This window comes from Heterodontus francisci, chromosome 27 (assembly GCF_036365525.1).
Source record: "Heterodontus francisci isolate sHetFra1 chromosome 27, sHetFra1.hap1, whole genome shotgun sequence".
NCBI lineage: Eukaryota > Metazoa > Chordata > Chondrichthyes > Heterodontiformes > Heterodontidae > Heterodontus > Heterodontus francisci.
In genome coordinates this window covers 21,852,803-21,996,981 of record NC_090397.1, presented here as the reverse complement: position 1 = coordinate 21,996,981, position 144,179 = coordinate 21,852,803, and the positions used below count along the sequence as shown (strand labels likewise).

The following is a 144,179-nucleotide window of genomic DNA, read 5'->3' as shown; positions in this document are numbered from 1 at the left end:
AGGTATTGCCCACAAAAAGCAGGACAAATCTAATCCATCCAATTACAGCCCCATCAATCTAATCTCGATCATCAGCAAAGTGATGAAAGGTATCACTGACAGTGCTATCAAATGGCACTTACTAATAACCTGTTCACTGATGCTCAGTTTGAGTTCTGCCAGGACCACTCAGCTCCAGACCTCATTGCAGCCTTGGTCCAAACATGAACAAAAGAGCTGAATTCTAGAGGTGAGGAAAGAGTTACTGCCTTTGATATCAAGGCAGCATTTAACCGAGTGTGGCATCAAGGAGCCCAAGTAAAATTGAAGTCAATGGGAATCAGGGGGAAAACTCTCCAATGGCTGGAGTCACATGCGGCATAAAGGAAGATGATTGCAGATCTCAGCCCCAGGACATCATTGCAGGAGCTCAAGAAGGCAGCTCATTACCACCTTCTGAAAAGCAATAAGAGATAGGCAAAATGTGGACCTTGCCAGTGACGCCCACATCCCATGAATGAATAAAAGAAAAACACACCTCCCTTGGTGGTTGCTGCTTGGGTCACAGAAGAATCCCTGCTCTTGCCCCGCCCTTTGCAGTCCGATTTCAGCAAGAGGGCCTAAAACAGGATTTAGGCCCTTTATCTATATATGTGAGAGACCTAATAACTGTTTTAGATGCCTGCCAGGATGCTTGAAAAATAGCCAGACTAAATTTTGACCCAAACTTTTTCCTATCTTGGGATAGAGGAATTTGGTCCCTGAAATCAGGCACAAAACAGACACAACAAGGTTCAGTGTTTACCAGATTTACTTGTACTCTCATTCTAGGTTTTATTTTAATAAATCTTTGATGTACCCTTACCAATGGTCTAATATCCTTCCTATTTTTCCTGGAGTACAGTTATAGGTAGTGTTCCACTCAGCGGTCCATTTGCTTGCATTGCTCAGTGATCGTTTCCCCTGATTTAGACTTGAGGGGGGCGATCTTCTTGATGGTTGGCCCAAAAGCTCTCTTAATGCCATCATCCAATCCTCTGATGTTTCCGGTGTCAGACGCCAGCTGAATACGACTGCTTAGGTGTTGCCAGTAGTCATTTGCACAGTGCCTGGCTGTTCTTTGTGCAGCGCTTCTGGCTACTTTCAGTGCTACGGATGTTAACTCGCTGGGGGCTTTCTTGTAGTTCAACAGTGCAGTGCGCTTAGCGGCTATGACAGGTTCCAGCTCTTCAGAGTGAGATTGAAACCATTCTGCATTCTGCTTCTCGCTGTTTGCCAAAGGTGGTCATTGCTGAGTCATAGATGGCGTCTCCGATGTGGGCCCACTTCATCTCTGCATCCCCTGTGGGAGTGTTTTGAAGGGATTTTTCAAGTGAATATAGAAACTCCTGTAACAGCTGTGGATAAGAAATTCTGTTAGTGTTGATGCGCAGGCGGCCCTTCTGCTTGGCGTGATGTAGCTTCTTTGGTTTGAGTCTAACTTTGCTGCACACCAGGGAGTGGTCAGTGTTGCAGTCTGCACTGTGGAAGCTGCGTGTGATTTGAACGCTGTTTATAGAGGCTCGCCTTGTGACGATGAGGTCCAGCTGGTGCCAACGACGTGACCTTGGGTGTCTTCATGAAACCTGGTGACAGGGTTTAGTATGAAAGAATGAGTTGATGATGCAGAGGTTGTGATAGGTACACAACTCAAGCAGTCTCTGTCCATTCTCATTCATCCTTCCAATACTATAGCACCCAAAGCAAGAGGGCCATGAGTCATGGTCGGCCCCAACCCTGACGTTAAATTCCCCCAGCAGGAACAAATGTTCGGTATTAGGAATGCTACTAATGATCTTATGGAGTTCCTCGTCGAACTGGTCTTTAACTTCAGGTGGGGAGCAGAGTGTTGGAGCATAGATGCTGAGTAGGTGTATGTGTTCTGAGCCATTTGAAGCGGGCTCTATCATGCTGAGCAAAGAGTTTCTGATGGCAAAGTCCACTCCATGCTATCTTGGTTCTTCAGGATCCCTACCCTGCCAGTAGAAGGTGTAGTCTTGCTCTCTTAGAGATCTGCTTGCAGAGGTGTCTCCTGAAGTGCTGCAATGTCCACATTGTGTCTACTGAGCTCATTGTTAATTATGGCGGTCTTCCGAGAGTCATTGATTTGTAAGGTCTTCTGACAGGCAAGGATACATGTTGTCACTGTTGTTAGGGAAAATGTTGTGACTGATACCGCCCTCAATGCGGCCCAAACTCTGCCAGTCATGGATGAGCTGGACGAACAGCCAACAAAATCGGAACACAGTGATGCCATTGATTCTCTAGCCTGTGGAAAAGCCGCTGGAAAGGACGGCATTACCCCTGAAATAATCAAGAGTGCCAAGCCTGCTATACTCTCAGCACTCCATGAATTGCTTTGCCTGTGCTAGGATGAGGGAGCAGTACCACAGGACATGCACGATGCCAATATCATCACCCTCTATAAGGACAGGGGTAACCCGGTAACTGCAACAACTACCGTGGAATCTCTTTGCTAAGCATAGTGGGGACAGTCTTCGCTAGAGTCATTATGAACAGACTCCAGAAGCTGGCTGAGCGTGTCTACCCTGAGGCACAGTGCGGCTTTCGAGCAGAGAGATCCACCATTGACATGCTGTTCTCCCTTCGCCAGCTACAGGAGAAATGCTGCGAACAACAGATGCCCCTCTACGTTGCTTTCATTGATCTCACCAAAGCCTTTGACCCCGTCAGCAGACGTGGTCTCTTCAGACTACTAGAAAAGATCGGATGTCCACCAAAGCTACTAAGTATCATCACCTCATTCCATAACAATATGAAAGGCACAATTCAGCATAACGGTGCCTCATCAGACCCCTTTCCTATCCTGAGTGGCGTGAAACAGGGCTGTGTTTTCGGCGCCTACATTGTTTGTGATCTTCTTCTTACTGCTGCTGTCACGTGCATTCAAGTTTTCAGAAGAAGGAATTTTCCTCCACACAAGATCAGATGGCAGATTGTTCAACCTTGCCCATCTTAGAGTGAAGACCAAAGTACGGAAAGTGCTCATCAGGGAACTCCTCTTTGCTGATGATGCTGCATTAACATCCCACACAGAAGAGTGTCTGCAGAGACTCATTGACAGGATTGCGGCTGCCTGCAACGAATTTGGCCTAACCATCAGCCTCAAGAAAACGAACATCATGGGACAGGATGTCAGAAATGCTCCATCCATCAATATTGGCGACCACGCTCTGGAAGTGGTTCAAGAGTTCACCCACCTAGGCTCAACTATCACTAGTAACCTGTCTCTCGATGCAGAAATCAACAGGCGCATGGGAAAGGCATCCAATGCTATGTCCAGACTGGCCAAGAGGGTGTGGGAAAATGGCGCACTGGCACGGAACACAAAGGTCCGAGTGTTTCAAGCCTGTGTCCTCAGTACCTTGCTCTAAGTCAGCGAGCCCTGGACAACGTATGTCAGCCAAGAGCGACGTCTCAACTCATTTCATCTTCGCTGCCTCTGGAGAATCCTTGGCATCAGGTGGCAGGACTGTATCTCCAACACACAAGTCCTCGAGGCGGCCAACATCCCCAGCATATACACCCTACTGAGCCAGCGGCACTTGAGATGGCTTGGCCATATGAGCCGCTTGGAAGGCGGCAGGATCCCCACGACGCATTGTACGGCGTGCTCGTCACTGGTATCAGACCCACCGGCTGTCCATGTCTCCGCTTTAAAGATGTCTGCAAACACGACATGAAGTCCTGTGACAGGTTAAAGGGTCGGCACAACATCGTGGGCTGAAGGGCCTGTACTGTGCTGGACTGTTCTATGTTCTATGTTCTATTGACCACAAGTCGTGGGAGTCAGTTGGCAGTGATCGCCAGAGCTGGTGGACAGCCATCAAGGTGGGGCTAAAGAGTGGCGAGTTGAAGAGACTTAGCAGTTGGCAGGGAAAAAGACAGAAGTGCAAGGGGAGAGCCAACTGTGTAACAGCCCCGACAACCAACTTTATCTGCAGCACCTGTGGAAGAGTCTGTCCCTCGAGAATTGGCCTTTCTAGCCACTCCAGGCGCTGCTCCACAAACCACTGACCATTTCTAGGTGCTTACCCATTGTCTCTCGAGACAAGGAGGCCAAAGAAAGAAAGAAAGAATATCCTTCCTATTATGGGGTGCCTAGAGTTACATGTAATACTCTTAACTATGCTCGGTACCCTACTTTATCTGTATGACTGATGGGCATGGGATTGAATTATATCCAAGCTTTGTCTGTGTGTTTTGAGCCTCATGGGTCACACATAAAAGTTTAATCCATGCCTCCATTTATTTGCATATATCTCAAGTTGCTGACACTAATGGATCTTGGTGTTGCAACTTGCAATTTATCCACTAATGAGGCAATAGCCATTTCCAAACTAACACAAAAAATTCCAACAAGACAAGGCTACAAATAGAAAATACAGGTATTAACAGGTCCGAGGTGCCTTGGCTTTGATGACTAATTTCCAGCACTTGGGTACTGCACATGACCATAGAAAATCAACTATAATTTAAAAACCTTTCAACCACGCCCCATTAGCATTGTATTCCAGTGGTAGCAATTGAGGTGGGAGAAAGAAAGAAAAAAGAACGTCTTGGATCTATTGCAACGGAGTCCTCGTTTGCAGGTTGCATTCAATGCAGCTGATCTGTTGGGTTCTATGACTTCAGATTCAAAGCATGTTTTTTTTTGAGACAGATGTGGACAGCCAAACCCAGATTTGAAAATGCAACTAAAATTCTCAATGTTCTGGGAGGTCAGAACCAGGTTAATCAAAGATTTGTTTTACCAGGGACATGCGAATGGAGCTTAGGTTTCAGTTTGACAAGAAGAGCCTGGAGGGTAGAAGCCAGCTGCAAAACTGATGATGGTTTTTAAAAAGTTTCCAAGAACTTTGGAAGTAAAACAAACTGGGAGCTGTTGGTTTTAAAAAAAGACTTTGAATTGGAACCTGTTTTCTGGGAGCTGACGTTTGGAAAATACAAGTTGCTACCATTGTTTTTTGTGCCTTAAAGATTTACACAAGGTGAGAATGGTGAAGCTACACCACCAGGACTGTTGTGAGCAAAATCACAGAAGTTCCAGAATGGTGTGTTGTTTTGGTGGAGACAGTATCAGTGGGGTTCGGATTGCAGAGAAACTGTCATTGAGTGGAAATCAGTGTTTGTATCTTTGGAGACAGGATCTGGAGATCTACTTGAAAAGTTCAAAGACCTGAAAGACTTTGTGACAGTTTGGCATCATCCTGCTGATAGAACTGCCAGAGAATTTGTGAGATATATTCTTGTTGCATCTGATTAGTAACATGTATCCTTTAAGATACATAATATATATAAAAATCATGTTGGTTTTGGTTTGAGTGTTAAAGTGAATTTATAAAAGTGAAATCTTGTCTGTTTGGTTTTTGTTTTCTAAATTGGGATCAGTCATTGGATTTGATTCTTGGTTGTTGCCTTGCCTTGTTGGAATTTTTTGTGTTAGTTTGGAAATGGCTATTGCCTCATTAGTGGATAAATCACAGGTTGCAACACCAAGATTTGTGAGTGTTGGCAACTTGAGATATATGCAAATGAATGGAGGCATGGATTAAACTTGTATGTGTAACCCAAGAGGCTCAAAACACACAGACAAAAGCTTGGAAATAATTCAATCCCATGGCCATCAGTCATACAGATAAAGTAGGGCATAGGGCACAGTTAAGAGTATCCACGGGGATCATGACATTATGTAGTGCCTTATATGACCACAGGACACCCCAAAATGCTTTACAGTCAATTAAATACTTTTTGAAGTAACATAGGAAACATGGCAGTCAAATTGCACACAGTGAGATCCTACAAACAGCAATGAGATAATGACCAGATAGTTTTAAAAAAATGTGATGTTAGTTGGGGGGTACAAGTCAGCCCGGATGTCAAAATAATGGCACGAGAGGAGCAGTTGGGGCCTTGGTTGAGTATTTCATCTTAGAAACAGCTCCTCTGATATTACAGCATCCCCTTAGTATTGTACTGGAGTGTCAGACTAGATTATGTGCTCAAATCTTTGGAGTAAGAGTTGAATCCATAACGTTCTGACTCAGAGGCCAGAGTGCTACCCACTGAGCCACAGCGGACACTGAAGAGTGTCAAATCTTCGGATTTCTTTTTGCCTCACACACCATGGGCTGAATTTTACTAGCCCCTTGACGCTGCGGGTTGCGGCGCGGGGGGCAATAAAATTCTGCAGGGAGAGGCCTACCTAGACCTGCGACGTCAAGAAGGGCCCGCCTCAAATTACCGGCGGTGGGGGACCTCGGTGCAGCCCCCCGGCTGCATGGCGGCGGCACCCTAATTAGAATATGTAAAACGGTACTTACCTCTGCAGATTATGTAGCCTGCCACCTCTCCTGCACACTTCCTGATTTTTACTTTGAACGGGCGGCTGTCACGTGCCATCCCGTTCACGATTAGAAAAGCCGGCGGGTCATCAGAGGCAGAAGGTTTCACGACGGAAGGTAAGTTTCGTTTTCAGGGGTCCCACTCTGCATACTGGAAGGGAGGGGGATACTCAGGGGTCTCACTCTGCATACTGGAATGGAGGTACTGTGTATCCTCCCTCCGTAAACGATGTACCCTCTGCATTTGTTTATGTGTGTGAAGGAGCAATGACACTCCAGTCACCCAAGGTTTGGGGTGGGTGCCAGAAAGGGTAGAAGCATTAAGGTTATAAGGATTATGGGGGAAATTGATGCAGCTGGTAGGATCTTGATGTGGTCATGCTGTGCCTGTCTCAGTGTTGGCCAAGATGGGCAATGCCATGCCACACCACATAGTTGATCCATGTTAGCATCTGATGTACCTGTCAACACCAATCCCTGCCCTCTTCTGAGACTTTGAATTAATGAAGGATACAACTTAATTTATCACATGGAAATGGGTATGGCTCATCCTACAGCACACTTCTCCTGAGGATCCGTATGCACTGGAGGCAAGATCAACAGGCAGGTGTGGTCCATGCAGAGGCCCCCAGTCATGAGCTGCAGCCCCCAAGGGGAGCTCGCCATTACGATCACTGTACATCTACAGGCCCCACATTACATGCCATTGGATGTCAGAGCATCAGTTTTGGAGGCGTTTGTGCATGTGGAGAGGGTAGTGACACGTCTCACTGCTCTGCTCAATGATGACCTGCAGCCCATGGGCTTCGGTGGACATCCTGTGTCTGCAGTCCTCATAGTGGCAGTGGCTCTTAAGCTTGACACCTATGCAGCATTTCAGGGGCCCACCAGAGACCTTTGTGGGGTCACACAGCCAGCATGAGGCACCATTGCCAGAGAACGATGGTCCTCAGGGTCCATAGACTGCACCCATGTGGCCATCAGGCCTCCTGCCAGGCTACCACTTGCAGATGTTGCAATTACAGGAATCCTCTCAATCTAGGTGCAGCTGGTATTTCATCATCGGAGATGCTTCATGCAAATCTGTGACTGCTTCTCAGGCAGCTGCCACGACACCTGGGTCCTGCGACAGTCTGAGCTGCCACTGCTGTTCACTGAACTGGCTCAGATGGAGGGATGGCTTCTTGGAGTCAAGGGCTATCCCTTGCAAACATGGCTCCCGACACCAGTGACAGACCCCAACACTGCTGCAAAGGAGAGAAAAAATGCCATCCATTGAGCTGAAAGCTCTACCATTAAGCAGGCGATTAAATGCACTCCCGATGCCTGGATCGATAGGGTGGTGTCCTGTATAATGGGCCAAAAAGGGCATGACCTTTCTTTCCTGTTCTCGGAGGTCTGCACAAATACACACCCAATAGGAGGCACGCCTGGAATTATGAGGAGAGACGTCAACTGCATTCATCCTCAGTCTATGAGGACAATACGGACCAATAACAGGAAGGCACATGGGTGGGCAGCTGTCACCCAGGCTCTGCATGCAGGGCTAACAGGGATCTAGGGATGAACGGCAGTGCCTGAGAAGACAAAGGCTCTCTGCTGCATATGAGCAGACATGAGCTCTGGAAGCCACACATTGGCCTCGCTCACCTGCTGTGCACCAGTCCACATCTGCAGCATGTCGGTGTAAACCATTAGAGCCAGCAGCTGACTGAGCCAATTTCCATGTCACTGCATCCGTTGAGAGGCTCATGAGTTATGGTGGCATGACAAGGAGTCAATTGCATACATTAGCGTTCCTGGAGGGCCAACAGACCAAGGGATGCGACATTGGCGCTACATGCTGGCACACATCATGCACACAGGAAAACAGACACACATGTTAATGAACAAGATAACAAGATTTAGTGCAATGATTATTTACATTGCTGTGACACCCGTGCATTCCCATTTGTGTCAGTGTGTTCTCTGTAAACGCTTGTGAGTGCCCCTTCTTGGTGCAACATTTGCGCTGGCAGCCTGACTGAAGAAAGCTGCTGATCTGATTGCCCTTTGACTGTAGATGACTTTGGTGCTTGTACCCTGTCTGCACGAGGTCTAAAATGCCTTGGCTGGCTGGGGGAGTGCTCATTCATCCCCTTCCGGCATTGGAGCATTTGACACTTGATGGCCCCACGGCTACTCACCTTCTCTGCCATCTCCAGCCAGACTTCCTTGGTCAGATGGGAGGGTCTCTTCTTACCAGCGCTGGTGAAAAGGACCTCCTGCCTTGCCCACACAGTTGCACTGTGGGGCCACCCTAGAGCACCCCTCTGCCATCCTCGGTTTTTGATGTGGTCCTTTAAATGCAAAGGTGACTCCACAGTATAACTGCTCTAACTTCTAGCTGCAAGATTTGCCTTGCACATGTTTGAAAAATGCTGGATCAATGAGGAAATCTGTGCTGCTTGCATGGTTTTTCAATTATTACACATCGACGCATGTACACGAACACTTTGCTTCTGCAGTAGCTGATCATATTTATTAGTGTAATATTTCTAGTTGTCAATGCAGCTAGAATATGAACATATTTTCCTGTTTTTTTAACGAAGATCATCTAATTGCAATTACATTTATTTTCATATAACAGTTGGCAGAGAAATGAATACAGATTCCAAATGCATATTAGTCTGCGGCTTTTCACAGTCAGACGATTAGAAGCTCATAGCATGTACATATTCTTCAATTATGGTTTTAACTCTGTGGTGTATTTGCTTTTTATGGTACATTTAAGTCTCACGTCTTGGAATGTGCAAAATTAAGATTATTCACCCAGGTGTGGCACACTTACAAGAAGCAATGTAACACTTGAGTGGAAGAAGAGGATCGCAACTTCACAGGACACTGGGACACAGCAGGGTAAGTATGTGACAGCAAAGCAGAAAGTGCTGGGGTAACTTAGCAGGTCAGGCAGCATCTGTGGAGAGAGAAGCAGAGTTAACTTTCAGGTCTGTGTAATTGGTGAAGTTAACTCTGCTCCTCTCTCTCCACATTTGCTGTCTGACTTGCTGAGTTTCTCCAGCACGTTCTGCTTTGCTGCCAAATTGACAGCAGCCCCACTCTTCAGTGACGGAAGTATTTCTTTGGCAGTTTAAAATAGGGCCCCAACAGCTGCCACACAGCTGTCAAAAGGTTCCTCACTGCGCCAGATGTCCCGCCTCTCCCCACGTAATATGGCGGGGGGGTGGTGGGGGGTGGTGGTGGGCGGTGGCTCGGCGCAGTAATGCTAATAAGCCCCGGTGCGAAATATCGCGGGGGCTCTGCAGCGGCCGCTGAATGCGGGCACCCCGCCGAGTTGTAAAGGTGCCGCCACAGAGCGCGGCACCCGAAAAAATGCAGTCCTTTATTTGTAACAAAATTGTAACAAATGGGAAATTTTTGTCAAGCGCCAAAGGAAACACCACACAATCTCGTCCCACTGAAAACAAGTCTCTTCATCATTGGAAATTAGTTGTGATGAAAAATCATGAAAGCAAATTTCTGGTCCTAATAACTCCATTGGGCTGAAGCCAATGCTGTAATAGTATTTCATAAATAAAACACACATTGTAGCAATTGACACATCATAAACCACCCCTTGTAAATGTCCTCATCTCTTTCCTCAAATTGTTGGCAAACATTGGTGCAGTTGCTAAGAACAAAAACATAGATTAAGCCTTCTTTCATCCGATTGTGTTATTTTCATGCAGAAGAGAGTCATGGTCAACATGTTTACTTCAAATTCACCTTTAAATTACAGCAAAATATTCAAAGAAAAATCCTTCTTCAGATCCACAATGGAAAACATTTTTACAGAGCAGTCTAATTAAGTTGCTGAATGTTGGCAGAGCTTACATGTCCCTTATCAAATCAAAGCACCAATGAGGTCATCAAACCCACCATCGCTGGCAGGAACCACCAGCTTCTCCAAGTTCTGACAGACTTCACTATTCATCTTTTCAAGTTCAGAAGTTACCAGGCTTTGGCAAAGACTTGCTACAGGTGGCTGCAGTTTGTGGCATCTCTCTGAGAACTGCTTTGATAATCGATGTTTCATCAACTCAGAGCTTCAGACCAATCTGTTAGCTGAGAAAGTCCATTATAAATGAGGCTCTTCTGGCAAGTAGCTCAACAGAAAAGTATCATAGGCACAAGTCTTAGTAACATAGATACACTGACCAAACATTAATTTATATTATGAGGGTTATTTTTTGTCTTCATGCTTCAAGCGAAGAGTTTTGTCCACCAAGAATTGGAAATTCTAGTACATGCCACACATGAATTTCCAATATACACTCCCAGCAGATGAGGTTCCACACTGGAAGCCAGTAGTTGGAAATTATCCCTTGAAAATCTATCTAGAAATTACATCTGCAGATATTAGCAAATAAATGTTTAATGTGTTCAAGAGTCATTGCCCATTTCTCAATTTTAATATGGTGCTAAATTGTTAACTAGGTTACCAATGATGTTAAAATAGTCAACAGAGGAATGTTTGATGAAGATTTTGGAGTAAAGATTCCTGTTTAGCCCCTGGGAATACCTCCTCTTCCCAACATGGTCAGCAGAGATGGAGAGACCACGGAAGGGTTCCACACCTGATTTTCCTCCCCAGTCTAGCTCAGGTTATGGAAGGTTATCAGTGTAACCTGTTACGACCAGGTGAGAAAGGGATCTAGGGGTTCCTCTCAGCCTTTTCCTGGTTTGGCCGTAACAGGGTTTAATTTTTTAAAACATCGTGTTTTTAGCTTCCCCTCAGTGGATCCTTGTTCACTGCTCTCTAATTGTAATGGCAAAGAAATCAACCAGACAGGTTTTCTTAGATTTAAACAAGGAAGGTGTAAGTTTATTAACCTTAAAGCTCTAATTCAGTTAAAACTAACTAAAAATATGTGTCACGACCACGCTAGCATGCATAAGCAATAAACACACATGCAAATAGAGACAGAGGAGGAGAAATAATTAAAGAGGAGAGGTTTGAAGTAATATGGAGTTCAGTTACTCATTTTGGGATTCGATGTAAAGCCTTTGATTGCAATTAAGTCTTGCAGTTCTCGTTGGGGCCCAGTGCACACTTTTACTTATTTAGCTGGTACCAGAAGGCTGCAGGAGTCTTCTCTCTTGAGGCTGGAGTTACTTCCGTGAGTCCCTGAAACTTTGCATGAGAGAGAGAGAGAGAGAGAGAGATAGGTGCTCCCTTCTTCAAGTTCAGTTGCAGTCTGTTCTCTTTCTGTGTGGCACAATTCAAAAAACTCCAAGATGGCCAGCAGATTAGTCATGTGACTAGCTCCTTATTTGGAACAACCTGTCCAGTGAGGTTTGTGGATTTCCCCCCAAACACTCTCAGTGGGGTGGGATGGGGGGCGGAGGGCGGTGTGGAATGCTGGCCTTTACACAATCAATGTCTCTTGATCAAAATCCATCTGGTTCATTGAATCAGGGAGTAGTTCCATTGTCTCTCTTATTCAACTGTCTTTTAGAATGCAAATGTGCAGCCATGTTTCCAGCCACTGCTGTTGTCTCTTTAAACAAGTTATTTCAAATCCAGTAACAGTTCAAAATGTTCCATATGACGAAAGTAATATACCCGATTTTTGGAAGGTGTGGTTTTCATCACAAACTCAATGCAGCACATAAAAGTAAATCAGCCAGAAAAGATTGTACACATCTATAAGCCTGACTTTCTATTCATCAATTAGAAGGTGTGCCCTGCTGTCCTATCCACATGCACATGAAGATAGCAAAGAAGGAACTTCAATTTATAGAGTACTTTTTATGACCTTAATATGTCCCAATGAAGTGCTTTTGAAGTGTACTCACTGCTGTAAAGTAGGAAATGTAGCAGCCAAATTGCGCACAGAAAACTCCCACAAACAATAATCAGATAATGACTAAATAATCTGTTTTGATGATACCAGTTGAGGAACAAATATTGGCCAGAACACCGATAGAACTCTCCTGCTGTTCTGTGAAATAGTGCCATTGGATCCACCCAAGACGACAGGACCTCAGTTTAATGCTTCTTCTAAGAGTACACCTTTATCATGACTTCAACAAATGTGTCCTCGTTTATATTGGCTTCACCTCCAACTGAACTGCTAACGATCCCAATTCTATGAGCTGCTGATACAATATCCAACACCATAACAAGAACATTCTCTGGACACAGGACAATTTCGTGCATATTTTGTGTCACTAAATATGATTTGGATGTTTGATTATTGATTTGCAGCTCAGTGAATCCACTCTCTACCTGTGGGCAGGATTTTGTGCCCCTCCCGATGGCGGGTTTCATGGCAGGGGTGGGTGGGAGTGGCCTGAGAATCGGGGCAGAATCGCCCTCCATGGGACCCAATGCCGGAAGTCCCGGTTCCGATTCTCCTGGGGGAGGGATAGGCCGACAATGGTCTTCCTGCCCAGAGGCAGCTGGAATCTTACCAGTGGAAGTAGGGGGTGAGGAGGGGTGTTATCTTCCGCGCAGGGCCTGGGGGTGGATCCCTCCTTTGTGGGAAATTTGTAGCCCACAGAGGAACCCACCAGGAACAAATGTACCCCCCCTCCCCCAGATCAAAAGCCCACCCCCTCACCGGGGCCTTCTGGACTGGCCTCGGCGACCCCACCTCCCCTACCTCTTGTCTGGGATCCAAGGACTCTGCAGTAACGTGGCCACTGCTCCCGGTGGTGCTGCTGGCCCTCTGATTGGCAGGCAGCTCTTTAAAAGGTTGGAGATCCCGCCTCCTTAAACTTCGACCTCACAAGACTGGAGGATCACTCTAGGGGTCAAAAAAAATGTAGAGGCTGGGTTCCCCCTGAATTTTCAGCCCAGCACCGGGAGCCCCGCCTCCTGTACAAAATCTAGCCCCATGTGTGACTAAAAGAGCTACAATCTGCCTTTTTTTAGATGTTCCCCAGTGGCATGCAACTGTGTGGCCATGAGAGGTTCTTGAGATCAAAGTAGGCGCCTCGTATCTCCCAGCAACAAGTTACGCTATTGTTTCAGCTGCGATGGTGGTCTAGCCTGCCTAATTTCTAGGCCAAGTGCAATCACTGGAAGAGAATGGCTGGAGTGTTTGAATGTATTGCCATTTTGAGCTATAACACCATCATCTGTGCACATGCCATGCAACCCTTGCTGTTGGGCACTGTCTTACCATGCCTATTGATCAATATGACAGAAAAACTGAGGGCAACAATTGTTGAACTTCCTATCAAGAGATCTCTCCATGCCGCAAGCAAACCTGGCCAAGATGAGGAGAAAGCCTCTTGCACTTTGTAGCCCAAAGACTTTATGGCAGAAGTATGAACATTTATGAGATACAATGACTTGTCTTAGGACCACTACCTCAGAGTGCTGTATCTATTCTTAGGGCTACTATATACTCTCTGGTGAACAACAATGGTTTTGATTCCATGCACCAACACAGCACACGTTAGATGCTGGTAGTATACTCCTTTGCACTAGTTGTCATCTGTTTAAAAGTAGCTTGGCACAGCCTACAATAATTGTAATAAACGTTGATGCTCCCAAATCATCCTTTTACAAGCAGGTCCCGGAGGTTCAGCTGATCTATCTGTCCGGGCAGTAGTTTCCTGTACCTCCACCAGCATCATCACTTGCTCCTGCCTACCTGTGCTCTGTGTGTCACCCACTGCATCTTCCTTGATCTCATTCTTAAAGTCCCTCTTGATGGGTGACCCTGAACTGTTGCTTTGGGAAGTTAGATTTGTATGCTGCGATATGCTGCCCTACTCAGTATCACTAGGTCTTTCCTGTTCTTCCTCTGGCCATCCAAGAGACAGAAAAAGAGCATATGTTGCAATGGTGTCCTTATGCAAACCTTTCAGGTATAGCTTTCAGTTGAATGAGTGGCATAGTGCTGGGCTTCAGTGTATGTTTTGGTCCATTAAGTGAGTGAATAGATTAATAAAGAATGAGCAAAGGCTAGTACTAACAATGAGCTCAAGCTAAGCCTTCTACATCTCCATCTTTTCCTTCCTCCAAGTGTATCTCTTCCTAATATTTACAATGCTGTCTCCTCAAATTGAGCTGGGAAGCCCTCCTCCCACTTTCCCATCATTATGTGCTGTCTTCTCTTGCAACTTGTCAGTAGGACACACAACACCATTATGCAGCACATAACTGGATGTGATAACATTTACCTGCACAAGACAAGAAGGATTTAAAGGTTCCAAGGGCAGGAGACTGGAAGGTTGCTGCTACAAAGCAAACCTCACAACATTATGAGTATTCATGGCAAGCTTTCAAAGTACTCTAAGGCAGTGCAAGAGAGAAGTAATTCTGGATGTCATGCATGTTCAATACATACATTAGTATAAAGTTACAGTGGGATCACCTACCTTGCTTGACCTGATGAGGTCATTAAATTTCTTCTGGCATTGCAGCAGATATGATGAATTGTGTGCTCGGCAGTCAGATTTGTTGTCACCTTGTCTTGGGGTCCACCATCCATCACACTGAAAAAACAGCTGCTTTTGCTGTGCACTTGCTCTAACCAGATGATTTCTACAGGTACATCAGAAAATTGTTTCAATCATTCTAACACCAGATGTCACAGACATTCTTACACTTTAGGATAGCTTAATGATAACTCTATGCTACTGAAAAGGAGCAACAGCCCTTTAAACTATTTAAGGCCTTTAAGGGAAATAGTGTTGAGGTCAGCATACTATATGCTGAGTGTATGCACTAAGCACGTATTGCCCAAACAAAGGCCCCAACTGAAAATCAGGCCTAGAAGTGTATCATTGTAAAGACAAAGTATGATGGCAGCATTTGACTTTATTCTAACGCAAAGCGTAATGTAAATGAATTTGAATAGTTAAATCAAAACTAGCTGTTTTGAAAAAAATAACTTAACAAAGACTGTTGCCTCAGCATATTACCAGTAATTACCTAAAATGTCCAGTTTTACTGCTAAATACTGGAAGGTTGCTGCTACAAAGCAAACCTCACAACATTATGAGTATTCATGGCAAGCTTTCAAAGTACTCTAAGGCAGTGCAAGAGAGAAGTAATTCTGGATGTCATGCATGTTCAATACATACATTAGTATAAAGGAAATTATAATTATAATATAGATCTGCTCTAAGTTATGTATTGAAAATTCCACTCTCTAAAACAGGAAGAAATTTATACAGAGCGTCAAGCTTTTCAGGCCAGTAATTGTATGCCGGACCTCCAAGATTAAGCCTTCTGAGATGAGACGGCTTTGACTGCTTGCAAAATCTAGGGGATCCGAAAAAGAAGCATAAAGATTTGCTTTGCTCATGTCAACCTCCCCTCTTGACTCCATAATAATCCACTAGCACTATGGTGGCCAGTGAGCAATGCAGTAGGAAAATAAGGCAGAAAGCTGGAAATGCTGAATCTCACCTCATTTATATCTCAATGATACATACGAATATATGAATTTAGGAGCAGAAGTAGGCTATTCGGCCCCTCTAGCCTGCTCTGCCATTCAATAAGATCATGGCTGATCTGTTTGTGTCTGGAATTCTACATTCCCATCTACCCCTGATAGCGTTTGATTCCCTTGCCTAACAAGCATCTATCTACCTCCACCTTAAAATTATTCAATGACCCCGCCTCCACCAGCTTCTGTGGCAGAGAGTTCCAAAGTTGCACAACCCTCTGAGAGAAAAACATTCTCCTCATCTCTGTCCTAAAAGGGCGACCCCTAATTTTAAAACTGTGCCCCTAGTTCTGGACTCACCCACAAGAGGAAACATCCTTTCCACATCCACCTTGACAAGACCATTCAGATCTTATATACTTCAATCAAGTCTCCCCTCACTCTTCTAAATTCCAATGAAAACAATCCCAGTCTGTCCAACCTTTCCTCATAAGACAACCTGCTCATTCCAAGTATCAATCTAGTAAACCTCCTCTGAACCGCCTCCAATGCATTCACATCCTTCCTTAAATAAGGAGATAAAAACTGCACACAGTATTCGAGATGTGGTCTCACCAATGCCCTGTATAACAGAAGCATAACATCCTTACTTTTATTTTCAATTCCTCTCATAATAATGGATAGCATTCCATTGGCCTTCTTCATTACTTGCTGTAACTGCATAGTAACTTTTGGTGACTCATGCACTAGAACGCCAGGATTCCTATGCACCTCAGAGTTCTGCAGTCGTTCTCTGTTTAAGTAACACTCTCCTTTTTTATTCTTCCTGCCAAAGTTAACAACTTCACATTTTTCCACATAATACTCCATCTGCCAGATTTTTGCCCACTCAACCTATCTATATCAGTCTGCAAGCTCCTTATGTCCACTTCACAACATACTTTCCTACCTATCTTTGTGCCATCTGAAAATTTAGCTACTATGCCATTGCTCCCCTCATCTAAGTCATTGATATAGATTGTAAAAAGTTGAGGCCCCAGCACAAACCCCTGTGGGACTCCACTCGTCACATCCTGCCAATCAGAAAAGGACCCATTTATGCATACTCTCTGTTTTCTGCCAGTCAGCCAATCTTCTATCCATGCTAATATGATACCCCCTACACCATGAGCTCCTACTTAGCACAATAACCTTTTATGTGGCACCTTGTCAAATGCCTTCTGGAAATCCAAGTACAGTACAACAACAGGCTCCCCTTTATCCACAGTGCATGTTTATCCTTCGAAGAACTCCAGTAAATTGGTTAAACATGTTTTCCCTTACACAAAACCATGCTGACTATTCCTGATTAGCTTGTGTTTTTCTAAGTGTCCAGCTATCGCCTCCTTAATGATCGATTCTAACCCCTTCCCCATGACAGACGTCAAGCTAACTATAGAATTACCTGTTTTCTGCCTCCCCACCTTCTTGAATAGAGGGGTTACATTTGTTATTTTCCAGTCTGATGGAGCCTTTCCAGAACCTAGCAAATTTTGAAAAATTAACACCAATGTACCTACTACCTCATTAGCCACCTCTTTTAAGACCCTACGCTGAAGCCCATCAGGACCCGGGGACTTCTCACCTCACAGCACCATCAGTTTGCTCAGTACCACTTCCCTGGTGATAGTAATTTCACCAAGACCCTCTCTTCCTTCCACCTCATGATTTACAGCTATTGGAATGTTTTTTGTATCCTCTATAGTGAAAACAGAAGCAAAATATTTGTTCATTCAGCTGCCATTTCCTTATTATCTGCTATTAACTCCCCATTCTCACTCTCCAGAGGACCAACACTAATTTTACTTACTCTTTTCCTTTTTAAATACCTGTAGAAACTCCTGCTATCCTTAGGTCAGAGCTGGTGTTGCCTCCCTGGGGAACCCCAGGATATCACAGAGCAACATAAAAGCAGGTGAAATCATGGTCAAGTAAGATTCCATTCCTTTTTCATGTCCTTTGTGCTGGGGAAATGGCTTTGCTAAGGATGGCAAGTGTCTAGAAATTGGCTCCCAGATCTTTTTTGTGGCAACATAAAGACTTATAATATTCTTTGAAATGAGTGTGCTCTCTCCAACACTTCCTTTCATGCCCAGTCTTCCCTTTCCTTCATTGTTCAGTGCTGTATTTTAAAATTTTAAAACAGCTCAGTGTAAACATGGCAGTGTAGCCTGAAGCATACCTTTCAACATTACTGGTCACATGGTGACCCTGTTTACTTTGGGTCTTGCCCAATGTAGCTAAAAGTTTGGATGGTATCATTTCACAAATATTAGTCATATCCATAAATTTCCACATGTGCATTTTTCAAAGATGATCATTCATAGTGATGAAGTGATATAATTGCATTGACAGGATTTATGTTATTAAATGCTAGCATGCAACAATGTACAAACAATAGATGGGTTTAACATTCTAAAGATTCTGTAGAGTATATGATGTTATAAGTCTAACCTTGAACTTCAAAAAACATTTTCATTGTGTCTTGCAGACTGTGCAGTTTCTAAGCCTTGTCCGATCAACACGGTGTGGGTTTCCGCTGGGTGGTCCGGTTTTCTCCCACAGCCAAAGACTTGCAGGTTGATAGGTAAATTGGCCATTGTAAATTCCCCCTAGTGTAGGTAAGTGGTAGGAGAATTCAGGGAAGGTGGGGGTGTGGTAGGGAATATGGGATTAATGTAGGATTAGTATAAATGGGTGGTTGATGGTCGGCACAGACTTGGTGGGCCGAAGGGCCTGTTTCAGTGCTGTATGTCTCTGTAACTCTATGACTCTATCTCCATCCCAAAATGGATTCCAAAACTGAGAGCAATCACATCTTAAAGAACAAAAAAAATCCAAACTATTTTGTGAAAAAAAATCACACCCACTCCTTCCACCAACAAAGTAAAATGTGCCCAATCCTGCTACCCATTACTGGGTCATTCTGCAATCCAGCACTCCCAGTGGTGAGTAGCACAGGCAGAGAGGGAACCTTGGGAAATAAATGTGTACTCGGTTTAGGAATGTCCTTCTATTAATTTTAATGGATGGAAAGACTTCATCTTGCAGATCCTACACAGTAATTCTCAGCAAAACTTGGATTTAAGGCACTATGCAGGTCATTTTCCAATTCTCGGCTGCCACCGGTCCACTCGTCCACTGCCAGCACAAGCTGGAAATTTAACCTTGATTAAGGGTCAAACTATCATGGGCAGCAAACACCAGAATTTTCTCTCTGCAATGATCATAGGTGGGACTCCTGCCAGTAACACAAAATCATAACAGGATCCCTTAGGCACAGCTGAGGTAGAATTCAATCTTAAGTTCATATCATGCTTCTAGACAATCGTCCAATAATTGCGCTTTTTTAAATGTACATTGTTTTTGACTGCACTTTTCCTCAGAAGCTGCATTATTGCCACAATGGCAGTGATAAATGTGGTGTCAGTGTCACTACTCTGTCCTTGAGAAAAGGCTCAGTTGGTGAGATAGATGGAACAGTTTTCTCCTTTGAAACTGGAAATATTCCAAGAAAATCTAGAATCGCAAATTATGATACGAACCCTTGCTCTTAACAGGGAACCAGATGCATAGGAGAATCCATGTTGGCAACCCCATCTCTGAACTGTGCTCCCTTCAAGTGCGGTTTTCTGCTGCGAGTGCAGGCACTTACCCTTGTGATTCAACCATTACAAGCAACATGAATAAACACTGAACATTTGCAAGCAATTTGCGAAGTTTCAGTAAAGTCAGGAATCATTAGACGAATTAAGAAGTTACGAATCCCACATTCCTGAAAAGTAGAGTTCAGAAATCCCATTTAGAGAGGTAGAACAGCAGTATGGGCTGTATTTTCCTCCCATTGTTAATTTTAGTGACAAAGTAGATGCAAGTACAAAGCAGGGACCATTACATATACTCATTCATTAGCATCAGCAAACACAGGAAAAGACATGTTGGTTGTGTTGCTGTGACACTTGAGTGACATAATGATGCATTTTCAGGTTACCTCCCCCTGTTTACATTAAGTAAACAAATGATGAAAAGAAAAGATTTGTTAAAATGTATTTCTATGAAGATGATGCCTCTTTAAGAACCCTGATGTAATTACAATAAAACAATCCAAGCTTATCACATTGAAACAGATGCCAGATCCACAGCAGGTAAAGAGCTTGTCACGGTGTGGTAATAAAAAGGTGTTGTAAACTGTACAATGTATAATTGTATAATAATATAAAAGACAAATGACTTTCTTGAAGGATGACTGTTCACTGTTATAAGACTAATAATTCTGCGGGAAAAAAAGATGAATCACTATTGTGAGGACACCTGAGCATAACTGTCAGCCTGTCGGACACAGACAGTAATTCGATATGGGGCCAAGACTGAGAGACTCTGCTGGCAACACAGAACCATCTTAGGAATGATCACAGATCACAGATACAGGCTTGTAACGTTGCAGCCTTGGCCCTGAAATGTCTTACATAAACCAGCTTGAGAAAGCAGGAGAAAGACTAGGGTGGAATTCAGTTAGACCATAATCCACTCTTTTTTCCACTCATCAAAATATCCCTCAGATTTGGGAGCAGCTGCATGATTCACCCATATACCATACAATTAATTTCCCCATCATTTGTATCCTAGCAACACTGGGCAGAAGGAATACCTGTGCATCCCTAGGTGTTCAATATTGCTAAGAGATTGCGGAAAGGGGTTGGATTTGAAATGGTTGGTTTTGATCTATTGCAGTAGGATAACTTCAAAATTCGAAACCAGGCCATTTAAAAAAATACTTTTAAAACATGTTTTCCTGGTACAGACAGCCCACCAACACTGCAAAACGGGCCTACAGTGATTCTCCACCCACCACCTGAGTCCTCCCAATTATGCTCTTGACCCTGGCAAGCAGGCTGGGAATTGTCGGAAGGGGGAGGGGTCGAAAGGCTCGTTGTGCTAAGAAGCCATTATCATTGCAGCAGAGATGAGATTTGGAACTGATTCTCCAGCACGCGATTGCCTCTAGCCTTGTTATTAATTTGATCTCATTTATTTTTGCTAATTAATATATGACGAACGAACTGTATTAATTTTCAAGTAAGTCTATATAATATATAAAAATATTCATTCACATGTATATACAAATATTGCTTTTGCCTTAGCAAATGCACCACTAATACATAATTTGAAAATCATCTGCATGGGAGACAGCCATGCAGAATGACTGATTGATAATATAAATCCAATTAAAACACATTCACAGTGCTGGCACTGTCATGCTTCTCTGCTTCCTTTGATTTTCATATTAATGGCATTCATCTGGAGAATATGGAGAACTATCCATATTGCAATTTACCTAGCTTCAATAGAACTGGTACAGGAGTGCTAGTCAAATTTACATAGCAACCTGTAATTTGCAGAAAGAATTCCGATCAGAATTGTTTAAATATCAATGTTTTAATAGCACATATTTCAGTGTCTTTTTAGTTAGTTAGTTAGAGATACAGCACTGAAACAGGCCCTTCGGCCCACCGAGTCTGTGCCGACCAACAACCACCATTTATACTAACCCTACACTAACCCCATATTCTCTACCACATCCCCACCATGCTCCTACCACCTACCTACACTAGGGGCAATTTACAACGGCCAATTTGCCTATCAACCTGCAAGTCTTTTGGAGGCGGGAGGAAACCAGAGGACCCGGCGGAAACCCACGCAGATACAGGGAGAACTTGCAAACTCCGCACAGGCAGGACGCAGAATCGAACCCGGGTCTCTGGAGCTGTGAGGCTGCGGTGCTAACCACTGCGCCATTGTGCTGTTTATACAAGATTTTAATTATGTATTCCAACAAAAAAAAAATTAGTATTTTGATCCATTGGATACCAACAGGTTGGCGTAGGCAGGTGATACACAGTTATAGTGGGTCATTGGTAGAAATGCAAGGGGTAATCTTACAAATTTGTGGGAAATCGTAGGGGTGTGTGACTAGTTTCCTATTTATGCTGTTGGTGGATGGTGCCACTGCACACAGCATGGACAAATGCAAATGCAGAATTAAACTTTCGAGCTGGAGATGACAATCTTCTACTACTGAGAAAAAAAGATGGCTGAATGCTCAGTCCAGATTATAGTTTTTTCAGAATCTGCACTCTTACAACATCGCTCTCCCTCACGCGAACAGAAAGTGCCAGAAATACTCAGCAGGTCCAGCAGCATTTGTATATAGAGAAACATAGTTGATATTTCAGGTCTGCGACCCTTCATCAGAACTGGCAAAAGTTAGAAATCTAACAGTCTTTTATTTATTTCGAGATACAGCACTGAAACAGGCCCTTCGGCCCACCGAGTCTGTGCCGACCAACAACCACCCATTTATACTAACCCTACAGTAATCCCATATTCCCGTACCACCTATCTACACTAAGGGCAATTTACAATGGCCAGTTTACCTATCACCTTCAAGTCTTTGGGTGTGGGAGGAAACCAGAGCACCCGGCGAAAACCCATGCAGACACAGGGAGAACTTGCAAACTCTGCACGGGCAGTACCCAGAATCAAACCCGGGTCCCTGGAGCTGTGAGGCTGCAGTGCTAACCACTGCGCCACTGTGCCACCCATAGATTTTGTGCTTAAGTCTCTGGATTGGGATTTGAACCCACAACCTTCTGACTCTGAGACAAGAGTGATACCCACTGAGCCACAGCTGACACACCTGAGCCACAGCTGACACACAGCAAGTAAAAGTGGGTAGGGGGGAAGAAGATCTAAAAGGAAGGACTGTGATAAGATGGAGGGGGCAGAGATTGAATAACAGAGATGTCATTGAACAGAATGCAAATGGTGTGCGAAATAATTGTAGGGAAAGACAAAGCATGAGTCCAGAGAGAATGCGAATGGCGGAATAATGGAACAGTTCTGTACGAAAGCAAAAACATGAAAAATATGTTTAAGACTAACACATGGTTAAAAATAATTTAAAAAGAAGAAAAAAATATATATAAATATAAGATAAAAATAATAAATAAACAAAAAATTGTGGCTCATGGTCTGAAATGATCAAACTCAATATTGAGTCCAGAAGGCTGTTGAGTGCCTCATCAGAAGATGAGGTGCTGTTCCTCGAGCTTGTGTTGATGGCAAGTAACCGGAAGCTCAGGGTCATGTTTGTGGACCAAGGGGAGGTGTTCTGCAAAGCCAATCTGCGTTTGGTCTCCCCAATGTAGAGGAAACCGCGCTGTGAGCAGCAAATACAGTATACTAATTTGAAAGTGCAAGTAAATCGCTGCTTCACCGGGAAGGAGTGTTTCGGGCCTTGGGTGGTGAGGAGAGAGGAGGTAAAAGGACAGTTATTACACCTCCTGTGATTGCATGGGAAGGTGCCGTGAGAGAAGTGTGGGAAATGGGCCGGACACAGTTGAGGGTCCTGTCAACCACAGTGGGGGGGGGGAATCCTTTGTTGTTATCATTTCAGAGTTACAGCATCTGCTGTATTTTGCTCTTATTGTTACTCTCCCTCACTCTCTCTTTGTTCTTTTCATCTTGCCACATTGCTTCCTTTTTCTATCTCCGCCCCCTTTGTATCAAATGTATTCATAGAGTCATAGAGTCGTAGAGTCATAGAGTCGTACAGCATAGAAACAGGCCCTTCGGCCCACCGCGTCCATGCCGACCATAATGCCTATCTATACTAATCCCACCTGCCTGCATTAATTCCATATCCCTCTATGCCTTGCTCATTCAAGTACCTGTCCGGATGCCTCTTAAATGTTGCTACTGCTGCCTCCACCACCTCCTCTGGTAGCTCATTCCAGATACCCACTATTCATTGTGTGAAAAATTTACCCCTTTGATCCCCTTTAAACCTCCTCCCTCTCACCTTAAATCTATGCCCTCTAGTTTTAGTCACCCCTACCATGGGAAACAGACTCTGGCTATCTACCCTATCTATGCCTCTCATAATTTTATATACCTCTATCATGTCCCCTCTCAGCCTCCTTCCCTCCAGGGAAAACAGACCCAGCCTATCCAATCTCTCTGTACAATAGATACACTTATGAACATATGTACAGATAACCACACACAGCCAGAAGCAAACATGCACATTGGTGCGGGTGCTAGAGGCCTGCTACTCGACCCGAACCTGATGAGACCCGATGACATGTGTCGGGTTCAGGTCGGGTTGGGCCCATCTTCAGGGGCTTTCGGGCTCGGTCAGGTTGGGCCGAGTCCAGGTTGGATCGGGTCGGGTTGGGTCAGGCCGGACACACATGGTAAGTGCTCTGCTGGTAAGTATTGAAATTAAAAAACTTACCTGAGCTGGGAGTCCGTGACGAAACTGAGTCTGTGCAGTGAGCGAGTGACATCATTATGATGTCATCATGCATGCGCTGCAGCTTCCTGGAGGTTCCGAGTCCAAAGGTAAGTAAAGAGATGGTCGGGTCAGGCTCCGTTCGGGTCGAGTCGGGTCGGGTTTGGGTCTGGTTGGGCTAGGGGCAAAATCGGGCCAGGTAAGGCTTGGGTCTGCTGTGGTTCGGTCGGGTTCGGGTCGGGTTCTTTTTTCCCAACCTGAGCAGGCCTCTAGCGGGTGCACATGCACACAATTATTTGCTAGTCAGGGAAAGGTGTTTTCTTTTCCTCGGGATCAGTTTATTTTTGAACAGCAGTATTATAATTTTTTTTGGTTGTAATAATTGCAGATACAAGTTTCAAATCCAAACAGCCTTTTTTTCCAATCCACCTACTCTTGCATTGAAGAATGAGGCTAAATGCACCTAATTCTTTTAGAAAAATGCAAAATAATAAACATTGATGTTGAGGCGGATCTTAATGACAGGCATTCAGATAAAAATCTTTAAGAGCTTTAAACCTTGTAGAGTTTTGCAGCATGTTCTTGTCTCTTTTAAAATCTGTTTCTCATTTTCTCTTCCAACCCTTTCAGATCTCGTTCCCTGTAGCTCCATTATCACAAGAGCGCTTTTCACTTCTCCCATCCATTCCATGTAACTAATTTGCCCTTCCCTATCCATTCGTTGAGACTAACCCTTCTCATCTAGTCTATTTTCAGATCTTCCTCCTACTTGTAATCCTGGACATCCTCATCATTAGGACCATTAATGCTGAGATATGCTCCTTTGTTAATGTTATAAATGCTGGACTTTTTAAGGGACCCTGACAACATCCTGACTTTAGTGTTGAAGACTTGCATTCCAGAACCAGCTAGCCGTGCAGTACAGTTACAACACTGGCATCTACCCAGAGTGGAAAATTGCCCAAGTATGTCCTGTCCACAAAAAGCAGGACATATCCATTCTGGACAATTACCACCCATCAGTCTACCCCCTATCATCAGCAAGGTGTCATCGGCAGCACTACCGAGTGGCACGTACTGATCAACAACCTGCTCAATGACACTCTGTTTGGGTTCCACCAGGATCACTCAGGTCCAAACTTCATTACAGTCTGGGTCCAAACATGGACAAAACAGCTGAATTCCAGAGGTGAAGCAAGGGTGACTGATTGACATCAAGCCATCATTTGACTGAACATGGCATCAAGGAGCCCTAATAAAATTGAAGTCAATGGGAATCAGGGAAAGATCGCCAATAGTTGGAGTCATACCTAGCACAAAGGAAGATGGTTGTGGTTGTTGGAGGCCAATCAAAACAGCCCCAGAACATTGTGGCAGGAGTTCCTCAGGTCAGTGTCCTAGACCCAAACATCTTCAGCTGCTTCATCAATGACCTTCCCTCCCTCATAACGTCAGAAGTAGGAATGATCGCTGATGATTGCACAGTGTTCAGTTCCATTTGCAACTCCTCAGGTGTTGAAAAATTCTATGCCCACAGACAGCAAGACTTGGGCAACATTCAGATTTATGTTGAAAAGTGGCAAGTAATATTTGGGTGCAGTTCTGGTCACCTCATTACAGAAAGGATGTAATTGCATGAGAGAGGGTACAGAGAAGATTTACGAGGATGTTGCCAGGACTGGGAAAATGCAGCTATGAGGAAAGGTTGAATAGGCCTGGGTTGTTCTCCTTGGAACAGAGAAGGCTGAGCGGGGAGCTGATTGAAATGTACAAAATTGTGAGGAGCATGGATAGAGTGGAGGTGCAGGGCCTATTTACCTTAGCAGAGAGGTGAGTGACTAAGGGGCATAGATTTAAAGTGATTGGTAGAAAAATTAGAAGGGAGATGAGGAAAGGTTTTTTCACCCAGAGGATAGTGGAGGTCTGGAACTCATTGCCTGAAAGGGTAGTTGAGGCAGAAACTCTCAACTCATTCAAAAGAAGTCTGGATATGTACCTCAAATATTGTAATCTGCAGGGCTACGGACAAAATGCTGGAAGGTGGGATTAGAAAAGATGGACCGTATTTCGGTCGGCACAGACACGATGGGCCAAGTGGCCTCTTTCTGTGCCTTAAACTTTCTATGATTCTATGATTCCCTGGATGAGTGCAGCTCCAAAAAGCTCAATCCATCCAGGATGAAGCAGCCCACTTGATTGGCACCCCATCCACTACCTTAAACATTCAGTCCCTCCACCACCAGCATGCTGTGGCTGCAGTAAGTACCATCTACAAGATGCACCGCAACAACTCACCAAGGCTTCTACAACAGCACCTCCCAAACCCATGACCTCTACCACGGAGAAAGGCAAGGGTAGCAGGTGCATGGAAGCACCACCGCTTCCAAGTCACATACTTTGATAACTTGGAAATATATCATTGTTCCTTCATAGTTACTGAGTCAAAATCCTGGAACCTCCTGCAGCAATGTGGGAGTATCTTCACCACAGACTGCAGCGCTTCAAGACGTGGCTTCTTAAGGGCAATTAGAGATGGGCAATAAATGCTAGTCTTGTCAGTGACACCCCCACATCCTGTGAATGAATAAATTAAAAATAAATATCAACCACGTTGGTGTGGCACTGAAATCATATATAGGCAACACTTGGTAAGGATGACAGATTTCTTTCCCTAAAGACATGTGTGAACCAATTGGGTTTTTAGGTCAATCCAACAACTGTATGGTCACTTTTCTTTACTTATGGCAATATTGATTTCGAGATTCGTTAAATTGAATTCAAGTTCTCAAGCTGGCATAGTTTGATCTGAAATCACCTTCATTGGATTATTAGAATCATAGAGTCTGTGTTTAGTTCCTGGAACATGGTTTAAACCAATAACCTTCTGGAGACAAACGGAGAGAGCACGTTACCACTGAGAAAAGCTGTCATTTGTGACCTTGTGCCACTAACTTAAGATCTGTCTTTAATGTTACATATCCAGCTGGAATCAACCATGTGTCAGAAACCACATGAAGAGGTTAGAAAGTATACAAGAAAATTCATTTTCATAAATAGATAAACAGATTCTATACGAATTTAAAAGAGAGTTGGACAAGAATTTGAAAGTAAAGGATATGAGGAAATGGCAGCGTATTGGGATTCAAGTCATTATTTCCAATGAAGGCACTGACACTGACACAATGGACCAAATGCCTTGTTCTATGATTTAAATTCCATGGTTTTACAACATAATGTAAATGCAATACTCAATACTTCTCAATTATATTAATGCAAAATACAAATACAACCGTTTTGACCCTTACTCCCGTGGTTTATGATGTAATCTGAATTACGGCTTTGTAATTCACTCAGCTGCACAAAATATCTCCTATCTATAAAAAGGTTGTCTAATGAAAGATATGTCTTTGTTCAGTATAACCTGGCTTGCTTAGTGTTGCACAGGAATTAACCTTAATACAAAAGAGGCTTCCACTCGGATCAATGACATCTTGGTGTAAACAAATTTCAAATTTTAACTCAGAGTAAATGGCTTCACTGTGTTTTGATGAAATCTGCTTCTCACTACGAGCCTGTACATACAGATGTTTTTATTTCCAGGATCCACTTGTTCTCTTGATGATGTGCGCTAGCATGCCAAGGCCAGTATCATTCACTCCTACACTTGGTAGTCAACATTTGGCAGATTTCCTGACAAATCCCCTTTAGGTACAATGTCCTGCTTTGTGTTAGAGAAGATGAGAGAGAATTTAATCTGCAACTACAGAAAAAAAGCTTTGCAAGTCCTTCATGAATTATGTCATTGGCGTTGCTGCTGAGGGCCTATCTCACAGTTCCTCATCACCTGTCGTCACCACAGTCTGCGTATGATCAGGGTCAGTAAGTGGGAGTTAATCTGAGCTTGTAAACTCAAACAGATGATAAAATATGAAAATGAAAAGAGCAATGTGGACGTAATTATTTCAGTGAAGTGGCATCTTCTCAAATTAGGATGTTGTATTGCGATATGTGCAGCTGTTAATTGCCATTCTTTCTTTCTAATTAATCATTCTGCTTTTCTAACTCACTCATTATTCTCAAATTAAGTGATTTTGGTGATCCTATTGATTCAACAACAAGTTACATTTCAATTAAAGTGTCCTGCATTTACAGAAAGATGCCTCAGGAGATTTTCCAGGTCTGAGCAAGAGATGAGAAAGGATAAAATGGAAAGCTGAGGGTGGTGGGGTGGTGGGGTGGTGGGGAGGGAGTTTGGGGGTGTGTGAAGAGAAAGGTTTTTAGAAGGCAGTGGGTGGCAAAGTGGTAGGATTTAGGAGGGAATTCCAAAGCTTGGGAACAGACTCAACAGAAAAAATTAGCAATTGAATCAGTCAAAATCAGTAGTAGGAACATAGAAACAGGAGTAGGCCATTCAACCCATCGAGCCTGCTCTGCCATTCGGTTAGATCATGGCTGCTCATCTACTTCAACACCACTTTACCGTGCTACCCCATATCCCTTGATCTCATTAGTATCCAGAAATGTATCTATTTCTGTCTTGAGCATGCTCAATGATTGAGCTTCCATAGCCCTCTAGGATAGAGAATTCCAAAGATTCACTACCCTCAGAGTGAGTAAATTCCTCTTCATCTTAGTCTCAAATGGCCTACCCCTCATTCTGAGACCTTGTCCCCTGGTTCTAGACTCATCAGCCAGGGGGAACATCGTATCTACATCCACCCTGTTACACCCTGTCAGAATTTTGCAAGTTTCAATGAGATCACCTCTCATTCTTCTAAACTCTAGAGAATACAGGCCCAGTTTCCTCAATCTCTCCTCATAAGACAATCCTGCCATCCCAGGGCTTAGTCTGGTGAACCTCTGTTGCACTCCCTCTCTGGCAAGAATATCCTTCCTTCGATGAGGAGACCAAAACTGTACACAATACTCCAAGTGTTGTCTCACCAAGGCTCTATATAATTGCAGCAAGACTTCTTTACCCCTGTACTCAAAACCCCTTGCGATGAAGGCCAACATACCATTTGCCTTCCTAACTGCTTGCCACACCTGCATGCTAGCTTTTAGTGACTCATGAACAAAGACACCCAGGTGCCTTAGACATCAACACTTCCCAATCTCTCACCACTTAAGAAATACTCTGGTTTTTCTACCAAAGTGGATAGCTTCACACTTATTCACATTATATTCTATCTGCCATGTTCTTGCCTATTCACTTAACCTGTCCAAGTCCCCTTGAAGCCTTCTTTCAAGCTCCTCACAACTTAAATTCCCATATAGTTTTGTGTCATCAGCAAATTTTGAAATGTTACATTGGGTCCCCACATTCAAATCATTTATATAGATTTTGAATAGCTATGGCCCCAACACTGATCCTTGCAGTACTCCACAAGTAACACCATGCCATCCTGAGAATGACCCGTTTATTTCTACTCTCTGTTTTCTGTTAACCAGTTCTCAATCCATACAAGTATATTAACCCCAATCCCATGTGCTCTAATTTTGTTTACTAACATCCTATGTGGTACCTTATCAAAAGCCTCTGAAAATCCAAATATAGCCACTTTCTTCAACACTCTGGGATGTAGCTCATCTGTTCCAGGGGATTTATCAACCTTCAAACCAGTTAATTTCTTGAGTCACCTTCTTTATCAATACTAATTTCTTTCAGTTCCTCATTTTCACAAGTCCTTTGGTTCCCTAGTATTTCTGGGAGATTTTCTGTATTTTCCTCCATGAACACAGACACAAAGTAATTGTTTAGTTTCTGCGCCATTTCCCTATTCTCCATTATGAATTCTCCTGTCTCCACCTATAACGGACCCACATTTGTCCTCGCTACATTGTACCCTACTATCTACTTTGAAGTGGAATTAATTCAATATTAACCATTTAATGATTAGAATTTCAGACAACGTGTAGTATTTACCGCTTTTTTTTAGTTTTAGTTTTAGAGATACAGCACTGAAACAGGCCCTTCGGCCCACCGAGTCTGTGCCGACCATCAACCACCCATTTATACTAATCCTACACTAATCCCATATTCCTACCACATCCCCACCTGTCCCTATATTTCCCTACCATCTACTTATACTAGGGGCAATTTATAATGGCCAATTTACCTATCAACCTGCAAGTCTTTGGCATGTGGGAGGAAACCGGAGCACCCGGAGGAAACCCACGCAGACACAGGGAGAACTTGCAAACTCCACACAGGCAGTACCCAGAATTGAACCCGGGTCGCTGGAGCTGTGAGGCTGCAGTGCTAACCACTGCGCCACTGTGCCGCCCCAACGGTACGTCTTCTATTGTCATTACAAAAACAATAATTGATCCTGTTAATTGAATAAATTCTAAAAGAATAATATGCAGAGCCTCACCAAATGGGAGTTTATGGCTCAGGTTCAACCCACACTCCCATCTAGCAAGGCTACACCTGGGAATGGAGCCCAATAAATCAAGCTTTTTGCATGTTAGCCTTGGTTATTTTGCACCGTGTAAGCAATATTTACCTCTGTGGTTTAGAACCTCTTTGCATAACATTTTTATCAGTCATGAATTCCTATGTTGGTGTGTAGGGGAAACTTCATAAATTAATGAGCTAAAGGGTGCAGAAAAAGTCTAACTAACAGCGTACGCAATCAGATACCCTGCTCCTGCCCATTGCAGTGCCAACAGCAGCAAGGTTCCTGGCTGTCAATTAGTACTTGTAAAATTCACCCATAATGTTTCTGGCATAGTTGTTGCTTAAAATTCAGAGAAGTAAAACGCAATTTAATCCAGGAGTGCCAGACTCGTGTATGATTTTACTTTAAGCTTCTGAGGACAAAAAAACCTAACTTCAGAAAAAACACATTTTTAAAGAATTCTACTCAATTTAAAATCCCTGTTGCACTGTCTGCTATAGGATTCACAGAGACCAGTGCTCATTGGTTAAATGCTCAACAACAACAGACAACTTTCCTGAATTAAACAAAACTTTATACATCTCATGCTTTCAGCAAAGAAAATATACTTCGAAAATCCCACAAGTCATTTTTTCAGTTGTTTATTTTGCTCAAATTATCAGAAAAGATTTAAAAGATAGAAATTACTAGTGGCAATATTAGATGACATTTGTACGGTATTCCTGTTGACTGTCTTAACCCACTTTAACGGGTAAACGCCTGCATTAAACTTGCAGACAGAGGGTTGTTGTATGGAGGGGCTACACGTTCACCCCTGAATATTGTTCAGTAATTACATGCCTTTCAATGCAAGGTGTAATTCGGTAATCCTGTGCTCACAGCAGAGAGCCTCGAATACTAGTCATGAGACAGTTAGAACATTGTGTGCTCAATTCTCGAATCCAGGCTTCCTGGGAGAACAGATAAACTGTATTACATCTCATCATTTTTTCTTCTCTTCTAGAAATGGCTGCATGGAACACAACCTGTCCCTATACGAAGCAACCAATGAGATAACTCAAAGTTAAATGGAATTTACAGCATAGAAACAGGTCATTTGACCCAACTAGTCTATATTCCACACACACGTCCTTTCACTCTACTTCACCTAACCCTATCAGCATATAGATTCCTATTCCTTTCTCTTTCATGTGTCTAGTGAGCAGTCACGTCATTTAGAAAGGCAGGAATAGATAGAGGAAGTATTTACAGCCATTTAAAGTCTAACAACTTTCTTGCCTCTACGCGGTGTCATTTGGTGTCAGCTCACTGGGTCGCAGAAGATCTGCAGCTCACCACAAATAAATGATGAGGACCGACCCTGAGAAAGCTCAGAACATTAACCGTTGCTGGAAATCAGCGAGTACTGCATGCCCACAGTTTACTTTAATGCTTCACTAGTTTTGGTGGCCCTGTGGGATCTATCCTCCAACTCCTGGTTTCCATTACAAGTCTGTTAATGAACCCAAACTTAAATCAGCTGAATGATTTAGCCACTCACTGTGTTACCAGAGGAGTTAACCAACCAGTAAGCTCTTTGTTATTAGACTTTATTTTCCTCATATCACCACATACAAGCTTTATTGTACTGAATGGTAGAGCAAGTATTCCCTAGTTATAATCGTGAATTTTCTTTGTGTCATCAGCAATATCCAGCTACAAGAAAGCACAAAATTGAATGTTTGACTTAGTGTTGTAATTTTGCACAGAGTTAACACTGCAAGGTTGTATAAATTGCTTTCTCACCAAGGGTGCAATTTGCATAACTGTAGTGTCAGTGTGAAGTGGGTTTGTTTTCCATTGCCACGACAATTGCAGTGTAGCTACAGCTGGAAGCAGAATCAGGGCCTGATCTGATATTGCAGTGAAGTGGAGAGATGTTTGCTGGCCTGTGGGGTTAGAGGAAGGGAGTGGGACTAATTAACTAGCTCTTTCAAAGAGCAAGCGCATGCATGATCGGCCAAATGGTCTCCTTCTGTGCTGAACAATTCAATGATCTTATGGATAGTATGTTTTGTTTCAGTCGGATTAAGCCTTAGCACCTGATTTCACAGATTTAGCACTTGTGCAAAGCAGAAACCACAGTGCAATAATGCTGCACTTGTAGAGGGTGAATTTCCAAGGGAGTTCTCTTGTTCATCCAGAACTGCAGAGACCCTAGATAAATGGCTGCCAGTTAGACACCCCTGGGGGTAAGTGACCACAGACCAGAGCATCAAAGATTTCTCAATTGTATCGATTCCACACAGGACATTGTACAAGAAATCAGGGAACAATGTCGTAATTCCTTTGTCATCATTGTAGGAAATGACCTCTGACAGGAAATCCAAAATATAACAATACTGTCACGCACCAGAGGCAAATGAAATGTTGCAGTATTGATTACTCACTGTGGTATTTCTCTAGTAGTAGTTGGTGTCTATACCCTTTGAGTAGAAGTGTAACAACAAATCTCATCAGTGAGTCACACCATTTACCATTTTGCTCTGACCCATTTGGGATATTGAAGCATCACAGAGTCCTTCCTGAATTAAATTGAAATCACAAAATTCCCTTTTGATTCTGCTTCCTAAATGATTATTGAACTGGGACATAATAGACCCACTCCTGCAGACTCTTGTTCTAATGCGAGACACAAGCTGGCAGCAGCAAATCATTGCATTTTATTCCAAATAACGCATTGCCAATATTGTGCTCAATCCTGGGGAATGGGAGATTTTCTGCTTTCTTTTAAATGGAGCAGCAATACACCAATTACAGCATGGGTTAAAGTTAGTAAACTCAGAATAAGACTCGATCGAGCCGCTGTGATATTTGCATTTCCTCCCCCAGCCATCCTTCATAAGACTACTAATTTAGCACCAATTACTGCTGAATTATAATCACTTTCCACTCACAACCACTTGAATTAGGAGCTATACTGTGATTATTGAAATTTCACTAGGGGATCCTATAGTTGCCGGAGAGTAGAGACTTTATTCCCATCAGCCTCTGAGTCCAAAGGTCATGGGTTCAAACCTCACTTGAGGACATAATTAAAGCTAACACCCAGCACAGTACTGGAATGCTGCACTATCAGAAATGACACCCTTCAGATGAAATGTTAAACAAAGATCTCATCTGCCTTCTCAGGTGGATACAAAAGATCCCATAGCACTATTTGAAGAAGAGTTGGGAGTTTTCCTGGTGTCATGGCTAATATTTATCCCTTAATAAATAAAACATTATCTGGTCATTAGGTAATTGCTGTTTGTGGGACCTTGCTGTGCGCAAATTGGTTTCCTACATTACAACAGTGACTACACTGCAAAAATACTTCATTAACTATAAAACCTTTTAGTAGGTACTGAGATCATAAAATGCACACTATAAATGGTAGCTTTTTGTTTTCTCTATCGGTTTAGGCTGAATGCAAAACCAAATACTAAGAGTGAAGAAACAGATCTCACATCTACTGTTTTCACTGTGGAGAACAATGATGTAGGTGTAGAGATCAGGGAGGGGGATTGCAATATACTTGAACATATTAACATTGAAAGGGAGGAAGTATTAGATGCTTAAGCGGGCTTAAAAGTGGATAAATCCCCAGGCCCAGATGAGATGTATCCCAGGTTGTTGTGTGAGGCAAGGGAGGTGATAGCAGGGGCACTGACACAAATTTTCAGATCCTCTCTGGCCACGGGAGAGGTGCCAGGGGACTGGAGGACAGCAATTTTGGTACCATTATTCAAGAAGGGTAGCAAGGATAGACCAGGTAATTACAGGCCAGTGAATCTAACATCAGTGGTTGGGAAACTATTGGAAAAAATTCTGAGTGACAGGATTAATCTCCACTTGGAGAGGCAGAGAATAATCAGGGAATAGTCAGCATGCCTTTGTCAGGGGGAGATCGTGTCTAACAAACTTGATTGAATTTTTCGAGGAGATGACTAGATGTGTAGATGAGGGTAAAGCAGTTGATGTAGTCCACATGGACTTCAGTAAGGCTTTTGATAAGGTCCGGCATGGGAGATTGGTCAAGAAGGTAAGAGCCCATGGGATCCAGGGCAATTTGGCAAATTGGATCCAAAATTGGCTTGGTGGCAGGAAACAAAGGGTAATGGTAGAGGGTCGTTTTTGCGATTGGAAGCCTGTGGCTAGTGGTGTACCGCAGGGATCGGTGCTGGGACCCTTGCTGTTTGTAGTGTACATTAATGATTTAGACATGGATATAGGAGATATGATAAGTAAGTTTGCAGATGATACGAAAATTGGTGTGTCGTAAATAGTGAGGAGGAAAGCCTTAGATTACAGAACGATATAGATGGGCTGGTAAGATGGGCGAAGCAGTGGCAAATGGAATTTAATCCTGAGAAGTGTGAGCTGATGCATTTTGGGAGGACTAACAAGGCAAGGGAATATACAATGGATGATAGGACCCTAGGAAGTACAGAGTGTCAGAGGGACCTTGGTGTACTTGTCCATAGATCACTGAAGGCAGCAGCACAGGTAGATAAGGTGGTTAGGAAGGCATATGGGATACTTGCCTTCATTAGCCGAGGCATAGAATATAAGAGCAGGGAGGTTATGATGGAGCTGTATAAAACGCTAGTTAGGCCACAGCTGGAGAACTGTGTACAATTCTGGGCACCACACTATAGGAAGGATGTGATTGCACTGGAGAGGGTGCAGAGGAGATTCACCAGGATGTTGCCTGGGCTGGAGAATTTCAGCTATGAAGAGAGACTGAAAAGGCTCGGGTTGTTTTCCCTAGAACAGAGAAGGATGAGGGGGTCATGATTGAGGTATACGAAATTATGAGGAGCATTGATAGATAGATAGATAGATAGATAGATAGATAGATAGATAGATAGATAGATAGATAGATAGATAGATAGGAAGAGACTTTTTCCCTTAGCGGAGGGGTCAATAACCAGGGGGCATAGATTTAAGGTAAGGGGCAGGAGGTTTAGAGGGGATTTGAGGAAAACTTTTTTCACCCAGACGGTGGTTGGAATCTGGAATACGCTGCCTGAAAATGTGGTAGAGACAGGAGCCCTCACAACATTTAAGAAATATTTAGATGAGCACTTGAAATGCCATAGCATACAAGGCTACGGGCCAAGTGCTGGAAAATGGAACTAGAATAGTTAGATGCTTGATGGCCGGCACAGACACGATGGGCCGAAGGGCCTGTTTCTGTGCTGTATGACTCTATGACTCTATGACTCTAGATCAGTAGCCCCAGTAGATTGCATCTTGGAAACCTTTCAGAAACATTGTTGACATCAAAATTATGACACTTCCAGCCTGCTACCCAGTTTGATAATCCAGACATTGCCTTCAATTTACAGTTGTCAGTTTTTATGATGAAAAATTATTCAACCATGCTGCATAATCCTATAAATTTACAGATTTAACGAGGGGAAAGTAGATCTTTTATGCAGTAATAAATTATTTCCCTTATCTACAGAAACCCTGACCTCCAACCAGCACTATTCCTTCAAATTGTCCAAACAAATTTCCATGTCATTTAACCATGTACTAATGCAGAAACATCAGGGCAGATTTTCTTCAGATTAATCTCCGGTGTTAAGAATAGCCCGAGTAAAGTACACCGAGGAAATTCGAGCATGGTAGATTGCACATGGGGAATGGAGCCTGCCTGATCTTCTACCCATCCATTGGTAGTAAATCATGGGAGCCCTGTTATGGGTGTATGACCTTTCTCACCCACATTTCCTTGCTGTCCTGGTCCCAGACAATCCTTTACGCTCAAAATGAGGAAGATCTGAGCTTATAGTGGGAGAAGATATTTTCAAAGCGCTGTGATAGCAGAAAGCCCTGCCACCTGTGGTGAAGCAGAAAGAGAGAGGATGTCCTCAGACCAGCACATCCACAGTTTAGAACTGGAGGAGTGGTGAGTGGTATAAACTGAGATGTAGGGCTGGAGGAGTTTGCAGTAGTTTGGGGAGAGGCTATTGAAGGAATTGTAAATTAGGCCAAAAATTTTGTTGGCAATGGCCTGGGAAATCGATTACCTGTGGAGGTCAGTGAGGACAGTGGCAATAACTGAGTAATACTTAGCAGGGCATAAGTTTTGGAAAAGTTGGGATTTGTGTACGGTGGAGTTCAGGAGACAAGCAAAGTGGAAGTCAAATGTGGAAGTGACAAAGAGGTGAATGAGAATTTTAGCAGCAGTTTGGTGAGGATAGGATATCAGGTTTGAAGCTCAGCTCAAGGTCAAACACCACACCAAGGTTGCGCAGTATCAGGAATCAGCCTGACACAGCAGTCCAGGAGAGGGATGGCACCAGAGTGGGGATGCGGTGTTCCTGGTCAGAACAGGTTGGTGGCTCAACAATGGCTTTATGTTGGACAAGCAGTTGGCCAGCATTTTATAGAGCCAAGGAGCTGAGGGATGGTAGTGGAGAGATAAAACAGGGCAGCAGCATATATATAGAAGCTGACCCAGGCTTATGGATAGATGTTTCTGAGGAACAGCATGTAAACAAATAATAGGGGAGCCCAGACTGCAAACACTGAATGCTGCTGGAGGGCAGAGAATGTGAAGAAGGGAGTTTGGTAAGTGAATGGATTTTAAGAGTTAATCTTCGTGAAGTCTAGTTTTTGTTTTGTTTACATTTGGCAATTTATTGAAATTACTGTTTAAGTTCAGAGGAAATTTAGGTTTCTGACAGGGATATACAAGCTCTTTGACAGTAGCTATAGCTAGTTAATGAGGTAGCTAGCTTAAACTGGTTTCTGAGCTCTAGCCGAGCTGACACAGCATTGTTTACAGGGAGCATAAATTCAGGGCACTCTCAGTACTGCTTGTCTGCAGTGAGTGCTGCTGGAGGGCACAGAACGTGAAGAAGGGAGTTTGGTAAGTGAGGGAGTTCAGTAAGGAAGGGAACTATAAATTAAGAGAGAAAATAAATTTGTCTGCACTGACAGCTACTTTGAGTGCACAGAGTGTAAAGTGGAAGTTGGTGTGTGAAAGAATTCAGTGAGGGAGGGGTTCCTTTCTTTCTTTTCCTTTCTTTCTTTTTCTACCTTTTTTCATCCTCCAGTTGCTGTCTCGCTCTTCGGTACAGGGGAAGAAGCTGATTGGTGAGTAACTGGTAAGTTATTCTACTTCTAATAGTAATAAATAAATTTTAAAGTTACAGTATGGTAGGTCAGTTCGGCCAAGTGGAATGTACATCCTGTGGTGTGTGTAAGTCATGGACGCACCATGTGTCCTAGATGACTACATCTGCAGGAAGTGTTGCCGACTGCAGAAGCTTGAGCTCGGGTTTCGGAACTCGAGAAGTGGCTGGCATCACTGTCGTGCATCCGTGAAGTGGAGGACTACGTGGATAGCACATTTAGGGAGGTGGTCACACTGCAGGATAGGAGCATGCAGGCAGAGAGGGAATGGGTGACCATCAGGCAGTCTAGGAGAATCAGGCAGGCAGTGCAGGAGTCCTCTGAGTCTATCTATCTTGCTTATTGGTTTTCCATTTTGGATATTGGTGAATGAGCTGGTTCCTCAGGGGAGTGCAGCCAGAGCAAAGTGGCTCAGCTGCACAGGAGGGGAGGGAAAAGAGTGGAAGAGCAATTGTAATGATGGATTCAATAGTCAGAGGATCAAACAGGCATTTCTGCAGCAGTAAACATGACTCCAGGATGATGTATTTCCTCCCTGGTGCCAGGGTCAAGGATGTCACAGAGCAGCTTCAGGACATCCTTCTGGGGGAGGGTGAACAGCCGGAGGTCGTGGTCCACATTGGTACCAATGACATAGGTAGGATGTGGGATGAGGTCTTGAAAGCAGATTTTAGGGAGTTAGGAAGGAAATTAAAAAGGAGGATCTCAAGAGCAGTAATCTCAGGATTACTCCCAGTGCCATGTGCGAGTGAGCATAGGAATAGGAGGATTGATTGATTGAACAAGCGGCTGGAGAATTGGTGTAGGAGGGAGGGCATCAGATTTCTGAGGCATTGGGACTGGTTCTGGGGCAGGTGGGATCTGTACAAGATGGACGGGCTACACCTTAACAGGACTGGAACTAAAATCCTCGCAGGGAAATTTGCTAGTGCTGTTGGGGAGGGTTTAAACTAGCTTCTCAGGGGGTAACTAAGGGGTAGCTCAAATTGGAAAGAAGTAAAGCTGGTAACAGGAGATAGAAAAGTAGCAAGTGACATTAGAAGGCAGGCAAAACAAAGGCAAGCATCAACTAGGTTTAAAGTGCAGAATGATGTCAAGAAGACAAGGTTAAGGGCACTCTACCTGAATGAACATAGCATTCACAACAAGGTAGACGATTTAAAGGCACAAATAGAGGTAAATGGGTCATTACGGAAACATGGCTATCGGGTGACCAAGACTGGGAGCTGACTATTCAAGGACATTCGACATTTTGGAAGGACAGGAAAAAAGGAAAAGGAGGTGGTGTTGCTCTGATAATAAGCAGGATTAGTACCTAAGTAAGGGAGGATCTCAGATGGGAAGAACTAAATATGGAATCGGTTGGGGTGGAGCTAAGAAACAGCAAAAAGCAGCAACCGTTGGTATTAGGCCACCAAATAGTAGTGGCAGTGTAGGTCATGGTTTTAATCAGGAGATTAGAGAAGTATGTAGCATGGGTAATTCAGTAATTACGGGTGACTTCAATCTGCACATAGACTGGGTAAACCTAATGAGCACTAATGCTGTGGAGGACAAGCTTCTGGAGTGTATTAGGGATGGTTTTCCAGAGCAGTATATTGAGGAACCGACTAGAAAACAGGCTATTTTAGATCTACTATTATGTAATGAGAAAGGGCTAATTAATAATCTTGTTTTAAAGGAACCTTTAAGGATGAGTGAAGAAGGGAGTTTGGTAAAGTGAGTGGATTCTATCATAATATCATAATATGATAGATTTTACGTTATGTTTGAAAGTGAGGTAGTTCAATCTGAAGCCAGGATGTTAAAGTTGAACAAAGGAAATTATGATGGTATGAGGGGCAAATTGGCTGAGGTGGATTGAGAAAATACATTAAAAGGTATGGCAGTACATAGGCAATGGATAGTCTTTAAAGAAATATTACAGAGTTTACAGCAACTATACATTCCTTCAAGGCACAAAACCCCCAAAAGTAAAGGCAGTCAACTGTGGTTAACAAAGGAAGTTAAGGATTGTATAAGATGAAAAGAAAAGGCCTATAAAGTTGCCAGAAATAGTAGTAAATCTGAGGATTGGGAAGATTTTAGAATACAGCAAAGAAAGACCAAGAATCTGATAAAGAAAGGGAGAATAGAATATGAATGTAAACTAGCAAAAAACATAAAAATGGACTGTAAAAGCTTCTTTAGGTACGTAAAAAGAAAATGTTTGGCTAAGGCAAATGTGGGTCCATTACAGGCAAAGCTAGGAGAATTTATAATGGGGAATAGAGAAATGGCACAGAAGCTAAATGATTACTTTGTGTCTGTCTTCACTGAGGAAGATACAAGAAATCTCCCAGAGTTAGAGATCCAAGGGATTAGGGAGAATGAGGAATTGAAGGAAATTAGTATTAGTAAGAAGGTTGTATTGGAGGAATTAATGGGGCTGAAGGTGATTAAGTCCCCAGGACCTGATATTCGACATCCCAGAGTATTGAAAGAGGTAGCTATGGAGACAGTGGATGCATTGGTAATCATCTTCCAAGATTCTGGAATGAGTCCTGCAGATTGGGAAGCTGCAAATGTCACCCCACTATTTAAGAAGGGAGGGAGAGAGAAAACAGGGAACTACAGACCTGTTAGCCTTTCATCAGTAGTAGGGAAAATGTTAGAATCTATTCTAAAGGATCTGATAAATGGACACTTGGATAATAATGATCTGATTGGGCATAGTCAACATGGATTTATGCATGAGAAATCATGTTTGATGAACCTGTTGAGGTTTTTTGAGGATGTTACTAACAGAATTGATAAAGGGGAGTTGGTGGATGTAGAATACTTGGATTTTCAGATGGCTTATGATAAAGTCGCCCATAGGAGGTTGGTTAGCAAAATTAAAGAACATGGGATTGGAGGTAAGAGACTGGCATGGATTAAGGATTGGTTTACAGGCAGAATGCATAGAGTAGGAATAAACGGGTCATTCTCGCATTGGCAGGTTGTGACGAGTGGCCTACTCCAAGGATCAGTACTTGGGCCCAAGCTGTTCACAATATATATCAATGATTTGGATGTGGGAAACAAATGTAATATTTCCAAGTTCGCAGATGACACAAAACTAGCTGGGAATGTGTGTTGTGAAAAAGATGCAAAGCAGCTTCAAGGGGATTTGGAAAGACTTAGTGAGTGGGCAAGAACGTGGCAGATGGAGTATAATGTGGAAAAATGTGAGGTTATCCACTTTGGTAGGAGGAATAGATGTGCAGAGTATTGCTTAAATGGAAAGAGATTAGAAAGTGTAGACGCGCAAAGGGACCTGGGTGTCCTTGTCAATAAGTCACTGAAAGGTAACATGCAGGTGCAGCAAGCAATTAGGAAGGCTGATGGTATGTTAGCCTTTATCGCAAGAGGATTTGAGTACAGGAGTAGTGAGGTCTTGGTTAGACCGCACTTGGAGTACTGTGTGCAGTTTTGGTCCCCTTACCTTAGGAAGGATATTATTGCCATAGAGGGAGTGCAACAAAGGTTCACCAGACTTGCTTCCAGGACTGTCCTATGAAGATAGATTGGGGAAACTGGGCCTGCATTCTCTAGAGTTTCGAAGAATGAGAGGTGATCTCACTGAAACCTACAAAATACTTAAAAGGATAGACAGGGTAGATGTAGGTAAGATGTTTCCCCTGGTTGGGGAGTCTAGAACCAGGGGACACAATTTCAAAATAAGGGGGAAGCCACTTAAGACAGAGATGAGGAGAGATTTTGTTACTCAGAGGGTTGTGAATGTTTGGAATTCTCTACCCCCGGGGGGCTGTGGAAGCTCAGTCATTGAGTATGTTTAAAGTAGAGATTGACAGATTTCTAAATACCAATGACATAAGGGGATATGGGGATAGTATAGGGAAAAAGGTATTGAAGTGGATGATTGAATGTCATGATTGTATTGATGGCTGGGCAGGCTCGATGGGCTGAATGGACTACTCCTGCACCTATGTTCCTATAAACCAAAGGCACACATCTAGGGGCTGGATTTTGTTCTCCCCCCGGCGTCGGGTTCCATGGCAGAGGTGGGGTCGGGACTGAAGATGGCTGCGGATGAGGCCCACCATGGACCTCCACACCAGGAGGGATCGACCCGATCCTGCCAGCAGTGGCGAGGAACAATGGCGGCCTCCCAGCTGCTGGGCGACGGGACCATAATTTTAATATACAAATCAGTTAAAATGATTAATTTAAATAAACTTACTTCGCCTCCTGATGGCCTGCCACGATCTTCGGCCTGGCAGCCGGCACTCCTGTGCATTTGGATCTCCATCTGGGGAAATGAAGCACCACACTGGTGGGGAGTGGGGGAGATATGTTGATCAGTGCGGGGGGTTGGGGAGAGGGCCAATTAATGTCATGGGTGTCAGGGATCGTGGGAAGGGTTGTAGTTTAAAGTTTGTGCAGTTTGTGAGGGGGGGAAGGTCAGATGGTAAAGGTAAGTGCTTTGGGGGAAAGGGCAAATAATTAATGTAATTGTTATTGGGGGGGAGCTGGGAGAGGGGCAAAATAATTTTTTTTAAATTTCATTTAATTAACTCTATCTTTAAATATTTAAATATGCCAGTAGGGCTAACAGCCCTTTAAAATTGGCATCAGCACCTGTGCACAGGCAGCTGACATCATTACTGGGCATGGACAGCCCGTTCCCTCCACGTGATCCAGTGGGGGGCGGGGAGCAGCCCGCCCCAGCTATTTAAATGAGCCACTACGCTTATGATTGCGGCAGCTCCGTGACATGCAGCCCGCGCAGGTGGGCCGCCATTTTTTCACCTGCTGCCGAAATCGGCAGCAGGCACATAAAACTCAGCCCCGAATATTAACTGTGATTCAAACGTACTGGCTGTGCTTCAATTCCAGGCCATTTTATTAAATGGTAACATTCCTAAATAGTCAGAAACTCGCCATTTTAACAAGAGCTTTGCAGTAAATGTGGGCGGCACAGTGGCGCAGTGGTTAGCACCGCAGCCTCACAGCTCCAGGGACCCGGGTTCGATTCCAGGTATTGTCTGTGTGGAGTTTGCAAGTTCTCCCTGTGTCTGCGTGGGTTTTCTCCGGGTGCTCCGGTTTCCTCCCACAAGCCAAAAGACTTGCAGGTTGATAGGTAAATTGGCCATTATAAATTGTCACTAGTGTAGGTAGGTGGTAGGGAAATATAGGGACAGGTGGGGATGTTTGGTAGGAATATGGGATTAATGTAGGATTAGTATAAATGGGTGGTTGATGTTCGGCACAGACTCGGTGGGCCGAAGGGCCTGTTTCAATGCTGTATCTCTAATCTAAAAAAAAATCTAATCTAGCGAGCCAAATGAAGTGATTATTGTCAGTGGGATACTTGGCAAATGGAGGTAGGTTTCCATGTGATTGAATAGATGAGGGTCATAAGCCTTTCCCCCAAATCAGTTAGTAATCCAGCCAGAAACTAGCAAAGGTCATCACAGATATAATACAAAAGCGAAGAGGCAGTTTTAAACACGACCCTAGTTAGACTGCAGCTGGAATATTGTGAACAATGTTGTGTACATCGTTTTTGTGGGCATCAGGGTAGCTGGAAGCGGATGATTATGCAGTTGTCTCTTACCTCCTTGGCACTTAGCTCAATCTGCCTGGCCTCCGGTGCAAGGTCCTCACCATCCATTACTGCTTGCCCCTCTCCCTTCACTGCATCCTCATCGTCTGTGGACGACTGCCGCTCAGGCATCTCATCGTCATGTAACTCCTTCCCCCTCTGCAGTTCTAGATTGTGCAATGCACAGCAGACCACTGTGATACATGAGACCCTCACTGGGGCATACTGCAGGACTCCACCAGATCGATTGAGGCAGTGGAATTGCATCTTCAGCAGCCCAATGACCTGCTCGATGGTCGCTCAAGTGGAGCTGTGGAAATTGTTGTACCTCTCCTCCGCTGCCTTGTGAGGGTTCTTCACTGGAGTGAGAAGTTAAGTCTTCACTGGGGAGCCCTTGTCCCCAAGAATCCATCCCTGAAGTTAAGCGGGGGCCACGAAAAGCTGTGGCACCTGGGACTGTCAAAGTATATAGGCGCTTTGGCGGCTTCCCGGGAAGTGGGCACACTCCTGCAGGAAACGCTTTTGGTGGTCACAGACCAGTTGAACATTGGTTGAATGGTAGTCCTTTCTGTGATGAAGGTGGCTGCTGGTCTGTGGGAGCCTTGATGGCCACATGCATATAATCTGTCACACCTTGCACCTGGGGGAATCCAGCAATGTCCCCAAATCTGAAGCCCCCTCGGCCTGACTGTCAGGGTCGGTCCAGTAGCACAATAGTTGCCGGCCCTCTTGAACAAGGCATTGGTCACCTTCTTGATACAGTAGTGGGCTGCTGCCTGGGAGACCCCGCACATGTCCCCAGTGGATCCCTGGAAAGATGCGGCTGCTTAGAAGTTTAATGCCAGGGTGATCTTCAGGGCCACTGGCATAGGGTGACCCCCAAATCCCAGAGGTCGCAACTCATCCTGCAGCAGGGCACATAAGTTGGTGACAGCCTCCCTGAAGAGCTGTAGTCTTTGCTGCCAATGGCGCTCGGAAATTTGGAGGTAGCTGATACGAGTCTGACATACACTTCCTGGCATATGTGGACCCTTCTTGGCATGGCCGGCTGCTGTTGCTCTCATCGTGAAGCTTCATGGACAAGTCCAGCTGCCTCTTGACCCTCCCTCTGTCAGAGGCACCACATCAGGCCACAGGGGTCCAAAAATACTGGGTTATGAGACCCATGCCAGGTGACCTGTGGGCCTGCAGAGCACTGTCAATGCAGCGAAGACCCTACCTTGGCAACTGAGTTTCTGACAGTTTCCTTGGCAGACTCCCTGATGGCCCTCAGAGCCCACCCTTACTGATAGCTGACATCACTTCCTGTAGTATGAGCATCCAAACATATCACATAGCAGTTTGTAACCCAATATAGCACCCGCAAACCCGCATTAAACCTTTGCAGAGCCCCCAAGACCCCAAACCCCCTTGCAGCGCCCTCAAGACCATGGCCCTCCCCCCCACACCCACACCCCCGCCCCTTGCAAAGCAGACAGAAACATAGTCCAACAATGGCCTCTGAACACCTCTCTATGCAGCAATGCTCAGGGCTGCCTCCCCATCGAGGCACTGAAGCCTCTTGCCTTGATGCCGCTAGGTGTTAACGGTTGTGAACCCGAAGGCCTGAGTGACGCCTGCCAACACTAACTCAAGGGGCCATCATTACATTGAGAATAATTAGATTTAAATGCAGTTTAAAAAGCTGCTCAGCAATTTAAAATAGCTTCCCGTCACGTCTGGCTGGCAATGCCGCCTTGGCATTTTCCTGCTGCTAACAAAATCTGGAACTGATGCCACCACACTGGATTTCTGGGTGAACAGTTCCGATGTGATCATTTGTCCCCCCATGCCACCGTTCCTGCCTTAAATGGCTGCATTAAATTCTGCTCGATGAGTGCAATGCTCTGCACTGGAACATTCTATGAATCTGATTGTTTCAGTGTCAGCTTTTGGCTCCCAGTGATTTTGACAGTGTGAGATATGCAGGTCAAAGTCTGCCAGCAGCGGACTGCCTCATGATTTTAAAGTGAAGCCTGTGAATTATATTAATTCTATGACTTTTACGATGGACTGTTGAAAAAGGATTTTCTGATGTTAAACCAGGCGACTATATCAAACCCAGTACTTAATTATATTTTAATTTGAGAATCTGTTTTTGCATTTCTCTACCAAAGTTTCATACAGAACAACCAATAAAACACTGAATATAAATCCCAACAGAGCAAAACCGACACTCAACCTTTCTGGTGGGCCTATCTAGGAGGGTATCATTTTCCAAAGCCAAGGACCCTCCGCTGTGCTTACAAATTCATGATATATGTGTTTGGTGGAGGATACTCCATACCCCGGACTGGATTTTGTAGAGGAGGCAGAGCTCCCAGCGCCAGATCAGAACAGTGGGGGCAGCCCTGCCTCGGCCTTTTCATGTCCCCCATCCCCACCCCCCCACCCCCACCCCCGGAGTGACCCCCCGTTGTTTTTCTACGTAGGCTGTCCAGCACCGGGATCCCTGTCACTTTAAAGACAGGGATCCCGCCTCCTAGAACTACCGGCCAATCACAGGGCTGGAGGCTCAACAGTATCAGCACCTCTACTGCTAGTGGTGACTGCTGCCAGTACTGCAGAAGCCTTGGACCCAGGACCAGTGCTGGAACCCCAGACCTCAGTAAGTGAAGTGGGGTTGCCAGGACCAGTCCTGAAGGCCCCAGCGAGGTGGGTGTGAGAGGTCGGCATGAATTCCAAGGGGAGGGTGGGGGGTCCATGGAGGTGGAGGTTTTGCTGGCAGGGGTCCTCCATAGGCTACAGATTGCCCACAAAGGAGGAACCCGCTCTCACCCCCCGAAGCCCTTGCGGAGGGCACCTAGTTTTACAAGATGCCCTTCTGGAGCGGCAGAGGCACCTCCTGCAGCTGATTAGATCCCAATGGTGGCAGGAAGAGGCCCTTAAGTGGCCATAATAGGCCACTTAAAAGCCTCAATTGGCCTCTGGGAGGGAAGGCCTTTGTGGTCCTATCCTGCCCCTGGCAAAATCGCTTGGCGACAGGTCCTCTGCCCCCCACTACCCGTCGCGATTCTTTGGGGCCCCCCCTGCCTCCGACCCTGCCTTGGGGGGCCCATAAAATCCAGCCCAGGAGTGTGCAATCAGAAAATGAACCTTTACACATCAACTTCCATGTACACAAGTTTAGTCCCAGATCTCTGCTGAGTGAGGGGATCTTAATCAACCTGATTTATACAGAGGGCAAAGGTCAGCCAGGACTTCTGTTCCTTATTGCTATCAGAAGAGCTTTGCTGGAAAGTGTACATTTGCACTTAGGGCGAGAACAGAATTGGACTGAGCCTCAACCCCCTGTCAAATCAGCCATTGGCACTTGTACATGGAGAATGGCCACTCTGTTGTACTGGAAGATGGTGTTTTCCCCGAAAACTGTCCTCCGACAGGAGTCAATGCCTTCAAGAGGAGAGGAGAAAACCAAAAAGGGAAAATAAGTATTTTTAAAAAAGGACAGTCAGCACACAAATTATAAATATTTATACTTATGAGGGCATCCAGAGAATCAAATATAAATACTGTTTGTATGTATGGGTTTATATTTTAATCTATTATTTCTGCAAAATAACACGACCAATTTCAGAGGACAAGGTGCGACCTTTACTCCTTGCCAAGTGTCTCCAGCATTTTCTGTTTTTAGTTCAGATTTTCAACATCCGCTTTTGCTATCTTCAGTATGTTGACTTTTACCTTTTTCATTTGTTTTGAATCACTTGTTTATACCAAGTTTGAGTCTTGTGGGATACTAAGTTTGGACAAACAAGCCAACGCTGAGATACAGCACAGCCGCTACAGGCACTTGGTGCTACTCTGAGTGAAGCATAGGTTGGCTGAACATTAAATTCTTTTTCCTCCACATGCCATGAGGTTGCTAATATTGAATTTGGCCACCTTCCCATTTCCATTCATCAACCACCCCTGAAGCTGCTGCTGCCGCAGAGTAATTTAACTTTCCGGCTAAAGTGAACTGGGCAGATTTATTGGTGGAACCACAATAGCTGGTTTACATCGACTGGAGGCCTATGCACATTTTCACTGGAATACCTCAGTGGGAGCCACATCTCGAGACAGCAACAGCTGCAGAGAGCATCAGGTCTGACCTTTGAACTACCCAGTCTTCCTGTAACCACTGGTAGTAAAACACAGCTGGAATCTCCCACCATGGAAGAAAACATACAGATAGGAAAACTTGGGGAATGGAAATTTGTACAAATATGTTGATTAAAAGAGGAAGAGTTGAAATACAAAATTGTATGCAATATAAAATACTTCTATCACTAGAGAAGGTTTTGAGGCATGAGCTGATTTTTTTGTTGCAAATTTGAGGTTGAAATTTAATCTCACTTTGTTGTTTTCCATCCAGCAAAGGAACATTATTTACAAGATGTAAATACAAAAGGAAATTGCTATGTGACACAGTTTTCCCCTAAACAAGTTTGAATTTTACTAGGACATAAGCAGATTTTATTTTGCCTTTCAAAAGTTTGACACATTGCAACACCAGCAATGATGATCAGTCAAATCTATCAGCAAGCGTATGTTTCAGCAAAACCTTGTGCAAATAAAAGGCTGCAATGGAATTATTAGTAAATGCTGTTGATGTGTGAACTGTATAATATGTTCAGTCCTAGTTAGTTCATATCTTCTAAGCAAATTGTAGGAAGGGATACCCAAACTATATTCCTGACATAAGTAATGACATGAATGGTCCACCTTACAAAACATGTACAAATCTGCGATGGGAAGCATATATTGTGAACTCAGATGGGAGGTCAGTTCACCTGATTCGCAGCCGTCATGATTTTCTGTCCATTACTTTTACTGCAATTCAGTCCTGCTCACCTTCAGTCTCAGCTTGTGATACAAGTTCCTGTTGTAAAGGTTTCTAAATCCTGGGAAAAAATTTGCTTGGGTAACTTTTTCAAATACAATGCCTAACTTTAACACATCATGAGTTAGAACTTGGTCCGTGTTGTGCCAGTTTTTCAGTTGTAAAATAGACCCGAAGCAAACTGTTACGGCCAGGTGAGGAGAGGGTCTCAGGCTTCCCTTTCGCCCCTTCTCTCGTTTGACTGCAACAGGGTTTATCGTTTTTTTTAGACAGAGGTTGAACTTACCACCTCAGTGAGCGCCTGCTACCGTTCCTCTAAAGTAACTGCAAAAGAACCAATCAGACAGGTTTTCTTGAGTTCAACCAAGAAAGATGTAAGTTTATTATTCTTTACACTCTAACCTGGTTAAAAATACGTTACACATTCACGCACACATTCACATGAGAGTCTCACACATACACAAATAGAATACAGAGGGAAAACAGATTTGGTGGTTGGATTAAAGTCCAGAATAAATGGAATTTAAATACAACTTGTAAGTTCAATAGTCCTCAGCTGAAGTTGTATTCCTGAAATCCTCGCTGGGTCACGTGCATGCTGGTGGGCTTGCTTTGCTCAGGGCTCCTGAAGGTAGAAGAAGGGGTTGATTCTCATCCCCTGGTTGCTGGCTGTGGCGGTTTGTAGGCTTGAGGGGGTTCTCAGTCACAGCCGGATCTTTTCTTGATACTTGCTGGGGGGAGAGAGAGGGAGAGAGACCTGCTTCAATGATGACTTTTCAGTTACTGCCCTCTGCTTTTTGTGTGACAAAGCTTACAGTTTTCCAGAGCTGGGCAGGCAGTTACATGGCTCTATCAAGCCCCTTAATTTTTTAATGAGATTTTTAAATTTTTTTATTTTTTATTTAGAGATACAGCACTGAAAAAGGCCCTTCGGCCCACCTAGTCTGTGCTGACCATCAACCACCCATTTATACTAATCCCATATTCCTACCACATCCCCACCTGTCCCTATATATTCTCCTACCACCTACCTATATTAGGGGGCCAATTTACCTATCAACCTGCAAGTCTTTTGGTGGTGGGAGGAAACTGGAGCACCCTGCGAAAACCCACGCAGACACAGGGAGAACTTGCAAACTCCACACAGGCAGTACCCAGAATTGAACCCGGGTCGCTGGAGCTGTGAGGCTGCAATGCTAACCACTGCGCCACTGTGCCAATCTTCTCTGAGATTCAAGGTACGACATGCCTCAAGATGTCCAGTTGCACTTGGAGGGGTTTGGCTCTTTCAAAGTCAATGGGTGTAGATGGCTGTAGATGGTTTTGACCACTGTGCTGATAAGGCCATTCTAGGTAATTTATCACTGAGCACACCCCATTGTTCTGGCTAAGCTGGATGAGACTTGTCATCTCCAATTTGATCTTTTGATGTCTGAAATGTAAATTGCAGTGGCCAATTTAGCTGCCAGTTTTTAAAAAATGTTACTTGTAAGATTTTTTCATTAAAAGTAAGGTTCCAAACGATGAAATTAATATTTCCCCTTTGGCATATAGGATTTTGATGACAATACCAATTTAGCAGTGGGATGGCCTGTGCCACTGCTAAAGGCTCACCTTTCTTGGCATCCCAGGTGGATGCTTAAAAGAAGAGTTAAATATTTAAGTTAGGAGCCAACTCCCTTTTCATAAAACAGCCATAATGGATTCTTCAATGGCCCCCATGGCTACCCGAAAAAAATAATTTAAATAAATCCTTCCTGTGGAGCCATTAGGAGCAGAAGCCACCCCATATCCCACTCCAATCCCCCTCTCAGGACTAACCCACTACTGATGGGGCAAACAGCCTGACATTGATATCTTTCCTCGGGCCACCTTCCAGTGAACATGAGACCAGCAATGGCAGCTCACACCAAGTATTTTGATAAAACCTGAGGAAGAATTCTCATCAGTCCTCAGCCCTTTTGGTTCAGGTAAGTGCTGATCACGTAGCATCAAGTCTGGGCCTAAAAGTGGACCCAGAATAATTTCTAGGCCCATCAACATTCTGTTGTTCAATCCTTTCAGAGGTGACCTAACAGCTTTTAGCTTTTCATTTGGAGTTGCTACATTAAGCAGCAAATGTGGCAATGGAGAAATCTATGATTATGAGTCGTGTTTTACTTAATAATGGAATGACTTCAAATTGAAGCAGGGCACTTACTAAGAAACACAGCCCATTATGAAGATGGGAGTATCAAAATGTAGGCTTTGTTAATTAGCTCTGTTCTGTTCCCAAAGATACAATAATGCTATCCAAACATTTCTCTTTGTAGATTTATGGTTTATTGCTGATGTTTTGGAAGAATTTGGTTTAGTTACATTAAATATTTTGGACTTTCTTGTTGTATTTCCTTTCTTTTCTGCAGTTCCTCATGCGATGTGGTTTGGTTTGATGCCGTATCTTTCTGTCTAAAGATGATTTCCTTTCACCCTCACATCTTCTGCTGCCTTCAGTTTAGAGCTCAGATTCAGCTTCAAATATCCTGGCTGCCCTGCCTTGCAGGCTAATAATTAAAACTATCCCAACTGTTCTCATGACAAAGCAATTTGAATTGCCTTTGTGCTCCTTAAAGATCAAGCTGGCATTATATTCAAGACTAGTTATCTCTGGTCATATTTTTTTCCCTCTCTCTACATGGCTGGACACTGTGGTTTGGCACAAATTTATTTAATCTTTTGGACTTGAGTTCTGCCCACACATATGGTAAAACAGTCTCTTCATTTCTCAGATCTAAGGATCATAAATACTGACATCAGGCTCAATACATTTTGCAGTAAATGTTAGTCCACAGGAAAAGATGCTAACAAATTGGCATTATAATCTCAATCTGGGACTATAGGAAAGATGGTGTCATGATCACATGACATGCAGTGATTGAAATACAGAACCCAAACTGAAGTAAAATAAAAATTGACTTTTCCTTTAAAAAATTTGGTGCAAAGTGGCTGCTGAAGGTCAAACAACCCTGTCCTGTATATTCAAACTGTCTTACTGTCTGTTAAGGACAAAATGATACATTCCAAGCTAAGAGGTGTCAAGTACACCCATCTTCAACCCATCAAGATACATTTTGAATTGAATGGGTTCTTCTGAAACAAAGAAGCTGTGAGGTAGCCACATCCTGGGCCATTATTGGTCACCACAAGGAAGGAGATTTGCATCTCCCAGCAGAGGCAACATGTGAGGAATGTTTGACCTTAAAAAGTAGCTCTTTGGAGAGAGATTAAGAACAACATCCCTAAAAGCCTGTCCAGCCAAGGCCAAAGAAGGTGCCTGCTGTGAGTTTTACACTTCAACATATGCAGCAGCGAACTGACAGTGATCCCCCATCTCCAGATTGAAGACTCAGCTACCAGCAAAATCTACAAAACCCAGGCCTGCAACTTTAAAAGAGACATTGGCCTTAGAGAAGATTCAACAGGTTTACCATGAACCCCAAAAACCTACCTCACTTCATACCAGTTACCCCTTTTCCTCTCTATCTGTCTTTTCTTGTGTGTGTGTATGTGCGAGCGAATGCATGTGTGGGTGTAATTGCAATAATTTTGGGAATAAATTTTGCTCAATAAATAGTTAATGTTCTGTTTTAAACCTACAAGAAAACCTATCGCTGTCTGCTTATTTGACAAATAAAACACAAATAGTTAAAATCCTAGTAACAAAAACACTTGCTGCGGCCAGTTGCAGGTTGAACACTGGGAACCACTCATACCCCTTACCACTTGGCCATAATGGACAGATTCATACTGGCAGTAAGTGCCTTAAATGGCTATGCAATTAATGAAAGTAATGCATAGTGTCTCATCACCATCTTTCAAAACACATCATATACAATGAATCACTCTTGAAAATCAGTCTTTTTGCTGAGGTAAGTGGGGCAGACAGCAAAATCCAACAAACAGCAATGAGATATAGAAGCAGTGACTGACAGGAACAATGGCCAGAAGACTTTAAACACCCAGTTAAATGAGAGGAACATGCAGACAGATTCCCGGTTTCAAAACTCATCTGAAGAACAATACAGTACATTACACTGAAGTGTCAGCCTAAACTAAGTGCTCACATCCTGGTGTAAGACTTGAATCCTTAATCTTCCAATTCAGAGACAAAATTACTGCTAATTCACTGACAATGCTCTGTGTTACCTTATCCTTAACCAGTAGAGATATTCAGTTAGGTAAATTTAGACTTGGGGTTTGGTTTAGCATTTCGTATACCCAAAATTCATATTAATAAAACCGGATTCTAAGGTGGTGATACACCAGACAAAAGCCTTGGTCATATTATTTGGGATTTTCAAACCCAAATTGCTCTCTGAAGGAGCTGCCAATGAAAGTATACGTATTGATTACACTTGACAATGCGGGAGGCTTTAGGATCAGACGCCAGTGGCATCAGGCAGGAGGCCCTGAATAACCTTCAGGCTTGGGCCTCATTAACACTTTTACTGCAGCTTGTCTGTCCGGTGAAGTGGGGAATTGCGCAGCTAACACATTATGTCACGTAAGGCCTGTTGGGAGTAATTAAGGTGGATGCTGGCAGGAATGGGTCAGCAGCAGGCTGGACATGCTTTGTGGGAACCAGAGGACCACTTCTACTCATTCTGATCCCACATAAACCTTAAAAACACTAAGAAATATACCATTTGAGAGAGGCCTCTAGAGGTTCCTTTAAGGATCACCGGTTAGGCCTCTCATAGCCCAGAAAAAATGGGACTGATATGTACTACACATGCTATACACATTTCTCTTTAAAAGTTGCAATCTTCACCAGCTGGAGTCATACCTAGAACAAAGGAAGATGGTTGTGGTTGTTACAGGCCATTCTTCTCAGCCCCAGGATATCACTGCAGGAGTTCCTCTGGATAGCATCCTAGGCCCAACCATCTTCAGCTGCTTTGTCAATAATCTTCCTGCATCATAAGGTCAGAAATTGGGATGTTTTCTGATGATTGTTCTGTTCCATTCAAAATTCTTCAGCTAATGAAGCTGTCTGGTAAATGGCAAGTAACATTCACACCACACAAGTGCCAGGCAATGACCACCTCCAAGAGTAATTCTGACTACTTCACCCCAACATTCAATGGCATTAGCCTTCACCATCAACATATTGGAGATGACCATTGTGTTACAGTGCAATAATGAAGGTCTAGGTCAATCATGGTATTGTTATCTACAAACAGAATCTTGATTCTGCTGTTTTACTTCAAGTCATCTGTTAAAGTCCCTTGCATTGTCTTCAATGGGAAGATAATCATTTTTATATACTTCTTGGGCAGTCTGCTTTAACTTCTTTACTTGTAATTTTTCTTCAAAAACTTTTAAATCCCATCTTCCAAATTAAATGATACCAGAAGTCAACTGTATTTTCATTTTACTGATTCAGTAAAAGAATGAGCCTCTTGAAGAAGAGCCAGTTCTAAGTGTCCTCCCCAACTGTGAGTGATGCAAAAAAAACAACCTACTGTTCCAAAGGCCAAACTACTCCACAGGAATTCAAAACTCGTGCACCAATTAGAACAGTATTATGATTTTTAAAATTGCTTTGAAACAGTGTTGTAATGCAACTAAGTGATGTTCTTATAAAAAGGCAAAATGTGAAGACACAAAGATGCTGTCTGTGGCTTCTCACACCATTTATAACAAAGACTTGCATTTATATAGCACCTTTCATGTTCACAGGATGTCCCAAAGTGCTTAACAGCCAATGAAGTACTTTTGAAGTGTTGTCACTGTTGTAATGTAGGAAATGTGGCAGCCAATTTGCGCACAGCAAGCTCCCACAAACAGCAATGTTATAAGAACCAGATAATCTGTTTGTGTGATATTGATTGAGAGATAAAAATTGGAAAGGCCACCAGGGATAACTCTCCTAATCTTCTTCGACATAGTGCCATGGGACATTTTACATCCACCCGAGAGGGCAAAAGCGACCTTGGCTTAACATCTCATCTGAAAGGCAACACCTCTGACAGTGCAGAACTACCTCAGTACTGATCTGGAATGCCAGCCTAGATTTTGTGCTCAAGTCCTGCAGTGGGACTTGAAATGGTGTTTGTACATTGTCCAACTTCGCATGTGACTTAGTTCCATTAGCATTTTTACCTCATGTGGTTACCATTTTACTGAAATCATACATAGGAATGTCATTTGTTTAAATGAACAGTAGCTAGCCTTGTAGCTGCAACAGTTGAATTCTTAAGTCCCAAACTGGAAGTTACAATCCCAAGTCACAGGATTAAATTGAGATTTCTATTAAACACCAGTCTGTAGCTGACAGGGCCATAGTGAAAATCTTCCTCTATTTATGCACACAAGCTGAAAAACTCACAGCCAAAATGAATCGCTTCATTTAAAAAAAAATTGGAGTAACTCGGAAAAACAATTGTCATGTTTTTTATTAGTAAAACTATTTCTGATCCAATGTGCAATTTATAGCTCGAGTGTTCTGCCAATAAATGAATACAAATTAAGTAGGTTGCAGAGCACTGATAAACAAGGTAGTGCAGAACTGTCAAAGAACACTTCAGTTAAAAGAAAAATGTATAAACGTATATATTTCAAAACCTTTTATCATTTTAAAGACCTCTAAGATTTTTTTTAAAAAGGTTTTGATAGATTGGATAGAGAGAGAATATTTCCATTTGTGGAAGAGCACAACTAGAGGCCATCAATATAAAATAGTCACCAAGAAATCCAATAGGGAATTCTGAAGAAACTTCTTTATCCTAAGAGTGGTGAGAATGTGGAACTTGCTACCACAGGGAGTTTTAAAGTGAATAGTATAGATGCATTTAAGGGGAAGCTAAGCAAGCATATGAGGGAGGATGGAATAAAGTGCTACGATGCTAGATTTAGATGAGCAAAAATGGGAGGAAGCTTGAGTGGAGCATAAAAGCTGGCATGGACTGGTTGGGCAGAATGGCCTGTTTCTGTGTAATACTATGTCAACAACCAGCCTCAGAGAATAAAATTAACATTATAGCTCCAGTGTGCAGTTCCATAGATGAGCTGCAGAATAACATCTGTAACACTCGAGTAACTAAATACTGGGGCCTTTCTGCAACTCAACTCTACTGTTCTGGAAATGTCGCAACCTCTAAAATACATCACTAGATTAATCAATCATTAACAGCCAATAGTTGAAAAATCTAGCCCAGTCTATTCAATAGTTTCCTTTTTTTTTTAGCTGAAGCATCTGGCAATTGGCTCCTTCGTTAAGAAGCAGCTGGATAAATATACGGTTGCGATAGAATCGATGTTTACACGAATAGGAGCAGATTAAAGGTTTGTAGAACGCAATTAGAAATAGAAATGTTTGGGGAGGGGAGAATCTCTGCTCTTTATTTGATTAAAGTGGGCTGTTATAAGTTTATAAAGTGCTCAGGAGCTGTAACAGACCCCTTTCCCCATAACTTTCTAAACCAGGTTTAACATTGGATTTATCTTTCTGTGATGCGAGACACTGACTATCGATTTACACCTCAGGATTAACGTCAGTGTGAAGTAGAATTTATTTTGCACTAACACTGGACCTGTACTCAGATGATCCAATATTCCGTGGGGTAGAATGGTTAACAGGATCCAGGAGAATGAGGAGTGAGTACGGGAAGGGAAGCATATTCTGGTGATTTTCTTGTTGAGGACTAGGAGATGTTTACGTGGAACCTTTAAGCAGCAGAATCTACAGGTTGTCAATAGTCTATAACAGGGTGGTCTGTGGAAGGAATGGACTTGGTGGGCCAAATGACCTTTTTTATTATTCTATAAACAAATCAGTTGCCGATTTTTATCAGGAAACACTGTGTTGCTTGCAGTTTCAAACTCATGTGCCCAGCATATGCTGTTGCTAACACAAAGCAGTGTTGCTAACATAGCATAAGTTAGAAAACCTGGAAACCCGTCTCCGCGAGAAGGGTAAAAGTTGGAGAAGAGGAAGCTCATGTTTTGGAGCGATGCAGTGAAGCCTACATGCCCGTTTTTTTCAGTGAGCTCCCGACTCCAAATTAATTCAGGAAGGCAATTAATGATTAAGGCAAATCTTAGCCAACTCGGAAAGAATCCAAACATACTGGTTGAGTTTAGGTCATTTCAGTACTCAAAGGACTTCAGATTCAATGAAAATCTACCAACTTTCTGGAATACTAAACAAGGCAGAAACAGAATTTCTTTGGAATTATTAAAATGGAGAAATCTGAGCAAAAGTACTTTCTTAATGTACTTGTTAGCAGCGAACACAGGCACAATGTAAAGCAATAGGTAGTTTTGTAGCTGTTTGAGGTAAGTAGTTGTAATTAGATCCGCCACATGCTCCGTTAATTAACTTAACCAGTTCTACAATCACAGTATTTTAGGCTGTGCATTTTTTGAAATTGTATTCACAAATAAGGAGACTCCAAGCAGTAAATGATATATTGGCTGTGAGTCAGTCACCACTATAATTTCTGTTGGCTTTTATTTTTTCCTTTGCGTTCTGTGATTGCAGAAAACAAATTTGGACCATGGAAAGAGCACAGTAAATATTCCTAAAAAAGAAATCGCGAATGAAAGATTATGGAACAGAGAAGGATAAGTGGGATTTAATAAGGGGCTTTTCAAATTGAGAGGTTTTCAAAAGGGTAAATAGTGAAAGATTGTTTCCACTGATTGGCAAATCAGTACCAAAGGAGCACCGATTGAGGATTATCTCAAGAACAAAGGGTAATTAAGATAATTTTTTTTAAAGAGGGCTGTTAGAATATTACGCTTTACCACAAATAGCTGTTAGGACGGAGACTCGAGGGTAAATTACTCACTAGAAGTACAGTTTATTTCTGAATGATTGAAAACAAATGTTAAGCTCGGGAAAGGGGAAGAAAAATCCTTGCAGCTTAATGAAAGACCTAAAAAAAAAATCCAATCCATTGGCAGCCTTTTCCAATGCTGAACAGGAGAGAGGCTGAAGACGTAATCACCAGACATGAAGGGAAAAGAAACCTGATGTTCAGTTACAAGTCTGCAGGCAAATGCCACAATATCCCAGCACTCAACATCTACTTAATGGCTGGTGTGAGTGGAACACCCCTGCTGTTCCATGACTGCATGTTCAGGTAAGTATAGGAGCCATCCTGCCGGTTAGCACCATATTGTGCTGTGCGAGTTCAGCATATGGTGAGTGATGCACTGGGACATCAGCAAACGGGTCTTCTGAGATGCACATGACCCGAATTTAAACAAATTATTCTGAAATTTAGAATGTTCCCAACGTGCATCCCTGCCAAGAGCACATCTACCTTTTCCGATATGGTGCACTTGTGACATGCAGGAAGTGCGTGTGGGCCTCCTGCCGTACAGAATGCATAGGAGGTCTTTTAGCACTGGAAACATTTCTAGGCTTACTTATTTTTAATATCTATTTGCCACTCAGACAAAGTTCGTACAATTGAGGCAGCTAGCTTAGTGGCAGTGATGGAACCTGAATTGCTTCAACACTAACTACTCAACAGTCTAACACACCAGATTACCTCAGTATTTTCTTTTCTTTCACTTTTTGGACTTAAGCACTGGACCTCACTGCCTAATTTTTAATTTTATTTGCCTGTTCCAAGACCTTGCAAACAATGAGGTTCCTCACATGTTGGTATGACGGACAATGGGCCCACCATTTTCAAAGGAAAGCTTGTGGCATGTGAGGAATCTGAAGATCCAGCCTTAATCTGTCATGTTAATGAAATCAGTTCCACTGAAGTTGATGCTTCTCCACAAATCTAAATATTAGTCACCTCTTCCTGGCCCATATATTGAAAATGTATGTTCAAACAATAAGTTTAAGTTCACTGTAAGGATCAATGCAATTTCTGTTTATGGTTTTCCTGTTTTCATTGTTGATTTAGCCCTCATCTCCTTTCAGAACTCTTTGGGTTATACCACCAGCTCTTACCCCTCCAAACAACAGAAAGGAGAGTTTGCTGTCTCCCAGGCCTTGACCAATGCTACTATTGAACTAGTCAGTAGGAGGCACAAACAGGAGCAGGGGAGCGCATTCTTGGATTATCATTGTCTCCTGTGGGGAGGCACTTGGCCTTTACTCATTGAATGCTACAGTTAACCTGGCAGAGGGTGACAAATTGTTGTAAGGGTATTTCCACAGTGAATCCATGCCCTGCAATTCCATGCTACTCAGGATTGCAGTACATTGGACCAGCTATGTACTGCTCCAGTGGTAGCTCCTGTAGGATCTTGTGAAGTACTTGTTCATCTTTAATCCTCCCTGCATTGTTAATGAGAAACTCTATTTCAGAAGAGCCCAGTTTCTTGGGAAGCCGCCAGGTTGAGTTTGCAAGGCTCAATTGTTGGCCAAGAGAAATTTCTGAAGTTGGATGTGGTAACTTCAAAAGCAGGAACAGTTCAAACTGCAGCACTCTGGAACTTGACAGACTGAGAAATTGCCCTTTAAAATCTGTTTTCAACCAGTGAGTATTTCTTAAAAACATGTTTACCAGAATAGACGAAGGGAGGGTGTAGGAACAGGGGGAAAGAGAATGATTAGGACTTAAACATAGAAAAAAAAAGTATCCTTACTGGATCAATGAATAAATACACTGCGTGGTGTGGTACTGAGGTATGTGGGTCAGAAAGGTTCCAGATTCAATCCCTGGCTCTGCTGACTCATATGATCTCATTCATGATAGCAATGAAGGAGAACAGTTTGTCTCAGGACAGAATTTTTTTCTTGCTCAATGACTCGTGCTGAAAAGTGCAGATCAGGAATGGACAGAATCAGACTTGGTTATGATGCCCTATATAGTTGAACAGCCTGATAACAACATCCACTAACAGTTAGTTTCTAATACTTTTGTAACAGTCTCAGGATGAGTTTTTTTATTATATTTGTTGTTGAGATCTGGGTGATGTTGGTAAAACACTGCATTTATTACTCCTCAGAAAGTGATGGTGGGTTTTCTTCTTGGGTCAGAAAGTATTTGACCATTCATGTCTTTTCCCAGGTGTTGACACTTAAATAGATTGAACAGTGCAATGTAAATGTACGTGAGATAAAGTCCGAGTCTAATCCTGAAGGCTAACGCAGTTGCTGGCTCATTTTCACTTGTTGGTTCAAATTCCACTCCAGAGACTTGATCTCAAAATCTAGGCACTCCAGTGCAATAATGAGTAAGTGCTACACTGTCAGAAGTGTTGTCTTTCTGCAGAGGCATTAAGCTGAGGGTGGATGTAAAAGATTTCGTGACCCTATTTTGAACAAGGGCAGGGAAGTTCTCCCCAATATCCTGGCTAATAATTATTCCTCAACCAACATCACTTAAACAGATTATCTGGTAATTATGCCTATGCTGTTTGTGGGAGCTTGTGCACAAATTGGCTGCTGTATTTCTTGCAACAGTAGTTACACTTCAAAAGTACTTCATTGACTGTAATGCATTTTGGGACAACCCAAGGTCATGAAAGGCACTATAGAAATGCAAGTTTGTCTTTTAAAAGTGTGCTGGAATTTGGGTCTGGTTAAGCCAAATGGGGTGTGCCTAGCTGAATGGCCTAGATTTTCCATTTTACCCACAGCTCCCAATGCTGTCCCCAGTGATTTTCTGGGATCAGCTGAATTAAATATGTTTGGGTACCCCAGGGCTGCACAGTTTGTGTTGAGTGTGGTGCTCTGCTGTAGAGGAGGCAAAAAACTATCCATGCCCTGCTATTCCATGCTTGGCTAACAAACAGTCGGAGGAGCTGTATTCTGGCTGCACTGTCCAACTCGTGGCAAAAATGCTTGAAGAAAATCCACCAACCTCATCAGAAAGGGAAAGGGGAGATACAGAATGGCTATGCTTCTCATCAAGAAGGGGATTGCTATGTGTACCTCAATACATTCTATCCCTTTCAATCTCTTGCATATGGCCTTAAAGCTTCTTGTCTTTACTCTTTTCATCTCCACTTATTCTCACGGCATGTGCACGCCACTGTTGAAAGTACCCAAGCTTCAATGCCTCCTGAAACATTTTCCCCCTAAGTAACTCCTATTCCCTTTCAGACTTCTCAGTATGTTATAACCCTCATCCTCACTCCTTTTTTTTTTACAAATGAAAGCAGGTTACAGATGATATTGAAGCAGAGCCTTCAGTCACTGCATCCTCATTGGGTGATTTGGAAGGTCCATTCCTCATTTCACTTCTCAAATGTTAACCCATTATATTGAAGCAATGCACTGGAATATCTAATGAGGGTCAAACCTTGAAGTAGAGGCAGGAAGGGTTATGTGTAATGCCTTGGGTGGAACACCCCCTCCCCACTGCGCAGCATCCCTGCCCTGGGAACATCCAAAACAGATGTTCTATGGACCACCCAGCTGTAACCGAGGTCTGTCACTGACCACAAGCTCAATAATTATTCCATAATATAATAAAAGCAAAATACTGCAGATGCTGGAAATCTGAAATAAAAACAAGAAATGCTGGAAATACTCAACAGGTCTGGCAGCATCTGTGGACAGAGAAGCAGAGTTAACATTTCAGATCAGTGACCCTTCATCAGAACTCAGTTCAGAACTCCAGTGGTGGTTGTTTCACATGACAAGATCAACTGAACTTCTAAAGTAATTCATCGACTGTAAGATACTTTGTGATGCTCTGAAGCCATGTAATGTGTTGGATATAAATGCAACCTCTGTCCTTATTATGGACGTGCACAGCCCTGTAATGCTCAGAAGAAAATTGCAATCACCAGGAATTTGCAGCGCTGGCAAATCAAATCAGCACACCCAAATTTGTGGACTCCATTGGTACTGGAGCAATTCCTGGGCACTTCTACAGTCAATTTTCCATGCACACTTCTGTAATAGAGCAAGATCACAATTGCTGTTGCTTGCACCTTCAGCTCCATCCTCCCCTGATCTCATTGATCATCATACTGAATGATCCCCTGGGTTACAAATGTACACGTGTGGTAGTTACCAAATTTGAGTTGGTGATGGTTGGTTAAAACAATATCATGACTTCTCAAAAGCATTCTGTTCAACATCAGTTCTATACTAGGTACAAAAATGCAGGTGCTGTACATGTTGGGGCCAGCAGCAGCTCCACTGTGCCCCAGAATGCAGAATTGATTTAGAATGGAAAAAAGTAAATCTGTAAAGCATTATTCAGCCACGCAGGCTGCGGTTTTTTAATCAATAATAAAACTGTATTCTATTTTAGAGCTTCACCTTCTCAAACTGATTAAAATCTAAATCCCTGCTAAGAGGATTTATAGTCGACTGGGCAAGCACTAGCAAAAATGAAAATAGTTTCACTGGATTATGGGGATTATCAAAGTGCCTTAAATATTTATAATTCCCTCTAAAATTAAATATTTTTTTAACTGTAAAACATTTATTTTATGATATAACAGATTACGCAATTGATAACAGCAGAATATAGATTTGATCTTGATGATGATTTTTTGCAGAGTGTTGTACACAGCACTGCTTTGCATATCAGACACCTAGAGTTCTGTAAATGTGGTGTAAATCCACCATACAAAGCTGGAGCTAGGGCAGCATGGACTGAGGTTATATCTCATTTATTTGGTAGTCTAGTGGTGAATCTGATTGCCATTGGGCCAATGGCAGAGTATTAATCTTCATTATTTCACTGCTGAACCCTCCATGAAAGTACAAAACAGACAAACTTTCATTCATATGATGCCTTTCACAAACTCAAGATGCCTTGAAGCACTTTACAGCCAATGAAACACTTTTGAAGTGTAGCCGCTTGTGCAGGAAATAAGGCAGCCAATTTACACATAGCAAGGCTCCACAAACACCAGATAATTTGCTTTTTTATAGAATGAGATGTTGGTTGAGCTATAAATATTGGCCAGGACACCAGGGAGAACTCCCCTGCTCTTCTACCATGCTGATTAGTGGTAGCGGTTCTGAGCCCAGTGCTCTTGCAGCTCCTGTACATCCACATTCTCTGGTGCTAATTTTGAGTGAGCCCCAAAGATGATACCAGTTTAGAGATGGAGATGGATCCATCTTCCCTAGAGATGTTGTGGTGGGGAGTGGGGTCACACTGTGTTCCCCAGGGGCCTATAGTAGTTCAAATACATGCCAAAATGCTCAGGAGATGATCTTTGGTGCTGGCTTCTTAAATTTGAAATGTTTGGAATTCCAAATCTGAAAAGAAAGAAACCTCATCTCTTTTTGCTTTAAACATGGGTACAGTTTATCCCAATACATGCCATATAGTTCCACTGCTGTACTGGAAGTATTGCTACGGACTAAAGCTATTTTGTTAATTCATCATGTGCTATCCCATTGCGAAGGGCCAAATGGGGGTTGGGGGGGTTAGTGGTGAGCAACTAAATATATAGCAAGGTAGCTGTGGCCAGAATTTAAAGGGATACAACCATTTAAAAGTATGTAACTGCATGCAAAAACAATTTTTTGTAGCATTTCCAAAAGCTTTCCAAAATGTTTTGGCAACTTTTCAAAAAGCAGTGAGAGATGGTTTTCTCTCTTCACGTTTCCCTTGTCCTTCGTCTCTTTTCTCAGCCACAAATTTTTCAAAGAACAGTATTGCTGGGGGAGGGGAAGGACAAAACAATTGAGCAGAGAGGAACAGAAACTGTGAACCACTGAGTAGCACAGGACTCCTCTCTGGTGGCTGATAAAGTGGAAGCGATGTTGCATGAAGTGGGTATGAGAATGTTTGCTCTGCTTGGTATTCCAGGGCACTATTCTCAGGACAGCAGTGTACCATGCCTTTGAGCATGCCAGTTACAGGAGCTACAGCAGATGCAAGATGCCAGCACCAAAGATCATCTCCTGATCATTTTGGCATGTGTTTTGACTGCCATAGGCCCCTGGGGACACAGTGTGACTCCACTCCCCACCACAACATCTCTAGGGAAGATAGATCCATCTTCATCTCTAAACTGGTATCATCTTTGGGGCTCACTCAACATGAGCACCAGAGAATGTAGATGTATAGGAGCTACAAGAGCACTGGGCTCAGAACCCCTACCACTAATCAGCATGGTAGAAGAGCAGGGGACTAGAAGACCTCAATAAAGCTGCCAAAGTAGGACTGCCAACAGCACCACATACAGGATGGATGACCCAAATAATGTGTTGCCTGTTAACCTGCGACATATTCACTGCTGGCCAATGTCTAGCTCTAAGACAATCCAACAGCTCTTGCAATTGTCCACCATGTGTACTCATACTACACAGGCCACATGTTCAAGTTGTGACAGCCAACTGAAATGCTGGGCACTCTGACATTTTAGAATGATAGTTAACCAGAAAATTATCAAACGCAATTGATGTGTGGTAAAGACATGGACTTGGGTATACAGGATATATCATCAAAGTTTACAGACAATACAAAACTTCGAAATGCAGTAACCAATGAGGTGCATAGTAACAGACCTCAGGAGGACATGGGGAGATTGGTAAAATGGGCATACACATGACAGATTAAATTTAGCACAGAAGTGTGAAGTGATGCATTTTGGGAGGAACAATGAGGTAACATGAACTAAATGGTACAATTTTAATTTAATGCAGGAACACAGAGACCTGCAGGGAGCATATACGTAAATCTTTGAAGGTGGCAGGACAGTTTAAGGTGGCTGTTAAAATCATGAAATGTTGATTTTATTGATAGAGGCATCGAATGCAAAAACAAAGAAGTTATGCTAAACCTATATCAAACACTTGTTAAGCTTCAGCTGGAGTATTGTGACCAATATTGGACACCACATGTCAGAAAGGATGTCAAGACCTGATACCAGGGATGAGGGGCTTCAACTATGTGGCGATGCTGGGGAAGCTGAGGTTTTTGTCCTTGAAGCAGAAAAGATTGAGGAGATTTGACAGAACATGTCAAGAAAACGTGCTAGCCAAATGAGGACTTTTAATTAAAAGCAAAATACTGCGGATGCTGGAAATCTGAAATAAAAACAAGAAATGCTGGAAATACTCAGCAGGTCTGGTAGCATCTGTGGAGAGAGAGAAGCAGAGTTAACATTTCAGGTCAGTGATCCTTCTTCAAAACTAACAAATATTAGAAACGTAAAAGGTTATAAGCAAGTAAAGCGGGGTGGGGCAAGAGATAACAAAGGAGAAGGTATAAATAGTACAAGGTCACAGAATAGCTGACCAGAAGGTTGTGGAGCAAAGGCAAACAATATATTAATGGTGTGTTGAAAGACAAAGCATTAGTACAGAGAGGGTGTTAATGGACTGAAAATTGAACAGCCGCAAGTACAAACAGGAAAAAAAAACAGTGGGTAAGCAAACTGAACAAACTAAGATGAAACAAAATACAAAAAATTTTTTTTAAACTTGCCATTTCAACACTCCCCCCTGCTCTCATGCTCACATCTCTGTCCTGGGATTGCTGCAGTGTTCCAGTGAACATCAACGCAAGCTTGAGGAACAGCATCTCATTTACCGATTAGGCACATTACAGCCTGCCGGACTGAACATTGAGTTCAATAATTTCAGAGCATGACGGACCCCCCCATTTTACTTTTATTTTTAGTTTTTTTTTTCTTTTTTTTATATATATTTTTTTATGCTTATTTTATTTTATTTCATCTTAGTTTGTTCCGTTTGCTTTCATGTTTGTACTTGCGGCTGTTCAATTTTCAGTCCATCAACACCCTATCTGTACTAATGCTTTGTCTTTCAACGCACCATTAATATATTGTTTGCCTTTGCTCCACGACCTTCTGGTCAGCTATTCTGTGACCTTGTCCTATATACACCCTCTCCTTTGTTATCTCTTGCCCCACCCCCGCTTTACTTGCTTATAACTGAAAGGTTATCACATTTCTAATATTTGCCAGTTCTGAAGAAGGGTCACTGACCTGAAACATTCACTCTGCTTCTCTCTCCATAGACACTGCCAGACCTGCTGAGTATTTCCAACATTTCTTGTTTTTATATTGAGGACTTTTAATTCATTGGTTGGAAACCTGCCTTAAACTTTTAAAAAGGAAAGCTAGGATCCTACATTTAACTTTTAAAAAGCTGGCAGCCAAGATGGCCACCATAATTTGCATTGCAGTACCTCACATTCCAAGACATTGAATTGGAGGTGCATGTCTAACGAGGCCCCATCCAGGATAATGGCTTGGACCACTGAGCATATTATCCAGTATCACTCTCATTAATTGGATATTCAAAGCCATCTTGAAGCATTCATGAGTGGAGACGTACGTCCAGGAGGTAAACATTGAAACAATGAGACCAGAGAGAGGCTGAGAATTCCTAGACTTGAATCTAATTAAATTGCAAATTAGGACACTGGACAATCATGTGACTGCCTACCCATCTGTGAAAAAACTAGCAGCCTTTTGCTACAAAGACACAAGCTACAGAGACTTTGAAGGAGAACAGAGGAGAGGGTCTCTCTCTCTCTCTCTCTCTCTCTCTCTCTCTCTGTCTCCAGGTGACCTTGGGGCATTCAAATCTTGCCTGCTGGCTGGAAAATATCTAAGATAAAGACCACTGGGATGAAGACCATCTGCTCGACTGTCTCCAAGAACATCTAACAGCCATGAAAGTCAGAACTCCAGATTCAGTCAGAAGACAGCTGAATTAACAGACACTACAGACTGTATATTATTTTATTTGTTCTGGACTCTAATCCAACCCAAACTATTCCTCCTCACTCTGTAATCTATTTGTGTGTGTGTGACTCTCATGTGCGTGTGTGAGTATAAATGTAGCGTCGTTTATTATTTTATTTAGATTGTGTTTTTGATTAAGTACAATAAACTCACCTCTTTCTTGTTTAAACTCAAGAAAACCTGTTCTTTTATGACACAACAAAGGTAAAAGGTTAAGCACTCACTGAAGCCGTAAGCATATCCACTGTTTAAGAAGGAATAAACCCTGTTGTGATCAAACAAGGAGAATAGCAAGAGGGGAGCCTTGTGACCCCCCTCCTCTCCTGATTATAACAAACTGTTCAAAATCATGAATGGTTTAGATAGAGTAAATAAGGAGAAACAGTTTCCAGTGGCAGAAGAAGTTGGTAACCATTGGACACAAATTTAAGGTGATTGGCAGAAGAACCGGAGGTGACCTGAGGAAACATTCGTTTGTAATGCAGCGAGTTGTTGTGATCTGGAATACACAGCCTGAAAGGGTGGTGGAAGCAAATTCAATAATAACATTCAAAAGGGAATTGGGTAATTAATTGATCTGAAAATAAATACAGGGCTATAAGGAAAGAGCAGGGGGCTCAGATTAATTGGATAGCTTGGCCAAAGAGTTGGCACCGACCCAATGAGCTGAATGGCATCCTTCAGTGTATCATTCTATGATTTTAATATTCTATAATCTAGCTGCATTCTTCATGGTCAGCTACTGACACACAGGTGGGCTGCAGTTTGGCCACATACCTGCCACTTCATGTGCTCAATGTACAACATCATAAAACTACTTCTTTGCTTGAACCTAATTGGAAGAAAGCTCAAACAAATTAGAAACCTTTGACTTCCTTGAAGTACATTCTCATCTATAAGGTCATGTGGGGAAAGCAGAAAAGTTGTGATTATGTTCTGAATGGAATGCCACTGTCAATTGGCTATTTTATGCTCAGAATATCAAAGCTTCACAAAGCAACTTCTCTCATTTTCTTTGAAATTAGTTGCCAGAAAATGAGAACACCTTTGTGTAAATAGCACCAATGCATGTCACAAGGAAGCATTAATGTTGCTGTTAAATTCATAATCAGACACACATTTGCTCAAAATTCATAAAATATTGTGATTCAAAAATATATAATTTTATGGCCTCAGAGAAGATTACATCTAAATGGAACTAGGTAAATCCTGGAGATTGACTCATCCTATTTGGAATGAAAGCAATTAAACCCCATTTAATAAACCATTGAACAAGGATTAACAGTGGTTTGATTTATTTAAAAGCAACGATTAGAGCAATAAATATGTAAATCATTGCATAATTAGAATGTTATAGAAAAATTAATTCAGGTATTGGCTTAGCTGAGAGGTGTGATGAAACCATACCTGCCAAATGGAAACATATCAATTTCATCGATTTGAACTTTTACTGGACATAGAACATAACTTGTTTAAAAAGACCACAGAGCTGAATAGCTGAAAACATGGCTGCACATTTGCATTCAGAGAGACAGTTGAATAGAGAGACAATGGAAGTACTCTCTGATTCAGTTATCAAGATTGGGCTGGGCAACAATGATGATCAATAGACATTGAGAGCCATTGACTGTGTAAGAGCCAGCACTCCATCCCCCATCGAGTGTGTCTAGTAAGCTTTGAAAAAGCAACAACCCTTGCAGGTTCTCCTGCTTTTTGCCATAATCAAATGAAACCACACACAAGTCTGCCTTAGTGCAACAACATTCCCGGTGCGTTATTGTGTAACAGTCTGATGGCATGTACAACAGAAACACCCAAGTGACGAACAAAGTGACATCACTGACCCAGTGGCCTGCACTCATGGCCATTCCTACGAAGTGCTCCCCCTGTGGCTAAGGATGAGCTGGAGGCAGACTGCACACTAGTGCCTGTCTGGGATTGAGATGCCCATGGCGGTCTGCCTCATCGTGGAGGTGCCTGGGGTGGGCGGGGACGTTGGGGGAGTAGTGCTGCTGCACCAGCATCAATGCCTCTGTCACAGGATGTAACTTTACAGATGCTCCCTCCATCAGAGGGGCCATGGGGGCAGATGATGATGACAGAGCCCCCTCATCACCATCTGTCACCACCTCAGCCCTTGATCGCTAGAGGGAAGCACCAGCTGGGTCGCAGCTGCCATCCACTCCATACCTCTTTGCACCATTTGTGCCACCATTTGGTCAGTGCTACAGACTGCAGCGTGCATTCCATGCATGTCAGTGTGCTGTTCCTTCCTCCTCTCTGAGTGATGCTGCATATGGCTCTCCATGAGGTTGGCCACTCTCTCAATGAAGAGCTCATGCACTCGAAACACTGTGGAGCATATGAGATGAATGGACTCCTCCTTTCTCATCCCATGACTCTGCAGAGCCTCAGGTAACTCCAACATGTGGGCACACACCTCAGGCTGTTTCTCCAGATAGCAGCACCTGTTTCATGGCTCCCTAAGCTCTGCATCTCTACTATGCTGAGCAGGGCTGTGTAGTATAAGGTTCTAAAAGGGTTAATATTGAGAGAGTGTAAAGAACACCTCCTACCATGCTGATGTAAGAGATCACATGTGAGAAAGACTTGGAAATAGATGCAGCATGACTTTAGAGGAGTCACACAGACTGGTGTGAAGTGCATATAGTTATAATGTAATAAAGGATAATGTTCTAACTATTCCAGACTAAAGAATCTCTCTAGCTAGACTAACTAAGGTGGCAGCATACTGATCAAACATACAATATGGTGATCAGCAGTGAGATCGAGAACAACAGTAGTTCTTAACATGCTGCACCCAAAAGAAGAATTTGAAGCAACTAGGTGAAAATGGCTGACCTGAAAAAGCACCAAAAAACTGCAGAACTTGAGAAGAGAGTGTGGAAGAGTTCCAGACACAGAGAGTCGGGGAATTGGCGTTAGAAATCCGGTCCAGCGATCGCAGGCTTTGAGTGAGAGAACCAAGAAATGTTCCAGGATCTGGTGAGCAACCCTGAAAGAGGGTTAAAAATTCATCCCTAACAGCACTAGACAGGTAGCACCGGAAAAGTCCTTGGTGAGGTCTGATCCAAGATCGGCGCCATTGCACATGGCATCCAGAGCAAAAAAAAACAAGCAACGAGCCTGCAAATACTTGATTCTCTATGAGAAGGGAGTGTTACGAAAGTGCTTCTATATTTTTTTATTAAGTATATGTTTTTGAGGACTAATATTTAAATTGTGGAGCTGGATTCATTGGAAGGCTGAAGATTTCATAGAAGATGAGCTTTGCTTTGTTGTTGATAGTTCATTGAAAGGACACTGAGATGTTGTTTAAAAACAGCCTTGCTGGAAGTCATGTGGTTTAAGCAATAAACAACAGAAACCTTGGTGATCTGGGGAAGATGTTTATAGAGAAGTGAAAAATCAAGATTTTTAGAGGTCAGGAGGCTTGACTCTTGAGATATTGTTTTTGGTTTCACTTTGGACAGTGTGTTGGGGTATGAACTGTTTTGAAGACAGTTGGAGAAAACCAGCTAAGAGAGCAGCCACCATCAGCTCACCCTCTTCCATCTCTTTGAGGACTTCCTGAGAATCACGTGTAAGAAATAGAGAAACTGATGCCACATTTCTCCTGGAATGCCTGCCAAACTGATTCTCAACGTCACCTGAAAAGAACTGATCTAGAAAATCCCAGTGACATCCATCTATGCATATTTGGGACCCCAGACCAAAAAGGGACAACTGACATCTTTCCATATCTTCTCCTTTTCCTTCAAGAATTAGCAAGTATTGGGCCAAAGTATTGATTTTTTTCTTTTTTTTGTAACAGACCTCTGCAGAGAGAATTTCTGTATTTTTTTTTCAGTGTGTGTGTGAGTTTGTCTGTGGGGAATTTAAAAAGAGGAACTTTCATATTTCAATCTGTGTGTTAATGCTCTGCTTCATTACTGGTTAAGTTTTGTTTTATAATAAACTGATAATTTTGTTTATTAAAGAAACCTGGTTGGTGTATTTTATTCTGGGATAAAGAGTGGGGTATATGATTGACTGCATGGGTTAACTGGCTAAACATTTTTACAAATATATGTTGTGACCTGTGGAGAAGTGGAACTCGAAAAGACAGTGCACACCTCCCACTTCGGTCGTAACAGGAGTTAAAGCAGTATAGCAGTAATGCTATAAAACAGAGTTTAAAACAAGGAAGAAATTAATCCTTAGTCTAGAGGCAAGGTTTCAAAGACTGAAACATTGGCCATAGCAGGAGTCAGCACGGAACTGAAAAAGCGTGGGAAAATTCTGATACTGGAGGGAAAAACTCAAAAGTGAAAGAAGAACAACTTATTTATTTATTAATTTAATTTTTATTTATTTAGAGATACAGCACTGAAACAGGCCCTTCGGCCCACCGAGTCTGTGCCGACCAACAACCACCCATTTATACTAATCCTACATTAATCCCATATTCCCTACTGCATCCCCACCATTCTCCTACCATCTAACTACACTAGGGGCAATTTACAATGGCCAATTTACCTATCAACCTGCAAGTCTTTGGCTGTGGGAGGAAACCGGAGCACCCGGCGGAAACCCACGCGGTCACAGTTGGTCACGGTCAACTTGCAAACTCTGCACAGGCAGTACCCAGAACTGTACCCGGGTCACTGGAGCTGTGAGGCAATAAGGTTAGGACACATGGAAGGACCAAATTTGTCACTCTGACAAAAAAGGTTTCTCAGATACAGAATTCATCTATATTAGTCTGAAGCAGAGCAAGGTAATACATTGTTGTAATCTTTTAGGGCTATAGCATTTGATGTTATTAGTTTAGAGATACAGCACTGAAACAGGCCCTTCGGCCCACCGAGTCTGTGCCGACCATCAACCACCCATTTATACTAAGCCTACACTAATTCCATATTCCTACCACATCCCCACCTGTCCCTATATTTCCCTACCATCTACCTATACTAGGGGCAATTTATAATGGCCAATTAACCTATCAACTTGCAAGTCTTTGGCATGTGGGAGGAAACCGGAGCACCCGGAGGAAACCCACGCAGACACAGGGAGAACTTGCAAACTCCACACAGGCAGTACCCAGAATTGAACCCGGGTCGCTGGAGCTGTGAGGCTGCAGTGCTAACCACTGCGCCACTGTGCCACCCACTGTTATTGCAAGACAAGGTAGTAATGAGATCTTCTAAATTCAAGGAAGCTTTAAAAGCTTTTAGTTCTTATTTCAATTTGCAGAGCAATAAGATTTTAGAAAGAGCAAGACTCAACAGAAGGATCCAGAAACCAGGCAATACAGTCTATGCTTTTATCAATGACCTTTACAAACTAGCTGAAGGATGTGAATATGGAGACCTTAAAGCAGAATTGATGAGACTGCATTGTTGTGTCTATTGCTGATGAATCCTTATCAGATTTATTGCCGTCTAAAGAACACCTCACCCTAGACAAATCTATTCAGCTGGTGAGACAAGCAGATTTCAAGAAGAACAACAGAGCAATCCTGCGAGGTGAAGAAAGATCTTGGTTCAGGAAACCTCCAGCAACCGTACAGTTCCTTAACCAGAGAGCTGTAAAAGAGGCATCAGAAAAAAAGGTACACTGGGAGGGGAAAGCGAAAGACTCCATTAAACCCTGCCAGCAATGTGGTGCCAAAAGTACCCACAGGCGCAAACAGTGTCCTGCAAATGGAGCAAAATGCTTTCACTGTAGGAAAATAGGGCACTTTGGTAAAATGTGCCAAAGTAAAATTTAGACTCCCTCAAATTCAAAAGAAAAAGCATTCAAGAATAGATTGGTTAACAAAGTTAAACAACCTCCTTCAGGAGAGCAATCAAAACACTTTCTTGGTGACATCAATAATCTTAATCAGGCATTTTGGTCTGCAGATATATATGCCAACAGACATATCATTAATTTTAAACTGGACACCGGAGCAAGTGTAATGGTCTTATCAGACAAAGAGCCCTGGTTATCAACACATTTTCTGCAACCAACAGAAACTCAGTTACACGTCCCAGGAGGGGTTGAACTTGAAGTAAAGAGGAAACTACAGGGAACACTCCAGTACAAGGGAAAGTAGATATTAGAAACATGTCATGTTCTTTCTTAAGTAGAAGAGCTTATATTGACCTTCATCTTATTAAGAAAGTAGAAGAAGTTAAGCAACAAGAATCCAGGAGCCACTTCCAAGAGGAATTCCCAAAATTATTTACTGGTCTAGGGAGACTGAAGAGCGATTATAGTATTACTTTGCAGAAAGATGCTAAACTAGTATGTCTTTTCACACTTAGGAAGATTCCACGCCCACTAATGAAGCAAGTCCAACATCAACTAGAAGACATGACCAGGATGGGAGTCATTTCTCCTGTTACTGAACCTACAGAATGATGTTCGGGAATAGTTCCAGTTCCTGAACCTAACGGTGATGTTCACATTTGTGTAGACTTAACTTAATAAGGCTGTGGCACAAGAAGTCCATCCAATGTCCTCAGCGGATGGAAGTTTGGCAATGTTATCGAAAAGTACCGACTTTATGAAGCTTGACGTGAATAGCAGCTTTTGGAACATTCCATTGGATAAGAAGTCAGTTATTAACAATCTTCATTCTCCGTTTGGAAGATTTTGTTTTAACCGTCTTCCATTAGGTATCATGTCAGCACCGGAAATATTCCAGAGAACTATGTTGAATATTCTAGAGGGCCTTGAAAGTGTAATATGCCATATGGAAGACATCTTAGTTCATGGTGAGTTCATTGAAGAACTTTACCTAAGGGTTGCAGTGGTTTTGAATTGTCTGCAGGATGAAGGCGTAACACTCAATGAGAAGTACAAGTTTTCAAAAACGTCCATTTTTTTTTTAGGACATACTATCAGCAATAGCAGCATAATGACAGACCCGCAAAAGACGAGAATCATTAGTGACTTCCCATTTCCTACTTCTGTCCACGATCTTCTCCGGTTTCTTGGCAGGTCAATAAGTTGGCAAAATTCCTACCTAATTTAGCCCAAGTTACTGAGCTTTTGCCACAACTATTAAGGAAAACTCAAGCATAGTGCTGGGATGCACATCAGAAACAAGCATTTCAAAGGATCAAGGAGATGCTGATTTTGCTGGTAGTTTTAGCCCATTATAACCATTCACTTCCAACCACAATTGCAGCTGATGCCTCATCCACAGGGATAGGGATAGTCCTTTTCCCAGAACAGCCCAGTGGAAGTCGAAGACCTGTTTATTATGCATCACATGCATTGTCTGACACTGAGACGAGATAAGCTGTTACTGAGAAAGAAGCTCTCGCAGTCACTTGGTCTTGTGAGAAGTTTTCAAACTACATTATTGGCTTAAAGTCTGTCATAGAGACAGACCACAAACCCCTAGTTTCCTTACTTAGTGAAAAAGATGCCACCGTGGATCAAGAGATTTCGGTTGAGACTAATAAGTTTCACGTACAAAACGGTATATGTACAGGGCAAGCAACAAATGAAAGCAGATGCATTGTCCCGAGCTACGGTCTATTTATCCTACTCAATGGGATGTTAACTTCATTAATGAAATTGAGTCATATTCGCAGGTCAGTGCATCACAATGGCTGGCAAATTCAAATAAACTCCAACAAATGCACCTGGCGCAGATGCAAGATGAAGAATGCATCTATGTCCGCCAATATTGCAAGAAAGGTTGGCTACAACAGAGTTCCAAGGGTAAGTGGATGAAAATCTTCTTCGAACACAGAGGACACTCAAATAATAAACACAGAGGACACTTTACCATAGTGGATCATTTGCTGATATATGATGAGGGGCTGGTGATTTCAGAGTCACTCCGGGTAGAGATCTTGGAGAACGTACACCAGGGTCATATGGGCATAACTAAATGGCTCAGGCATCTGTGTGGTGGCCAGGAAGATTTAAGGATATAGAAGAAATGATTTCAAATTGTGACGTATGTGCAGTTCATAACATCAGAGAGAACCTCTTATCTCGACCCAATTCCCAACCAGGCCGTGGGAACAGTTGGCGATGGACCTATTCTTCTTTAATGGAAAATCCTATCTAATTATAGTCAATTACTTTTCAAGGTGGATTGAGGTTAAATGTATGTAAACCACAACAACTGAGGCAATTATTAGAGTTTTACAAGAAATTTTCACAACATATGGTATACCTGATCAGATAGCATCTGATAATGGACCACAATTTGCAAATGATTACTTCACACACTTTGTGGAAAACAGTGGATTTGTACATTTAACAAGTTCCCCTAGGTATCCACAACCTAATGGAGAAGCTGAATGAGGAGTCAGAATTATTAAAGTACTATTAAAGAAAAATCAAGATTTTCAAACAGCATTTCTAAACTACAGAACTACTCTATTGTTATGCGATTAGCACCTTCCGAACTGTTAATGGGAAGAAAACTCCAAAAGCAATTTCCAACCCTACCCAAGAAATTACTTCCAGGGTTACAAATTAAGGATTATCAGAGAGTTCAAGACAGAGATAAGTCTTACCGAAAGAAACAAGCCATAATTATAACAAGAAATACCCTACCAGGAACCTACCGAAGTTGTCACGAGACCAAAACACAGAAACAATAATTCTCCAGAGAGAGGGGAATCAACAATGATCTTATTTATGAAGAACTTCAGAAGGTACTATAAGAAGGAACAGCAGGAATCTTATTCCTATTCATCAAAGACGTCAATCGGTCATACATTTGGATAAATCAGATATTGAATCGGAAATTCAGAAAGCACCGGATACTACAAAATTCAATAAAGGCCATCCAAGTCAACAGCAAGAGATCAGAGAAAGACTACCAATATTCCGCATCTGATGACAACAAGAGCAGGAAGAGTTGTGAAGCCTCCTGACGGATTATTGAATCTATGAAGTCAGAGACTTGGGGGACAGATGGGGTAGTATGTAAATAAAAAAGTGAATGTATGTAAATATATATTTGAATAACATTTGGGGGGAGATGTAGTATAAGGGTCTGAAAGGATTAATGCTGAGACACTGTGCCACAGCCTCTAATGACGCGTGAAGACCCAGTAAGGTATGAGTATTTGCGCTGGTGAAGGGTGCACAAGAAAGATGGGGTGGTGCAGGTTCTGAGTTGTCATTCCCCTCTGACTCCTTCAGAACAGGTTGACGGTGTTGTAACTCCTCCCCCTCTCCTGCTGGCCCTGTGGGAGATATAAGACAAGGTGGTCATGAGAAATTGGCACAATCAACAGATGCTTCTGCTGCTTGAAACAATGAGATGACAGCTTATGCATTGATAGCTCGTTGCACAGAAAGGATTGCCATGCATCCCCTGAACCTGGGGATATTGACATCTTTTCACCCTGTCTACTTTGGACTCCAGTTTCTCCATCTCCAACATCCCGGTAGCTTGTGACTCTGGCCAGATCAAGGGCCAGCTCCTCGAAATGCATCAGTGACACAAGCTGAGGCAACACCATCCAAGTGTGCCCTCTTGCTCTCCCTGGCTTTGTTCACCCGTTTGCCCTGTGAGGTAGAGAAAAATGCTGTGAGGACAATGTCTCTCTCCCTCATCACTTGCAACTTTTCTTTTGCATGGGATGCAGAATTCCCTGTAGCCTACTGCCCAATAGCACTCAAATAATAAACTATGCTTATGGGTCATCAAGGCTGCCATGTACACATCTCTCCTATGGTAGGGAGAACTCTGTGCACCCTCAGGATGCCCCTCACTTTTGCATTCTGGTGGCTGATGACCAGGAGGCATGCCATCTGGGTCTATCTTTGGACTCACCTTTCCAGACCTGAGAAGGTCATTGAAACGTTTCCTGCACTGGACCCAGTTCCTCCTCACCACTCCTCTGCTGCTGACCTCCTGAGCCACCTCCAGCCATGCCTTCTTGGTCTGCCTTGCAGGCTTTCTGTTGCTGCTGGAAGGGAATAGGGAATTTCTCCATGGTATCACCACCTCCAGCAGCATCTCAAGTGAGATGTTAGAGAATCAGATGGCTGCCCTGGCAGGAGGGCTGCCCTGGCACAGGGGCACCTCCCTACCCACTTCCCTCTTCTCAGCTCCTCCTTCATTATTGAGACAAATGGCTGCCACTCACCCTTTAAATTGGACTTGCTCCTCCCTTTGTCCCACCTCCTTCCTACTTCCACCACTGCTAATTGGGTGTTGAACGTGACCATGGGCCAATTAACTGGTTTCCCAATTTAAATTGCAACGTGTTCGCATTGCCAACGTGGTGCAGGGTTGGGGCCCAGAAATGAATGTGATGTTGGGACACTGACCCTGGAATTGAAATACTGTCCACAGAGAGAGAGATATGGTAGACAGAAACGCAGTGAGGAAGGAAACTTAAGAGATAGAAATTGTTAACAATCCAGTCCTGTCACAATGCCAACTGGAATGGCATGCACCAAAAAAATTAGATTAAGCTAGAAAATGGGTTCAGGGATCATGATGCATAATTAACCCATGTCTATTCATTGTAACGTGGACAGAATACAAACTTTGTGCTGCCTGCTAATTTAAATGATAATGGCATGCAGCCCAGCACTAAGTGCACTGTTCAGTGGTGGCATGCCTCAGCTGGGGGCCCAAGGTCATGCAAGGCTTGCATCACTTAAAACTAGATTGCACCACCTAAAATCAGCCTGCACCTCATAAAGACGAGGTGCATTCTGGCTGCAGCAGGTACTGGAACTGGTTACAGAAACGCCTTTGAGCAGGAAGAAGACTGGAAATGGCGCAGAAGGCAGAAAGTATGTTCCTAGGCTCTTCGATGCAGCACTGGAGCTCTTGGTGCAGGATGTAGACAGGAGGAGAGAGGTCCTCTTTCCACAGGGGGCCAGGAGGCCCTCCAGATGGACATTGAGAAGGTAGTGGGAGTAGGCAATTGTCACAGTATATGCCACTCGTCTAGCCCCAAGGACCTGGTGACAGTGCAGGAAGAGGTTTAATGACCTCACACGAATGCTCAAGGTCAGTGAATACATTTTCAAATGCCATATCCTTACAAATCAACCATTAGCCTCACTCACTGCTCTATTCACCACACCCACTTCACTCACCTCCCTATCAAGCACGATTCAGACTTCACATTCATCGCCTGACCCTCTCCCTCACCTCCACATCTCTCAGTTTGCACATATTGCCAGCTATTCAACTATGACAGGCCCATCACTGTTTAAACAGAGCTGTGCGCTGAATACCACATTAGTGAGCAATCCATAGTCATTTACAACATCTATTGTCCTAGAATTTCCACATGTAGCAGGATTTCTACCACACCTTCAACAAAGTTATCGTGACGGAGCAGGAGCAGCTCTAAGGGAATTCCTGGACATAGTGTCCGTGCTGGCTGTTTGCTGAAGAAATTGAAATGTACCAGTATAAATCTAGTCATCCATAGCCATAGGTCACGGGAGCAGATGACAAAGACAATCATAGGGAGATTGCAAAGACGGAAGCCTCACACTCTGCCTACTTTAAGGTAATGGCCTTATGATAAGACAAGAGACAAATATTTACTCACTGTTCTGTACTGCAAAGCACTTGGGAAACTTATCAGCTTGGTCATCTGCACATGCATATCCATTTGCTGCATGGTGCACTTCGCTGCTGGCACAGAAATAAATCCTCATAAAAATCTCATACGTTAGGGATACCAATATATTGCCAACAGAGGCTACTTGCATGCTGCATGTAAACAGTAGCATGTAGGCTGAGCACTTGGGCGATGTGGTCTCTGTTTTTCTAAATTCCAATATACATATATTTTGTATCACTACAGGAAAATGACACACATCACAAATGGGAATGGCAGATTAATGGGGTCCTCCCAACTATCATCCTTTGATTGGATATGGGCAGACATTTCACTAAATCCTAGGGAATGCTAGAGGGGGCTGCCTAAGGCTTTCAACTTTCCTTTGCTCAACTCCCCCACTTACTCAATAGCATCGAGACATATACTGCACTACAAAAGTACAATATCTTCCTGTGTAATCTTGGTTGTTGTCTCAGAATTGTAATATACGTTCTTTTGTTCCTACATGCCCATAATATGGTCTTGGCAGAGGGCAAGATCTTCCCTGTCTCCTGCATCTGACGGCACCTTATATTACTTACCTCTTCAATGGCAAGCAGCAGCACAGATACATTCACACTGGGTGATTTAGGATAGTGACTTTCAGAAAGAGGCGTTGGGTGAGTTATAGATCATTAGCGAGGATGATTGAGTGAAGGCAGAAAAGGAGGTGCAGAATCATGCTGTCTGGGAGGTCAGCTCGAGTCTCCCTTCAGTTACTAGGCCACAGATTAGGACTTCACAGAGCCTGTCTACAATTAACGCTTCATGCAACAGCAGTCATTTTGTGCAGTTATTTGACTGCCAAACACCAGCTTGGGGCAACTACAAATAAGTCCACTGCTCTGATCTGCATAACAGTCCATGATCACATAACCAAATGTTCCCATTGACAGATTCTAAGCTCAACTGCAGTATTATTTAAGAATGCTCTAACGAGGGATGTAAGCACTTCGGGTTCTGATACTTCAGTCTTTTTGTCCGGTTTCAACATGATGAGAATCAGATTGAGTCTGTTTTAACACAGGGTTCAACGACCTCTTTGCTGCCCAGCACTAGAAAACACACCCTCTAAGTTGCCACATTTACTTCCTGAAACAATTTCCATTACGTTTTGTCGATTATCTCCCTTTCATTATAAATCAGCATATCCTCTGAATTGCCATGAACAATGCCAAAGGATCTGCTAACATAATAAACTGACCCATAGCTAAAAACAACCTTTTATTTAATGCATAACCCAAGGTAATGAGAATAAATCACAGACTTACAAATGAATCCATTCTGGAATAGTAATTATGATTGATGGGATCATGATGAGATAATATAAATTTTGTGAATAAGTTTAAATTAAATTTTCATCATTGCCCTTTGAAAATTAATATCCGTAAAATGCAAAAAGCTAATGTATTCAATGCTTTTAATTGTAATATTACCTGAATCTACCAATTATTCAGCTTCCATATTGAGGGTCAACAGCATGTCCTCTATTTGTAGTATGTAGACAATGGTTACAACATATTCCCAAGAGACAAGCACTCAGTCCATTTTAACTTGCTATATGCATATTGGTTAAAAATAGTCAAAATGTAATTAATGTGTCATGTATCAGATGAAGAAGTTGAATGTCACAATCTGGTTATAACTTATGAGCAAGTGTTCATAATAACTGGTGACAGCATTCTTAGATCATAGGTCATATCCAAATCAAACAGTACGTCAGTGAAATCTAGATGTTCAGTAATTGTCCTGTGAAATCCCGGCAAGTTCCAGTCCAGTGAGAGCGGAGGCACTGCTGGACCTGGTTCTTGGGAATGAGGTGGGCTGAATGGATCAAATATCAATAGGAGAACATTAGGGAGCCAGTGATGATTGTATCATAAGGTTTAGATTGGTTATGAAAAAGTAGGTACAAAGAACAATCTACAGTAAGAATAATTAACTGGGGGAAAGCCAACTTCAACTGGGTAAGAATGGATCTGGGCCGAATAATTTGAAATTAAAGGTTGGCAGGAAAAACAGTAGCAGAACTAAGATGAGACAGTTCGAGCACAGTCAAGGTATATTCCCTCAAAGGGGAAAGGTGGGCAAACAAATCCAGAGCTTCCTGGATGACAAAAGTGATAGAGATGAAGTTGAAGAGGAAAAAGTGTGTTTATGACAGATGTCAGGTGTATAATACAATGGAGAACCAGGCTGAATATAGAAGGTTCAGAGGAGAAGTGAAAAAGCAACATAAAAGGGAATCCAAAAGTCTTCTAAAGGCATATAAGTAATAAAAGAGTGGTAAAAGGTGGAGTAGGGCCGATTAGGGAACAAAAGAGGGATTTACGCATGGAGGCAGGGTGAATAATTGAGCTATTAAGTGAATACTTTGCATCTGTCTTTATCAAAGAAGATGATGCTACCCAGGCCACAGTGAAAAGGGAGGTAATTAATACACTAGAAGGATTTAAAATTGATAAGGAAGAGGTATTAGATAGGTTGTCTATACTTAAAGTTGATGAAGCACCATGGCTGGATGAAATGCATCCAAGGCTATTAAGGGAAGTGAGAGTGGTAATTCTGGCAGCTGTGGCCATAATTTTCCAGTCTTCTTTAGACTCAGGGGTGGTGCCAGAGGACTGGAGAATTGCAAATGTCATTCCAACTTGCCTTGCTGAATGATAATTTTCTTTAACCCACTGACTGAAGATCTGAATTTATAGTTTTTGAAGAAATTTAAGAGAGAACAGATGAAGGATGACTTTGCTAGCAGCTTAAGATGGCCTCCTAATTTGCCACGCAGTAACCTAAATTGCAAGGCCTGTGAGAAGGAAGACAAAATGTCTGCTCATTCCCCAGCAAGAACCAAGATGCAGGAAGTTTAAGGGAACTGCTTGTTCTTTGTTTTAAGCAAGAAGAAATACTGCTAACTGCTATGTTTGAATCACTGAGTGCCTGTCATGTGACAAACCCCTCCCCATCTATGGTTTTAAGCATGTGTTTCTCTGCAGCAGAAAAGGAGAAGCTTCTGGACTCTGACACATGCAGACCCAAGTGGGAGTCCCCATCTCTCTCTCTCTCCATTTCAGTTAATACGCTTTGAACTCTGCCTGTTGACTGACCGTCTTTGCATACTCCAGCTACCATCAGAAACTATGTTGGAGGAAATCATTTGTATTGCTGTCTCCAAGAGACCCACCGAACCAGTTATTTACCCCTTCAAACTAAAAGCCTCAGGACCACCAAATTTATCTAGAAGCCAGCCAAATCACCAAACCCTACAGACTGTATAGCCTTTTTTTTCTATGGATTCTAACTCAACCAATCTACCGTTTCCCACACTGTAACCAATTTGTGTGTGTGTAAACCGCTAGTGTGTGTGAGAGAGTGAAAGTTGGTGCGTAGTTTATTATTTTCATTAGGTACAATAAAGTTAACCTCTTTCTTTGTTAAACTCAAGAAAACCTGTCTTTTTTGTTCTTGTTATGATCACAGCAAGTAGGTAATCAAACACCTACTAAATTGACCAGTACATCCACTTTAAGAAAGAATTAAACCTGTTGTGGTCAAACAAGGGGAGGGAACAAAGGAAAGCTCTTTGACCCCTCCTCACTTGACTGTAACAGAAATTCAGGGGCTCATGTCAGGGATCAAACCCAAAGAAAAAGGGAAATTGGAAGTGGGAAGCTAAATTGATCCTTAGCAATAATTTTAAAAATTTCAGGATAGGTTTTCTTGTGGTTTTCAATGCTCGAGTACTAAAATGTCCACATTCAAGGTCAGTACCTTCCTAGAACAGAGTGAAGTAACTTGGGCCAGGTTAAAAGCCTTAGTTGTTGAAGAGTTGAGGAATGTAGCTGGGCAGTTAGAGATTACTATCCATCCAAAAGCTAGGAAGCCTGAAATCCTGAAATTTGTGGTCCACCATTTTAAAATTGACACTGAAGAACCAGAGACAGGCATAGAAACTGAAACAGATAGAGTAACATTAGCTACGATACACCTAGAACAGAGGAGGCTAGAATAAGAATTCCAGAGAGAGAAAGAGGAGAGTATCAGGAAAGGGAAAAGAAAGAGCTTCCCAGTCAGAGAAGGAGGAAAGGAAGTTAAGGTGGCTTGAACTAACTAGGAGAAGACCCAATACAACCAGTGAAGGCACTGCTAGTGAGGGAATTACCCCCAGCTCAGGACCGGCTGCTCAGCTCTTAAAGTTCTCCCAGTTGATACCAAAGTTCAATGAGGGTGTGCGGAAGCATTTTTTGTCTTGAGCTTGCAAAACAGCTGATGTGGCTGAGAGCTGGACACTGTTATTACAAAGCAAACTAACAGGAAATGCCCATGAGGTTTATTCACTGTTGCCTGATGAGAGTTCATCGGACTATGAGATGACTAAAAATGCTATCCTGGTGCATACGAATTAGTACTGGAGGTGCCAAAAATTCCGAACTTGTCGAAAGCAGCCCGGACAAGCTTACATCAAGTTCAAAAGAGTTAAGCAACGCCCTTTCAACTGACAGATACGGGCACTTAAGATAGAGTCCACCTATGAAAATCTCAGAGAGGTGATCCTCTTCAAGGAGTTCAAAAGATTGCCTCCCCTTTCCATAAAAACCATGTGGAGGGACAAAAGGTTCCAAGAGCCGGCAGGCTGCAATCCTGGCTGATGATTATACAATTATTCACAAGCCCTTGTCCCAAGTAAAACCTTCCCTAGTCGTCACCTCCAAAAACCTGAAAAGGATAGAAGGTGTGAGGTTGATAGGAGGATGAACAGACTTGGGCGAGAAGGGAGAGCTGAAAACACAGGAGGCCCTCCTCAGGGCAAAAAGAAAGGTGCTGAGAACAGGAGTGACGCCCAAAAGCCTGTATGTTTCCATTGTAACAAGGCAGGTCACCTTCAGGCTGACTGCTGGAAGTTACCGGGAAAACCCATAGGTTTAGTCAGGGTACACCAGACCAGTGCAGGAAAAGGGGCCCAGATGGAAAGCACAGCAGACCAGGCTGTGACTTAAACTGCAGCAGTGAAACCCAGTAAATCTACCGCTGAGAGTGCAGGAAAATTTAACAAAATCCCTGAGAGTTACCAGGAATTTGTGTCCAGAGGAAAAGTGACCCCATACCCCTCAAGTAAGGCGAGTAAGCCCATAGTAATACTTAGGGATACAGGGGCCACCCAATCCCTTATGCTGGGAAAAGGCATAACCCTTTCCCCCAGAGAATGCATTGAATGCTAGAGCGTGAGTAAATTGTAATCGGGCAAGGAATATGCCCATACCTTTATAGAGTTATATACAGCACAGAAACAGGCCCTTCGGCCCATCGTGTCTGTGCCAGCCATCAAGCACCAATCTATTCTAATCCCATTTTCCAGCACTTGGCCTGTAGCCTTGCATGCTATGGCGTTTTAAGTGCTCATCTAAATACTTCTTAAATGTTATAGGATACCTGCCTCTACCACCCGTTCAGGCAATGTGTTCCAGATTCCAACCACCCTCTGGGTGAAAAAGTTTTTTGTCAAATCCCCTCTAAACCTCCTGCTCCTTACCTTAAATCTGTGCCCCCTGGTTATTGACAGCTCCGCCAAGGGAAAAAGTTTCTTCCTATCTACCCTATCTATGCCCCTCATAATTTTGTATACTTCAATCAGGTTCCCCACCACCCCCATCTCAGCCTTTATATCGGGTGCACCTGGAGTGCAACCTTATTTCAGGACCAGTAACCGTGGGGATTGTCACTAGTTTACTTGTGGATAGAATTGACCTGATCCTTGGTAATGATCTGGTGGGGGCAAAGGTGATAGCTTCCCCAGTGGTTTTAGAGAGACCACAAAGGGTCAGGGAGACAGAACAGTTACAAGAAAAGGTCCCTGGCATTTTTCCTGACTGTGTGGGGACCCGGTCCATGGCCAAACAAGTTCTGTCAGAGGAGGCCGAACTGGTACTGCAGACAGATGACCCTACTGTCTGGTTATCTGAAACCTTCTTTGGGAAGTTACAGGACCCAGAGGATGGGTTAAACAGGTCTTCCTTGGTCGAGACTCAGCAAGCCGACCCAGGGTTAGTAATGTTAGCACAGACTGCCCAAACTGAAGCTGAAGCAGAGGGAGTTCCAGAGTGCTACTATTTAAATGAAGAGGTGCTGGTGAGGAAGTGGAGACCTTCTCACAGATCTGCAGACCAAGAGTGGACAGAGGTTCACCAGGTAGTGGTGCCACCGAGCTACCATAAGGAAATATTGAGAATGGCCCACGAGATTCCAATGGCTGGACATGCTGGTATCAGAAAAACCCCAAGCCCGCATCAGACAGCATTTTCACTGGCCACAAATCCACAAAGATGTGGTGGAGTTCTGTAAGACTTTCCACATGTGCCAGGTTGTGGGGAAGCCTCAACCTGCAATAAAATCTGCACCCCTAATTCCCATACTGGCTTTTGGGGAATCGTTCAGCAGAGTGCTGGTAGATTGTGTGGGGCCCCTGCTGAAAACAAAAGGAGGCTACCAGCATCTTCTCACCATTATGGATCTAGCTATTTGATTTTTAGAGGCTATCCCTCTAAGAACTATCTCTGCCAAGGTAGTGGTGGAGGGGCTAACCCAAGTCTTCACCCGTTATGGACTGCCTGCTGAGATCCAGTCAGATCCAGGACACAAATTGTATGTCCAGTATTTTTCAAAAGGTCATGGGTAATCTGGGCATTATCCAGCTAAAGTCCTCAGCCTTCCACATACAGTTACAAGAGGCTTTGAAGTGGTACCATCAGACCCGAAAGACAATGATCAGGGCATACTGAGTACCCCCATGACTGGGTTAAAGGGCTGGGATTTGTTGTGTTTGCTACCAGGGACTCACCCAATGAGTCATCCCTATTAGATTACATCTCCAAGTTCCGAGAACAGCTCACGAGAGCCTGTGCTGTGGCTCAGGAAGACCTAAATATTTCCCAGACAGCTATGAAAAGGCAGGCGGATAAACATGCCAAGGCCAGAACATTTCAGCCCAGAGACTATGTGTTAACACTATAACCAATACAGGGAGAACCACTGAAAACCCGGTTCAGTGGCCTGTACAAAGTAGTAAAGAGAATTAGCAAGATGAATTATATAATTGACACCCCAGGTCGAAGGAAAAGGCAAAGGCTGTGCCAAATTAATATGTTAAAATGGTTTTACAGCTGGGAAGGGGACATAAGAACATAAGGAGCAGGAGTAGGCAATTCAGCCCCTCAAGCCTGCTCCACCAATCAATACGATCATGGCTGATTTCATCTTGGCCTCAACTCCACTTTCCTACCCATTCTCCATAACCCTTCAACCCTTTACTAATTAAAAATCTATCTCCTCCTTAAATTTACTCAATGTCCCAGCATCCACTGCACTCTGGGGTAGTGAATTCCACAGATTCATGACCCTTTGAGAGAAGTAATTTCTCCTCATCTCTGTTTTAAATCTGCTACGCCTTATCCTAAAACTATGAGCTCTTGTTCTAGATTGCCCCACCAGAAGAAAGATCCTCTCTATGTCTACTTTGTCAATCCCCTTAATCATCTTATATACCTCAGTTAGATCTCCTCTCATTCTTCTAGACTCTAGAGAATAAAGGCCTAAACTGCTCAATCTCTCTTCATAAGACACACCCCTCATCTCTGGAATCAATCTGGTGAACTTCCTCTGAACTGCCTCCAATGCAACTGCATCCCTCCTCAAGTAAGGGGACCAAAACTGTACGCAATACTCCAGGTGCGATTCATGCACGAGGACATCCAGATCCCTCTGCACCGAAGCACTCTGAAGTTTCTCTCCATTTAGATAATAATTTGCCTTTCTATTCTTCCGACCAAAATGGATAACCTCACACTTATCCAGGTTAAACTCCATCTACCAAATTTTGGCCCATTCACCCAACCTATCCATATTCATTTGTAAATTTATTATTTCTTTATTGCAACTTACTATCCCACCTATTTTAGTGTCATCTGCAAACTTGGCTATAGTACCTTCTATCCCTGCATCCAAATCATTAATATAGATTGTAAATAGTTGGGACCTGAGGACCGAACCCTATGGCACCCCACTACTTACATCTTGCCAACCAGAAAAGGACCCATTTATCCCGACTCTCTGTTTTCTGTTGGTTAGTCAATCCTCTATCCAAGCTAATAAGTTGCCCCTAATGTGATCTTACCTTGTGTATTAACTTTTTGTGCAGCATCTTATCAAATGCCTTCTGGACGTCTAGATATACTACATCTACAGGATCCCCATTATCCACTTTTCTTGTTACATCTTCGAAGAACTCTAGAAAATTAGTCAAACACGATTTGCCCTTCATAAAATCATGCTGACACTGATGGATTGCGTTTTGACTTTCTAAATGTCCTGTTATTACTTCCTTAATAATGGATTCTAACAATTTCCCAACGACAGATGTTAAACTAACTGGTCTGTAGTTTCCTACTTTCTGCCTCCCTCCTTTTTTGAATAAGCATTGAATATTAGCATTTTTCCAATCCACTGGAACCTTTCCCACATCCAGGGTATTTTGGAATATTATAACCAATGGATCCACTATCTCCGCTGCCACTTCCTTTAAGACCCTAGGATGTAAGCCATCAGGCCCTGGGGACTTGACTGCCTTCAATCCCAAGTACTCAATCCCTCAATACTTTTTCCCTAGTGATGATGATTGTTCTAAGTTCCTTCCTTCCTATAACCTCTGCATTACTTGTTACTATTGGGATGGCACTAGTGTCCTCCACTGTGAAAACTGAGGCAAAATACTGATTTAGTGTCTCCGCCATTTCTGTGTTCCCCACCATTAACTCCCCAGTCTCATCCTCCAAGGGACCAACATTCACTTTAGCTACTCTCTTCCCTTTTATATACTTATAGAAGATTTTGCTATCAGTGTTTTATATTTTGAGCTAGTTTTCTTCCATAATTTACCTTTGCTCTTTGTATTACTTTTTTAGTAGCCCTAGGGACAAACAAGCACAAATCTGTCAGACAGTCAGGAAAGAGGAGGGCGAAAGGGACAGTGAGGACAAGTTAGACGGAGGCCTGGAGGATTCCACCAGGGTGTTACTTAGGGTGCCTGGAATTCACTGCCCGGATTGGTGGTGGAGGCAGAAACCCTCAACTCATTTGAAAGGCACCTGGACCTGCACCTGAAGTGCTATAACCTACAAGGTTACAGATTGGGTGCTGGAAGGTGGGATTAGATTGGGTGGCTATTTTTTTCAGTCGGTGCAGACACGATGGGCTGAATGGCCTCTTTCTGTGTTGTAACTTTTCTATAGTTCTATTCCCAAATCAAACCCCATCCAGTTAGTTAACGCTGAAATGTTATGGAAATTTGACACTGTACTCTCCTATTTAAACACAGAAGAGAGGAAACCTAACAAGGCTGCTCATAGCATTTAAATGGATCTGCAGGGACAAACCAGGGCACTCAACCCTAACCCTACATGATGTGGATGTAGGAGAGCCCCCTCCCATAAAACAAAATCCCTATCGCCTCAGTCCCAGGAAACTGACCCAGGTTCGGGAGGAAATTCTGTATATGCTGGAGCAGAAGCTGATTGAGCCCAGTCAGAGTTGGATCATTGTTTGTGGGACAATGAGCACTCTACAAAATGTGTGAATGAAAAAGGACATGGCTTAAGAAAGGACAGGAATGGCAGCTCAACATTCCTGGTTACAGGGTTTTCAGACGCAATAGGGAGGGAGATATTGTTAATGTTAGACTCCTACAAGCTTGTTATGGAAGGGTAATGCTGGAGCCTATCTTTACTCAGTTTCACATTTATTGTACAGAGTAAAAGGCTTACAAACACGTAGCTCCTCACTCAAACCCTCCCCCAGTCTCAGTAAGTGTCTGCCTATATATTCTCATGAAAGACCCCAATTAACACCCTCCACATGCATATAATCAAACAATTGATACACAATGAACGGATTCCTTTCTTTCTTTTAAAATACAACTTAGATTACCATGGTCAAACGACATTTCAAAAATAAATTCCATATTATGTACAAAATATTAACATGCTCAAAGAACATTTCAACTTTGTACTAGCATTTCTTTTTGTGAAACAATTGAATAGTTGATGACTAGCATCTACCCATTTAAGTTTGGAGATTTCCTTTCCAGCATTTGTTTCAGTCCAGCAAGGTCAATACATAATCATAGGTTTTTTTGGGGGATATCTCAGGTCGGATCCAGACCGGAACAGGATCCAGGGACTGCAGCAATATTAGCAGTATCATAGAATCATAGAAAGTTTAAGGCACAGAATGAGGCCACTTGGCCCATCATGTCTGTGCTGGCTGAAAAACGATCCACCTACTCTAATCCCACCTTCAGCATTTGGTCGGTAGTCCTGTAGATTATGGTATTTGAGGTGCATATCCAGACTCCTTCTGAATGAGTTGAGGGTCTCTACCCCAACTACCCTTTCAGGCACTGAGTTCAAGACCCCCACCACCCTCTGGGTGAAAATGTTTTTCCTCATCTCCCCTCTAATTTTTCTACCAATCAGTTTAAATCAATGCCCCCTCATCACTGACCTCTCTGCTAAGATGAATAGACCCTTCACCTCCACTCTATCCAGGCCCCTCAAAATGTTGTACATTTCAATCAGATCTCCCCTCAGCCTTCTCTCTTCCAAGGAGAACAATTCCAGCCTATCCAATCTTTCCTCATAGCTGCATTTTTCAACAAAACAGTTCTCACCAAGAAATACCACACCCTGGAAGCATCATTAAGGCCATAGACACATTTGTTCAGTTTCCAAAATTTTCCTTCTGCATCTGCTGCCTCTTTAGGTGGCTTCAGAAACACTTCTCGGAAAAGAATCACCTTGCAGAAATGCACTTTTTATGTCAATGGAATTACATTCCCATGAATATGTGGCCAAAAGAGGCAAAAAGATTTTCAAAATTACTTTTCTAGCTGTGGGAGAGTTCTAACATCAGTATCACCCAGTCATTCTTCAAAACCCCTCGCTTTAGCCTTATAAGTTCCATCGGGAAGGATTTTTTCAGTACAAATCCATCTATGTGACAAGGCTGGCTGTCCCCTATTTGGTACTTCAGAATAGACTCCAAACTCTCTCCAACTCTATAATTTCTTATATTTTGCTTCTCTTATTAATTTATCCTCAAAGTTTATTGGCAGCCACTAAATCTTCACGGTCATGAGAACATCTGCTTCTAGTTCTCGACTAGGTATTGTGCAATGAGAAAGGATTAGTTAACAATCTTGTTGTGCGGGATCCCTTGGGGAGGAGCGACCATAACATGATAGAATTCTTCATTAAGATGGAGAGTGAAGTAGTTGAGTCTGAAGCTAGGGTCCTGAATCTAAATAAAGGAAACAACGAAGGTATGAGGCGCGAGTTGGCTATGGTAGATTGGGAAACTTTACTAAAAGGGTTGATGGTGGATAGGCAATGAATAATATTTAAACAACGTGTGTAAGAATTACAACAATTATTCATTCCTGTCTGGCGCAAAAATAAAACCGGAAAAGCTCAACCGTTGCTTACACAAGAAATTAGGGATAGTATTAGATCCAAAGAAGAGGCATATAAAATTGCTAGAAAAAGCAGCAAGTCTGAGGATTGGGAGCAGTTTAGAATTCAGCAAAGGAGGACAAAGAGGTTGATTAAGTGGAGGGAAAATAGAGTATGAGAGTAAACTTTTGGGGAACATAAAAACTGACTGTAAAAGCTTCTATAAATAGGTGAAGAGAAAAAGATTAGTGAAGACAAATGTAGGTCCCTTACAGTCAGAAACGGGGAAAATTATAATGGGGAACAAAGAAATGGCAGAACAATTAAACACATCCTTTGGTTCTGTCTTCACAAAGGAGGACATGAATAACCTCCCAGAAATGTTAGGGAACCAAGGGTCTAATGAGAGGGAAGAACAGTAGAAAATCAGTATTAGTAAAAAAATAGCGGTAGGGAAATTAATGGGGTTAAAGGCTGATAAATCCCCAGGGCCTGATAATCTGCATCCCAGAGTACTAAAGGAAGTGGCCCTGGAAATGGTGGATGCATTGGTGGTCATCTTCCAAAATTCTATAGACCCTGGAGCAGTTCCTACAGAGTGGAGGGTGGCAAATGTAACCCCACTATTTAAAAAAGGAGGGAGAGAAAAAACAGGGAATTACAGACCAGTTAGCCTTACATCAGTAGTGGGGGAAATGCTAGAGTCTATTATAAAGGATGTGAAAGCAGAACACCTGGAAAGTATAAATGGGATTGGATAAAGTCAGCATGGATTTACGAAAGGGAGATCATGCTTAGCAAATCTACTGGAGTTTTTTGAGGATGTAACTAGTAGAATAGATAAGGGAGCACCAGTGGATGTGGTGTATTTGGATTTTCAGAAGGCTTTTGATAAGGTCCCACATAAGAGGTTAGTGTGCAAAATTAAAGCACATGGAATTGAGGGTAATATACTGGCATGGATTGAGAATCGGTAAACAGAGAGTAGGAATAAACAGCTCTTTTTCTGGGTGGTAGGCAATGACTAGTGGGGTACCACAGGGATCAGTGCTTGGGCCCTAGCTTTTCACAATATATTTATGACTTGGGTGAGGAAACTAAATGTAACATTTCCAAGTTTGCAGACGACACAAAGCTGGGGGCGGGAGTGGGGGATGTGAGCTGTGAGGAGGATGCAAAGAGGCTCCAATGTGAGTTGGACAAGTTAGGTGGGTGGGCAAATGCATGGCAGATGCAGTATAACGTGGATGAATGTGAGGTTATCCACTTTGGATGTAAAAACAGAAAGGCAGATTATTATCTGAATGATGATAGATTGGGAAAGGGGGAGGTGCAACGAGACCTGTGTGTCCTTGTACACCAGTTGCTGAAAGCAAGCATTTAGGTGCAGCAAGTAGTTAGGACGGCGAATGGTATGTTGGCCTTCATTGCAAGAGGATTTGAGTACAAGAACAAGGATGTCTTACTGCAGTTATACAGGGCCTGGGGTATTGTGTGCAGTTTTGGTCTCCTTATCTGAGGAAGGATGTTCCTGCCACGGAGGGAGTGCAAAGAAGATTTACTAGGCTGATTCCTGGGATGACAGGATTGACATATGAGGAGAGATTGGGTCGACTAGGCCTATATTCACTAGAGTTTAAAAGAATGAGAGGGGATCTCATAGAAACCTATACAATTCTAACAGGACTAGACAGGTTGGATACAGGGAGGATGTTCCTGATGGCTGGGTAGTCCAGAACCAGGGGTCACAGTCTCAGGATACGGGGTATGCCATTTAGAACCGAGATGAGGAGAAATTTCTTCACTCAGAGGGTGGTGAACCTGTGGAATTCTCTACTGCAGAAGGCAGTGGAGACCAAGTCATTAAATATATTCAAGAAGGCGATAGATATATTTCTTATATCCCAAAGGGATCAAGGGATATAGGGAGAAAGCCGGAACAGGGTACTGAATTAGATGACCAGCCATGATCGTTTTTGAATGGCGGAGCAGGCCGGAAGGGCCGAATGGCCTACTCCTGCTCCTATTTTCTATGTTTCTATGTTTCTATTCCCAGACTGCTCTCTCGCCTTCATTTCATTGTGGAATTTGTTCAAACTATGACCTCTATTAGCACTTTGATGTCTTTCGAGACCATTGCTAGCAGATCTCCCTCACACATTATCGGAGTCTCTTTCGTCAGTATATGATCACTTCCTTATGCAAGAGTCACTTCCAAACCCATTATCAGAACTTGGACTGTGCTTTCTTACCCTCCACTCTTTCACCCCTTTCTGCCAGTCCATGGACCTTACTTCTTGGCCATAATCTTAAAACTTGCCTGTAGATTTCCCTGCACGTCCCACAGTTATTGCATCCCTCCATTTATTAGACCCTTCTGGAATATATGTCACCCGAGTACCTACTCAAGGCAATTGGCTTTTGGATGTGATAGCTCTTTCCTGAGCATCATGATCACTCACATTACTATCCAAGCCTTGATTTACCTCATCCTGTTCCTCAGGATCTTCATCACAAAACACATGAGTATATGAGATACAAGGTGCATTATTTCCCTCGATCAACTGCTCAGATTCTGAGAGTTTGTAATCAATCCCGATCAATCGCAAGGAATGAATCTTAACAGTTTGATTCCATGCTTGATAACTACTGTCTTACCATCATGACCGATTACCTTACCAGGGCCCTTCCATTCCATTTGACTCTCTCTTTTATAATACACCAAATCTTCTGAATTAAATTCCACCTCAGATGGCCTTATACGATGCCTCAGAATTCTCCGAATTTTTTCAGAGTCCTCAGCCTTGATGAAAGCCTGTCTCCCTGCATGTAAAGCATTCACATGTGCAGAAAAAATGAAACTAATCGTAGTACCTTCTAGAGCAGGAGGACTGCCGCAGAGTACAGAAGGCAATTTGGGATTCCGCCCATAGACCAATTGATAGGGATTATATCCTCCAACCAACTGAAGTGAATTCTTCGCATGAACCGCCCATGCCAGGGCAGTTGTCAATTTACAGTTTGGCTGACCAGCTAAGATTTTATGCAGCACTTCATCAACCACTGCGTGATTCCTTACAAAGAGCCCATTGCTGAAAGGTATTCATAACCATAATGTTCCTGTTTTCACGTCTGTGAACCCGTCATTGGCAAATTTTGCTCCATTATCAGTCAGAAACTTAACTGGTGCTCCAAGTCCCGTCCCTATCCATTTCTCCATAATTTTGTCCAGAATAACCCTTTAATCCTTGCTATTTATTATTGTAGAAAGACTAAATCTAGTTGTTAGGTCTATAAAATGTAGAATGAAAATATTCTTCTCTTTGTCCCATGCCATTAAATCCATGGCAACTACCTCGTTAAAGTCACCTGCCAATGGAAGGCTGACAATAGGACGTGATGGTGTCGTCTGATACTTTTTACAGATTTTACACTTTTCACTAATCTCTTCTATTATCCTCATATACACTTCATCAATCACACCTGCATCCTTTAGCAAGGTTTTTAATCACTGACAAGTAAGGTGAGCAAATTGTCTGCGTAACTTTCAGACTATTTGCTTTTTATCTCTCTGATTCTTAACACCTGATGCCATTAATACTTCTCTAACACTCTGACTACAGCATCAGATTTTGTTAAAGGGATACAATAATGCCCTGACTAGGGAAACTGCAAATTTACTGACTTTCCAAAGACTACATCAGTACTAACAAAATGGCTTACTCCAGCTATTTTACATGGAATTGCTACTCTCTTCAGTGACTTCAATGTATTGTCATCACCAAACCTAAAGCTGGTAGTACTTTTATACTCCTTAACCTTGTGTCAATCCTCACTACTGAGTGAATCCAGATAACATTGTAACCAATCACTTACACATACTGTCGACATGCAAGTACTATCTAACACAGCACAGTGGCGCAGTGGTTAGCACCGCAGCCTCGCAGCTCCAGGGACCTGGGTTCAATTCTGGGTACTGCCTGTGTGGAGTTTGCAAGTTCTCCCTGTGTCTGTGTGGGTTTTCTCCAGGTGCTCCGGTTTCCTCCCACATGCCAAAGACTTGCAGGTTGGTAGGCAAATTGGCCATTATAAATTGCCCCTAGTATAGGTAGGTAGTAGGGAAAATATAGAGACAGGTGGGGATGTGGTTGGAATATGGGATTAGTGTAGGATTAGTATATATGGGTGGTTGATGGTCGGCACAGACTCGGTGGGCTGAAGGGCCTGTTTCAGTGCTGTATCTCTAAACAATAAACATCACAGGACGAAAACTCCTTGTGACTAGTACAATTCATTTAGATCCATCAGTATTTTCCTCTTCTGCCTCAGAATTCTCTGTGTTGTGTTATTTCGAGGACTCTGCCCTCCACTTAAGGCACTTCATTGCATAATGATACTTTGAGTCACATCTGAAGCACCTATTAACTGTTCCTTGGGCATTCCTGGGATTCATTCGCCTATGATTTCTATTCCAATTCTGTCTTCTGCTGTGATAGTCAGGCTTGTGAAAGACGCTTTCATCCTCATTCCTCCTGTCATTAACTCTTCCTATGTACTTAAACCTGCTTCCGGTATCTGGACCATTTCAAAATCTAGTAAACATTGAGGCCTCCATTCTTTGTGTCACCGAAGAATGCCCTGTATGTTCTACAAGGGCTGAAGGAAATGACTGTTTCCCCAGGAATTTCTTTAAGGCATCAGACATTTGGTCCAACAAGGAGTGTTTGTCCAAGAACTGAACCCCATTTCGAACCAGGAGCCTGTCCATATCAATACCCTAGCACAATCCAGCAATTTAGCACTGAACCAAGGATCTCCAAATTCAATTTCCTCAATCTTCTATATAGTCTGTTAAAGTCCGTAATATATTCCTCCATTGAATAACCATCTGTTTTCCGAAATCTATCAGCCTGAACATGCCTTCTATGCAATCAATAGGTCATCTTTCTTGTAACTTTCATTCAAAAATTCTAACTGAAGATCCAATCCTTTAGCAGTATCCAACTGACAAGCATCCAGTTCACAAAACACTTTATTTCTGATTTTACTTTTGGGAGGAATAACAATGCCAAGGTCACACCTTGTTTCCTCTTTGTTATGGACGTACCCTGTGTCCACATATCCACTTCATTCTTCCACTGGTCATATGGTTTAGAGTCAAAACATTGGTGGTAATCATACCCTGACAATTTACACTGGCTTTCTGCCATATTTTCCACAATAGATTTGAGATTTTAGTTTTCTATGTTAAAAAAAAATTCTACTTTCCAACCTTCAGCTTTGGGCAACCATCCTCTGCTACCATGTTAAACTCCAGAAAGTTTGTTATGAAGTGATAATGCTGGAGCCTATCTTTACTCAGTTTCACACTTATTGTGCATAATAAAAGGATTACAAAGATGTAGCCCCTCACGCAAAACCTTCCCCAGTGTCAGTAAGTTACTGCTGATAAGTGCTCAAGTATGATCCCAACTAACACCCTTCACCTGCATATAATCAAACAATTGTTACATAATTAACAGATTAACAATTAACAGAGTACTGACAGGTTCCCTTAAACGCCAAAGCTCAAGAGATCTCAGCTTTTGTCACCCAGATAGCTTATTCCAGTGCCGGCTGATGCCTTTTGGATTAAGAAATGCCCCAGCCACCTTCCAAAGGCTGATGAACCAGGCAGTGGCTGGTCTGTCCAACTGTACAGTGTACCCAGATGATCTGTTAGTGTACACTGATGCCTGGGGGGACCATTGAGACCAGATAGAAGCCCTCTTCTGAAGGTGACAGTTGGCTAACTCCGTAGTAAATCTTGCAAAGAGCGAGTTTGCTAAAGCTTAAGTAACCTACCTAGAGCATATTGTGGGTCAAGGGAGAATGTTGCCCAAAGAAGCAAAGGCATAGGCGCTGATAGATATTCCTGTACCCATTACCAATTGGGAACTAATGCAATTTTTGGGGATGTGTGAGTTTTACTGCAAGTTTGTCCCAAACTTCAGCACTATAGTTGCCGGACTGACAGACTTATTACAGAACAAAGCAAACGTAGCGTGATCAGGAAGGTGCCAAACAGTTTTCCAGAGGCTGAAAGCCATCTTACACAGTCACATAGGAACATAGAAACATAGGAGCAGGAGTAGGCCATTCAGCGCATCGAGCCTGCCCCACCATTCATGGCTGATCATCCCACACTATCCTCCTATCCCCTTATGTCATTTGTATTTAAAAATCTGTCAATCTCTCCTTTAAACATACTCAATGACTAAGCTTTCACAGCCCTCTGGGGTAGAGAATTCCAAAGATTTGCAACTCTCTGAGTAAAGAAATTTCTCCTCATCTCTGTCATTAAGTGGCTTCCCCCTTATTTTGAAATTGTGTCCCTGGTTCTAGACTCCCCAAATAGGGGACACACCTTACCTGCATCTACCCTGTCTATCCCTTTAAGTATTTTGTAGGTTTCACTGAAATCACCTCTCATTCTTCGAAACCCTAGAGAATACAGGCCCAGTTTCCTCAATCTTTCTTCATAGGACAGTCCCGCCATCCCGGGAACAAGTCTAGTGAACCTTCATTGCACTCCCTCTATGGCAATAATATCCTTCCTAAGGTAAGGGGACCAAAACTGCACACAGTACTCCAGGTGCGGTCTAGTCAAGGTTCTATACAATTGAAGCAAGACTTCACTACTCCTGTACTCAAATCCTCTTGTAATAAAAGCTAACATACCTTCCTAACACTAGCCTTCCTAATTGCTTGCTGCACTTGCGTGTTAGCTTTCAGTGACTTATTGACAAGGACACCCAGGCCCCTTTGTACATCTACACTTTCTAATCTCTTACCATTTAAGAAATACTCTGCAAATCTATTCCTCCTACCAAAGTGGATAACCTCAATTTTTCCACATTATATTTCATCTGCTACATTCTTGCCCACTCACTAAGTCTTTCCAAATCCCCTTGAAGCTGCTTTGCATCTTCCTCACAACACACATTCCCACCTAGTTTTGTGTCATCCATGAACTTGGAAATACCACATTTGGTCCCCACATCCAAATCATTGATATATATTGTGAACAGCTTGGGCCCAAGCACTGATCCCTGCGGTACCCCACTAGTTACAACCTGTCAATGTGAGAATGACCCGTTTATTCCTATTGTCTGTTTTCTGCCTATTAACCAACCCTTAATCTTAACCAATGAACCGGTGCTGGCATGTCCAAACTTTGACAAACCATTTAAAGTGGAAGTGGATGCTAGTGACTTAGGCGTAGGTGCCGTCCTGCTCCAAGATGATGAATTAGGCATTGAGAGACCAGTTAGGTATTTCTCAAAAAAAATAAACATCAAGGAGATACTCTACTGTGGAGAAGGAAGCCCTGGGACTGTGGCTGGCTCTCAAAGATTTTGAGGTATATGTCCAAAATGGATATAGAGAGACCATTGCTTATACCGACTATAATCCTTTGACCTTTATAGAAAAATTCGAAACCCATAATGAAAGGCTTTTTTGTCAGAGCCAGCTTCTGCAACCATACCACCTAAAGATTATCCACATTGCAGGGAAAAACAATGTGATAACTGACGCTTTATCTAGGGTTTAGCTCAGCATGGAACCATCCCGGATAGAAAACAAAACTGAACCAGAGCATGGCTATGACAGTGAGACTAATGCGTGTGTGTGTACAGTTTCTTTTTAATTCACGACTGCATAATGAAATGCTCCTGTCATCACATTTCATTTCACGTGGCAGGGAGGTGTCACACCAACTTGCTTTGTTGAATGATAATTTTCTTGAATCCACTGACTGGAGATCTCAATTTAAATTTTTTGAAGAAATTTAAGAGTGAACAGATGAAGTATGACTTTTCTAGCAGCTAAAGATGGCCTCCTAATTTGCAACACTGTATCCTACGTTGCAAGGCCTGTGAGGAGGGAGCCGAAATGACTGCCCGAAAGACCCACAGACATGATCAGTGTCCTGCTAATAAAGCAGAATGCTTTATTTGCAAAAAGACAGGCCACTTCACAAAGATGTGCCAGAGCAAAACCTCTTCTCTCATATGTACAAAACAAAAAACCTTCACACATAGAACAGTGAATTAGGTGGAACAACTTCCAGTGGAAGATAAACCAGGAGACTTCCTACAGGAAATTAACGACCCCAACCAAGGATTTTGGACAGCAGACATCTATGTCAATGGACATATTACTAATTTCAAATTGGATACAGGTGCAAGTGTCACAGTTCTGTCAGACCAGGAGCCATGGCCGATGAGACATTGCTTACAACCAGCGGACACATAGTTGCATGGTCCAGGAGGGATTTAACTGAAGGTGAAGGATAAGCTTCAAGCAACTCTCCAATATAAAGGAAGACAGATTATGGAATCACTATACATTTTGAAAACCCAAGAATGTTCTCTGTTAAGCAGAAAAGCATGCTTAGACCTACATCTACTCAAGAAGTGGATGAAGTCAAACAGCTAAAGTTAAACATTTGCTTTCAAGCAGACTATCTCTAACTGTATAGAATTACACTGCAAGACATTGCCAGAGTGGTGTGTATCTTTACACCCAGAAAGATTCCACACCCGTTGATGAACCAAGTACAAAATCAGCTGGAAGAGATGACCAGAATGGGAGTCATTTCTCCTGTCACGAGTGGTGTTCACCTATGCTTCCAGTTCTGATACCAAAAGGTACTCTTCGTATCTGTGTGGATTTAACGCAGTTTAACAAATCGGTGAAAAGGGAAATTCATCCTATGTCATCGGTAAACAAAAGCCTAGTGAAGCTATCCAAAAGCATACTGTTCACTAAACTCAACACAAATAATGGATTTTGGCAGGTTCCTTTGGATGAGAAGTCAAGATTAGTCACAACAGTTATCACATCATTTGGAAGATTTTACTTCAATCGTTTACCATTTGATATAACATCTGCACCCGAGATCTTCCAAAGGACCATGTCCAACATTGTGCAAGGCCTCAAAGGGGTGATATGTCACATGGATGACATCCTGATGCATGGAGCTTCCATCAAAGAACACAACCAGAGAGTAAAAGCTGTTTTAAGTTGTCTTCAGGAAGAGGGGCTCACGCTTAATGCCAAGTGTGAATTCTCCAAAATGTCAATTCATTTCTTGGCACCCATTGTAAGTAACAACGGCATAATGGCAGACCTGCAAAAGACGAGAGCCATTAATGAGTTTCCAAGTTCAATTTCTGTCCAACAGCGCCAAAGATTTCTTGGAATGGTGAATCAATTAACTAAATTGTTAGCTCATCAAGCGCAATTAACTGAGCCATTAACACAACTCTTGAAAAAAGATTGAGCGTGGTATTAGAGTTCACATCAAGAGGAGGCATTCCAAAAGATTCAAGAAAAAAATGCTCATTGTGCCTGACATCTTAGCACACTATAATTCTACACTACCAACAACGATCACTGCAGATGCCTCATCCACAGGGTTAGGGGCAGTCCTTTTCCAAGAACAGCCTGATGGTTGTCGAAGATCTATCTACTATGCAGCAAGAGCTTTTTCCGAATCAGAGACTGGATATGTGGTAATTGACAAAGAAGCACTTACAGTCAGGTGGGTTTGCGTGAAGTTCTCTAATTACATTATGGGATTGAAAGCCGTCATTGTGACAGACCACAAACCGTTAGCTTCCCTACTGCATGAGAAGAAGATCGCAAAAATGCCTCCCAGAATTCAGAGGTTCCGGTTACGATTGATGTAATATACGTACGAGAAAGATGCAAACTTCCACTGATGCACTATCATGAGCAACGGAAACCATCCAACTCAACAGGATGTGAACTTAATGGACGAGATGGAGTTATATTCACAAAATACTGCACAATAGTAGACAGCAAGTATACAGAAACTGCAAGAAATTCATCATGCCAAAAGCAGGATGACGAATGTACTTGCATACGTAAATACTAATGCATTCACTATTGGTTCACTAATGTCCTTTAGGGAAGGAAATCTGCTGTCCTTACCTGGTCTGGCCTACATGTGACTCCAGACCTACAGCTATGTGGTTGACTCTTACATGCCCTCTGAAATGGCCTAGCAAGCCACTCAGTTGTATCTAAGCGCTACGAAGTCAATAAAAAGGAATGAAACCGGACGGACCACCTGGCATCGACCTAGGCACCGGAAACGACAATGGCAAACCCAGCCCTGTCAACCTTGCAAAGTTCTCCTTACTAACATCTGGGGGCTTGTGCCAAAGTTGGGAGAGCTGTCCCACAGACTAGTCAAGCAACAGCCTGACATAGTCATACTCACGGAATCATACCTGACAGACAATATCCCAGACTCTGCCATCACCATCCCCAGGTATGTCCTGTCCCACCGGCAGGACAGACCCAGCAGAGGTAGTGGCACAGTGGTATACAGTCGGGAGGGAGTTGCTCTGGGAGTCCTCAACATCGACTCTGGACCCCATGAAGTCTCACGACATCAGGTCAAACATGGACAAGGAAACCTCCTGATGATTACCACCTACTGCCCTCCCTCAGCTGATGAATCAGTACTCCTCCATGTTGAACGGCACTTGGAGGAAGCACTGAGGGTGGCAAGGGCACAGAATGTACTCTGGATGGGGGACTTCAAGGTCCATCACCAAGAGTGGCTTAGTAGCACCACTACTGACCAAGCTGGCAGAGTCCTAAATGACATACCTGCTAGACCGGGTATGCAGCAGGTGGTGAGGTAACCAACAAGAGGGGAAATCATACTTGACCTCGTCCTCACCAATCTGCCTGCCGCAGATGCATCTGTCCGTGACAGTATTGGTAGGAGTGACCACCGCACAGTCGTTGTGGAGACGAAGTCCCGCCTTCACATTGAGGATACCCTCCTTCATGTTGTGCGGCACTACTACTGTGCTAAATGGGATAGATTTCGAACAGATCTAGCAATGCAAAACTGGGCATCCATGAGGCGCTGTGCGCCATCAGCAGCAGCAGAATTGTACTCAACCACAATCTGTAACCTCATGGCACAGCATATCTCCCACTCTACCATTACCATCTAACCAGGAGACTAACCCTGGTTCAATGAAGACTGCAGGAGAGCATGCCAGGAGCTGCACAAGGCATACCTCAAAATGAGGTGTCAACCTGGTGAAACTACAACACAGGACTACCTGCGTGCCAAACTACGTAAGCAGCATGCAATAGACAGAGCTAAGCGATCCCATAACCAACGATCACATCTGAGCTTTGCAGTCCTGCCACATCCAGCCGTGAATGGTGGTGGACAATTAAACAACTAACTGGAGGAGGTGGCTCCACAAATATCCCCATCCTTAATGATGGGGTAGCCCAGCACAATAGTGCGAAAGATAAGGCTGAAGCATTTGCAACAATCTTCAGCCAGAAGTGCCGAGTTGATGATCCATCTCGGCCTCCTCCTGAAGTCCCCAGCATCACAGATGCCAGATTTCAGCCAATTCGATTCACTCCGTGTGATATCAAGAAATGACTGAAGGCACTGGATACTGCAAAGGCTATGGTCCCTGACAATATTCCGGCAATAGTACTGAAGACCTGTGCTCCAGAACTTGCTGCGCCCCTAGCCAAGCTGATACAGTACAGCTACAACACTGGCATCTACCCTGCAATGTGGAAAATTGCCCAGGTATGTCCTGTGCACAAAAGGCAGGACAAGTCCAATCTGGCCAATTACCGCCCCATCAGCCTACTCTCAATCATCAGTAAAGTGATGGAAGGTGTCATCAACACTGCCATCAAGTGGCACTTGCTTAGCAATAACCTGCTCAGTGATGCTCAGTTTGGGTTCCACCAGGGCCACTCAGCTCCTGACCTCATTACAGCCATGGTTCAAACATGGACAAAAGAGCTGAACTCAGGATGTGAGGTGAGAGTGGCTGCCCTTGACATCAAGGCAGCATTTGACCGAGTATGGCATCAAGGAGCCCGAGCAAAACTAAGGTCAATGGGAATCAGGGGAAAACCGTCCTCTGGTTGGAGTCATACCTAACGCAAAGGAATATGGTTGTGGTTGCTGGAGGTCAATCATCTCAGCTCCAGGACATTACTGCAGGAGTTCCTCACGGTAGTGTCCTAGGCCCAACCATCTTCAGCTGCTTCATCAATGACCTTCCTTCAATCATAAGATCAGAAGTGGGGATGTTCGCTGATGATTGCACAATGTTCAGCACCAGTCGTGACTCCTCAGGTACTGAAGCAGTCCGTGTAGAAATGAGGCAAGAACTGGACAATATCCAGGCTTCGGCTGATAAGTGGCAAGTAACATTCACGCCACACAAGTGCCAGGCAATGACCATCTCCAACAAGAGAGAATCTAACCATCTCCCCTTGACATTCAACGGCATTACCATCGCTGAATCCCCCACTATCAACACCCTAGGGGCTACCATTGATCAGAAACTGAACTGGAGTAGCCATATAAATACCGTGGCTGCAAGAGCAGGTCAGAGGCTAGGATTCCTACAGCGAGTAACTCACCTCCTGACTCCCCAAAGCCTGTCCACCATCTACAAGGCACAAGTCAGGAGTGTGATGGAATATTCTCCACTTGCCTGGATGGGTACAGCTCCAACAACACTCAAGAAGCTCGACACCATCCAGGACAAAGCAGTCCACTTGATTGGCACCCCATCTACAAACATTCATTCCCTCCACCACTGACGCACAGTGGCAGCAGTGTGTACCATCTACAAGATGGACTGCAGCAACGCACTGAGGCTCCTTAGACAGCACCTTTCAAACCTGCGACCTCTACCAACTAGAAGGACAAGGGCAGCAAATGCATGGGAACAACACCACCTGCAAGTTCCCCTGCAAGTCACACACCATCCTGACTTGGAACTATATCGCCGTTCCTTCACTGTCGCTGGGTCAAAATCCTGGAACTCCCTTCCTAACAGCACTGTGGGTGTACCTACCCCACAAGGACTGCAGTGGTTCAAGAAGGCAGCTCACCACCACCTTCTCAAGGGCAGTTAGGGATGGGCAATAAATGCTGGCCTGGCCAGCGATGCCCACATCCATGAATGAATAAAAAAAAACTGCACACAGGGCTGGCCTCAAGAACATCTTAGTGGTAAGATCTTGAAAACTTTCTATGAATTCAGGAAACACTTCACAATCATTGATGATTTGCTGGTGTATAATGACAGACTAATCAGTTTGAGTTCAGTCAGATTGGATATCTAGGCACGCCGACATCAGGGCCACATGGGTATAATGAAGTGCAGAGCACAGGCTGTCATACATGCGGTGGCCAGAAATATCCGAAGACACAGAATACATGAGCTGCCAAGTATGTGCAATGCATAGACTGGAACAGAGAGAACCTCTGATTACAATAAAATTTCCAACCAGTCTGTGGGAATGGCTAGGGATGGATTTATTTATGTTTTTCTCTTTCTCTTTCTTTGGCCTCCTTATCTCGAGAGACAATGATAAGTGCCTGGAGGTGGTCAGTGGTGTGTGAAGCAGAGCCTGGAGTGGCTATAAAGGCCAATTCTAGAGTGACAGGCTCTTCCACAGATGCTGCAGAAAAATTTGTTTGTCGGGGCTGTTGCACAGTTGGCTCTCCCCTTGCGCTTTTGTCTTTTTTCCTGCCAACTGCTAAGTCTCTTCGACTCGCCACACTTTAGCCCCGTCTTTATGGCTGCCCAGCGAACGCTGGCAACTGACTTCCACGACTTGTGATCAATGTCACAGGACCTCATGTCGCGTTTGCAGACGTCTTTAAAGCGGACACATGGACGGCCGGTGGGTCTGATACCAGTGGCGAGCTCGCTGTACAATGTGTCCTTGGGGATCCTGCCATCCTCCATGCGGTTCACATGGCCAAGCCATCTCAAGCGCTGCTGACTCAGTAGTGTGTATAAGCTGGGGATGTTGGCCGCCTCGAGGACTTCTGTGTTGGAGATACGGTCCTGCCACCTGATGCCAAGTATTCTCCGGAGGCAGCGAAGATGGAATGAATTGAGACGTTGCTCTTGGCTGACATACGTTGTCCAGGCCTCGCTGCCATAGAGCAAGGTACTGAGGACACAGGCTTGATACACTCGGACTTTTGTGTTCCGTGTCAGTGCGCCATTTTCTCACACTCTCTTGGCCAGTCTGGACATAGCAGTGGAAGCCTTTCTCATGCGCTTGTTGATTTCTGCATCTAGAGACAGGTTACTAGTGATAGTTGAGCCCAGGTAGGCAAACTCTTGAACCACTTCCAGAGTGTGGTCGCCAATATTGATGGATGGAGCATTTCTGACGTCCTGCCCCATGATGTTCGTTTTCTTGAGGCTGATGGTTAGGCCAAATTCATTGCAGGCAGCCGCAAACCTGTCGATGAGACTCTGCAGGCACTCTTCAGTGTGAGCTGTTAAAGCAGCATCATCAGCAAAGAGGAGCTCCCTGATGAGGGCTTTCCGTACTTTGGACTTCGCTCTTAGACAGGCAAGGTTGAACAACCTGCCCTCTGATCTTGTGTGGAGGAAAATTCCTTCTTCAGAAGACTTTAATGCATGTGAGTGCAGCAGGGAGAAGAAAATACCAAAAAGTGTGGGTGCGGGAACACAGCCCTGTTTCACGCCACTCAGGATAGGAAAGGGGTCTGATGAGGTGCCGCCATGTTGAATTGTGCCTTTCATATTGTCATGGAATGAGGTGATGATACTGAGTAGCTTTGGTGGACATCCAATCTTTTCTAGTAGTCTGAAGAGACCACGTCTGCTGACGAGGTCAAAGGCTTTGGTGAGATCAATGAAAGCAATGTCGAGGGGCATCTGTTGTTCGCGGCACTTCTCCTGTATCTGACGAAGGGAGAACAGCATGTCACCGGTCGATCTCTCTGCACGAAAGCCACACTGTGCCTCAGGGTAGACGCGCTCGGCCAGATTCTGGAGCCTGTTTAGAGCGACTCGAGCAAAGACTTTCCCCACTATGCTGTACAACGGAAAATTCGATATAATCATGATCGATTATTTCTCATGATGGATTGAAATGAATCGGTTGCACTCAACAATAACAGAATCAGTTATCCGAGCTTTGCAGGAGATCTTTGTGATGCATCGTATCCCTAACGAAGTCATGTCAGGCAACAGACCACAGTTCGCAAATGAATACTTCACACAATTTGCAAGAAAATGGGGATTTGAACATCTCATGAGTTCACCATGATATCCTCAGTCGAACGGCAAAGCTGAAAGAGAAAGAGAAAGGCGCAGCTGCAGAAGAATGAAGATTTTCCAACTGCATTGATTAACTCTTGATCTACTACATTGTTGTGTGGACTGTACCTTCTGAGCTGTTGATGGGGAGGAAGATAAAAACCCAGCTTCCCACATTGCCTAGAAAACTTCTTCCAGGGCTAGATAGCAAAGACTACCGAAATGTTCAAGATAGAGAGAAGTGCAACAGGAACCAACAAGCTCATGATTACAACAGAAGATTTAGTACCTGAAAGTTACTTCAGCTAAAGGAAGGCGAGAAGGTATGGATACTAGACCTGAATGCAAGTTGTTGTTGTCATCCAAAAAGATGAGAATTATCAGAGATCTTATCTAGTATGCACAGCAGAGAGTACAATATGATGAAGTAGGACAAACATTATCCCTACACCACAGAAGCAACAATTAGTCATTTATTTATTTATTTTTTATTTAGAGATACAGCACTGAAACAGGCCCCTCGACCCACTGAGTCTGTGCCGACCAACAACCACCCATTTATACTAATCCTACAGTAATCCCATATTCCCTACCATCTACCTACACTCGGGGCAATTTACAATGGCCAATTTACCTATCACCTGCAAGTCTTTGGCGGTGGGAGGAAACCGGAGCACCCGGCGAAAACCCACACGGTCACAGGGAGAACTTGCAAACTCCGCACAGGCAGTACCCAGAATCGAACCCGGGTCCCTGAACCCAGTGACAACAGGATAATACAAACATTGGTCAAGGCCATCCATATATTCCAAAAAGACTTTCAAGCAAGGTTACTGATCTTCTGACTCTGATAAGAACACTATGAGGGACAGTCATGAAGTCCCTTGATAGGCTGAATCTGTGATGGGCAGAGTCTTGTGGGGAGATGGGATAGTATGTAAAGTCAAGATGAATGAATGTGTGTTTATAGGGACAAAGATTTGGGGGCAGATGTAGTATAAGGGCCCAAAAGGGTTAATGTTTGATACAGTGAGAGTAAATCCCTCCCACTGTAATGACAATGATGTAATAGTCACATGAGTATTAGGCTGGGAAGAAGCTGGAAGAAGTCCGAGGTGTGCTGGCGACACAGGCTTATGGAGAATGTAAATAATTATATTATATAATAAATGTGTTATACATTATCCCTACAAAGAACCTGAGACTTCTTTAAACAATGCTCGATCTATGCTGCAACAATACACATCAAGTTGGAGAAATGCAAAGTTTTCAGAGGCTTGTAAGGCTGGAGGAGGTTACAGAGCTTGGGAGAGACAAGGCCCTGAAAGGATTTGAAGGCAAGGATGAGAATTTTTAAATGAGGATCTTCTGCAGACTGAGAGCTGATGTAGATCAGCAAGCAGAGAGTAATGATAGCATTACTGAGCTGGTGTAGTATAAGAGAATCCCTTTCTTTCCACAGCGTCTCAACGTGCCCCCTCCAGAGAAATTAATGAATACAAAGCTTCATGGAAAAGCCTGCGAATGATAATATTTAAAATGTCAATTAATTACATGTTTAAAGCCAATGCGAATCCTATCCAGCGGTAAAGATTTGTTTGTCAATATAATTGTTTATTGCTCATTTTCCAACTGCTCACAGGTCTGTCTGTGCCAGGGTATCAGGTTTTGTTTACCTGGACTGTACTGGTGCATATCTTGGAGCCTCATGGGTCACGCAAGTTCAACTCAATGTTCATCATCAAGTTGCTGGTACGCACAGATCTTAGTGTTCATATTTGGGGTTTATCCACCAACAAGACAACAGTGCTAAAAAAATCAACTTACTTTTATATCCTCCCTTTAACTGAGTAAAACATGCCAAAGCACTTCACAGCAGTATTATCAAACAAAGGTTCTCACTGAGCTACTTAAGAAGATATTCAGACAAGTGAGTAAAAGCTTGGACAAAGAGGTAGATTTTAAAGAAAACCTTAAAGGAGAGAGGGATAGGGATGTGAAGAGATTTAGGGAAGGAATTCCCTGTGGAATTTAGGAAAATAGCCTCACAAAATTCAAATGGGCCAAAATTAGCAAATATGAAATCTAGTTACAAATAGGACCAAGTTGTCTGGGCTTCAAAAGTCAGATTTAAAGAGTTCAGGGGCCACTTTTGGTCATTGCTTGGACACCCCAGACCTAGGGGCTGGATTTTAAAGAGCCCTTGACGTCGGGGTCCATGGCGGGGGTTGCCTGAAGATGATCCGGATGAGGCCCGCCATAGACCTCGATGCCAGCAGGGCCAGGCCCGATCCTCCCAGTGGCAGCGAGGCACCATGGCAGCCTCCCCCCACCGCTGGGCAACGGGACCATAACTTGAATATTTAAATCAATTAATATAATTAATTTAAATATACTTACCTCGCATCCTGATGTCCCACTATAATCTTCGGTCCGGCAGCCATCACTCCTGTGCCTTCGGATCCTCATCTGGGGAAACAAGGCGCAACACTGGTGGGGAGGGGGGAGGAGGTAAATTTCTCAGTGCGGGGTGGTGGGGGGTGCGGGGAACAAGGTCAAATTAACGTCATAGGCAGTTGTGGGGGAGGTCAAAAGGTATAGGTAAGTATTTTGGGGGGAATAGGACAAAAGATTAATTTAATTGTTATGGGGGGGTGGGAGAGGGGCGAAAGAGATGTATTTATTTAATTTCATTACATGTTTCTTTAAATATTTAAATATTCCGGTAGGGCTGGCTGCCCATTAAAAATGGCATCGGCGCCTGCTCACAGGCAGCTGACGCCATTGCAAGGGACGGGCAGCCCACCCCTCCATGTGAACGGGGGGCGGGGGGGAAGGGGGTGGCCTGCCCTGGCTATTTAAATGTGCCGCCGCACTTGGAATCGCGGCGGCTCTTTGGCATGTGTGGGCCACCATTTTCTTTCGCCCGTCACCAATTTCGGCAGCAGACTTATAAAATTCAGCCGCTAGTCTTCCCTTAAGCTCGCTAGCTGGAGGCAAATCTGAGCAACGATTCAGATTTTCTCTGGACTCCTTGTGTCGAAGCACCTTGATGTTTGTCATACAACTCAAATGAGAGTAGAACCTCATTTATGTAAGATATCACGGGCAACCCCATCACCTACTCCTCTTTGATATCTGACAGCCAGATGAAGCCTGCCATTTTACAATTCTTTTTAGAAGGCTCGTCTTAAGTTAATTTTCACTAGGTTTCCTCTCCTTGTTCTTCAGTAAAGCTAGTGTATGGTTGAGTCAATGGAGGGACGGAAGGAAGGGAGGGAATTTATGCAGCACCTTTCCCAAAGCATTTTACAGCCAATTAATTGCTTTTGGTGTAGTTACTGTTGTAACGTAGGAAACATGGCAGGCAATTTGCACATACCAAGCTCTTACGTAAATAAAGGATAAATATTCACCAGGGGCAAACTCCCCTGTTCTGCTTCAAAATTGTGCCGTGGGATCTTTTATTTCCAGCTAAGAGGGAAGATGTGACCTCGGTTTACCCGCTCACTAAAAGATGGTAACTCCGACCGTACAGAGCTCCTTCAGTGCTACACTGGAGTGTTAGCTTGGACTTTATGCTCGAGCCTCTGGAGTACCATTTGAATCCATGCCCTGCTGATACAGAGGCGAGATTGCTACTACTGAGTCTTGGTTAACATCTGCAACATCCAAATAAGAAAGAAAGCATTTATGTAGCATTTACCATAGCCCCAGGACATCCGCTAGAACATCAGCCTAGATTATGTGCTCAGATCCTGCAGTAAGGTTTCAACTCACGACCTCTCATTTAGAATGCCACCAGCTGACCCAAGCACACTTTAGCCATTCTTCACATGCAGCAGCATATAAGTAATGAATTTAATGTCCTCTGTGCAGTCACTATGGCACTTGTTAATGCATTTGCATAAATTTTTGTCTGCGGCATATTAGCACACAGTCATTAACCTGTTCAATTTTATTTTCATTCTAAAATAGTGCACAGAGGAAATGAAACCAATAAGTGTTAGTGAGCTATCCACCTCGGGGAGGGGCGCAATCAGAGTTGACTAAATCCTATCTTGCTGCAATATGGATATTTACAGAAGAGGTTGACTGAATGTAATTAGAAATAGGAATGTCGATGAAAAAAATGTTCTCCTCATTCCTTGTAACTTTATACAGAATACAGAGTTTGGTGGAGGAATTCACATTAGCAGCGTATCTTGGTAAATATAATTAAATGAATAGATTTGTTGACATATGTGATACTGTTGGGGTGAGGCTAAAGAGAAATATTTTGTGGAATAGTCACCAAATGCAACTTTAGCCAACAACTTATTGTCTAGCTTATCTTTGGCTGTTAGTAGCTCTCCCACTTGTGCCAGAAGGTTGTGAGATCAAGTCTCAATCCAGGACTTGAGCACAAAAATCAAGGCAGATGCTCCAGTGCAGCACTGAGGGGGTGCTGCACTGCCGTCTTTTGGATGAGACATTAAACTGAGGCCCTTTCAGGTGGATGTAAAAGATCCCATGGTATCATTTCAAAGAAGAGCAGGGGAGTTAGCCTTGGTATACTGGCCAATAATTATCGCTCAATCAACATCACAAAAACTGATTATCTGGTCATTATCACATTGTGGTTTGTGGGAGCTTGCTGTGCACCAATTGACTGCCCCATTTCCTACACTACAACTGTAACTAAACTTCAAAAGTATTTAATTGCCTGTAAAGTGCTTTGGAATGTCCTGTGGTCATGAAAGACACTATATAAATGAAAGTCTTTTTCTTACACAGTCAAATATTATATATAGTATTATCTTTCTCCATGTTGTATCATAAAAACTCTGTTAATTTCCAAAAATGTTTCAATCAGAATGAAAATTGTCATTCGAAGAAAATTCTCTAAAAGGGGCAGTTTACCCAAAAAAATGACAGTGGTTTTGTGCTTTGACTGGCAGTGATAGACCTTTGCTTTCCACATCGCATCAGTGATGTGCTCAATTTGTACTCCCAGATCTGCAACTTTTTGTCAATGTAATTGGAATTGGATGGCTAATGCTTCAGGATATGCAGCTAATGACAGATTTGCATTAATACGAGATGCACTAAAGATCAAATTTATATATCAAATAATTCCATATGTTGGGGGAGTGTTATTTTCTGACTATACTTTATTTTGATATATTCATGGGATATGAGAGTCATTGGCAAAGCCAGCATTTATTGTCCATCTCTAATTGCCCTTGAGAAGGTGGTGATGAGCCACCTTCTTGAACTGTTACAGTCTATATGGTGTAGGTACACACACAGTGATATTAGGGAAGGAGTTCCAGGATTTTCACCCATCCTCATGCATATTCGAAAATTACCAAGATAGCCTGCACGCTGTTTTTCATGGGATGTGAACATCACTGACACAGCCAGCACTTGTTGCCCATCCCTAATTTCCCTTGACAACTGAGTGGCTTGCTAGGCCATTTCAGAGGGCAGTTAAGAGTCAACTACATTGCTGTGGGTCTGGAGTCATGTGTAGGCCAGACCTGCTAAGGATAGCAGATTTCCTTCCGTTAAGGACATTAGTGAACCTGATGGGTTTTTATGATAATCAACAATACTTCTTGGCACCATTACTGAGACTAGCTTTCCATTCCAGATTTTTTACTAATTAGCTGAATTTATTAATTAATTGAATTTAAATTCCACCATCTGCCGTGGTGCGATTTGAACACATGCTCCCAGGGAATTAGCCTATGCCACTGCATTACTAGCTTAGTGACATTGCCACTCCTTCACTGTCTTCCAGTGCTAAACTGATAGGAATTAAGGCACATTCTAAACTCATTACAGTAGAACGTTTCATTACTTCAGCTTTATCTTGTTCACATTTTGTACCCAATTTATTTGACTAATGACTTCCTTGGTTGTGTTGTTTTTGGAGTTTGAGTGCATGTATTTTTTATCACTTACATCTCTTCTCCATCCGATAGTATTGCTTAAATATGATTAAATCAGGATGTTTTAGACAACTATCCCAATTATTCATCCATCTTAACATTCAAAATGATAGGTCAAGGTGAAAGTTCTCTGTATTTCCTGCTGACTTGGAAGTAAACTTTCACTGTAATTGACAGAAATTGAATATAGCAAGAAAGGCCTGAAACTCTTTTTTTTTACAAAAAAAAACCTCTTTTTCAATGTCTAACTACATGTTAAAAGTGTTGCATATAATGCATACTTTCGGTAAGTATCACACTTGCCTTCTTGAATACTTTCCCTTCATGCTTTCCTGTCTCACATCTTGCTGATGAGACCCCCTATTGTTATAAAGTACTGTATACCCCGCTTCACCTAAGCAACACCACAAGAGATCCACGAGTATTATATAAACATTTTAAAGATTGTGTGTTGAACTAGCTAATTTAGGCATCATGGATGCTTCATAGAATTAAAATATCAAACTGTGTGCTGTTTGATTCCTGCAGGCATCATCTTGTAAATGCTGAGGATCATTTAGTGAAAACATCCAAAATCATCTCCTGTAGAAAGGAATTGCAAATTTTAATTGGGTTTACAGCTTTGCTAAATTAGCTAACAGAGAAATTTGATATAAATGCATGAAGCATTCATAATATATTATTACAAGATAATATTCCCAGAATATGATCATTAAGGAATATTGTAAGTGAAAAAGGGCCAGCTTATTCAAAATATCTATTGCTGGCAGTGACATGTAGCATCAATCTAAATCAGACACATTGGATATTACTGTTAATTGAAAGAGAACATAAGGTGCATGAACTCAGACATAATAGGTCATGGCTGACACCTCTTGGGTCAGAATTTTCCAGACTTAATCCCTGCCAAAATGGCAGGACCATTCCCGGGTCAGGAACCCGTTTGACTAATTGGTAGGCTTTTCTGAGCCTCTTTCCCGAGGTAACGGCATTATCATCCCGCCTCCAGGTTCCCCAACCAAACATGTGGGCAGGATGATATACCTAAAGAAGCAATGAAGGATCTCTATTCAAAGGGGCCCCAGCAGTGTTCACAATGGCAGGACTGAGAGAAGCATTAAATATGCCAGTGGAAAGGAGGAAACTGCTGCAGAAGAGAAGCAAGATGTGGGAAAGCTCACTTACACCAGCCACCTCCCAACCCTGCTTCTCAGACTCATCCCTGAAGTTCAGTTTGAATGCAGTCAGGGCAAGAAAAGAAGTCATATTCCCTGAGGATAGGAGGAGGAGGCCAGCTAGCCTGACCAAGCAGACTGCAAGTAGCATAGATGGTGAGTAGCTGGATTGTGATGCCCAGGACCTGGATCCAGTGCCACAAAAGGTTTTATGACATTGTTAGGTCTGGGAAAGGTATGTATCCTGAAACTCTCAGCTGGTAGCTCTCACCTCCCTAGCATTCACCTGAACAGCACTCCTCTGACTGATACACCTTGCTGTCGCATACATTCCTTTTTCTCCAGCCTCCTCCTCAAATTTCCATCTCAACCTCATCCTATTGCCCTCTCGCTCCCATTCCTCACAGTCACCCTCCTCAAATGTTCACCATCCACCTTCAGCACTCTTTACTTCTCACACACATACCTCTCTGCCTTTTCTCATTGCAGGAGAAGAGAGCCCACAGCTCCAGGGAGAGGCAAAGAACCAGGGTTGGACCTGGAGCCATGGCCACCCTGACTACAATGGAGGAAGCCTTTGAATATCAGCAGGGTGGCACAAGTACTGGATGTTGGCAATGGAGCCCTGGGGGTGGCCCAGTGACCTAGTGATGGCATTAGATGAAGGATTGCCAATTGGCACTTAACTGTCATTCATGTTGAATTGATGTCACCAAGACATGAAATGTTATAATCTGCACTATCCTAACTTTGAACTCTATTTCACCTACTTGCAGCACTAACTCATATCTTTCATCTCTCAGAAGTAGATTGCAGGTCCCAACTGAGGAGATGAGGGAGGAGCCCACAGAGTCCTCAGAGGAGTACCAGAACTCTGAAGATGCACCATCACATGACTCCGGTGCACCCTCCACTAGCACAGACACACACACCTCAGTGGGTCCAGCTTCTCAGACAGATAGGGTGCCACATGATGAAGAGCACATCACATGTGAGCAGGAGCAGCTGTTGGAGTCGGGGTAGCAATGGAGAATCCCTGTCGGAGGGGACAGGACACTCCAAGCTCTGCGCAGCTGCACACAGATGCTGGGTTATCCACGAAAGGCAACCTGTGGAACAGTAACGGGAAATATGTGTGCTGCTGTCAGTGTTTCCAAAGGCAGTGCGCTCCCTTGCAGAGAGAATGAAGAACTCCATCTCTAGTATGCAGGCCACTGAGTGCATGCTGTCCCACACCATTGGCCTGCACACTTGTGAAGGAAGCCGGCTATAATAAGAGGTTATAAGGTTAAAAGAGTTATTTTCCTATGAATTAGGGATTAATAAATTAGAAGCAAAGTTCATCTGCCTGAAGGTCAGAAGAATGTCATAGGCATGCCTAGACATGCTTCTGTGGTCAAGGACACACAACATCCTGCAACATATTTGCCTCATCGTGTAACACAAATGTAACTTCTGAAAACAGGAACTCACTCCTAAAAGTCATGAGCATCATCACACCAGTAAGACACTGTTAATACACGTTTTATAAATAATCATTGTAAGTTACCACAGTATAACAATGGATAACATGATTTTCTACAGATGGACCTAAATCACCAATCAACTAAATCCAGGAAGCTGAATTATAATCTTAAAACACAGTTGGATGACAAGGAAACTGACCATCATTTGAAACTTCCACCAACCTGCTGGCTCTGAGAACATATTGACCAGCATGTCTTCTCACAGCTTCCTGCTGGCTCAGTCGTTTCTCAGAAATTAAACAATATGGATTTTAACTAACAGTTATACAGCCTTATTTGAGAAATAGAAGGGTGCAAATCTACTTGTAAAGAAGTAACACCCCCATACGTAAAAAAAGTTAGTTATGCAGCTTGGAAACAGTATAAATATTGGAACCACACAGTGGATCTTTAGAATCATTGGATTCACTCCAACATTTCACTCGGTAGAGGTACAGCTACTGTGGTGCGGCAATGATAGTTCTCCCCTTAATTGGGAAAGAAGTATCTCACTAAACTCTGTAGCTTTCTACTCGTGAATTTAAGGTAAATATTACTTTAAATGTCGATGGACATCTTAAATATTTTACTGCAACAATATTTAGACTTAATAATTGGATTCTCTAATTGGAACAAGATCGTACTCTCTTTTCCTAGAACTATTAACGTTGCGATTGACTTTCCCACCAAATGTGAATTGAATGTTCGATTCTTTAATAAATTTTTATACGATTTAGAAATTACATTGTTTCATATAGTCTTCTGTATTCCAAACTCGCGAACCCATCTCCATACACTTTTCAGTGGGGAGGTACATTATTGAGGAGAGATGCCTGGACCCTTATAATATCCAGCTTGTTACAATCTGACTAAAACTTGTTAAAAAGGTTATCTGGAGGATGGTAATATTCTCAGCTGGTTCTTTTCCTTTGGAGAGGGTTAGATCAGTTCTTCAGACCCATTCAAGTGTCTGTGAGATCTACCTTACTGAACCTTGAAAGTTATCATCTGATAAGTACATCTGATCCAGGATGGTCCCAAGAAGGGGCTAGGATTATAATCCACTTCATACTCTGGCTGCCAGTTTACAGAGGATGAAACAAAGCATCGCCTTGGTGGCTGAGTGCCACATTGCTATGCAGCCAAGTGCTTTCCAACTCTTGGCTAGCAGGGAAGTGCAGGTGGGCCCTGGGAAGAAAGATGGAGAAAGGGTTGATGGCAGTGGGAGCTCTTCTCAGTCCTTGCCTTCCCCTCCAAGTCACACACCATCCTGACTTGGAACTATTTTGCTGTTCCTTCACTGTCGCTGGGTCAAAATCCTGGAACTCCCTTCCTAACAGCACTGTGGATGTACCTACCCCACATGAACTGCAGCGGTTCAAGAAGGCAGCTCACCACCACCTTTTCCAGGGCAAACAGGGATGGACAATAAATGCCGTCCTATCCAGCAATGCCCACATCCTACAAATGAATAAAAAAGGCATCACCTGCACTTCAGACTCCTACTCCTCTCAGGTAACCAGGCGCTCTCCACATTCCTCTTGCTGGAAGGGGCGAGGTACAAAGAAACTGAGGGCTGTGGTGACCTTGACAGCGACGGTCAAGGTGTGGCCAGCTCCTCCTCTTGGACAGAAGTCTGCTTCCAGAAGGCTGCAGATATCTGCAACTACCTACTGCAAGGGCCTGAGCCTTCAGAGGCACTGTTGTTCGGAGTAGTCAAGGGAGCTGACCCTTGATCTTTGGACCCTGTGCTGGGAGTATTGTCTCCTTCGAGGTGCAGATCAGTGTCCATCTGCCCCCAACCCGCCTCATCACACATCCCCCCCCACTCCCCACCCCCGTCCCATGCAGCTGCTTGTGGCTGTGGTGAAGTCAGCTGCTGCTGCTGGTGGAGTTTCTGGTCCTGTTGCAGTGGCTGCTGGGTTGTATCAAGCTCCTGTTCCTTCTCAGAGGTCCAAGCTACTGCAGCAAAGGTAGCTCCCATGTTACAGGGAAGTCTGAGAGGTAAGAACGTGACATCCTTATTCAGGAAAGGGTGTAAGGACAGTCCTAGCAACTACAGGCCAGTTAATTTAGTATCAGTGGTGGGTAAGGTTTTACAAACAATAATCAGGGGAAAAAATCAACAAGCACTTGGAGAGGTTTGAGTTAATTAAGGATAGCCAGCACAGATTTATGAAAGGCAGATCATGCTTGACTAATCTAATTAAATTTTTTGATGAAGTAACAGAGAAGCTTGATGAAGAGAATATAGTGAATGTTGTCTTTATGGATTTTAGGAAAGCAGTCGATAAAGTACCACATAAAACCATGGTTAACAAAATTGTGGCTCTTGGAATAGGAGGGTCAGTGTCCAACTGGATAAAATAGTTAGCTTGATGACAGAAACAGTGAGTCATGGTAAATGGTTGTTTTTCAGGAGTGGTGTTCCCCAAGGATCAGTGCTAGGACCACTGCTTTTTTTGCTATATATAAATCACTTGGATCTTGGTAGAGCAGAATTTCAAAATTTGCCGATACCAAATTTGGAGGAGTTGCAAACAGTGAGGATGATACAAATGTTTTTGTGAATGGAAAGCAGTTTCCAGTAGTGTTCCACAGGACTCAGTGTTGGGTCCCTTGCTGTTTGTGGTATATATTAATGATTTCTGGACTTTAATGTGGGAAGCATGATTGGGAAATGTGCAGATGACACAAAGATTGGCTATATAGTTGATAGGGAAAAGGAAAGCTGTAGACTCCAGAATGATATCAATGGTCAGGTTGAATGGGCGGAAAAGTGGCAAATGGAATTCAATCCAGAAAAGTGTGAGGTAATGCATTTGGGGAGGGCAAATAAAGCGAGGGAATACACAATAAATGGAAGGATGTTGAGAGGGGAAGAGGAAGTGAGAGACCTTGGAGTGCATGTCCACAGGTTCCTGAAGGTGGCAGGACAGGTAGATAAAGTGGTGAAGAAGGCATATGGAATGCTTTCCTTTATTGGCCAAGGTATAGAATACAAAAGCAGGAATGCAATGCTGGAACTGTATAAAACACTGGTTAGGCCACAGCTGGAGTATTGCGTACAGTTCTGGTCACCACATTACAGGAAGGACATAATTGCTCTGGAGAGAGTACAGAGGAGATTTACAAGAATGTTGCCAGGGCTGCAAAATTGCGGCTATGAGGAAAGATTGGATAGGCTAGGGTTATTTTCCTTCGAAAAGAGGAGACTGAGGGGTGACTTAATTGAGGTGTACAAAATTATGAGGGGTCTAGATAGAGTAGACAGAAAGGACCTGTTTCCCTAGCGGAGAGGTCAATTACCGGGGGCACATATTTAAGGTGATTGGTAGAAGGATTAGAGGGGACATGAGGAAAAACTTTTCACCCAGAGGGTGGTGGGTGTCTGGAATTCACTGCCCATATCAGTAGTGGAGGCAGAAACCCTCAACTCATTTAAAAGATACCTGGACCTGGACCTGCACCTGAAGTGCTGTAACCTGCATGGCTGCAGACCAGGTACTGGAAGGTGAGACTAGAATGAGCGGCTTGTCTTTTCAGCTAGCACAGACATGATGGGCTGAATGGCCTCTTGCTGTGCCGTAACTGTTCTATGGTATGAACTGTCTGCAACAAGACATAGCTAGGTTAGCAGAATGAGCAGACAAGCGGCAGATGGAATTTAATACAGACAAGGGGATAGGGTGAGGCAATATAGACTTAATGGCACAGTTCTAAAGAGTGTCCAGTGTTATGGACAGATAGAAAGGTGTGTGGGTGGTTTCCACTGTTCACCTCCCAATTGACTGCAATTGTGTTTTGTTAAAAGTTATGCGTTAGCCCCTGAGTGCTTTTTGGGTCAAATAAGCAGACAAATAACAGATTTTCTCATAGGTTAAAAATAGCCATTTATTTTTACACAAATCCCAAAATGGTCGCAACCTCACCCACACACACATTCACTCACACTGACACATACACAAGAATAGATAGATAGAGAGACAAGGGTAGGTAAAGTCCAAGGTGAGGTACGCGTTCATGGTTTACAGTAAACCTGTTGAATTTTCATAGGAGGAAAGTGTTTTTAAAGGTGTTTGTAGTCTTGAACCTGTTAAGGTATTGTGGAGTTCTAGTGATTACCACTCACCACAAAGCTGGTGGTGTAGATTTTGTTACCTTCACATATGGGGAGTCTTAAAGTCACTTTGTGATGTCTCTGCTGTTTGTTCAGCTATCCATGTTCTTGCTTGACTAGATCTCCAAAGCACAGCCTCTAAATGGGCTGCTTTTTGAGGGTTTTGGCATGTTCTCTCCTCCGTCTCCAGAGGGCTACCTTTTTAAGGTAAAAATCCATCATATTAGAGTTTCTATGAGGAGACACATGGCACTCTCCCCTGGTGTGACACACAATGGGCCAGGATATGATAACCATGGCTATCAATTGATGTCTGAATGGGGACCATTCTGGTAACAAGGTGCTACTTTACACTTATTCATCTTGGTTTGGGCTGTGAGTCAGTTGATCTCCCGAATTGGTAGTTCATTCCTTTCGATAAGAGTCATTAATATGCAATAGCGCTTCTTTCAATTTCAAAGGGGTTCTCCCCATAGCTATTTCAGATGAGGTTAACAAGTTCCATCTTTGCAGACAAATTTGTTCATTTCTAGTACAGATGGGGGTGACATGACCACTACTCCATTTTGACTGTGGTACAAGTGTCCATGTTCTTGTGGTTTTGTTTAACAGTTGACTTTTTAAATTCATAATTCTTCCATATTTCATTGTTTATTTAATCATAACTCCTTACCTGCATGACAGTAGGATCAAAGGGACATGGTGTGCATGTACATCGATCTTTGAAGGTGGCAGGACATATTAGCAGAGTGGTTAGCAGACCATATGGGATCTTGGGCTTCATAAATAGAGGCAAGGTGTACAAAAGCAGGGAAGTTATGCTGAATGTTTATAAAGCTCTGGTTAGGCCCCAACGAGAGTATTACATCCAGTTCTGGTCACCATACTTTAGGAAAGATGTGAGGGTCCTTGAAAGGGTGCAAAGGTGACTTACCAGACTGATTCCAGGGATGGGGGATTTTGATTACAAGGTTAGGTTGGAAAAGCTGGGGTTGTTCTCAGCTGGAGCAAAGGAGGTTGAGGGAAGATTTGATAGAGGTGTTCAAGATTATGACAAGCTTAGATAAGTTAGACAAGGAAAAACTGTTCCGATTAACTGATGGTACAAGGACTAGGGGACACAGATTTAAGGTTTTGGGCAAGAGATGCAGGGGGAATGTGAGGGAGAACCTTTTTACGCAGCGAGTGGTAATGAGCTGGAACTCGCTGCCCACAAGGGCGGTGGAAGTGAAGACAACCAATGATTTCAAAAGGAAATTGGATGGGCAATTGAAGGAAATAAACTTGCAGGGCTACGGGGATTGAGCGGAGGAATGGAACTGACTAGATTGCTTGGCGGAGAGCCTGCATGGGCTTGATGGGTCGAATGGCCTCCTTTTATGCTGTAAATGACTCTATATCTCTATCAAGTTGAGATTGAGCTCAGTAGATTCCAAGGCACTTTACAGTTACTGGACAAAGTGACTATTCCCCAAAAAAGTAATGAATTTAGGCTGATAGTGATAGCCTTTCACTGTAGCTAACCACAATCTTGCTGATTTCAACCTTTATACTGTTGCTAGCAGGTCAGTTTCTGTCAACAATGACTTCCCATTGTGCACTCACCTCCTCCAATCTGACGAGATGTTGAAACAGCGTGGAACTAATGCATTGGCAGTTAAAGCCAGAATACAGGGTTAAGGAAGCACTTAATTGCTTTTGGACCTGTCTTAATTGCTTTCCTGATGGCCCCAGAACCTGGCCCAGGGAAACCCAGATGGAAGTGGACGAGATGACACTGGGATCCCACCCTGATGTCACTTTTATGGGATATATGTCCCGCATGCACCCAAACCCAACTCCCCTTGCCTGAGTAAATTCCTCCCTTGAATTTTCTGCAGTGGTAACCAAAGTAGCAGAGGAGAACTATTCAGTTGATGGAATTGCTTGGATTTTCAGAAGGCATTTGGCAAAGTTCTTCCTTTGCGAGCTAGATGAAAATTAACTTGAGAAAAGAAAGCAGAAGGTGATCAAAGGATAACACTTGTCTGAAGAGGTGGTGTTGGGGTGGAGTCAGTAGCCATTGGAGTTTCATAGTGATTTATTCAGGTTCAGAACTATTCACGACTAGTAAAGAATATGTGCATCAGTGTTCTGAAACAAGTTAATTTAGTCCCATGTAAGTCACACTGAACAACATTTGGAATTTTGGGTACCCTAACAAAAACAACAACAATAGAAACTTGTATTTATATAGCTCCTTTAATATAATAAAATGTCCCAAGGACCTCAGATGAGCATTATAAAACAGGATCTTGACACCGAAGATGATGTTAGAGCAGATGGTCAAAAGCTTGGTCAAAGAGGTTGGTTTTAAGGAGCATCTTAAAAGAGGAAAGAGAGGTAGAGAGGTGGAGAGGTGGAGAGGTAGAGAGGTGGAGAGGTGGAGAGGTGGAGAGGTAGAGAGGTGGAGAGGTGGAGAGGTGGAGAGGTTTGGGGAGGGAGTTGAAGGCGCAGCCACCAATGGTGGAGCAATTAAAATCGGAGATTCTCAAGAGGCCAGAATTAAAGGAGTGCAGATATCTTGTTGCAGCTGGAGGAGATTACAGAGATAGGGAGGGGCAGGCCATGGCGGGGCTTGAAAACAAGGATGAGAATTTTAAAAATGAGGCATTGTTTGACTGGGATTCAGTGCAGGTCAGTGAGCACAGCGGTGATGAGTGAACAGAATTTGGTGCAAGTAAGGACTCAGGCAGCAAAGTTTTGTTTGACCTCAAGTTTACGGACCATAGAATGTGAGAGGCCAGCCAAACATGCATTGGAATAGTTGAGTCAAGAGGTAACAAAGGCATGAATGAGGGTGTATGCAGCAGATAAGCTGAGGCAGGGGCGTAGTCAAGCAATGTTATTGAGGTGGAAACAGGCAGCCTTAGTGATGGCATTGATATGTGGTGTTATGACCGAAGCGGGAGGAATGCATTGTTTATTCTAGTCCAAATTCTCCACAGGTCGGAAAATATTATTTTAAATTTTCCCATTTATTGATACAGTCATATACTCTATTTTTCCCAAAATAGAATGCACTAACCAGGTTTCTTTACTGAACAACAAAATTATGATAAATAAAAACAAGAAATGCTGGAAATACTTAGCAGGTCTGGCAGCATCTGTGGAGAGATCAGTTTATTATAAACAAGTCTTAACTAATAATGAAGTAAACACATAGATTTTAAATTTTAAAGTTCCCTTTTTACCTTAGCCCCTTCACATTTACAGACACACATATACAGCAGTTAACTGAAAAAAGATAAAAGGGATTTTTATAAATTCAAAGCTCTGTTACAGACAAAAAAAACTTGCACAGATTACTTGCTCATTTTTGAAGAAAACAGCAGATGACATGTGTTGTTCCAAAACTGACATACAATCTAACTTCTGAGTAAATGTAGATAGATCACTAGGATCTTTAGAACAGTTCTTTTCATGTGGTGTTCAGAATTATTTTAGCAGACTTTCTTCAGAGACAGGAGACGAGATGAATTGACACAATGGATTTCAGAAAGTCTTTAGAGTTTTGCTGGAGAATGAAGCTGGGTTGTGGTCTTCTCTTCTTTCTTGACTTCTTCTTCAGACTTGACTTTACCTCCGCTCACTCCAGAACGTAAAACACACACACTAACTGACAACCAAAAAAGTGTCAGTTTTCTGCCCATCCCAAGTGCTCTGCTACTATTGGGCTTGTCCAATCAAAGGGGCGCGTGTCACTTCTCTGTCCCTGTTACCAAGGTTTCTGTTCTATCTTTAACTTGAGCCATGTGACAATCAGCAACATTGTTGCCACCAGTTCCTTCACTGCCCCTTGATGGCTTCCTTTTAAAAAAAATCTGGTCCAACATTTATTCAGTTTAACAGGAAATTCTTTTTACAAAATATTTTTAACAAAAAACAGATCACTTTCATAACAGTGGTCAGAAGCTCAGCTTGGGGTCAAATTTGACACCAAGGTTGCGAACAGTTTGGTTCAGCCTCAGACAGTTGTCAGGATAGCAATGGAGCCCATAACCACAGAAAGGAGTTTTTAGCAAGGACCAAAGACAATGGCTTCAGTCGTCCCAATGTTTAATTGAAGGAAATTTCTACCAACCCACCTTGAAAAGAAATCAACCTATTGGACAAGGATGAAACAAGAGTAATCCTGGGAGTCAAAGCTCTAAAATATGAAGAGACACTCAAAGAACTGGACTTGTTTGAATTGTTTAATTTTAAATGTGATTACATAACCAGAAGAAACAAGTGCAAAACTGATAAGCCTCAAGTAAAATCAATGTTTGGTAGAGTTACCTTTTGCTCCGAGTAAAAAACTCATTGCACCTAATATACTTTCCACAAAAGGAATTAAATCTGTGTCTGTTAACTGCTTCTAAAATAAAGCTTGCTTAATACGAGTTTATGAACAGGATTGAAGGTTATAAGGAAACAGGCAAAAGATTATTGAATTATTAAACTTGCATTTATATCGCACCTTATCACATCTTTCAGAAAAGTCCCCAAACACCTCACATAAAATGAATCACTTCATAAATGACAGCCACTTTTTTGAAATGTGGTTGACAGTTATTTATACCTGACGGATGTCCCATTAACTTGGAGGATAATTGAATATCTAGCAGCAGTAAGTGTGGAGCAAACAAGTGTGGCCCTAAATGGAATAACAAATCAGAAGATAGATCAAACTCTACGAATGCTACAGGGAGAAAGGTTTGCTATTAGGGATGAAGTTGCTGAGTACATGACAGTTAGTATATTAAATGATTACTTTATTAAAGTATTCACTAGGGAAGACAACATGCCCTCCCTAAATAACAATAACTCAAGCAGAATTAATGACTTCAGTATAAATGAGATGGAAGTATTCAGCAGGATGACACAGCTCAAAACAAATAAATCCCCAGAGGTGGCTGCTAGCTATATTGAACATGGTTGCAAGGGAGATTAATGAGGCATTTATTAGTCATTGTGATAGTCAAATGAACACTGGGGAGGTCTCAGTAGATGCTGACACAAAATTAATTGTGTTTTGGTTTGGTAGCTGTTCCCTTGAAACTCAGTCACAATCCATAAGAAATTACTGTCGGAGTTTTGTTCCAAACTGAACTGTGCACAAATGTCTCAAACGCTGTTCAGTTAGTTGTACTAACTGAGAGAGAATCCAGGCAGCTTCTGAACAAACACAGAGAGGGCAAAATTTGACAGCCCCTGAAAACGAGCACTGGGATTGTGATGCAGGACTAACGTGCACCCATTGTTTTGACATCGCATTGCATGCTAATTTGCATGATGGCTGCGTGCAGCCAGTGCTACGCACACCATCGAGTGGCAGCACACCAAGATTGTACGAGAACAGCACCTCTTAAAGCCAGCTTCCACCATTTAAAGGGGACGTGCATTCTGGCTATAGCAGGTACTGGAACTGTTTGTGGAAGAGAACTTCAGCAAGAAGAAGAGTGAATTATGGTGCAAGAGGAGAGAGAGAGTGCTCCAAAGTTCCCTGATGATGGTGGAGGAGGTGGAGAGGAGGGGAGATGTAATCTATCCACAAAGTACCAGGAGGCTCTTCAGACAAACTTTGCGAAGGCAGTGGGACAAGGTAGCAGTTGCAGTCAATACTGGAATTAAGCCCCAAGGACCTGGATGTTGTGCCACAAAAAGTTTAATGACTTCAAACAAGGTCAGTGAATGTATTTTCAAATGCCACATTCTAACAACTGCACCATTAGCCTCACACACTGCTCAATGCACTAGTCCCCCATCACTCACCAGCAATAATCTCTATCAATCACAGCTCATATCTAACATTCATAGCTTCACCAGCCATATTATCAAAAAACATTGCACTACACTCATTGACATACTTCCCACTCTTTTCCCCGACAAGGTGGTGCTTAATCAGAGGGAGCAGAACCTAACTGTGGGTGACAAGTAGGGCTGCGAGTCCTTATCTTATGGAAGAGATGGTGCGTGCCATCGTTGGAATGCCCATCATTGAGGGCATGGCCAGCGGCAGGGCTGAAACCATCAAAGGTGACGGTATTATCATACCAAATCCTTCTTCTCACATTCAATGTCCACCTCATTCCACAATCTTTTCTGATTTACAAGTTGTAGTTCGTGTAAGCATGCACCACTTGCTTCCCCTCCATGCCCCCCCCCCCCCACCCCCGTTCCCCTCGCTTTTCCCTGTGGTTTTCTCCTTTCTGATCCCCAGGAACTGCTGCCTGGTGAGGCAGTGGTGGAAGAGCAGGAAGACAGTGATGAAGAAGAAACACCAGCACTCAATCTCACACTCTAAGCCACCAGCTCACACTGACACTGCGCATAATTTAGAGTACAGCACAGAGATCTACATGTGCTGAGACACTGGGCTCAAATGGCCTGTAGCCAGGGCAGTGGGCAAGGATAACACAGATGCCAACTTGCAGGCAGGCAAAGTCGCACATGAGTTCTGCTACAGAGTACTCAAATGGTAAATTTGGTGGGGTGGGCTACAGCAGAAGGATGATGGATATACACAATAAAACGCTTGCTGTATTGGCAGGCCTTCCAGAAATCTGCAAGCTATGTCAAGGAGCATGGAGGAGTCCGGCATTAACCTGGAACAGGGCTGTGCAAAGCACTTGGAGCCCGTCCTTCTCAGCATGGAAGTGGTGGCCAAATCAATTAATATTCTTATGGACTCAAACATGATGCAGTCTTTGATGGCCAATGTCTCAGCTTCCATTGCAGCACAACCAGAAGTCACCCAACATCTTGGTGCTGCTGTGGAAGCTCAGACTGATCTCAGGTAAGTTCAGACTGCTGCCATCATGGCTGCGGGTTATGGTGTTCAAAGGAGCTTGCAGGGTATCACAGCAGTCCAGTAATCTTTCTCTCAACAGATTACTAGGACTGCTGAGGCACCATCCCAGGGGAGTGGCAGTGGCTCCATGGAACATGAACCTGCTGTCCTCAGGATGGCAGCATTTGTCCTCCCACACCTGCCACTCCACAAGAGCCCTTGCTGTTACCTGTCAGCCAGCCAGCCCATATTGCTGTGTCCATACCAAGGTGGTGCAGTCTCAAGCCAGGCCTTCTCGGGCAAGAACTGCTTGAGGTCATCCTAATCTTCCACTGAAAGTCCGCAGCCTTCCACCAGCAATGCTGCAGCCACTGGGGTAGCACAGTGTAGGAGCATCAGGACAGGCAAAGGCACATGGAAGACAGGTACTAAAAGAATGCACAAGGATGTTTAGTTGACAGTTATATGCAAATGGCATGGTTTGATTTATGAATTTGGTTTGGAAGTTTATCTTTTATTTTAGCATTATGGCCAAGAGAATGCTATAATAGCCAGTAACAGAGGGTTGGTAAAGAGTGGAACCGGTGGTGAATGGGGAATTGGGGTCACATTTACCAATAGTGCAGTCAGATGAGACATTCATGGACAAACAACCAGAATGGGACTGTGTTGGTTGCCTCCTCCATTCCTTTTCTTCCTTCTTAGCTAGTCACCATAAAGCTGGCAGGAAGGGTTGTTGCCTCATGATCATGATATTGTTCAGGATGCAGCAAACCACCATGAATCTTGGCACCTGTGCTGTTGAGTACTGCAGGGTTTCTTCAGTGTGGTCCAGGCAGTGGAAGCGTTGTTGCAGCATGTCAATGGCCTGCTCTATCACATTTTGTGTGGCAGCATGGCTTTCAGTATATGCATGCTGTCAATGTGTGCATGGGTTATGCATGGGTGTCATGAGTCATGATGTCAGCAGATAGCCCTTGTCACATAATAGCCATCCTCTGGTTTGTTGTAGTAGCTCAGATGCAGCTGGCACAGTAGACTGCCACAGAATGAAGGCATCATGTTTGCTGCCAGGATACCAAGCATTGGCCTTTGTGATTCTCTGTGGATCACGCACCAGCTGGAGGTTGAGGGATTGGAATTCCTTTCAGTTATGGTGCATCTCAGAGTTGACATGTAGCATCTGTAAAGTATCATCTGCGTCAAGCGGGGAAGCCTGCAATCCTCGCTCCATCTGCTTCCCTGTGGCGATAGAAAATTAAACGTATTCAGCTCTCTAGGAACACAGAGTGTCAGTGACACTTTTTCCCTTATGCAAAAGTGGACAGCAAATTGGGAAATAGAATCGAATCATAGAATCGTTACAGCACAGAAGGCCATTCGGCCCATTGTGCCTATACCAGCTCTCTGCAAGAGTGACACACTTAGTAACCCCCCCACCCCCGCCTTTTGCTGTAGCCCTGCAAATTTTTTCTCTTTAGATAATTATCCAGTTCTCTTTTAAAGCCTCGATTGAATCTGCCTCTACCACATTCTCAGGACGTGCATTCCAAATCCTAACCACTCGTTGTGTAAAAGGTTTTTCCTCATGTCGCCATTGCTTCTTTTGCCAATCACCTTAAATCGGTGTCCTCTGGTTCTGGATCTTTCTGCCAATGGGAACAGTTTCTCCCTATCTACTCCATCCAGACCCCTAATGATTTTGAACACCTCTATTAAATCTCCTCTTAATCTTCTCTTCTCCAAGAAGAATTGCCCTAGCTTCTCCAACTATCTACGTAACTGAGATGTTGCAAATATTATCTCCTCTAGCCTTGAAGAAGCCATACACATAAAAGTTCATCACCATGGTCACCTTCACAGTCACTGGCAATGTTGTCCTCATCCTCCTCTGATGTTGCAGATGTGCTTGCAGCAGGTGGCAGATTTCAGTGAGAACATCTTTACTGAACTCCAGATGTCTGACATACTATTCCTCACTAAGGTTCAGGTTGGAAAATTGCTCCCTGAACACCCTGGGTGGATATGGCCTCCTGCCGAGAGCCTTACTTGCCCATCTCCCTCTTCCAGCAACTTGTCCTACTCCGTGTTGCCTCTGCTCAGTCTCTCTGTCATGCTGTAGAATAAGGGGAATAGATACTACCACACCCCATTCAGGATGGCTCCTAGACAGTCAGCTCCCTAAGGTGGTCCTTACTGTGCTCCTCTATCCTTGGCCATCTGCTGCCATCCTTTGCCCATCCTCCCCCAATCTCCTCTCTTCCTCTGTTAGTTCCCCCTGGCTCCAATAGTGGGTACATTTTAGCCCTAAATACAAGTCAACTACGAGTTTAAACTGCCACTGGCCAAGCCCCAACCATGTCTGCTTTCTGCCTTCTTTCATGAGCACTGGATTTTTTCTCAAATTTGACTTCCAAATTCCTGGACTTCTCCGGATATCAAGATTACACTTCTGCACTGGACTACACTGTAACACTTTGCTACTATACCTCTGATCTGCTGCTCTGTTGCCTACATTTTAAAGTAATTTTCATCAGCTTCAGCCCTCCCTCACTGCTGCTATTCCCTCGGAGCCTGTTTCTGGCCTACTGGTTCTACTGGTTTTTCAGCATTGGTTCCTAGTCTGGTTCCTAGTCAGAGATTCACTCTCCAAGGTTGAAGTTCATTTCTCCACGGCTTCTGTGTCTTAGGGTGACCGTCAACTTTGCCATCATCTTTCTGCCGCACAACAGATTCTGCATACCTCTTGGATCTGGTTCACATGGAATTGCCTCCATCAGTGCGCAGTGGTTAGCACCGCAGCCTCACAGCTCCAGGGACCCGGGTTCGATTCCGGGTACTGCCTGTGTGGAGTTTGCAAGTTCTCCCTGTGTCTGCGTGGGTTTTCTCCGGGTGCTCCGGTTTCCTCCCACAAGCCAAAAGACTTGCAGGTTGATAGGTAAATTGGCCATTATAAATTGTCACTAGTATAGGTAGGGAAATATAGGGACAGGTGGGGATGTTTGGTAGGAATATGGGATTAGTGTAGGATTAGTATAAATGGGTGGTTGATGTTCGGCACAGACTCGGTGGGCCGAAGGGCCTGTTTCAGTGCTGTATCTCTAATCTAATCTAATCTAATACTCTATCGTTCAAAAAGCTTCTGGACTACACTCACACACCACACCTGCCTGTGAACTTGGAGAAACAGTTCATCAATGCTCCATGCCAACTCCATCCGATATGTCAACTTTACCCCACCACAGGACTTCTGACTTTAACTTTGGACTCCCTCCTATTGTCGCCTCTCCACTTTTTACTTCTTTTCTCTACCCATAGATCCCTCTCTCCTGAAGTCATGCCCCTTTCATTTCTCTTCTCTCAGGTACTCAGCCCTACCAAATCCCTACCCCAACTCTATAGCACTCTATAACACCTTCTGACTCTGCTGCTACTGTCCCAGGCTTGACTCCCTTAGATAAGCCTACAGCTTCCCTCCATGCCTTTCTTGGCATCCTCTGATGGGCTTATCGAGGCAACCATTGCTGCCTCCTTACGAGCAGTGACCCCAAATGCCCTACGCCCTATCCTACTCTCTCACTGACCTTCTGACCCAGCACATCCACTAAGGGTTAATCTTGCCAATCTCCCTGTTGAACTCACCCCTGCCAGTACTGGCCCTGTGGTCTCTGCCAGTGGATCAGCTGCATCTCCTTCCAGAATGTAAATTATGCTCTTGAAATCCAGGAGCTTTTGTGGTTGATTGGATTGACATCATGACCCTGAATGAAATTTGATTGAGGGGTGATGGCACCTTTTCCCTAAACGAAGCTTCCCTGCCTGGCTGTACATTCCACCACTTGCACCACCCACACCATCGTGGTGACGGTGTGGCCCTTAACGTCAAATCGCACGTTGGTCTGTCCCCTTATTTCTCTGGCATTTTCACCTTCTTTGAGCCTATCAGCTTATTCCAGCCCTCTCACCCCTCATTTTCAATCCTTATTCTTTACCGCCTACCCAGGTACTATAAAATTGTGTTCACCGAGATGGTCTTCACTGTTTTCCGCTCTTAGCCTCTGCAGCAAGAAACTTCTCATCCTCAGTGATTTCAACCTTCATCTCAATTCATCACAGTTTAAAACTGCACTTTCAAAATCCTAACTGTCCAGTCTTCAGCCTTCCATTCTCCATGACATTTCTGCAGCTAACAATCACTCAACCACAGCCACACATCCACCTATGATGCGCTAGTCCCCATTAAATCATTACACTCTTTTCTCCACTGCAAACCTCTTCCCCATCTCCTCCAACCCTTCTCACCTCCAATAAGTGTGAGAAGCTAATGGACTTTGTTGACACTAAGATCAAGACCAAACGATCACTTGCCTCTGCTGATTTCCTCCCTTTCACTAGCCCACTGGGCCAACCTTCCTCTAAAGTTTTGCCTTGACCTAGCTCTTAACTTGAATCTTTCTTGAATTTCTCTCCTATCTCACTCGTGGCCTCTCCGGGCTCATCTTGTCCATGAGACTCAACTCTGGTTCTTTCGATCCTATTCCCACTAAACTACTGACCACCCAACTTCCTTTCCTGGCACCCATGTTAGCTGATATCATTAACAGTTCTCTCTCCTGAGGTACTGGCCCTCTCTCCTTCAAGTCTGTCTCTATCACCCTTCTCCTCAAAAACCAACCATGATCCCTCTGTCCTCGCGCTCTGCCCCATTTTTTACTCCAAAATCTGTGCCCATCTTTCCCGGAACTCCATATTTGAACCCCTCCAATCCAGTTTCTGTCCCGACCACAGACCGTAAACAGCCCTTATCAAGGTCATAAACGACATCCTATGTGACTGTGATGAAGGTAAGCTATCCCTCCTCATCCTTCTCGATCTGTCTGCAGCTTTTGACATAGTTGACCACATCCGCCTCCTCCAACACTTCTCCCTTATGTCCAGCTGGGTGGGATTGCATTTGCCTGGTTCCATTCTTACCTATCCAGTCATAGCCAGAGAATCACCTGCAATGGCTTCTCTTCTTGCTCCTGAACCATTCCCTCTGGTGCACCTCAAGGATCTATCCTTGGCCCCCATGTTACCCTGGGCGACATTATCTGAAGATAAAACATCCATTTCCACATGTGCACTGATGACACTCATCTGTACCTCACCAGCATCTCTCTTGACTCCTTTCTAAATTATCAGACTGCTTGTCCGACATCCAATACTGGATGAGCAGAAATTTCCTCCAACAAAATATTCTGAAGGCAGAAAACACTGTCTTCAGTCCTCGCCACAAACTTTGTTCCCTCACTACCAACTCCACTTCTCTCCCTGGAAACTGTCTAAGCCTGAACCTGTTGAGGCTGAGCCTATTCCACTTCCAAAACATGGCCTGGCTCCATCTGTCTCAGCTCATCTGCTGCTGAAACCCTCATCCATGCTTTTGCTACCTCTAGACTTGACTATTCCAACATTCTCCTGGCTGCTTTTTCCTGGTCGGTGTTGAGCTTCTTGATGGCAATTCTGTTGATTGTCAAGGGGAGATGGTTAATTCTCTCTTGTTGGACATGATCATTGCCTGGCACTTGTGTGGCACGAATGTTACTTGCTACTCATCAGCCCAAACCTGAATGTTGTCCAGGTATTGCTGCATGTGGGCACAGACTGATTCAGTATTTGAGGAGTGTCGAGTGGTACTAAACATTGAGCAATCATCAGTAAACATCCCCATTTCTGACATTATGTTGGAGGCAAGGTCATTGATGAAGCAGCTGAAGATGGTTGGGCCTAGGACACTATCCTGAAGAACTCCTGCAGCAATGTCATGGGGTTGAGATGATTGGCCTCCAACAACCATAATCATCTTCCTTTGTGCTAGGTATGAGCTCCAACCATGGAGAGATTTCCCCTGACTCCCATTGACTTCAATTTTGCTAGGGCTCCTTGATACACACTCGGTCCAAAGCTGCGTTGATGTCAAGGGCAGTCACTCTGGAATTCAGTTCTTTTGTCCCTGTTTGGACCAAGTTTGGAGTCAAGTGCCCCTGGCAGAATCCAAACTGAGCATTGGTGAGCAGGTTATTGCTGAGTAATAACCACTTGATAGCACCGTCAATGACATCTTCCATCACTTTTCTGGTAATCGAGGGTAGACTAGTGGGGTGGTAATTGGCTGGATTGGATTTGTCCTTTTTGTGGACAGGATATACTGAGCACTTTTCCACATGATGCCAGTGTTGTAGCTGTACTGGAACAGCTTGGCTAGGGCTGCAGTTAGTTCTGGAGCACATGTCTTCAGCACTACAGCCAGGATGTTGTGAGGGCCCATAGCCTATGCAGTGTCCAGTGCCTTCAGCTGTTTTTTTCTATTATGTGGAGTGGATCAAATTAGCTAAGACTGGCAACTGCAATGCTGGGGACCTCAGGAGTATGCCAAAATGAATCATCCACACAGCACTTCCAGCTGAAGATGGTTGTGAATGGTTCAGCCTTTTCATTTGCACTGATGTGCTGGGCTCCTCCATCGTTGAGGATGGGGATGTTTGTGGAGCCTCCTTCGCTGGTTAGTTGTTTAATTGTCCATCACCATTCAGGGCTGGATGTGACTGGACTGCAGAGCTTTGATCTGATCTGTTGGTTGTGGGATCGCTTAGCATGCTGCTTCTGCTGTTTAGCATTCATGTAGTCCTGTGTTGTAGCTTCACCAGGTTGGCACCTCATTTTTAGGTATGCCAGGTGCTGCTCTTGGCATGCTCTCCTGCACTCCTCATTGAACCAGGGTTGATTCCCTGGCTTGATGATAGTGGCAGAGTGAGGGATATGCCAGGCCGTGAGGTTACAGATTGTGGTTGAATACAATTCTGCTGATGGCCCGCAGCACCTCATGGAATCCCAGGTTTGAACTGCTAGATCTGTTCTGAGTCTATCCCATTTGGAATGGTGGTAGTGTCACACAACACGATGAGGGGTATTCTCACTGTGAAGTCGGGCTTCGTCTCCACAGGGACTGTGCAGTGGTCACTCCTACCAATACTGTCATGTACAGATGCAACTGTGACAGGTAGATTGGTGAGGGTGAGGTCAAGTATGTTTTTCCCTCTTATTGGTTATGTCATCAGATGCCGCAGGCCCAGCCTAGCAGATATGTCCTTCAGGACTCAGCCAGTTCAGTGAGTAGTGGTAATACAAAGCCACTCTTGGTGATGGACATTGAAGTCCCCTACCCAGAGTACATTCTGTGCCCTAGCTACCCTCAGTGTTTCTTCCAAGTCATGTTCAACAAGGAGGAGCACTGAGGGAGGGTGGTAAGTGGTAATCAGCAGGTTTGACCAAATACCATGAAACCTTATGAGGTCCGGAGTCAATGTTGAGGGGCCACTCCCTCCCAACTGTATACCACTGTGCTGCCACCTCTGCAGGTGGAACAAGGTATACCCAGGGATGGTGATGAAGGAGTTTGGGACATTGGCTGATTCGGTGGGTATGATTCGGTGAATATGACTGTCAAGCTTTGCTTGACTAGTCTGTGAAACAATCCTCCCAGCTTTGGCACACATCCCCAGATGTTAGTGAGGAGAAATTTTCAGGGTCAACAGGGCAGGGTGTGCCTTTGTCATTTCCAGTGCCTAAATCAATGCAGAGTGGTCCATCTGGTTTTATTCTTTTTTGTCTTTTCTGTAGTGGTTTGGTACAACTGAATAGCTTGCTCGGCCATTTCAGAGAGCACTTAAGAGTCAACTGCTGTGGATCTGGAGTCACATGTAGGCCAGACCAGGTAAGGACGGCAAATTTCCTTCCCTAAAGGACATTAGTGAACCAGATAGGCTTTTCCGACAATACAGTAGTTTCATGATCTCATTCCTGAGACAAGCTTTTAATTCCAGATATATTAATGAACTGAATTTAAATTCTACAGCTGCCATGGTGAGATTTGAACTCATGTCTCTGGAGCATTTGTCTGGGCCTCCGGATTACTAGTTTTGTCACATTACCGCTAGGCTACTGTCCCTATTCAAATCTGTCCATGGCCTCACCACTCCCCATCTCTGTAATCTCCTACAGCCCTACAACCCTCTGAGATCTCTGTGCTCCTCCAACTCTGGCCTCTTGAGCATCCCCAATTTTAGCTGCCTAGGCCCTAAGCTCTGGAATTCCCTCCCTAAACCTCTCTGCCTTTCTACCTCCTTTAGGACGCCCCTTAAAACAATGTCTTTGTCCAAGCTTTTAGTCATTTGCCCTACTATCTCCTTACATGGCTCAGTATTAAATTTTGTTTTATAATGCAAAGCACCTTGGTGCGTTTTACTACGTTAAAGCAGCTGTATAAACACAAGCTGTTGTTATTGGCAGCAAGCGGTGGTGCAGAATCCTTGAAGTCAGGAGAAAATATGTCAGCACGTGCCTGTAGACTTTATTAACTTTAAAGAACTCTAGAAACTAGCAAACACTTCTACAATCGCAGTAACGGCCAGTAGAAATCAATCAGCAACTATCCTGTATGTAGTTGATGATCTCTTTAAATAATGCTGGTGGTGGGGGGTTGGGGGAGGGGTTTCTCCCGCTGCTGAACACATGTTCAGCTGTACGTGTTTAAGAGAAGGTGTCAGCTGGAATGCTGAGCTTCAAAATTGCAGGACTGGCACCAAAGCTGTGTTGCCCATCCTCACCAAAATGGTGTTTGGTGCACCTTGTACCAGAAATGTGCATACGTGCCGTGGATGCCATATTGGAGCCACATTGTGCCGAATTTTGTACTCAGACGCTATGTTCAGTTACACAAATAACAGCCACTTCTTTTCAAATGTGTTCAGCAGTTACTTTAACTTGAGTGATGTCCCAATAATTGGGATAATTTAAAGAAAAAAGCAGAGATTTGTGTTGAGGGTTGGTGAGGTTGCTAGTTGGTCTGGACATCTCTGGAGAATATTAGCTCCTGTAGTACGAAAAAAGATTTAAAAAACATTGTGTATATAAAACTATTTTACCGAAAGAACTGCTCAGCATTAAATTGTAAGCTTTTATCATTTTCATTTTGAGGAGAATGAAGAAATCTACTGCAAGCAAATACATGTTATATCACTGTTAATCATTCCTTGGTCCATCTTGTGTGGAAAAATTAACTTAGAAATTTAAACTTAAAACAAGGTTTGAATTTGTGATACTTTATCACTCACTGAATGGAGAGAGAGAGAAAGAGAGATACTATGGCAGCTAATTCCAACAGAAGCTCTTAACAGTTTATCTTTCTTCTAAAAGTTTATCTACTTATCAAAGCTGGTCAATAAAGTCTTGATAGTACAGTGAGTTAAGGAAAAATTTTAAGGACCTCACCAGTACTTCTAAGATAATGACACCCTTTCACATTCTCTCTCACTGTCCGTACACGGAATTGAGAGTCACCTGTGAGCATGACCTAGGATATGAAAACTGGAAAATTTACCGTAAAGGTAGAAGCTGGAAAATCTACAATAAGGGTAGAAAAGACATCAAAACAACTGGAAACAGCTTACTGTCATGACAGTTTTTTTTAAAGTTTGTAAATCCGATATAGACAACTACAGACCCATTGATCTTACTTTAATACCAGATCAAATACTGGGATCAATTATCAAAGTAAATGAGAGAATTTACCGATACAATAATAACCTTACAACAGGGAACATAGTTTCAGGAAGGGAAGATTCTGCCACGCAAACATTCTTGATCTTTTCTTTAACGAAAGAAGTGACACGCCAAGCAACAGTGGAAAGCATCACACCTAGTCTTCCTTTGACAAAGCTCTACACTTAGCATTAATAGTTAAATTTGAAGCAGCAGGAGTCAGGGTGAAATTTGAGGATCAGTAAGAAAATGGCTGAAAAGTAGAAGAAATTTCACAGCGCTTTACCTTGCTATGTTTAGTCACCAGTTTCAGTAGATTAAGACATTGGGCCAGATTTTACGTTGAAGCCGCAGGTCCTGTCATCGGGACTGGAAGTGGGTGCAGCTTCCGTCAGGGCCATGAGCATGCAAACGGTGGCCAGCCAATTAAGTTGAATGAGATGTGGCGGCAGTCCAATACAGTGGACGGTGGCGGGGCAGAGGCAGAGATGAAGGTGTCAGCTAACGCCATGGAAGGTGTTAGCGCCATATTTAAAGGGCTACCAGCCCTGCATTCAATGTTTGCTAGTCAAGAAAAAGGATTTCTTTAGGGGAGAAAGGCTGCAGAATAATGGCAAAAGGAAGACCCCGGATGCACCCACGCTTTATTGATGCCTCCCTCCAGGTTCTCTTACAGGCTGCCAGGGAAAGACAGGGGATACTATTCCCCAGGGACGGGAGGAAAGCTGGGCACCTGAGCAAGCAAGCCTGGCTGCAGATAGCGGAGGAGGTCAGCAGCTGTAGGGTCACTCTAAGGACCTAGACTCAGTACCGCAAGCAGTTTAATGGCCATACCTGGGCAGCAAAGGTGAGTACCTGATAAAGCCCTCACCTCTTGGGCCTTGCATTTTTCAGAGGAGGAGGGTGTGTTGGGTCGAGGGGGAGTGCACATCCAGATGTGGGCAAAGGGTCAAGGCATACAAAATAGCTGTCTGAGGCATGGCGAAAGGCAGCCTTTTGTCATTGGAGACCCTCACGAAGTCCCTGAAAGGAGCCACATGTCGGAGACATCTGTGTTTCCCCATTAGTAACAGCTGGACTACCACCAGCATATGCCTTGGGCTTGTCCCCGCTGGGTGACCAACATCATTCATCTTTGTGTCTGCAGGAGAAGACAGCACACAATCACAGAGAGTGAGCCAAGATCAGCGGTGGGCTTGTCACATCTCTATATCCTCAGTCCAATGGAGGAGGAGGCCATGGAGCTGGCATGGCCGCAGGATGGACAGTGCATTGCTGATGGAGAGATGGGGCACCTTCCCAAGCAGCAAATAAGGTCGTCATGGTGCACAAGGGTGCATTAGCAGCAATGGAGACGTGTTGCTCATGAGGCATCCGGTGCCTACAGGGGGAGGGGAGGTCCTTAACACTTCAATGCCTCTGTTCTGTCATGCAGGTCACATAGAACATCCCCAAGAGTCTCCGAGACTGTGGAAGAGACTGCCACCTCTGAGGGGGGAGGACAGAGCATCAGAGAGGGTATCGTCACTTCATACCCCCAAACCCTCCACCAGTACAGATTCTCTCACGTCGGTGAGTATGTGCTCTCAGTTAGATTCAGGCACACAATCTGGTGGATACAGCACAGACACACCTGAGCAACCGACGGAGGCAGTGACAGCCCAGGCCTCTGACAGTCGGAGGACTGTGGGAGGCCAGGCCCATGCTGAGCCCCAGGGTCATGACATGCCTCTGGTTTCAGCAGCATCACGGGAAATGTTGCAGCTGCAGTGAGAGGTCAGACAATATCTGGCAGAGATGCCAGAGGCTATATGCGCCCAGGCACGATGATGGAGGAGTCCTGCCAGGACTTGGGTGCTGCACTGTCTTTGACTAGTGCATGAGTGGCATCCTCCATTGAGAGATTGGCAGCTCTCCTGGAGAGCCACATCCAGCGGCGCACTCAGTGTCTGCAGGATGTTCGTGCAGACCTGCATAGCCTCATCTTGACCATGAGTTCAAGGCAGGAGTGGCAAGGCAAGGAGGGGTGGAGAACGGGGGTCCTGGAGTCATCACCAGGTCCTTCACCGTCTCTGGTCGGCACGGAGGCAGAAGTCTGCCATGCAAGGGAGGCGAATCGGCTACATCCCGCAGCGGGCGGCTCCTCGCAGGGTGCTTCTGTTGAGGGCAGGTGCCCCTCTGCCCTTCTGCCAGTGTTGCCAGATACTCCTTCATCCCTGCCGACAGAGGGTGATACTGCTTTTGTGCAGGAGGCCCTCAGCATGCCGGGGCCCTCCTTCAAGCCTCAGGCATCGAGAGGATGAGCACCAAGGTCAGCCCTAGCCAAGGTACAGCAAGGTCAGCAGTCTGCCTCCACTTCAGCTGATAGCACAGAAGGAACACCGTGTAGGAGTGCATGCAAAAGAACAAAGAAGAGCACCTAGAAACAGAGGGGATGCATGGGTGAATGCGTAGTGTTAATACAAGGGGTAGCATTTGCTTTCACAGATAATAAACATTATTTTTGATTACAGAAGATCTCCTTCCTCTTATTTATGACCTTTGATGCTTCATTTCAACCCTACCTCTGTCAAGGGGCTTGAGGCGAGGGATCATGCTGCGAGGTGTCAACTCTGAGCCTTGCCAGCTTAGTTCTACACACCTGGGCACTGAGCGAATGCTTCCTGAGGAAAGAAGACAACAACAGGGCCACATAAAGGTAAGTTGTTATTGGGCAACCTACAACTGGCAGTATGGATCAAAGGAAAAGCAAATGTATAAGGGTGTCGCGAGCCTCCCTTGCATGTATCTCATGGCATCTCTCCTGTTCTCCCTGGGATCCTTCAGCTGGCTATGCTTGGCCAGCTTCCTCTACCACGTCCTCATCGTCCGAGGAGGCAGCACACTCCTTGCTGATCTCATTGTTCAACGCCTACCCCCCTGTACCGCCAGGTTATGCTGTGCACAGCAAACCACCATGATATGCGAGACCCTCTCCAGGGTATACTAAAGGATTCCACCAGACTGACCTAGGCACCTGAATTTCATTTCAAGTAGACCAAAGGCCTGCTCTGTGGTCGCTCACATTGTGCTGTGGCAGGCGTTGTTCCTCTCCTCTGCATCTGTGTGTGGGTTCCTCACAGGTGTTGGTCGCCATGTCCTCAGTGGGTAGCCCTTGTCTCCAAAAATCCAACCATGAAGGGGCGTGGGAGGCCAGAAAAACTCTGGCAGTTGGGGCTGCCTTAAAATGCAGGCATCGTGACAACTTCCCGAGAAGTGTGCACAGACCTGCAGGATCCGTTTACAGTGGTCGCAGACCAGTTGTACATTGAGGAAGTGGAAGCCCTTCCTGTTGATGAAGGCCACTGGCTGGTGTCCCTGAGCCTTGATGGCCACATGCGTGCAGTCAATGACACCCTGCACCTGAGGGAATCCAGCAATGGCCCCAAACCTGAAGGCCCTCTCAGCTTGAGAGTTGGGATCCATGCGGAAGTGCACATAGTCACTGGCCCTCCTGAAAAAGGCATCAAGTAACTTCCTTAATGCACCGATGGATTGCTGACTGTGAAATCCCACACATTTCCCCACTGGATCCCTGGAATAATCTATTTGTGTAGACGTTCATTGATATGGTGACCTTCAGCACCACTGGCATTGGATTTCCGCCAAGTCCCCTGGGGCACAATTCATTCTGCATCACAGCTCTGCCGCACCTCCTCTTCAAAAGGGTCCCTGAAGCCTGGATGAATGAAGCCCATGATAGGTGGTCTTTCCCTGAGTTCAAGAGCTTCACTGCCAATGACTCCCCCCTTCCCCTCACCTGTCACCTCTGACCAGGTGGCACTTGCCCATTGCACCCCGCCCCCCACCACCCCTGGTCCCAGTATGGTGCCCCCGCAGTGCTGACACCTTTTCCCCACTCCTCAGACTATGCCCTCCCTTCTCCACTTTTCATGGCAGTTGATGCTGCCTGTCCTGATGGCTTCTCCTTCCAGCCAGCAATGAGCTGCCACCTCCATGTTGCCTCCGTCAACCATACGAGGCTCGGAAGCCTTGTGATTCCCGAGTGCTGTTATTAAAATTTAAAACAAAGAATAAAATGGCTGTCAATGAGCCTTTTAACTACCTTAATTGCATTCCTACCGCGACGATGTCTGCTCTCCGCCCTCCATGTTTGCCGCTATCCAGAAAATCAGGATGGGATGTCACGACGTTGTCTGTCATCTCCCATCCTGAGTTAATGCCCCTCCCCCACCGCCCCTCCCATCCCTGAAATCGCATACAATTCTGCCCATTGACTAGAGACTATGAAAATGCAAATTATATATGTTGTGACGGAAGGACTGGACTTGGTGTGCTGAGAAATCGTTTCTCATTTCATATGCTCTCATGGGGTGATCCTTCAAAAGACAGCTGAGAGTAGGAGCTTAACTAAAATAGATCAACTTTAATCAAACTTCCTGTAAGACAAATCTAATTAATAACTTGAAACTTCCAGGAATTCAGTTAAAAAATTTTAAATAATAATTCTATCCATCTTTTACACTTTCCTATAGTTAATGGAGCCTTCTTTTCATTCATTTATGGGATGTGGGAATCTCTGGCAAAACCAGCATTTATTGCCCATCCCTAATTGCCCTCAAGAAGGTGGTGGTGAGCTGCCTTCTTAACCCCCTGCATTCCTTTTATGTAGGTGCACCCACAGTGCTATTAGAAAGGGAGTTCCATGATTTTGACCCAGTGACAGTGATGGTATCATAAAATGTTGTAAGTGAGGTGACTGACAACAGATGACTCATCAAATATCCTGTTATCAGCAGAAGTTTCAAATAGGAAAACATTGCTCTCTCTGTCTGAACTAGTTCTGAACCAAGCAAAAGTCAATGGTTCCCAGATATGCATTTGTAATTCACTCTCTCTGTCAGCTTGAACAATATAAAGTGCAATTTTGGTTCTTGGTTAAAAATAAGTCAGCATCACTTCTGAATAAATTGAATGAGTGTTCAATATAGGAGGTATGATCAGTAAGTTCGCAGATGACACGAAAATTGGTGGTGTCATAAATAGTGAGGAGGAAAGCCTTAGATTACAGGACGATATAGATGGGTGGAGCAGTGGTAAATGGAATTTAATCCTGAGAAGTGTGAGGTGATGCATTTTGGGAGGACTAACAAGGCAAGGGAATATACAATGGGTGGTAGGACCCTAGGAAGTACAGAGGGTCAGAGGGACCTTGGTGTACTTGTTCATAGATCACTGAAGGCAGCAGCACAGGTAGATAAGATAGTTAGGAAGGCACATGGGATAATTGCCTTTATTAGCCGTGGCATAGAATATAAGAGCAGGGAGGTTATGATGGAGCTGTATAAAATGCTAGTTAGGCCACAGCTGGAGTACTGTGGACAGTTCTGGTCACCACACTATAGGAAGAATGTGATTGCACTGGAGAGGGTGCAGAGGAGATTCACCAGGATGTTGCCTGGGCTGGAGCATTTCAGCTATGAAGAGAGACTGAAAAGGCTAGGGTTGTTTTCCTTAGAGCAGAGAAGGCTGAAGGGAACTGATTGAGGTATACAAAATTATGAGGGGCACTGATAGGATAGATAGGAAGAAACTTTTTCCCTTAGCGGAGGGGTCAATAACCAGGGGGCATAGATTTAAGGTAAGGAGCAGGAGGTTTAGAGGGGATTTGAGGGAAAAAAATTTCAGTCAGAGGGGATTTGGAATTTGGAACGCACTGCCCGAAGAAGTGGTAGAGGCAGTAACCCTCACAACATTTAAGAAGTATTGAGATGAGCACTTGAAATGCCATAGCATACAAGGCTATGGGCCAAGTGCTGCAAAATTGAATTAGAATAGTTAGGTGCTTGATGGCCGGCACAGACACGATGGGCCAAAGGGCCTGTTTCTGTGCTGTACAACTCTATGTCTCTATGACTCTATGAGTAGTAAAAGGAGATGAGTAATAAAGAATGTGTTGCAACTAATGTAAAATTCAAAATGTCAACTTGGGGAAGTAAGGTATAGCTGTCTGGCACTGAAGGCGAAAAGTTACAGGAAAATAATCTATATGTTCGTTTATCAGATCCGATTCTGTGGAAGGATATATTTTTTCCCCCCAAAAAATGCATTGTACATGCATAACGTGTAACATGTTTGGAAAATTCCTAGACGTTACATGAGAGCATATTTTAATAAATTGTAACACAGAAGGTATAATTCAGCTTTTGTTGCCTATGCCACTGCTTGCTCCCAATCACAACTATCTCAACTAATTCTATTTTCCTGCTCCTTTCCCTGTATCCTTTCATAATTTCCTTCAGATATTTTTTTAAATTCCATCTTTAATGTTGTGATTGCTTGGGCTTCAATGTTACTTGTGATGCATGAAAAAGTCTCCTAACTTTCTCCCTTATACTTTTTATACTAATTCTAAATGTATACCCCTATTAACACTTCAGCAACTAATGGAAATAATCTTTCGTGATATCCATAAATAGAGGCATTGGGTACAAAAAGCAGGGAAGTTATGCTGAACCTTTATAAAGCTCTGGGCAGGCCCCAACTGGAGTATTGTATCCAGTTCTGGTCACCACGTTTCAGGAAGGATGACAGGGTCATTGTGAGGGTGCAGAGGAGATTTACCGGAATGGTTCCGGGGTGGGGGATTTTAGTCACAAGGTTGGAAAAGCTGGGCTTGTTCTCCTTAGAACAAAGGAGGTTGAAGGGAGATTTAATAAAAGTGTACAACATTGTGACAGGCTTAGAAAAGTTAGACACAGAAAAACTGTTCCCATTAACAAATGGTACAAGGACTAGGGAACACAGTTTGAAAGTTTTGGGCAAAAGATGCAGGGAGAATGTTAGGAAGCAGTTTTTTATGCAGGTGGTAATGACCTGGAACTCGCTGCCCACAAAGGTGGTGGAACGGGAGACAATCAATGACTTCAAGAGGAAGTTAGATGACCACCTGAGAGAAATACACTATCAGGGCTACCAGGCAGTGGGACTGACTGCATAGCTCTGTGGAGAGCAGGCATGGACTCGATGGACCAAATGGCCTCCTTCTGTGCAGTAAATGACTTTATGACTCTATGACCCTCTCAACCTTAATAATTTTGAACACTTCTAGTGCATTCATATAAATTTTCTCCACTCCATTAAAATCAGCTCCTACTTATCAAGCATCTAATTATACCTACATTGTCCCATCTCCAATTTCATCCTAGTGAATCCAGAATGTTCCTTTTCCATGGCTGCAGTATTCTTTATAATGGGATTCCCAAATCTGCCATCAGTGCTCTCATGTTGCTCAACTGGTGTGTTGGACAGATTAACTAGCGATACAAAATGCCAAACTTTCTAAAATACACTACATCACAATGAACTGCATTTTCCACATAGCTGCTCACACTATTAACTTGTCTGTCCTACTGCAGTCTCCCACATTCTTCCTCAGTTTTACTTGCCTCCAAATTTGAGAGTATTAGACAATGTGATATTGTACCCTTTATTATTACGTCCAATCACAAGTATACAGACAACAAGCAAAGATTGAACACAAATCTCTGTGACTAGCTACATCTAGCCAATGAAAAATTTCCATTAAATCTCACTTGCTATTGTTCATTCAGCCCTCTATCCATGTAAGCACTTTTCCTTCAATACTGGCACTTCACTAAACCCTTTTTGAAATTCCAAATGCATCACATACATGGCATTCCCTTTGTCCATGCACTCAGTATTTTCTTCAAAAGTTTGATTAAATTAGTGAAGCAGAACCTGTGTTTTTCATATTCAAGTTGACCATCTTTGATTAAATGCTCAATAAGGTTTATCCTTTATCTCTAGCAGTTCATCTACTAATGACAGCTAACTGGCCCATAGTTAGCTGGCTTATATCTTTCTCATTTTTTGAAGAGGAGTGAAGCAGTCACCAGTGTCTAGTCCTTCAGTACAATTTTTGTTTCTAAAGAATCATTACTGCCTCCCCCAGTATTCTGGAGGATGGAATATCTGGAGCTGGTAACTGACCAACTTTAAGTCGCATTAAAAATAGAAAATGCTGGAAATACAGAGCAGATCCATCAGCAACTGGAAAAAGAAAAGGCAGGTTATAACGTCTTTGCTGTATACCAATCAGCAGACTGATTTGAAATGTCATAATGGCTGACCTGCTCTGCATTTACAGCATTTAATTTTGTATTTACAACATTTGCAAATCTTTCTTCTTAATTGAAGTAAAAGTAACCCTTTTATTACCTTTTCCAATATCTATGAGCTTCTTTAACAGCATAAATATTACTTTTCCATCATGGTATTCAAAAATGTTCAGTAATAAATTCCTTGCTGGTGCTGGTATTTAGTTTGAATGTCTCTTGTGTATATTTGCAAGTAGGAAACCTCACTTTCTTTTCTCTATAATTTCAGGTCGGAGACAACTATATCCAGGTTATGTGGTGAATGATTTTACTCTAATGCAGTAATGGTATTCTAGCATCCATGAATGTACAAGCAAATGAAACAATCTACATCCTAACATCACTACATCAATTACAAAGTCACTCAACAATTGGCAACCAGATACATCTAGATACGTAATAATTACTTCCCAATTGAAACAAGGCATATATCAGTAAGTAGTGTTACCTGAGCACAAAGTTTGAAAAAAAAATCTAATTTAATGTTATTTTAAAATACAGTTATATACATTTGTGGCATAAAAGAATTCATTTTTACACTGAGGAATATCTGAGCTAGAAGTAGGTTTTATCTTCAGTATTAGCTAAGCTGATTCAGGGTCTTTTGGTCTATTATTTGGAGGGTTCAATTGTTATTGAATTAGAGATATTAAATGATAGGTGTGAGAATAACCACCATAATCTATACATACAGGCTAAAGTTTCTTGTATTTTTGTTCATTGTGCCAATGCTCAAAGTATGACTAGGTACGCACAGAAATATAAATAAACCAGAAACCAGTTTGCCTTTGGGCGGTAATGTTTCAGTACAGAAGTTGTGAGAAGAGGCTTTGTTCATTTTGGTTAAGTAGTCACACCTCAAAATTACTGTGTTGTATTATTGTGTGAAAATGGAGAAAGGTCCTTAGCTCCATATCGTCAGATGGCAAACATTCTCCAAGGCATTTTTCAAAAAAATGTGTTTGTCACATTTGATCACTGTGCATTATTGCAATAAGTCACAAGTGGTAAGAGAGCACACATCCAGTCAGGCATTCTTTTCTTCATTTGAATGTTATCTTCACAAGATCAGTGATGTGGCAACTGAGGGCAAGAAGGACATGGAAATCAATGTAAGATCAGAGAAAGTGTGTGTTTTTTATGTATATTGTAATGCAAGAAGATGGTAAGCATAATATAGAATTTTTAACTTTCTTCCTCTCACGTTTTAAAGCTGACTGATCTATTACAAGATCACATACCGTTGCCCCAGACAATCGGCCACTATATAGCAGGAAAATGCTTTGTCTCAGACAGAGTGATAGAGCTTTCCTCTGCAGTGGCCATACAATACCTGATTCAGGAGTGCTTGATGCTGAATATTAGTTATCAAAAACTGGAAAGTTGTTTTTGCACGTGCACTGACATTCCTCCTGCTAAGCATGACTGAGACAATACAGCACAGACAAATAGAAACGGTTTCCTCTGGCAGGAGGCTCAATAACCAGAGATTTAAGGAAATTGGCAAAACAACCAGAAGGGAGATGAGAGGGATTATTTTAAAACATAAATTTTCAAAAGGGAATTGAATATATACATAGAAAAATAAGAAGATTTATGGCATAGAAGGAGGCCTTTTGGTCCATCATGTCCATGCCAGTGGAAAAAGAGTTATTCCACTAATCCCAATTGCCAGCCCTTGGTCTGTATTCCTGTATGTTACGGCACCACAAGTGCATATCTCAGTGTTTTTTAAAAATGCAATGAGATTTTCTACCTCTACCACCCTTTCAGGCATATATTTGAAAAGGAAAATATTGCAGGGATATGGGGAAAGAACAGAGGAGTGGGACTAATTGGATAGTTGTTGTAAAGGGCCAGCACAGGCAAAGAGGGCCGAATGACCTCCTTCTGTGCGTATGATTCTATGATGCTATGATTATAAACAGGCAGCAAAGAGAATAGTCATATATCATTTGAAGGTATGGATTTTCACATAACTGTTGGTAGGGTATACTTGGTTGTAAAACACATGAAAATAGTCAACATATATATTATTTTGATTGGGTTACAAATGGCCTCAACTTTTTCCATTTTTCTCCCTATTCAGGTCATGCACATTCTGTGGGCTTGAGATCTGCTTCCAGGCTTCTGTCAATGCCAGTTTTCAGCAGAGTAATCTGAGACCTATTATATTATCTCAGCAATGAATCTCTCTCCACCCCTAAATCTGACAGAGAATGCTTGATGCTGACAGTGGATTTCCCAGAAAGAAAGTGCTCCATTTTCTAGCACTAACTTCCCTCAAAAACATATATAACAAAAGTCATAAATGTTTTTCACAAATAAAAATCTGCGTTTATTTTGAAAATAAACTTGTCGCTGCAATACAGCTATCACATTCCATATTTTCAGACAAATCATTGAGTACATGTGTTGGACTTCTCTAGTTTTGTAGCAGTATGTGTGGACTGTAAGCAGAGAAATTACAGCACAGAAAGAGATCTTTTGGGTCTTGGTGTCAGCTCCAAATTGGACCTATCCATTCAAATCCTGCTTTTTCCTCATACCTTCAAGACTTTTCTTCTTAAAGTGCATATCTAATTCCCTGTTAAATATTGTGAATAGCTTGACTTCATAGTCAGTTGTGGCACTGTATACGACACGCCTTGTGTGAAAAACAATTTCTCTAACCTCTCCCTTTATACTTGTAGCGCTAATTGTAATTGCATGCCCTCTTATTACAAATTCAACAGCAGTGGGAATCCATCTTTCACCACCCGTTCAAGCCCTTCAAAAGCTGGCACTATTTAACTGGCTCCCT

General features: G+C 43.3%; 1 long non-coding RNA gene across 3 annotated transcripts; it reads left to right on the top strand.

Moving 5' to 3' along the window:
* Positions 1–55,369: 55,369 nt before the first annotated feature.
* Positions 55,370–143,763, top strand: LOC137384980 (uncharacterized). Of its 3 annotated transcripts, none has more exons than XR_010977708.1 (7): positions 55,370–55,461; positions 131,277–131,370; positions 133,873–134,043; positions 134,632–134,768; positions 135,710–135,894; positions 141,606–141,810; positions 143,466–143,763. It is a non-coding gene; the product is annotated as an uncharacterized lncRNA (long non-coding RNA). The 3 variants fall into 3 exon arrangements; XR_010977709.1 differs by having other exon boundaries at positions 133,861–134,043; positions 135,713–135,894; XR_010977707.1 differs by having other exon boundaries at positions 133,861–134,043.
* Positions 143,764–144,179: the final 416 nt, after the last annotated feature.